Genomic DNA, 117,597 nt, shown 5'->3' with positions numbered 1-117,597 from the left:
TCCACACTCCACCCCTTTATTTTACTTTCTTTTTTCTCTCTGACCCATGGTCCATGTGCAATATGTCAGTCATATCTCTTGATTCGTATGGGGGGGGGGGGGGGGCTTTGAACTGGGAGGAATACAAGTAAACTCCATATAATCAATACACACCAATCCATTGCAATAACTTCAAAATATTGACTCTTCGGCTGTGACGTTTTATCAATGTGAATTTGGCGTCTCTAACCCCAATAATGCTAAACGACATTGTGCAATATCTGAACCTTATGGAAATCAGGAAGACTGTATTGTCATGAACGTAATATCTTTGCCCCATCATTGTACTTATGCGATGACCTATGTGATATCTTTAGAATATCTCCCCTTAAAGGGGAAGTTCACCCTGAAGAAAACTTTGTTGTAAAAATAGCAGAAAAAATATTTAAAAATATTGGTTAAGGTTTGAGGAAAATCCGTTGAAGAGTAAGAAAGTTATTAGAATTCAAAGTTTTGGATTTGTGACGTCATAAACGAGCAGCTGCCCCATGTGTTATGTAATATAAAATGCATGAATTTCAAATTTTGTATGGTTCCTGATGACTTAATTTTGTTTTCTATTCATGATCGGGTGTGAAATGATTTGTCTATTGATATACAAAAGGTACAGTGAAAACCATTTTCAATTTTCTGAGAAAATGACATTGCGTTGATTTTTTACCATTCGCTATGTAGGAATGCTGCTCGCATATGACGTCACAAATCAAATAATTGAAATTCTAATAACTTTTTAATTATTCGATTAATTTTTCTCAAACCTTCGGCAATATTTTTTATTATTTTTTCTGCTATTTTTACAATAAACTTTTTGTCAGGGTGAACTTCCCCTTTAACGATACATGACAAGTAAATTATGTCTGCTCGGCCCACGCATGAGTACTAATGTCTTTATGTTCACTGCATTCAATTGTTATCTGTTGCTGTCAACCTTGGCATAATATAGGGTTATGGCACGTTATTATGAATAAGAGCCGATTTCTTTTCCAAGTCACTGAGTAATACAGGAATTTTCCCCACACTTCAAAATAATTGTAACACTTACATCTTCTTCACAAATTCCTCTGTGATTTGTTACGGAAAGGTTCAACCATTCCAGAAAAAATATGCAAATATTTATTCTTCTTACAATTGAGACCAATCACCATAAGTTGGTGATAGTCACTTCCATGTGGGCTTTTCAAATTATATATCAAAACATAGGCATATCTTTTTCAGTCAAGAGAAGAAATCCCATCGTCAAAGAAAAAAAAAACAGTTACAGATCTTATATAGCATATATTAACTAAAAAAAAGAAAAAAAATGACAGGTTTAATTGTGAATTTTCGAGTTCTACCAAAAGTTATATAAAATTGGTGAGGAGGAATACCGACATTCTTTTTTTTTTAAATGGCCGAGGTATCTGATATTTCTCGTATGAAACATCACACCGAGAGCAAAGCACACTTCCGCGCTGCCAGTGAAGAAACAACTATATCGCTTGTGATTTAACAATTGCCATGATGATATTGAAGCGATCTGCAGTTTGAGACGTTATCAAATCTAGACCTTGGTCTAAGCTGAAACGGCATTGACAAAAGCTGCAAATTCCGCACAGAAGCGCACACATCCACTCCAAAACAAATCAAACTTACCATGACACCCTTCTGGATAAATAATCTTGAAAAGACTCATTTTTTTTTTATAGTCCTGACATCCCATCCCCGCATTTCTTCAAATCAAATGCAGATGACACAAGTGTCCCGAACGGTGTTTGACTTAGGACTCGTTCAAATAAAGCCAAGCATCAAAGTACTTCAGATGTGTGTTCATGAAAACAGAATAGAAGTTGGTAATATTGATAGAAGTTTCAATGGTATTTGGAAACCCTTAAATGGGTGGATTTGAGCTAGATATCTCCCTGGCAAATATATTCTTTCATTGGACTCCTGATGTATTGCCTCTTCATCCAAGCTGTTTCATTCCGTATGGTTTAATCTGAAGTTAATTGCCTTTTCTACCAATCAATTGAACTAATAATATTTAGCCATCTAATCCGTTTACAAACTCTATATAAACTCACTAACAATCTTTACGTCACAAATAGCTTTATAAACGAATTCACCTTGAAATTTCGCCACTGAATTCCGTAAATTTCGTGATTTTTAGTTCCTTCGGGGACGAAATAAAATTATATTCTCTGATAAAGGCAAATTTTGTGATTTTGTTTCATTTTTCGGTGATTTCGTAAACTTTGTATCATATATGAACATTTTAAGGTTTATGAATAAAAATTGTATGGCAAAATGAAAATGAAATTTTCACACAAACTTGTTGATTATTTTGCTCATTCGCTTTGCACGCTCGTATTTGCCAAATTTCATGATGCGTTTGTTATGTTCCTCCCCCCCCCTGCAGTTCCTTTTCCACAGAATTCAACTCTTTCATAAAGATAAAAAAACGGTCATCAAGGGAGATGTAAGGCAAAATCGCGATTTTAAAGAAACTTTGGTGGGTAAATTTAGTGACTTTACGTGCATTTTAGTGAATTTGTTCAGTTTGCCCCATCAAGTGCAGTAATTAAATTGGGCGAGACACAATATTCAAGAAACAAATATGAAATATACAAACACATTTGCCGAACAAAAAACATTTTAACGGTAGACCGCGCACTCCATGTTCCATTGACTTGTTTGTGAGGTCGCCCCTCAACAGTTCATTAATTGACTAAAATGAACCTGTTATCATGGTTATTACAATCAAACAGGTTATATTTTATATCTAAGATAATTCAAGCAAACAAGATGACCTTACCGTTGTTATCGTTAATGGTGATGTTTGTAATAAATCTAATAATATTTCAAATATGATGATATTTTTTTAGGAGGCTGCACACTACAAGCCCCGCTTTTTTCAACAGCCTCCTCCACTCTCAACCTGTTTATATAATAATCTTGATTATAATTTTTGTACAAAGAAATTTGCTACATGTTTTCTTGCTTATATTTATCTTGTAATGTTTCTATTGTATCTGTCATGTCTGTTAGTATCTTGCCTGGAAAAAAAATATATATTATATTTGTATATCAAAATGTACGCAACAAAGTGTGAATGTTGGAAATAAACAAAATGAAATGAAATAACAATAATGACAATGATAATGATATAAATGATGATTATTGAAAAAAAATATATGATCATGGACGTATACATATGTAGCCAGGGGTAATTCTCCAAAAGACAAAAACTACCCTCTATGGCGAATTGATCAACAAAATCCACATGAAGGATGCAACAGATATTTCCTACTTTTGCCATTGACAATTGAAAATGCTTGGTCGCGTCGTTCCACATATGCCTTGAACATTTACATATTCTTGTCCCTGTATTTTATTGCCATGATTGCAATTATGAAAATTAACATAAAAAAAACGGATATTTTACACTAATTATTAGAAAGCATGAAAATGCAACAAATATGAAGTAAAACCATTACATAACTTTAGTCTAATTTTTGAATTCGTGAAATCAGATTTTGTATTAACACCTCACAGACGAGAAAAGTTACCCATCTAGTCTAGATGAGTACAGAAAGTGTTAGACTTTCTGTCCTTTTTTCTTCTACGAAAAGGTTGCTCATGTATGTCGCCGTTGACAAATGGCCTCTGTTACAATTGAAGGCTTTTTGCTATGGAATTTTACCACGTTACATGTAGAAAGCAAGGCATATAGGCGGATTAGGGTATATAGGCTTGCAATGGTGGTCAGTTGATCTTACCGTACGAGGCGCCCACGCAATATTTTTTTTTCAATAGTGGTGGCCCTCGTTTTCTTCAGTCCATTCATTAACCAGAAATTTTAAACAGTTTTATAAGTGCCAATAATACGTTGACAAGATGTGAATATATTTACATAAAATAATTTTTTAACTTGGGTTCAGGTTTACCATTTTTATCACGGTTCATAATCTAGAAATGGTCAATGCCTACAAGAAACCGAAGAATAACCGCAGTGCAAAGAATTGGGAGATTATTTCACTTAAAAACTCAAAAGTCACTGCCCCCTTTTCCTCAAGCCTTTTAACAGAATGTGTGTTCAAGTGGAAAGGGGGTTTCTTAGACGAATAATTGAAGTTGATGTTTTATTCCTAAACACAGCTCATTGTCTGGTATTTTAAATGGGCATTTCTAAAGCAACAAATAAGGGTTGCGGTATTTCGGACATTTCGTATAATTCTCTTTTTTTTCATGAATAAGGTAAAGGGCCCAACGTTTCACTCCTCCGCGATAACAAGAATTTAGTAAAAGGGAGGAATATCTTCGTTATCACAAAGTGCAATGCAAATTCTGTATTAACCTATTCGTCAGAAGACAGTTTTAGCATCTATGTGTAGATATTTGTAAAAAAATGTGATACTTTTTAATTCCTGGATTTCTGTGGACCTAACTACTCCTCCCCTTTTCGTCATCATCATCATCATTATTGTCATCATTATCACCATCATCATCATCATCTTCATCATCATTTTCTGCTTATATTTCTTCTTAATATTTTTCTTCTTATATTTCTTCTTTTTTTCTTCTTCTTCTTTTTTCTTCTTCTTCTTCTTCTTCTCCTTGTTCTTCATTTTCTTCTTACTATTCTTCTTCTTTTTATTATTAATGTTATTATTATTATTATTATCATTATTATCATTATTATCCCTTTTCTTCTTCTTGGCCAGTCTCATTCTTTTCATGTTCTCCTTTCTCTTCTTTATCTTCTATTTTTCTCCTCCTCTTTCTTCATCTTCTTTCACCATTCCTCAGACTTACCTCTTTCTTCCTTTTCCCACCCAGCCACCCACCCCCTCTCTTCTCTCACCGACACCCTTATTTTTAACTCACACTTCTAAATGTTTTATTTTATAAGATAATTCATTCAAAATAGTAACAATACAACCATATAAATTTATATACGCAAAATAATGTATTATATAATTCAATAGCATATTTTTAAAACGAAAATACTATCAATTAATCAGCAAAAAACAAGGAGAGGAATCCCTCTTTACAATTCCACATTCGTCATCACTTTTTACACACTATCACATCACATCCCTTTCACCCTGTAAATTACTTTATTCATTTTATAAACTCGAATATTATGATCCCCTCCCAAACTATCAACTAGGTAATGTGGATTTATTTATCAGTCAGTACGCGGCTGTGTTCGGCGTATCCTGAAATACATTCTGAATTGGGAATGAAAAAAAAACATCAACTAAAAAGCAGATATACATTTTGAAATCTATTTTCTAAAAAAAAAACCAGAAAGAATAATACTTACTGACCATTGCAAAAGTCTTACATTATGTAATCACTTCTATCATTTGGGGCGCCCTACCCAATGTTTAGGTAATGGGGAGGGATTACACAGGCATTATTGTTTACGATAAGATTTCATAACAAAAAAGGTGATGACAAAAAGAGTTGACGCATACTTGTCATGCAATTACTTTCCCTTCTATGCACAAGGCGATTCACCAACTTTTTCTCTGATGTAGTAATACACATTTTTTTAGCCTGCTGATGTTACTTTTTGTGTGAAATCACTTATTTCCTTCTTTTATTCAGACATCATTTCAGTATCATTTTATTTGTATGTATAATATTGATATTCTATTTATTTGTATAATATTGTTTATTTTTGTGATCGTTCTTTTTATTTTCATTAGGCATTGGTGAAATAAAGCTATTTGCTGATTATTTTGTACCTGAATAAATATATTGTGATAAATGAATAAATAAATAAACAAATAAATAAATGAATGAATAAATAAATAAATATACAAATAAATGAATAAATAAATAAAAAAGTGATCAAATTTTTCGAATTCTAGACATATCTGCTAATCTTCGTGCCAACGCACGGAATGGGCAAATATTTACACTAAAATAGGCACTCATAGAAATATTTGGTAACCATTTTCTGATTAATCATTTTTGATTGTCTATCGAACGTTCGCCATATTCGATAAAGCTTCTGGTTGCTCAAGACAAAAAAAGGCTTGCCTTATTTCTCATTCTAGAATAAAACTTGTCCATGATTTTGGTCATACCGCGTTGAGTTAATTTTTGTGTAAAATCAAAAGCAAATGCTAATACTCGAAGCAGAAATTACTTGTTTGGAGCTATACCATTTTCTTTTCGTTTTTACAATAATAGCTGTCATATTGGTGCAAAGACAATTAACAGGTGCTCCATGGTTTACCATTTCTTAATAGCCAATTGCTTGTTTTTATGTATACATAATGTTTTAAGCAAACGTCTGAAAAAGAGGATTTCTTAAAGTATATTCTAACCACCATCGCATGGACACACGAAACTGCCGGACTTTCCAGACGCATACATCCGTAATTCCGAAGCTTCGTTATTCCGAAGGTTCGGTTATTCCGAAGGTTCGTATTTCCGAAGCTTCGTAATTCCGAAGGTTCTTTAATCCGAAAACGAAATAAGGTTCGTAATTCCGAAGGTTCGTTAGTCCGAAAACGAAATGAGGTTCGTAATTCCGATGGTTCGTTAATCCGAAAACGAAATGAGGTTCGTAATTCCGAAGGTTTGTTAGTCCGAAAACGTAATGATTAACGAACCATATTTCGTTTTCGGACTAACGAACCTTCGGAACAACGAACCTTATTTCGTTTTCGGATTAACGAACTTTCGGAACCACGAACCTTATTTCGTTTTCGGATTAACGAACCTTCGGAACATCGAACCGTATTTCGTTTTCGGATTATCGAAACTTCGGAAAAACGAACCTTCGGAATAACGCCACAAATGTTCGGATTAACGAACCCTTTTACGTTTTCGGATTAACGAACATCGAGGTATAGGCAATTTACGTGTTTCGGAATTACGAACCTTCGGAATAAAGAACCTTCGGAATTACGAACCTTCGGAACTACGAAGTGTAACCCCTTCCAGACAGCCAGAAACCAGCATCAGAAAGCCTAATGTACGAGGACCATTAAAAACCTCTTTTGAGATAAATTTCAATGAAAATCAAAATGTCTAACTCTCGCCCACTAGCCAAGCCAAAATGTCTTTGAAAACTGTTTGGACAAAAGCAGAAGAATGTCTGGATAATTCTTGTACTGATTGTTGAATTCGAGAGAGAACCCTATGCAACTATTATTCGCAATCCCCGAATACGCCAAGTTTCACAAAATGGATGTCTTTCACAATGCCGAAATGTTGACAAATAATCACAGTCGTTATTCCATTCATTGCGTTTGGTTACCCTCGGGGTCAAATGCTTATTGATCATGGCGTAAAACCCAGGCTAGCCCGTGTCCACTGCAAGACAAGTCAAAATATTCATTTATTCCACTCTTAAAACGCTTGCTCAGCTTGAAAGTAAATGTGTCTTTTTCAGAGAAACATGACAATAAACTGTTAGCGGATAACAAGTTTACACCTAGTTCTCATTCCATGTGTCCTCCCCCCATTTTTCATCTATTTATTTTCGTATCCCAAAAGATATAAACAAAATTGTTTTATCAAGATAGGGTATGTATCTCCAGTGATACTTTTGATTTGTGGCTGACTACAGAAGTACATTTGCACAATATCCCGAAATCCAAAATCAATACAGAAATAGTAATTAATTATTGGGGTATTATTTTATCCTGCTTACTCTGACTTATTGCGTAATTGTGGAGGGCGTAAACCTTCAGTGACAATAATTTTGTTTTAAAATATGAATTCATATACTTGTAACTTTAAGTTTGAACTAGAAAGTACATTGTTCTTGTGTATTTCTTATGCAATGTGCATATTATGATTTCATTGATTGATTGACATTTTTTTTTTACTCGACTTCACATAATCAAGTAACTTTCATCAGAATAATATCAAATATATATGTGCTATCACACGATTAAGTACAACGGTGTACAGAAGGGGAGGGGGGGGGGGGGGGGCTTCCTCCCAAAGTTCCACGAGCTTCCCCAGTTCATTTTAACATTTTATTCTACCCTCCCCCTTCTTTTTTTTTTTTTTGCTTTTTATGATACTATGTAGTACCGTGTCTGCGTCATTATTGGTACGAAATGAGAAGCAGTGATTACGGGCTCATGGGATAATTATTTATGATTCTCATTGACAAATTGACAAGATTTTTAGGAGCCGTCGCTAATTTAAGTCGCATTTACAAGCTTTAATCGAGGTCAGATTTATTGAAGTTTAGTTGAGATCATTTAACCCGAAAACGGCTTTATGAAATGAGGTACAATATAAATATATATAGATCCATAATTATGACTCTGAAATCGATTGGTTACATTTTTTTAGCCTCACAATGAAGAAAATCATACAAAACTGATTATTGCTATTTTGTTAACGATAAAAAAAAACATTATATTTTTTATTCAAATGATTCAATTCACGATAGAGTAAATGCTCTCGTTTGGTAAAATAAAAAGAAGAAACAATCTGGCCACTTAACTCTGCTTTTATCTTTCTGCGAAAGAAAGATAAATTGGATGCTCACTTTTGTTAGAGTACTGAAAGGAATAATGGCTCAACATTTAAATCTTTCAACAATCATGATAATGAATACTTTTAGACTGTATGTATTTCTTGGCGGAGAGCCTTGGAATTACCTTTTTCTCTTTCTCTCTTTTCGTTCTTTTCTCTCCCTTCTCTTTTATATCTTTCTTCTGCCGTACTTACCATTTGCCTTGAATAAAGTCCCTAAAAAAAAAAAGTGTTATGCCCTATGTCGTAACAATAAAGTAAAATCGAACAGAAAGAGAGAGAGAGAGAGAGAGGGAGGGAGGGGGAGAGAGAGAAGGGGTGGGGGGAAGGGCACAATGATAATTAGTCTATTATTGCTTTGTTTGTACTTTCAAATTTTATTGTAATATTTTTTTGTCGAACCGTTTTGTACATACGTTATGAGTTTTGTAAATATGTTTATCATCATTAAGGGTCCATGGAAGACTACTATTTATTGGTGAATGGACTACCTAGACGAAATACCAGAAATAATAAATGAATAAATAAAGAGATAAATATTCCATATGAAGAAGTTAACAGAAGAATAAAAAAAGAACGCATTATTTTTGTTTTGCAATACCTTGCTTACATAATGAATTTCGACAACTGCATGATTATCAAAATTTCCTCCATTTTTTTTTTTGGGGGGGTGGCAGCACCACCAAAATGTCATGTTCAGTTTCCTGCAAACGTGTCAAAGTTCATGATTCAATGATCATTCAGACGGTTACATCTGCAAAACGCTGAAATTACATCACAATAGCAACTTTTAACTAACTATAATTGAATAATGGATGAGTATTTTAAGGCATTGACGTGAGGACGATGGCTCTACATTTAACATGAAAATATTTCTGAGTGACGAAAGAACTCGATCCTTTATGCTAAGTCGAAAAGGATAAACTGTTCTCATAAGAATATACGTAGAATATTACTGTTTTTTTTCAAGTTGCTAATAAGACCCAAATTCGAACTTTTGATCCGTCAGTTGGTGACATAATTGGAACTCTGCTTCACAACCACGTGCATTAAACCCGATCTTACAGGCCATGGATTTATGAAAAATCGGTCAACGGACTTAACCGAAGGTATAGGAAAAGACACTGATTAAGCATTTTCCAGCTCGATTGGCATAAATACATCGCTGAAAAGAACCACTCCTGTCATAAAAAAGATCATTGAAATCGTCTTTCCAAACAACTCTTACAATTTTTTTGTCCCCGATTTGGTTGACAAAGTAACGTCAGACTTAACCATGCAACCATTTTTTTTTTCAAGATTATTCTATTGGTTTGGAGCAAGACAAAGGCACTCCTGTAGAACTGATCCGCACAGGTGGAATGTGAAGTATTTGTCATGATGATTTAGTAGATTTCCGTGGGCAATGGCACGATTAATCGATCAAAAGAAAGACCAAATAATCCTTGTACTTGTATAGAAACAGTCTTTTGTCGTAGGAGGAAAGCCTGTATTATAAATACGTGATTGAATTTGGATAAGACAGTTGATTTTTTCCCTCAAAATTGATAAACCCGAACGATTAAAAAAATTGTTTAAATACGCTGCTCTGCTATTAGGAATTGAATGGAAAGCGGTTGAGCATATTAAAGGTGGAGTTGCCCATTAACTTGATATCTTATAGTTTTGTTTATTCATTAATTTATCTATCTGTTCAGTTGTTCTGGAGTTTATCCTATTTTATTATTTATGTGTTTATTTGTAAATTACTTATTTATTTAGAATTATCCTGGGGGGTAGATATACTTCGATATCAACTGGTTGAATCGTTGTCAAATATGTTCTTATTTTATGAAGGGAATTGGCTATCTGAGAAAAAAAATAGAAAAATAATTTAAAACAAATATTGTGGATAATTTTTTTTTTCTAATGTAACCAATCTGGTATAGATCGATATACTTTACAGTAAAGATTCCATAATACAGGAGGTAATCGAGAAAGGGATATGGAGGGGAGGGTGCCGGGTAAAAATTTTTACCTTTGCCATTTTTACCTCTGCCATTTTTACCACTGCCATTTTTACCTCTGCCATTTTTACCTTTGCCATTTTCACCTCTGCCATTTTTACCTCTGCCATTTTTACCTCTGCCATTTTTACCTTTGCCATTTTTACCTCTGCCATTTTTACCTTTGTCATTTTTACCTCTGCCATTTTTACACCGAGCCGGAGGGGAGGGGGTGGGGGCTTATTTAGGCCCATGCCCTCTCCAAGATCCTAAATTCGCCAACTCTAATATGAAAATGCCCCCTCATTTATAAACGATATCAACTATTTATTGTGTTTGAATATTTTTTTTCTTCAAATTATTATTGAGGTTCAATTCGATGTTCCTGATGATACATTTTTTCCGGGAGAGGAGCGGCTAAATGCCCATCATATATAAAGTCCTTGATTCGCCTATGCATTTATCGCTGGTTGGCTGATAATACCGCGCATCTGAAAATTAAAATATTTCGATGACAGCTCAGTATAAGCTAGATTTTAGAGTTATATGGGTAGCAACCTTCTTTTGCCTCGAAGGAGCTCTTTACAGGTATCAGGATACAATTTTCAGACAATATGAGACTGCTACAATCATGACAATCACTATGATTTTAAAATACAGCCTTTTCTTAGCTGACATCAAAAGTTTTAATCTTTTAAATTTTGAGATACGATGTTTATCAGCCCATCAGCCTTATGGTTTCTCTTCCGAGTCGTCGATAAAACCACGTGACTTAAAATAAATAATCAGCAAAACAATACTCAACAAGATATCAATTCCTTTCAAATTTGACATATCACTTCCTACCTGTGTCGATGTGTGGAAGTAGACCATATCTATTGTGTCATTTTTTTAAATATAAATGTATGGTATTATTTTCAGCACGAAAATGGGATGTCAGGAGTTCGACACGGTTAGTTAGTCACTAAATGATAATGCATGCTTGTATGATTGCCGCTCGTCACTAAAACATTCGTTTATTTTCACATTCGTGCGAAAGAACATTCTGGAAATATGTGTGCTTATGTGCGTGTCGCAGAGAGAGAGAGAGAGAGAAAGAGGGGGGGGGGGTTGAAAAGGGAGAGGAACAATGAAATAGAGAGAATAAAGGGATAAAGAAAGGAAAAGAGATGAGGGGGGGGTATGACGGGGAGAAAGAGAGAAGAGGGAAGGGAGGTGGGGCGGGGTGGGGTGAGGATGTCAGGGGTGTTTGAAGGATGAAGAAGCATTGCTGTGATATGGTGTTTGCTTATCATGTCTTAGACTAGCTAGCGCCCCACCCATCCATTAAAGATTAGAAGTCTCTACTACAATATGGATATTTCGTTTAAATTTTGATCAAGAGAATAACCCTCTTCCATAATTTCTACTAAAAATATTGGAGGTCGTTGTATCAGTTGTACTTTAATTGGTGTGGGGTGGGGTTAAAGAGGGAGAGTATGTGAGAGAAACCCACCCGGTCTCTGTATTTTTCCAGTCGCCGCCCCCTCCAATTTGTGGTGCCCCTCCCTCAGATGTTGGGGCCCCACTCTTTCTCTGCGGGGCGTCATTGCAAAAATGTTAACTTTAGCGTGAACAGTAACAAAATAGATACAAGTCAAATTCATCAAAGTCATAACCTGTGTCCACCTACACGGTATTCCCACGGTTGAGGAATACTACCTCTTTTCTCTCTCTCCTTGGGACCATATAGTGTTAGAAATAGACGTTGAAACAACAAAATATTACAACGGGCCGAAAGAATAACAAATTGTGAAAATGGAACGTATAGAAATACAATGTCGCGTGGTTTGCATAGGCTCCATGTCCTATTATTCAATCTCGCACTTGAATGTCAGAAAGTTGGCTTATTGTGGGTGTGTTTCTTTGACAGTTTGGCGAAGTATGTGTCACTGTTTTCACTCCAAACTTGTCAAAGTGAAAGTGTAGTTGGTGTAGAGATCGATGGTATACAATAGAACCGACGAACACTTGGTCACTTTGAGTTCCCACTTCTCATGTGCCCCTATAATTAGGAAATGATTTTTAATGATAAACTTTACGAATCTTCTTTGCAATTATGAGTATGTTGTGGGCCTATATCATTTTCATGTTTATATCACATGTCATTTGTAAGTATAACAATTACATTACACAAATAAAACAGTTTCTGACCCCAACATCGAAGTTACATGTATATGATGAAAAGCATTAAACCTTGGTAATATAAAGCAAAACCCCTGAATGGTTTTGGGTGAATGGGAATATCATAAGATAGATTGTAATAAAACATATTTAGTGCGATTGGTAAAAAAGGAAGAGTAATCAAAACTAAATGCAAGGTAAAAACAAGTATAAACAATGACCCTACAAAAAAAAGATGAATAATTTTTGAGATATACCTGTCAGATGTCTGTAGTGCTAGAAGAAGATTATTTCAGCCTAAATCTTATTTCTGAATGACTGTTATCAAATAGACCAATCTAAACACTATTTGCCAACTGTCATGAAAAGTGCAGTCTCAGCTACTGATTAGTAGGCTAATTTTCAAGGGCCAGTGACCGACTCATTAGCAAGTAAAATGTATTTTATATCATACAGTCAAATGTGTCCAAAAGATTATTGTTGTTTACTTATGAAATATTAAGAAAGTAACAATATAATTTCAAGGGAGAGTCCAAAGAATTACTGTGGACATTATCTTTGTCATGAATATTGAAGAAGAACGACCATTTCATAGTAGCATGGACTAAAATCTGAATTAGTCTTGACTTAAACCCAAATTGTGGAAGTGTGATTACGTAAAGTATAAAATAATAAGAAAAAAATGTCACAGAAGAAGGAAAGCTATGGAAATATTCGTTAATCGAAAATAATATGGATAAAAGACAAAATGATGGGTACACCGCGTGTCTTTATTGTCATGTTTCTCTTTCAAAATCTTGGGTGTCTCAAAGGGGGAAAAAGAGAAAATATTCAGGGCAACTTAATTTTTTCCTCTGACTTTGCTAGTCCAACTATACTATGATGTGCGCTTCTTGTTACTATGACAAACTGTCGTTTCGATTGATACACACTTGAAATGCTGGGCAACATACTGTCCAGTGTATTGGGTAATATATGTTGGTTGATAAAATATATATATTCTGGGCAATTATTATCCACTTGAGCAAATTTATTACCCAATTATTAGATTTTATTACCCAATTTGGGCAGATTTTAACTATAGTTATGTGGACAGTATGTTGCCCAGGGTTGGTTAAAAGTTGGGCATTTTTTGCCCAACTATTTTATGAGTGTATTCATAATTAGCACGAATAGTTTCAGGCGTGATAGAATGGCCCCATGCGATAGCCTTATTTGGAAGAAAAAATACACTTCAAAGTAACAAATTGTGCATTTGTGAATAAAATCTCACTTTGGGAGCAGACAAAACACATGAAAACAGTCACCAATAGCTACGTCTTTCCAACACAAATATAACACACCTTTTGAAAAGATTGAAGTGTTAAATTATTTGACTCCTGTACCTGACAAACGATAAGTTGCACAATGGCAAGGACCAGTCTTTCTCACTTTTCCTATTTTCGTTTCAATCTCCATCATTTCCATTAAAAACATCAGAATATTTGATAAGTTAATTATTGTAATGGCCATACTCTTTGACCTCCGTGAGCGTTCACGAAATCATATTATTATTGATTCTGATAATTTTCTTTATAAATACAAAATACTTCGTAATCGTGGTAATTTTTGTCTGAAGGAAACTGGACAATTTACAAAGTCGCCAATGTTGAATGATTGGGTGTGGGCGCCACTTCTGCGATGTGCCCTTGACGTTGCAACGTTTTTATTTCATTATTCATATTTCTTTCTTTCAGTCATTATTCATCCAATCAACATTTTTCGTGACCAGAAAATGATTCAGCCGCAGGCGTGGCCAAACAAACCACAACATTAAACGCAAAAAACCGATAAAGGTGTGTGGTCTTAACATCGTTTACAGGTGGATTTTTTTTTCATTAATAGTGAACAAGAATTACTACAGATGATTTCATTTCATGTTTATGTACTATTAAATATAATTGCTTTGCGATTAGGACTTCCAATTTTATGCATGATTAATCATTTTTATGAAGAATTTTATATATGCTTTTGTATAAGCGAGGATCCTTAATTTCATAGAAGGAACCTCATTACTTTGTCTTAATATTTCATTTTAAATTTTAGGTAAGAGATAAATCAGACAATTTGCTGTTTATTTACTTACAATAAAAGTTGCAAATGGATATTTCAGTAGGTTCTATACTAATCTATGGACGTTTCCTACGGCAGCGACTACTATGTTTTAAATCGACCTTTTATTAACGAATATACTTTTACTTTACTTTCACATTGTAGGAACAATGTAAAAGTAATGTTGCTTCATAATGTCAAGAAAAACGTGGTGGAAAAGTTGTTACTGTACACTGTACAAAGTATTGGGTAAAATTTTAACCAGCATCGTGGAATTAAAATAAAGTAAGTAAGTAAGTAAGTAAGTAAGCACGGGGGTAATTATGTGTCCAACCAATTTTGGGCAGTATTTTACCCAATGCGGAAAGCATATTGTCCAGTAAGGTTATACAGTGCGTATAAAAAAAAACGGGACAGATTTGAAAAGTCTAAAAAAAAATTGTTTCAAATAATGTTGTCTATATTTTGGTGTTAATAGATGCTCTAAGGTCTTATCTTTGAAATGCAAAAAAAAAACAAAAAACTTTATTCATGCTTGAGCGAACACGGGACGTTTTTGTTGGGGGTTCAAAAAGAGGCTTGTGCCAGAATTGCAGAATATGTGTAATACAATGATCAGACTTCTTGCTAATCAGGAGACTTCCTCTTGACCATTTCATTATCTGTGCCACAATTTTCGAATTATGCTGTCAAATTTCATTTACTTAGTTATTTATTTAATTGAATTATTTTTTTTTTCATTTAAACTTCTCTTACCTTTTAATTTTCCTTCATAAGTAGCTGAGAAAAGAAGATTTTTTTTGTCAACCCAAGCAAGAAGATTTGAATTATTAATTGGGAAAACTTGTGATTATTCAAATCATTTTTTTATGTGAAACAAATTATGTTATGTACCTTTAAAAGACATGAATCTATTTTTCAATGGGTCATTAATTCCTTGACCAAGTTTAATTGCTTGACAGGAAACACAGGAAGGGATTCATGTCTTTCAATGACAATGGTGTATTGAGTCAATTTTGAAGGAGCTAGATATGGCAGATCGGGTAAAATGTATTAAAAAGTTGTGAGTGAGCGAAGTGAGCACGCAAATATTCCCACTTTTTTTAATTACAATATCAAATTTTGTGATTGATTTTGACATAATATTTAGAAAATAATATCATATTTTACTTTCTATCTTTCCTTTTATTTCCTGTCCACTTTTTTTCTTGGTCATGATTTTTTTTAATTGAGGGGGGGGGAGCAACCCGAGCGCCCGCCCATCTGTGTGGCTTTGTTCAAAAGGCACCATAACCTTTGTAGCACATAATGAAAGGATTTGAATTAAAAATCCATGCTCTCCCATAATTAGGTTGAAAAAAAAAAATTTTAGCTTGAAGAAGGAATATTCAAAGCTAACAGAGAGCATATTAAAAAGAAATAACAGAATAATTCAAGCAAATAAATAGATCTGATAATGAATTTTGACCGCATGATTTGAAAATTATGGCAAAGATAATGAAAAGGTTAAGAGGAAGTCTGCAAATTAGCAAGAAGTCTGATCATCATATTACTCATATTCTGCAATTCTGGCGCAAGCCTCTTTTTGAACCCCCAACAAAAACGTCCCGTGTTCGCTCAAGCATGAACAAAACTAAATTTTTTAAATAACATTTGAGAGACAAGACCTTAGAGCACCTATTAACACCAAAATATAGACATAATAATTTGAAACTAAAATTTTATAGACTTTTCAAATCTGTCCCGTTTTTTTTATACGCACTGTAGAATATGCAGCAATTACTTTAGAATGGGCAAAATTTTCATCACACTGGATAAATAACAAATGGCCAAAAGAAATGCCTAATGTTGGTTGGACACATAAGTACCCTCATGGAGCATTTTTACCCAATATTTTTTAGAGTGTAGGAAAACATAAAGCCCAGTTTATACAGAGAATACAGGCAACTCAGGTCAACACCAATTTGGGTCAACTAAAGGCCTATTCATTCTAGTTTGATTGAGGCTCACTCATACTCAATAGAAATAATTACAACGCCATTTTGCGGGGTCAGAAATATCAGACGCCCTTGTCAAAACTCTTCATAACAAAGGAGATCCAGGGAAAAAATGACCCTTCATAAGATTGGTATGTATATGAGGCTGGGTTGGGCGTCTGCCTGGCCCCTCTTTTTAAGTCGCAGTCACACCAGGATCCGATCAACCTCAACAGTATGGAAATCCATCAATGTCATAATTTTTTCTAGAGGAACTTTGCACAATGCCCTTTGTTAATCAAAGAGAAGCACACTAAATTTTCAAGAAAACAATGAATGTAAGAATATTCAGCATATCTAGAAAATATGTTTGAATAAAACATGCAATTCAGGTGTTGACGTTGCTGGCTTTCCATAGTTCTGGTTGATCAGATCAATCGTAACTCTTCGTAAGACGGGACCCATAAGACCGAATCCAAACCGACCAAGGGTATGCCATAGGGTGATTTCAAGTTCAGTGTTGACCTTTTGGTGTCAGTGTTAGGTCAGTTTTTACATGATAATTAATACATCAAACATGAAATCAGCGTGGTCCTGAAAAGTCACAATTGTTAGTTATCTGGATCATTTCGTGTAATTTCAGAGTAGGTTTTTTAAGCCAGGAAACGGAATCCAAATTGTGCTTCCAACACCAACACCAACAAATTTCAAATGAGCATTGTATCAAAGATAAAATCAACTTGGTCCTTGAAAGTCACTCATTATGTGTTGGGTTGTCAATATTGTGATCTGGATCATTGGTGTAATCTCAGAGTATAGGTTTTGGAGCTAGGAATCGCAATCCAATTTGTGCTTCCAACACCAACACCAACAGTTTTTAAATGAGCATCATAAAAACAATTTGGTTCTGAAAAGTCACTCACTGGGTGTTGAGCTGTCACTACTGTTATCTGGATCATTTTGTGTAATCTCAAATGCAATCCAAATTGTGCTTCTAACACTAACACCAAGGTCACAAACACCAACACCGGACTTGAAATGACCCAGTGTTTTGATCGTACTGGAGTAACTTTCGTTGGTGTGACTGGCACATATAATACATTTGGACTCGCGCCCATATCATGCAAACCTGAACATTATGTTCTAAAGAAACGGGGAGGCATTCGTGACAACAAAGGTGTGATATTTGGCTCCTAAAAGTACCTTGCACCTGCTTATTCCTTTTGTGAAAATGTTCTTGCACTCTCACTTTTTGTCTAACAATTCGTTAGGTTAAGCCTCGAAGCTATTTCACTCTCGGAGTAAAGAAAAACGAACTTAGTCGTCAACGAATAATAAAAAAGTAGAAATGTTTGAGTATGTTGAGAATCATTCTCGACAAAGAGAGAGAAGCACATTCCTAAAGAAAACCTTAGACACACCTTTTCACAATGAATACAAGTTAACAACCTTAATACCATTCTTAAAGGTTGTTATTAATCATTTTAAATGTAAAATCATTTATCATTAGGTAAGGCAAAATCAAAGTTAAAAGAGAGGCATAACGAGTCGAAAAGGGTCATCCAACTTTCAGCCACCGTCCAAGATTCGACTTAACACAAAAATATATCATGTAAGATAATAATTATAATACCAAACATAAAATAGCCCAGCTTATATATGGGATATATCCAGCTGCGCATATATATATTGTTGCTGAGTTTTATATTTCCGTTGGCAGGCTATTCCATAATATATTCTTTAAACCGCCCAGGCTTCGACTGTATATGCTTGGGTTTTAAATTTGAGTAGTGATGTAAACTGCATGTATTAGATGCAGCTAACCATCCGCGCGAAACTGTTAAACCGCACCTCTTTAAGGAATATTCAATGTGCATTGTAAACTAATTTATATTTACCGATCGGGATTTAATTTGATTATGGCATTTCTCTTTAATAGTTAACTTGTAAAGGCCTTATAAAACTATTTACAGCGACAATTCTTGGCACAACTACCGTTTAACCCCATAATATTCTGGTTTTGACCTGTTTACACATCCAGGTTTTACTTCCGAATAATATTTTCAAAATAAACTCACCAAGTAAAAGAGATTTTGAATGCCAAAATATTACAAGACATCTTTCAACAAGGCATGTTTAAAACATTTGTTCTCAAATATGTGGTGCTATTCAAGAAGGTAAATAATTGCTATCTATACATCCCTTTTACCCCTATTTTTGTGCAAACACACAAAAATACAACCAAGCGTGGTTTCATGTGTCACTGATTACCAAACAGCGTCTGTGTTGTCCAAAAACTGTTTGCTTTCAACCGTAGTCAATCCTCTTTGTCGTTGCCAATTTGGCATGACGGTGGCTCAAAAGAGTAGGCGATTTTCTCGATTTCCCTCTTACATATTTGAAAGTGGATACAGGTACCTGCTAACTATGCAGTTAACCGTCTTGTTTGAACGCATATGTACTCTAATTCTCTGAACAATAAAAAAAAAACCAAGGTCTTGTCGAAGTAGACACTAAAGGACGTATATCAAAATACTTGCTCTTAATATTATTGTTAAGTATGAAAGTCATACCATGGAGGTAACGGTGTTTAAAGTTTTAAGCACGTTGTTTAAGCCCGTCACTCTAACTACTACTGTTAAAACTTTTTAAACAAGTTTTGGAAAGTTTAAACAATTACAAAAAATGTCTAAACAACTTATTGTTAGAGTGACAGGCTTAATAAATGTGCTTTTTTTACTGTGTATAGTTAGGTGTGCACTTAATGTACATACATTGCGGGCTCATTTCCTGATATGGCATGGTTACTGGTGTCGTTCTGAAAGATTTATTTTCTTTAAAAAATCTGAAACATTGAATTATTACCTGATTGCCTTAGTATAGAAATATTTGTTATTATGTGCAGGAATAAAATATAAGGAATAACAAGAAGTGTCGGAAATGTACATGTATATTGAGATGTAGAAATGCAACAAAAGCAACATCTTAAAATCCTGTCATCCTATCCTGAAATATTAAAATTTATTAATTGTTAATGTTTTAAGTGTATGTTTATACTCTGAATCATGAATATGCATGTGTGTCTTTTATCTTGATTTTTTATTTGGAGGCTTTAAAATTACATTTCGATCTTCTTATGATAATTTTTTATGCGAATAAAGACAAAATAGTGAATTGAAATGATGAGAGTACATATTCACTGTTCACATTAAAGATGAGTTCTTATTTTGATAGAAGGTTATCCAAGCCTGAAGTATGTAAGTGTAATTATCTCGTTGTCTAATCAGAGGCGTGTATTGAATCCGGGGAACTGTCAAATCACATCCTTTCTTTGATTCTTCTCGACAAGAAGAAACGATGATATCACTAATAAATTATGTCAAGAGAAGATTGGTGAGAGAGAGAGATGAGGATACAGATATTGCTATAGTCGTCATGATGTAACAGAGATTTTTTTAATTTTGTTCTCCTTGTCCATTTATTGTTTTACAGAATCGCCTGGTACTTCTGGTCTCTGACTTACATCTGGTCTTCAAAAGCTTTTATCTTTGCCTCGATAACTTCGATCAAACAATGCCTTCCATCATGGCTCCATCAGTCCAGTTCTTCCTTGCTTCATCTATTCTTCTCGTCTTCACGCCACTAGTGTCGGCGCAAGGTGCAGGAGCATGCCCGACCAATGTGGTCAGCTATCCTGTTCTAGCAGGGTCAGTCATGGGAGCGTTCATCTTTGCGATCATTCTGGAGACCACTGCCATCTTGTGCTATAAACACTATTGTAAGAAAAAGCCTCCAAAGCTGGAACACACGTTCATCACAAGCGACGGAAAGGAGGTGAAGATCAAGGAAAAGATCACGGCTCCAAATGAAGAGAAGGAGCACGATCGGCACAGGGAGACCAGGAAGGGCCTGAAGAGTGAGCGGAAGCAGGAAGTTTTCAGTGTTTCTGATAACAATACTGACACCGAGAGCGCTATTCACGGTCCTGCTATCTACCGTTACCCTATCGCCATCGATAAGGAGACGGGAGACAGCATCATGAACGGAAGGCACAAGTACGAACCAGACCTCGGAAACAACTACCTCTACTCTACCGGATGGCAGTCGTCGGATGATGGAAGCGGAATCAACAGCCGCAGGATTAGTCAATTGGGAAAGGATGAAGTACCTATTCTCCGTGGCCTCCACAAGGGTTCTGACGTTGATGTTGATTTCTCCTCTGCCCGATTCAAGAGCTTGGTCCGCCAACCAATGCCACAGGAATGGACCATCGGAACGGCAACGACAGATGACGATATAATGACCTACCGCTACCACACAGGATTTGGAGGAAAGCGACGCGCATCTTCACCTACTTTGGGAATCGACAACCAGGGTTTCGTCAGCTCTCGACCAGGAAGTCCCACTCGGGATTCAACAGTTGTGCAGATGGAGCCTCGCCATTCTTCTAATGAAGCAAGGATCAGCATTGATGATAGCTTCTTCCAGAAATCAGGGCGTGGTGGCAGTTCCCGTGGTACCCTTGGTAGCACAAGACCAGGCTTGGGTCGTGCTTTCGACTCCAACTTTATTCTTAAGGATCCGCAACGCTCAGACAGCAGCGACGAAGATCTCTACGACTATGGAGACAGTGAACACTCTGGACAGAGTTCTGCTCATTTCGCACCAGGTCGATACAGAGCAGACATGGGCGGTATACCACTATACAGGCCGGAAGGTGGGTCCCCTACCAGTCCGAGGAGTTTCCGTTTCCACACTGGGTTTTCACATCCTCAAGATCCTGAAGGTAACGGTGAGCCTATCTATGCCATCCCACACAAGACCGTTGGTTCTTCCAAGATCATACGACCTCACTCTGTTGAAAGGGATAGGCACCTTGGACACACCACCTATTCCGTCATCAACGAAGCACATTCTACTTCCTACAAGAGACGGCCAGATCCAAACGATCCTTCAAGAGTGGTCCGTGATTCTGCGACCCAGTGTGAACTCCTCGCACCACGACCGAAAATTTCCTTTGATGAAGAATGGCCAATTACCACTTCCGGAAGACGGTCCAGAGTAGATCCAGGTGTTCCTACCATAGGTTCGTCAAAACATTACTTATCGTAAAGCATAAGATATTGTACACTGCCTTTTAAGCGATCCAGTTTGTTTAGATTAATCTACCATGCCTACAAAAAAACTTGGTACCTCACAAACCCCCAATTTAAGGAAAAAATATGTCATTAACACATAATCTTTAGGTATGACTGAAAAGAATATCCTCTCCCAAATAATTTTATACCATATTTATGTGGTATGTGTAAACGCTTAAATAATTAGTAGGTATTATTTGCAGTGATGTAACTTTAGATGTGAGCCAAAGTAGGCATGGCTGTAATAAATGAATCCAGGTGTCAATGATGTCATAATCCTACAAGGGTTGCATTAAATTCAATTGCAAAACACCCTTTCAATAATCAACATTAGAGTTGTTTAATAAACACTTTTTGGTATCAATTCATGTTGGATTATGACACCAGTAGATTCATTCATTACAGCCATGCCTTACTTTGCCGCAAATCGAACTTTACATCACAGCATTAAAGAAATACCTCCTGATTATCTGGCCATGCGTTAACACTACCACATAAATATGGTACCTAATTATTTGGGAGAAGATACTCTTTCAGGCCATATGTAATAATCATTTGTCCATGACACATTTTATCCTTAAATTAGGGATTTGTGAGGTGACAAGTTTTTTTTATTGACTACACTGTATAGTAGTTCCAATTTATCATTACTCTCGAAAGTTAAGGGCATGTTGAGTTTTTCGTCATTTGATGACTCCTTCAGTCATATGTAGTAAAATAAAAAAAGATTTTTTTTGTTGAACAACAAACTTATACATTAGGGCCCCGTCTTACAAAGAGTTACGATTGATATGATCAAATATATTGGAATCCATCAATGTCATATTTTTTCTACAGGTAATTTGCACAATGTCCATTGTAGACAAAGAGAAGCACACTGAATTTTCAAGGAAATATGAATGTACATCATATCTAGAAATTATTGCAAACAAACATGTATTTTAGATGTTGACATTGCTGGCTTTCCATAGTTATGTTTGATTGGATCAATCGTAACACTTTGTAAGACGGGGCCCAGGAATCTTTCACAGAATTTGTTAGCCGAGTCTATATAAGTTGAAAGTATTAGAACCCACTGTTTTCAAGCTGGGGCCCGGTGCATAAAAGTTACTATTATGGTAACTTTTCCTTCCAGTGGTAACTACCATGGTAACATGACCCAACAGCCAATCAAAATCAAGGATTTCATGAAAGATACAATTGGATAGCAAAGTTACTATAATATTAACTTTTCATGTAACGGGCCCACATGTACTTGGTAATAACTTATGGTTTCGGTATGTTGTGTCCAAAAGTATGGGCAACATACGTGTATATAATACATTATTAATGCGATTCGAACAAATTCATGAAGCAAATAATTTATTACTTTTAGAAAGTAGTTTTCTGCCAAAAGGCACATGATATATCTCTCCTAATTTGGGAACTATAAAGAAATGAGTGCCATTGTCGACAGTCTTTGCTTGTATGATTTTATCTGTAATTGAATATGATTTAGAAAATACATGTAAAACTGGTAATGTAATGTCAAACGGAATAACTACGGCAATTATTATCTCCATGCCCCGTATTCTGAACTCGGGTTTAAATTAGACTCTGGTCTTAAGTTGTGGCTTACATATGGATAATCAATCGTTAAACAAATATCTAACGGTAGAGAATCGATTCATCAGCACGTTTGACATCCGAATCATTAAAAACTGATGCGGATTAACTATGGATAGCCCTTTTTTAACACAAATATCTAACAGTAGAGAATCGATTCAGCTCATTTGATACCCAAATTATACAGAACTGTCAGGACAGTTGTTTGTCTTCACTATTAAAGAATGATGAAAGACTACAATAGACATAATAAACATTCAATGTAACCTAAATATTAATATATTTTGTTACTTGCCATGATTTTGGCACATAGTTAGACTATTGTCTAAATTAAATTGGGCTAGGGAATACGGGACATTGGCTTATCTTATGTCCTCTTTCCTCTGCTGGTGAACAGGCATCATCAAGCTCATTAGACCAGGGTCTTTCCGTGAGTCGAGACGTCGAAGCCCGAAGCGGTACTCTTGGAGCGCCGACGACGAAGTGCATCACGTCCGATCGTCAAGCCTTCCAAGGGAGCGGACCTCATCTTTCACGGAAAGGACGTCTTACTCGCAGACGTCGCGACGGCCGCGACGATCGCGTTCATCATCACCTGTTCGACGATCACGTTCGTCTTCACCTGTGCGACGTTCGCCACGAGGGCGCTCACCAGATCGACAATTACCTAACTTCGCCGTGAGTACATTAACATTAAACTGGGTTGAAGTAATTATCTTCAGCTCGAGAATACGATTTTTTACTAAGGCTATCAAGGAATAGGCCTGAGAAGTGTAAAAGCGAAAGTGTATTGTTATCATGGCTATTTCTCAAGTAATGTTTACCGTTATGTCAACTATTTATTTCACTTGGTTACTTTGTCAGTGTTAGATTTTTGAGTGGATGTCAGACATCACACGTTTGTATTATCATTATGCAATCAACAGGAACAACATAATTACCATCAAGATTATAGTCATCACAATCATAATTAACATCAGCAGCATCATAATACATATGCAGATTATGATTATAATCATAACGATAATAATATAGTGATAATAACAACTTTACCGTAATGCTGACAATAATTTCGATTATCATAATTTATCTTAATAATATTAATTATAATGATGATAATAATCATAATCATACTTACAAATTAATAATGAGAATAGTTATAAAAATGATGATAATGATAAAAACGTAAACAAAATAAGTGTTGCAAAGATGATGATGATGATAACAATGCCAGTACCTGATTAAAAACACAATTAGATTAATGCATTTTTTTCTATATCTATTGCAGGATGACGAGACAGACATACCAACTATCGGTGTTATTCGTCTGATATCAAGGGGTGGAACAAGGACCTCTTTTGGGGGAGATGATTCAAGCAGTGGAATCAGCGTCGGAGATTCCACGCCTCAAGTCAGCCGACAACCCTCCTCTTCTAGACGCCCTGGCTCTATTTATCAATATGCCCAAGATATTCTAGACGAGGATGAACGACTCTACAGTACAGTCACAAAACAACAACCACGGCAAAGCTATAGCGACATACCTTCCATAGGGGTTATCAAACTTGTCTCAGACCAAAGCCGCCCTCAACCATTGGAGAGACGTATGAGTTGGGCTGGTGAGGATTTCGAAAATTTTGATACCTCTCGCAGGCTAGGTAGATCTGGCATACGTAGGTCCTTTGATGAAAAGGAAACCTTTACTTCATCATCATCCACACAGAGGAGACGTCGAAGTCCATCACCTGACAAAGAGAAAGGGAACTTCCCAACAATTGGTGTTATAAAATTAGTTCGTCCGGATTCTGTTCAACAACCACTATGGAATGAGCTGAATCGATATGTTAAACCATCTGGCCGGTCATCCCTTATTAGGCACGAGTCATGGGACGAGACGGATGTCCAGGAAACGCAGAGAACTCGATCTACAAAGAGGCCACAGATGAATGATAGCTACACTGAACCAGCTATCACATGGCCACAGTTGATCCACACCGTCAGGGATCTTGTTGATGAAGAACGGAAGCTGTCGTCGAAATCATCAGGCAAAAAGGCACCTGTCCTTGGAGTTTTTAAATTAAAATCAACGAAAGAAAAGGAACCTAGAGTCTCTGCAGTTTCTCAAGGTACAAATCCAGACCAACCTTGGCACCGCCTCGTATCTCAGTTGGAAGAAGAAATAGAATCATCAGTAATACGAAAGACACACCAAATGAAAGATAGATCTGAACCAAGAACTGTCAGCATCGTGAAACTTCAAGCCCCTAATCAACCAATACCGGACACAAGATCCACGGGAACCAATCCAGACATTCCATGGAACCAAGTCATGAGGATGATACAGAGTGAAACAGAAGAAATTATTGAGAGGAAACAGTCGCTGAAGCAGAAAAGACCCAGTAATCTCGGATCAATTCAACTGAAATCCAAACCCAGGCCGCCAATGTTTGATTCTGCTACTCAGCCAGAACTTACATGGCTGCAAGTGGTCAAAATCATCAAAGAGGAAACTGAAGGAATGACCAAGAAACAAATGCCACCACCCGTTGCCAAAGATGACAAAGGAATACAACCTGAAATGAACTGGCCTGAAATTATTCAACTAGTTCAACAAGAGGTCATAAAACAGGTAAAGGAAACTGAGATAACAAAAAGGAGTGAACAAAAGCATGACAAGATTCCTCTGGCTGTCGTCAAGCTCGTTGGTGGCGAAGATAAACCCAAAACAGGACAAGATCAATCAACAGAACCAGAGCTTACATGGGGCCAAATGGTGAGGATGGTACAGACTGAAGTTGAAGATATCATTCGAAAGAAGACCAAAAAGGAACCCAAAAGAAAGGAAACTGGTGACGCAAGTACAGAACCTGAATTGACATGGCCTTTATTGGTTAGAATAGTGCAAGAGGAAGTAGAAAACATGGTCAAGAAGAAGAACACTAAGAGTACATCTGAAAAAGGCACGAAACCTGAAAAGGACTGGAGTACAGTTGTCGGTACTATTCAGGAGACAGCCATTGAGGAGTTTAAAAGAACTTCCCAAAAGAAGAAGTCAAAGGAAGAAAAGCCGCCAATGATTGGCGTCTTTAAGATCAAGGCAGAGCAACAATCTCAAGTCACGTCTATTCCTCGTCCAAGGACGATTGACCAAGGGACACAACCTGGAACATCATGGGATCGCCTACTAAGTAGAATTGAGGAAAACGCCATAATGTCCGTCAAGAGAACATCTACCAAGCAGAAGCCAAAACCAGCTGAACCTACTTCAATCGGAATTATCAAGTTGAAGGCACCTGATATCAGCCAGAAAACAGAGACATCTACTCAATCTGTGGACATTGACGTATCTGACAGCTTTACCCAGCCTGAGCGATCATGGCGAGATCTCTTGAGAGGATTGAAGATGGAACTTGAGAGTGAGTATATCAAGACCATTCGCGAATTAGAAGCCCACATTGCATCACAGGAAGATCAACCTGATTATGCACCAGCCGTTCAATCACTCGGAGTATTGACCTTGAAGGCACCAAGAGAACAAAAGGCAAGATTAAGAGATAGCTTCACCCAGTATCACACTCCTGTCATTAGGGAAAAGTACACACAGTCTGACAAATCTTGGACAGAACTCATGATGAAAATTGAAGAAGAGACAGAGCGCAAGCTAACTCGACGTGTGAAAATACCAAAGGTTTCGGAAAAAGAGTCACAAACAAAAGATGAGATCCCTGCTCTATTCCTTGAACCAATTGCACCTACTGTCGTTTCTTATGAACAAGCCGCTCCTGAAATTGACAAAACAGATTCTTATGTTCAAGTGGGGCCTAAAATGGCTGATAGTACATCTTCACCGACAGCTGTAAGAAGGAGCAACACTCAAAGTATGGTTAAACCAAGTGTGGCAGATATGTCAACAGGGATTTCAACAAGAACTAGTGACTCTAATGTACAGGTAACAGAAATAAAGAACTTAAAAGACATTGTAGCTCAGACAGACCTCCAGATTTCGGAATCACATACTCAAACAGATGCACTTCCAGAAATCGTCCCGGAACCGGTAGTCATTGTTGAAGCTCCCATTGTTCAAACGGCTTTCCAAGAACCCAAGCCCGCCACAAAAGATGCGTCGACGTTAACAAAAGATGCACCAAAAGTCAAAGACCAATCTTCAGAAGTTACACCCGACTATAAAGAAAAGGAGGTCCCTGCATGGAAGATATCTGTTCAGAATTTTACCACCCAATTCGATACACCACTACCTAAATCATCCACATCAGGTCAACAAACCTCGGTGTCAGTCCTTGAAAAAGGAACTGCCACCTTGGAAAAGACCCCTGGTTTTGCCGGAGTTCAAGTTTCACCGGTATATGAAACACACAGCACCTCTGTCGAAATGAAAGTCTTGTCATCGAGACCGGTTCAAGTCACTATGGAGAAAGAAAACAGGAATTCAGCATCAAATACAGACCGAATTCAAACTGAAGATGTGTCGGTTGAGGCAAAACTTGATAGTGTTGATACTCAAGATGAGGGTGCTTCTACTAATCGAATTGATATGAAGGACTCTACTTTACAGATAACAGCTGAAACAACAACGGCTGGATCTCAGGTCACTTCAAGGGTGGCATCAACATCTTCATCTGCACCCAGACCATCTACGGCAACAAAAGAAACTCAAATATCCTCCAAATTGGTAGAAAAAGACACATTAACGGATGGGGTAAAGAAGAAGGACGCTGGTGTAACAGTTGACTTATCATCCAAAAAAGAGGTGGTAAATTTCTATTTGGAACAGCTGAAGAAGAAACCAAAGGTCAATGCAAAATCATCTCAGTGTGACCTTCTTGTTGCTCCAAAAATGAAGGATATGGCAAGTGAAATAAAACCAAAGGTACGAAATCAACAGCAACAGATAAATCCGAAAGGAGATAATGATGGTACCCAGTACGACCAAGTGAAAGTGACCAGCAGCAGTACTCAATTGTCCCTAGTCAAGCCTGTATTGCAAGATTTCTCGACACAATCGATTCTATCCATGAAATCTACTGGCGCACTGGCAACGACTGATACTCGTGACAAAATGTGCGAAGCAGACATACCACAGGAAAGAGAAGAGATAGTCCAACCTGAGATAGTACAGCCTGTTCTGATGGCCCCGACTTTCCTTGAGCCCGAGACAACCAATGTTTCTATGAACACGGATAGTTTACCGATATCCTCTACTATCGGTTCACAAATTAAACCTGAAATATCATCACAGGCTTCAACAGCTTTCCCAGACATGGAGAGCACATCGACCGCGACAACACGTGTGGAAATTGCATCAGAGAAGGTCCAAGCTTGCGCAACGGTTAAGGAGCTTGCCACATGTACAGCTAAAATAGAACTCAAGAGTACTTCTAGTTCGGCTGACATAAAAATTGTTCCTTCAACTTCTTCAATCGGTGGACAGGTTGATATAAAAAACTCGGTTGCAGATCAAGAGAGTCAAGTTCCCAAGACCGAGATAAGGACATTGGGAAGTAACACTGAGCAACCAGCCTCTACAAAGCAATCCGCTTCACAAATCAAGCCATTTGGTGTTGATAGTTCTATGAATACTGAGCAAGCAAGAATAGATGTGACAGCTGTCAACACGGTTTCACCAGATTATAGAATCACAGCGGTGAATACATCCCCTGCACCAGAGAGGAAGAACACCTCTTCTCAGTATTCGCTCCAGAGTACTACATCTGCAGTAATGGCTATCCCTACCTTATCTGATGAGACTACGCAATATGAGAGTTCTACTGTTGCATCTGCGATGAATACCGATAAGATCAAACAGGCTGACCAGCAATCACATGTCAACTTTCAGTCTCCTGTTCAAACCGAGAAGATTGTAATGCAAGAGGTGCCAGCAGTCCAGTTCTCCGCTCCTGTGTTTTCTCCACCGCTCACGGACACCGAATCCCAAGCTACACCGGAGCTGAGGAATTCTGAAAGTAATACCAGACTGATTGAACTTGCAGATTCTACATCCCAAATCCAGCCAGCCATGAGTACCACAATGTCTGCAGCTCACCCAGAGACAGAACATGTTGCTATTGGAGTGTTCGTAGGTGGAAAAGACTTTGCACAGCAAGCTAAGATAGAGGATCAGCCAACATTAACCAGTGACTGTGGCTCAAACACAATTCCTACTGATGTAAATGATGGATCTAGCAATACTTCACCCCTACCTACAAGAGCAAATACTGGATCTCAGATATCTGCAGCAACATCGATCGCAAATATTTTGGTTAAGCCAGATGTTGATGTGGGCTCCACAATCACAATGGCTATCCCTACCTTATCTGATGAGACTACGCAATATGAGAGTTCTACTGTTGCATCTGCGATGAATACCGATAAGATCACGCAGGCTGACCAGCAATCACATGTCAACTTTCAGTCTCCTGTTCAAACCGAGAAGATTGTAATGCAAGAGGTGCCAGCAGTCCAGTTCTCCGCTCCTGTGTTTTCTCCACCGCTTACGGACACCGAATCCCAAGCTACACCGGAGCTGATGAATTCTGAAAGTAATACCAGATTGATTGAACTGGCAGATTCTACATCCCAAATCCAACCAGCCATGAGTACCACAATGTCTGCAGCTCACCCAGAGACAGAACATGTTGCTATTGGAGTGTTCGTAGGTGGAAAAGACTTTGCACAGCAAGCTAAGATAGAGGATCAGCCAACATTAACCAGTGACTGTGGCTCAAACACAATTCCTACTGATGTAAATGATGGATCTAGCAATACTTCACCCCTACCTACAAGAGCAAATACGGGATCTCAGATATCTGCCGCAACATCGATCGCAAATATTTTGGTTAAGCCAGATGTTGATGTGGGCTCCACAATCACAATGGCTATCCCTACCTTATCTGATGAGACTACGCAATATGAGAGCTCTACTGTTGCATCTGCGATGAATACCGATAAGATCAAACAGGCTGACCAGCAATCACATGTCAACTTTCAGTCTCCTGTTCAAACCGAGAAGATTGTAATGCAAGAGGTGCCAGCAGTCCAGTTCTCCGCTCCTGTGTTTTCTCCACCGCTCACGGACACCGAATCCCAAGCTACACCGGAGCTGAGGAATTCTGAAAGTAATACCAGACTGATTGAACTTGCAAATTCTACATCCCAAATCGAACCAGCCATGAGTACCACAATGTCTGCAGCTCACCCAGAGACAGAACATGTTGCTATTGGAGTGTTCGTAGGTGGAAAAGACTTTGCACAGCAAGCTAAGATAGAGGATCAGCCAGCATTAACCAGTGACTGTGGCTCAAACACAATTCCTACTAATGTAAATGATGGATCTAGCAATACTTCACCCCTACCTACAAGAGCAAATACTGGATCTCAGATATCTGCCGCAACATCGATCGCAAATATTTTGGTTAAGCCAGATGTTGATGTGGGCTCCACAATCACAACTTACAATACGAAAGATGGTTCAAGCAATACTTCTCCCCTCCCGAAGTTAGCAGATAGTGGATCACAAATTTCCATTGACACAGCAACTGCAACAATGACAGCTAAGCCACCAGTTGCAGAAGGAACATCTAATACGCAAATCAGCGTCACATCTAATGAAACGCAATATGAAAGTTATGTCACCAACAGTTCATCAAATACAAATATAGTGGTAAACGTGGACAAATCCTCTCTGGTAAATATACCCGAGGAAATAAAAACAGAAAAGATTATCATGCAACAAGCTCCTCCTGTAGAGTTTTCACCTCCGGTTTTCTCTCCACAAATTACCGAAACTGCAGCACAGATTACACCAGAGCAAAAAGATTCAGGCAGCAACACACTCTCAGTCAGCACAAAAGACACACCGGCGCAGGTCACACCAGACATGGCTTCAATCATGACAACAGTGCAACCAAGTACATCAGATATGGCGTCTCATGCGAGTGCCAGGATCTCGGACTTCACTCAGCAGGCCAGGATCACACCTGAGGCATTAGATGCTACTGTGCAATTCAAGCCCAATATGACAACCACAATGTCAACAGTACAGCCTACGACATCTGAGAAGGCGGCCCATGTGACTTCTCAGAGTTCAGACTTCACTCAGCAAGCTAAAATTCAACCCCAGATTGCAAATGCCAGTGCTAACACCATTGTCAAAGACATTAAAGATGGAGCTAGTAACACTTCACCGCTTCCGATGAGGGCACATTGCTTTGTTAACACTGAAACTGTAAAACATCAAGACCAATGTTTCATGGTGAATATTCCTACGGAGATAAAGACGGAAAAAATCATCAAGGAAGTAGTTCCACCAGTTCAATTCTCAGCTCCAGTTTTATCACCGCCCAGTACTGATTCTGAATCGCAGATTTCACCAGATCATGTGGACTCAAGCACAAACACTAAGCTCCCGGTCGCTCAGAAAGATTCAAGTAGCAATACCTTGGCTGTCAGCCTCAAAGATGCACCAGTACAGATAAAGCCAAATATGACATCAACAATGTCAACGGTTCAACCGGTTACATCCGACATGGCAGCGCATGCGATTGCACAAAATACTGACTTTACTCAACAAGCTAAAATACAAGCTCAAATCGCAGATGCTGCTGCCAATACCGATGCTAAAGATATCAAAGATGGAGCTAGCAACACGTCACCGCTTCCGATGAGGGCACATTGCTTTGTTAACACTGACGCTGTAGAACACCAAGACCAATCTTCCATGGTGAATATTCCAACGGAGGTAAAGACGGAAAAAATCATCAAGGAAGTGGTTCCTCCAGTTCAGTTCTCAGCTCCAGTTTTATCACCGCCCAGTACCGATTCTGAATCGCAGATTTCACCAGATCAGGTGGACTCAAGCACAAACACTAAGCTCCCGGTTGCTCAGAAAGATTCAAGTAGCAATACCTTGGCTGTCAGCCTCAAAGATGCACCAGTACAGATAAAGCCAAATATGACATCAACAATGTCAACGGTTCAACCGGTTACATCCGACATGGCAGCGCATGCGATTGCACAAAATACAGACTTTACTCAACAAGCTAAAATCCAAGCTCAAATCGCAGATGCTGCTGCCAATACCGATGCTAAAGATATCAAAGATGGAGCTAGCAACACGTCACCGCTTCCGGTGAGGGCACATTGCTTTGTTAACACTGACGCTGTAGAACGCCAAGACCAATCTTCCATGGTGAATATTCCAACGGAGGTAAAGACGGAAAAAATCATCAAGGAAGTGGTTCCTCCAGTTCAGTTCTCAGCTCCAGTTTTATCACCGCCCAGTACTGATTCTGAATCGCAGATTTCACCAGATCAGGTGGACTCAAGCACAAACACTAAGCTCCCGGTTGCTCAGAAAGATTCAAGTAGCAATACCCCGGCTGTCAGCCTCAAAGATGCACCAGTACAGATAAAGCCAAATATGACATCAACAATGTCAACGGTTCAACCGGTTACATCCGACATGGCAGCACATGCGATTGCACAAAATACAGACTTTACTCAACAAGCTAAAATCCAAGCTAAAATCGCAGATGCTGCTGCTAATACTGATGCTAAAGATATAAGAGATGGATCCAGCAACACCTCACCACTTCCTGCGAGAGCAAACATTGGTTCTCAAATTCAGGCCGAAACCTCGACAACGTCTATGATGGCAAGACCAGTGATTGCTGATGATTCTTCTAACACCAAAATCATTATGCATCAAGATCAAGCTTCCTTCGCAAGTATTCCAATGGTGGTAAAGACTGAACAGGTTATCAAACAAGAAGTTCTCCCAGTCCAATTTTCAGCTCCTGTGTTCTCTCCTTCCATTACTGATTCTGAAGCTCAAATATCTCCAGATCAAATGGACTCGAGCACGAATACGAAATTACCATTAGCTCAGAGAGACTCTAGTAGCAACACAGTGACGGACGTAAAGGATGGAGCAAGTAATACATCTCCTCTTCCAGTAAGGGCAAACATTGCTTCTCAAATCAAGGCTGACACGTCAATTGCGTCGATGATGGCTAGACCAATGGTGACAGAGGGTTCTGTTAATACCAGTGTCCTGAAACAACAAAACCAATCGAGTAATACCTCACCACCACCCGTGAGGGCTCATTGTTTCGTTAACACTGATGTTGTGAGGCAACAAGATCAGGGTTTCATGGTGAATATCAAACCAGAAACAGCATCAACAATGTCATCAGTTCGCCCTATAATGATGGATGCTGCAGCCCTCACCATCGCCCGCTCTGAAGATTTCACACAACAAGCTCGAATCAAAGCTGAAATTAAAGACGCAAGTGGAAACACAGATGTTACCGACGTTAAAGACTACGCTAGTAACACTTCCCCGCTTCCAGTCAGGGCGAATACTGCTTCTCAAATCAAGGCCGACACATCGATTGCTTCTATGTTTGCCAGGCCACTTGTCACAGAAGATTACACTGCAACATTTCACATTACAAATTCCACTAGTGAAACGCAATATGAGAGTACTTCAGTCAGTAGTTCTATGAACACTGTTATAGTGAAACAACATGACCAGGCTTCTCTGGTTAATATTCCCATGGAAATACAGACAGAACAAGTTATCAAGCAAGAAGTTCCTGCTGTACAGTTTTCAGCTCCAATTATGTCTCCTCCAGTTTCAGAAACTGGATCCCAGGTTGCACCCGACCAAATGGAGTCTAGTACCAACACAAAGCTCCCTACCGTCAAAAAAGATTCGGGTATGAACACATCAGTCAGAGTCAAAGATACACCATCACAGATCAAGCCAGATCTGACCTCAACTATGTCAACAGTGCAGCCTACAACATCTGACATGGCAGCTCATGCAATTGCACAGGCTGAAGATTTCACCCAGCAAGCTAAGATAGAGGAACCATCTGCTGAAATTGCTGATGCAACTGCACAGGCCTCACCAATTATGACTTCAACAATGTCAACAGTCCGACCAAGAACATCGGACACGGCCAGTCACGCAATTGCCCTTGGTTCAGATTTTAGTCAACAAGCTAAGATCCAAGCAGAAATTACAGATGCTTCTGCCAATACCAATACAATATACGTAAAAGACGGTACAAGTAATACTTCACCACGTCCAGAGAGGGCGCATATTGGTTCTCAAATCCAGGCTGACGTATCCTTTGATTTTGCTCAACAAGCCAAAATCCAAGCAGAAATTTCAGATGCATCCGTCAATACTAATGTCACCAATGTAACAGATGAAGCCAGTAATACCTCTCCTCTTCCAACGAGGGCAGCTGTTGGATCTCAGATCACTGCTAAAACTACGGCCTCGTCTGTCTCAGTCAGACAGATCGTTGTCGAAAGTTCAACAATAACATCTTTCAAAAATTCAACGAGAGAGACACAATATGAAAGTAAAGCTATCCACAGTGGGATGAACACGGCTATTACAGAACGAAAAGAGCAGTCTTCATTTGTTAATATGCCTGTTGCTGTGAAGACGGAGGAGATCATACGCCAGCAGGTACCATCGGTACAATTTGCTCCAGCAGTGTTCCCTCCTCAGCTTACGGACATTGCAGCCCAGATAAAACCCGATCAGAGTGAATCAAGTACCAATACGCAGTCTAAAAAATTCAGAGACACTACATCTCAGGTGATATCAACCACCCAAACAAAAGATTCTATGGCACAGGTTGTGGTCGATCAAAGTACGTCAAGTAGTAATACCAATATTATTGAGCAAGCCGACTCTAACGTACAAGTAAAACCGGCAGTAATATCAACAATGTCCACTATACGTCCCACCACAGGGACAGTATCGATTTCAGCAACAGTCGATGGCAGAGACTTTACTCACCAGGCTTTGATTAAAGCACTTACACCTGAATTAGCAGATGCTGGATCAAACACTGACAGGGTCGCTATGAAACATGAAGAAAGTAACACGAAATCTGTGATTCTTACTGATGGGATAAGCAATACATCTCCCCTTCCGCAGAGGGCGTCAATTGGTTCTCAAGTTGGTGTTGAAGCGTCGACTTCATCGATGATGGCCAAACCTGATCTAAAGTCCTCTAAGACTTCCCCTATTCTTGTAAGAAAGCAGGACCAAGCAACACATGTGAATATTCCTGTATCTGTTACAGAGGAGATAACGCGGCAAGAGGCTGTACCAGTAGAATTTGCTCCTGTATTCAAGCCAGACTTTACAAACTCGGAGGCTCAGATTCAACCAGTACAGACCGATTCAAGTACAAATACTAAACAAGTTGAAGTACGAGATTCAATATCTCTAACCGAAAAGACAACCGTACAACAGTCGACCACCCAGATAACTCTTCTACAGGAAAATTCTAGTAGCAATACTACAATTGTTCATGTGAAAAATGCTGCTGCTCAGATTGAAGGTCCAAAGACAAGAGACCTATCTTCACAGGTGAAGCCAGGTAGTTCCTCAGCAATTTCAATGGCAACTGTTTCACAGCAAGATGTTACCGTTCAGATGGCGGAAAAGGTTCCTGTTATCAGAGACACTGGTTCCAATACTGCACATGTTCAATTAGTCGATGATTCGAGCAATACCTCACCTCTCCCAACTAGAGCCAACAGTGCTGCACAGATATCAACAATGACCTCTAATTCTACCATGATGGCCAAGCCGTCAATGGCAGTGGGTTGTACTTCTCCAATACTCCAGAAGAAGCGTGATCAATCATCCCAAGCTAATTTACCAACTGTCACGACTGAAGAGATTATCAGAGTGGAACAGCCCAATGTTGAGTATGCCCCGATTATTCTCATGCCAGAGATTGCCGAAATTGGAGCTCAAGTTGAACCAAATCAGATGGAATCGAGTACCAATACAACGAAGGTTGATTTGAAGAATACTTCATCGCAGATGAAGGAAACAGTAGTCGAGGAATCAAACACTCAGATCTATAAATCAGTGTCACACACAAGCAGTAATACATTGAATGTTAGTGTCACAGACACCATGACTCAACTTGAAAGACTAGAAATGCGAAACGTGATGGCACAATCTTCGCCAACTACTGCATCAACCGTTGCATCCATAAAACCAGAAACTTGTGACATTGCTACCTTTTCAGAAGTAGAAGGTAAAGACTTTACCAACCAGGCAGTAATTGAAGAACCTTCGCCTGACAATATGGATACAGGTTCAAATACAGATAATGTGCCTGTAAAGGACGGGATGAGCAATACATCACCCTTGCCGAAACGTGCAAATATTGGCTCGCAAATTTCACTTAGTACGGCGTCAACCATATCATCTGTAAAGCCAGAAACTGAGGATGCTAATACTCTTTCACAAGTAGACAGCAAAGACTTCACTAATCAGGCCATAATTGAAGAACCTTTGCCAGACAATATGGATACAAGTTCAAATACAGATAATGTGCCTGTGAAGGACGGGATGAGCAATACGTCACCTTTGCCAAAACGTGCGAATATTGGCTCTCAGATCTCCGCTGCTACGCAAGATGATACCACGTCGCCAATTCTTATGAGGAAGTCCGATCAAGCTTCAAATGCAAACATACCTGACATCAAGCACGAGGAAGTGATTAAGCAGGAGGTGATTCCAGTAGAATTTGCACCCGTCTTTAAACTTGAGCTTGAAGATTCAGGATCACAGATCGAGCCTGATCAAATGGACTCGAGTTCTAATACGAAGACGCCTCTCATCAGTGATTCTTCATCACAATCTGACAAGTTGAACACAGATGATTCTGCCGCACAAGTTCGTCCTGTCACAGAAGCCTCATATTCGTCGACAGCTGTGAAAGGATTCGATTTCACACAACAAGCTCAGATTGAGCTAAAAGCGCCAGACTGTGCGGAAACGGGAATCAACACTGATACAAAGAGAACGTCGAGTTTTAAAGTTCAGGTGAAACCAATGTCCACAGCAGTGTCTGCAACTGCAAAGCCTTCGTTAGGTGACAGCTTTAGTAACACCGATCGTGTAGGTACCGTGACACAACCAACTCAGACAATGCATGAACCAAATACAAAAGAGCTGGAAGTCCAAAATTCGCCCAATACAGTGGAACACAGTGCAAGTACTGTTCAGTCTAAATTTTCGAGCTCACTAACTCATTATGACATCACTTCGACCAACATTGCTTCACAAATGAGGATTCAGACGGCCAATATTTCATTGACAGCCCAGACACCAACACAGGAATCGAAGACGGATCCTATAATCTTGAAAAGGGCAAATCAGAAAACCCAGTGTGAGCTCATTTCTTCCGAGATTTCAATGAATACCGAGTTTATCCAAAAGAAAGATCAATCGAGCCAAGCTGACATTCCTTCACCTATCAATGAAGATGTAGTCAAGGAAGATGCACCTGAGGTTGAACTACCCGCTGTTGTATTCCAAGTTGAGATGTATGATGTCGAAACACAGACAACCTCTACTTTCACAGAAAGTGGTACAAATACAGCTGTGGTAAAAATTAGTGATACAACTCTGCAGGTGTCACCTATTACTAAAAATACAAGCAGTAATACCGCTTCTAAGAAGATCTCCGTAACTGCCGTAAATACCATGTCGCCTCCAGAAACGATTGAAACAGCATCACAGATGGCGGTACGAACTGCATCAGCTGCAATGATGGCAAAACCAGTTATTCGTCATGCGAACACGACTACATCCACCAGGTACTTTAAATCACAGATTATTCAGCAAGACAGATCATTCACAGATGCTTCGGTCAATACTGAATCAGCCAAGAAAACAGAGAAAGCATGTGAAGCAAATATGCCCACACCTGAGGAAGTTCGACCAGAATACCAAGATGCCCAGGCTCAAATAGCTCCTGTCATATATGAAAAGTGTTCCAATACATTAGTGAAGAATTTGACGAATAGCCAGTCACAGTTCTTGGTGCCCCAATCTTCTACATTAACAAACACACCTAAGCGACCGAGTACCACAGAAAGTACAGCCCAAATACAGCCAGAAACTGATTCAACATCAGCTCACGCCTTCGCTGAAATCGGGGAAGCATCAATGTTTGCAGGTGTCGTCGCACAAGACTTTACACAGCAAACTATTCTGGACGAGATTGGAACAACGGCAACAAATACTCAGCCTGATCCAGAGAGTATTGAAGCAACAGCTCAAGCGAATCCTAACGTCACTTCAGTGTCATCACTGGCGCAACCAGTTGTAAAGTCTGAGACGAGCATTACGAAAAAGACAGTTTTGTATTCATACCAGTCTCAAACACAGGAAATGAAAGAAGAACCCAAAACAGTTGTTAAGATGATCAACACAGGGGCACAGACAAATCCAGTAACCATTATTGATTTTGTTCCTGTGACCGTGGACTCGACCGTGCAATACGAGACAAAATATTACTATTCTGGGATGCAAGCAAGGGTACCATCGCTCCATCAAGGCAGTCATGCTGTAGTAGAAAGCTTCCCAGAATCTTCAACGACGGTTCCACGTGAAACTCAAGATTCATCAAACGACCCAATTCTTAAAGAAGCCAAGGATGAACCTTCTCAAGTTTTCCCCACTGAGTTCAGGAATGTAAATACTCAACACCAGCCAAAGACTGATACACACTTCCTTCAAACGCAAATTGAGCAACTGGAAAAAATAACGTTCGCTTCAGTTGCTAAGGAAATGAGTGTGCAGGAATCTCAGTTTGTAACAGAGACTCAAGCTTCTTGCTTCCAATCTTCACCAGATATTTCAGATGCTACCACGTCAATAGATGTTACAGACAAGGATGAGACACAACAAGCATCCCCAGCGCTTACAGAAGGTCATACTGCTATGGCTGAAGTCGAAACTTCTATTGCATCATCGCAACACAAGTTGTCAACGGCTGAATCATCCATGCAGGCACAAGTAAAACGTCTTGAGAAAATAACATTTGCAGAATACGAGAAAGAACTGAAGGAACTTGGTCTTCAATGGTCAACTAAAGTAAACAGTGAGGGTTCACAGTTCTCTCCTGAAATGCGTGATGGCTTTACTGATTCATCTCTTGTGGATTTTAGTAGCACTGAATGTCAGGTTACGAATGACGTGAATGAGAGATCTTCAATGACTGAAATGACACTTGAGGATATCGAAAGCTTGCTTAACGCTGTTAAGAAAAACATCACTGACACAATTAGAGAAGAAATGGTTGTACCAACACTTGCTAAACCAGAGGAAATGGCATTTGATCTTGATGTTGAGACTGAAGACACTGGGATCCAGACACTCCTTGAAACTATATCTCGCAGCGCAAGCCCAATCCTGCAAGAAATGAAGAATATGGCTATACAATACGAAAAAGCCTTCGAAATTAGGGACAAAGAGTTGACAGTAATTCCGGATACACTCGAAGAGGCAATCAATACAGCTCGGACTGAATTGGAATCTGTATTGACTCAGCATGGAATTGCTTCAAAGCATGCAGCATTCCAGGCAAAATCGGATGTATCAGAAGTTTCAACATGGATTCCACATACTCAATTGAAGGAACAATCTACACAAGAAACTATGAAGCGTGTATTTGGGCAGGTACAGGTAGCACCTGCATCGGTGGAAAGAGGAATAATGCCGGAGAAACAGCGACTCGGGAAAGCTTCTACTCAAGCATTCATGGAAGTGTCGCCAAAGTGGACTCAGTATGACATCGATAGATCTTCATCGGCTATGCAGGCAGGAGTTGATAAAACAGATGGGTGGTTTCAAACAAAAGAATATAAGCAGCCTGTCTTTGAGCCCATACAACAAGAACAACAAAAAGAGGAACACTATGAGTTTTCATTACGTCCGGTATGCATCAACGCTGAGATTCAAACAGACCCAGTTATCATCAAGTCATTTGATGATAATGACGACATGGAGACTGAAACGGATGCAGATAGTGGTATTGAAATAGACATGCAAACTGACCCTGTTGTTGTATTGACGGAGCAAGAATATGAAGAACTTATCTCGAGGCCTATTTCTGAAGATACCGTCTCACAGACGCCAAATGTGCTAACTAAACCTTTCACGCACCAATTTCTAACACCCGGTCAGACTGAACCTACCCAAACGCATCTGTCAACATTGGCAGGAAGCACAATGACAAAGGATATGAAATTCACACTCCAGTCCACCCAGACTAAATCAAGCGCATCCGCCGATACCAAGACTCAGTATGAATCGTTCTATGATGAAAAGAATACTCAAATCCTTGTCCACCGTGCAGAAGGTTATACAGAAATGATTCCAAGTAAGTTTCCAACACTGCTACAACAGACAGATGAGATGGAGGCAGCTAGCAAGACAGTGTTTACCCATGTTTTGCCTCATTCAGACCGTGACCAACAAACTGTACCTGAAAAGGCGGAACATAGAGCTATTTCCCCTACTATTACACTTGGGAGAAGTGAAGTGACACAGACAGGCTCAGTACAAACATTAGAAAGTACTACCCTCTCAGCGAAGACTGAAACATCATACATCGGATCCCAAACTGATGTCCCAACAATGAAAAGCCGCGACAATCAGTATGATGTAGTTGGCACAGACATCGTATCGCAGACACGCATTTCAGAAATGAAGTCATTTAGTACCAGCACGGAGACTGATGTTAATCACTATGTATCCCAGACGAAGGAAACAGATGTACACGACTCTTCATCATGGACCGAAGTTACGTCTTACCCTGCTTCTGGTACACAAACGGACGAGTGTCCATCTGAAATACTCCAGGAAGTAATTCATCTCCAGTCTGTGGAACCGGTGACATATGCGCCGGTTGAACTGATGCCTCCTGTAGCAGTGACAGATTGTCAGACCCAAACAATAGATACAAGTGCAGTTTCACACCAAACAGATACTCAGAAAACAACTGACCGTGGTGGTGATGCATCTTCAGCAGAAGTTTCTAATGCTGGAATGATGGCTACCGCATATACGACAAGTGTGCCGGCTCAGGGTATAATCGAAATAGATATGGCGGAAAATCAGACGACCGTGCAAGTGACAGATACGGCTTCTAGCCCCATATTTGAAAGAAAATCTACAGCAGAAAAAAGTGTCCAGCAGCGAGTGGATAACTCAAATTCAAGTGCCCAAACAAAGAAAAAAGAGTATCAAACAAAACTTACATCAACTGAAAAGACCATGAATGATTCATCTATACAGACTGAAATACCGATGGTAACTATCATTGAAGAAGCTGTGAAACCGGTTCAACTTACTCTGGAACGTTCTATGCCGAATCTTGCAGCTCTTAAGCCAGAGGTAGCTGACTCTTCGTCACAGACAACAGGACTTGAGACTTCTGATAGACAAGCAGCGACCAGTCCCGTAACGACTTCAGACCGCCAATCGGCAACGAGTCCTGTAACTATGTATGAAACAGGATTACAGCAAGAAACGCCCAAAACAGAGGAAAGGTACATAAGCACATTCCAAACTGCTCTCCTAGAAAGCGTTGATCAAACAAAAATTATTGACATCGATCACAGACCTTCTCAGGCTCAGCCTCAAATGACGAATATTCATACTCAATCTGGTGTTAATCTATCCAGTGCCGTTACCCAGGCAAAACCAAACACATTCGAGGCAAAATTACAAGTCATTCCATTGAAGGTTGCAACAAAGGATTCAAGCATCCAGCATGACACTGAACTGCCATCATTGAATAACTCTACATGTCAAACTGACTTCGAGGATATTCCATTTGAAGAGATTGTAGTGATTTCACAAGCAAAGGTCGAAAATGAACCGTTCTTTATGGTGCAGGAAACAGCTGATTTCACATGCCAGACTGCTGATGAAATAGAAGAACATGCATTCAATACAGATCCCATCCAGCACACAGATTTCCATGACCAAACTATGTCGAAATTGATGCCGAGGTCTTCCTCACCGGTTGTTCAAGATGTAGTTAATCAGCCATCCCAGACACCTGCACAACAGAAGACACCTACGAGGGACTCAACTATCCAGCATGATGTGAAATTGAAGGAATCATTGACACAGACTGCATTGCAAACCATGATGAAAGCATTTTCGCCAATGTTACCTCGTTCTGCAGTAAAGGAAGCACAAACGCCAGATGGAGTAAAGGTCGTAGTTGATACGAAGTTAGTACAGTCTACTCAAATTGATCATGAGCAATCAAGTCAGTCAGCGATTCCAACTGCAGAACTGGGAACATCAACAGTACTACCTAAAATGGTGAAGATAGATACACAAACAATTAGTGAACCTGTAACACAATCATTAGAGGTATTGACCCAGTACGAGCCCTCATTTTCCCATGTGCATAATCAGACGGCATATGATGTAAAACAAAGATCATCATCAACCGTTAAAACCCCTGCTGCTGATGTTTCTTCTCAAAGTGATTTACTTGGACACGGGAAAGAATCACAGACATTCATGAACTCCATTGCGAAGGCAATTTCACCCATGCTTCCTCGAGCAATGAGCCAAGCTCTGCAGACTCGTGGCGAACGAAAGCAAGTAAAAGAAGCCTCATCACAACATGACACACAAAGAAAAGCCACTGCTAGCCAGTATATATCATCAAATCAAGACAACGAAGTCCAGTTCCTTTCTTCATCAGCCGATCAATCATCATCTCCACTGATGACTTCAAAATTAGATCACAGTTTGCAAACGCTTCGACAACACAGGGAACAAACTAGCACGCAAATTGATCAAGTGAGTCAACACAAGGCCACTCAGTTGGAATTCAAATTGAAAGATGCAGGAACAGAAAGCAGGATTAATATTGCTCAAGGTTCAACTCAACAAGATTTCCAAATGGGAGACATAACTACTCAATCCGGAGTGGAACAAGAAGATATTTCCAATCAATACAAAGTGAACTTGGATGATTCAGGGAATCAGACAGCCGGTAAAAATGCCACTGAAACTTCTACATTAACACCACAATCCATGTCCATTGGTTCCCAAACATTGACAGAAGAAATTGTTGTCACTACTCCTGTGGTACAGGAGTTTGCACCTATTGTGCCACAGATTGTGACATTGGAATCAGAACCACCTCGAATGACGACCAGCACCTCTACACAATACGAAAGAGTGCCCATTTTACCGAAGGTGTCTTCTCCAATAATTACCCGGGCAAATGACAACGAGTCTCAGACAACAACGAAAGTAATTCGTGAATCACATATTCAGACCAAGGTCAAAACTATCCAGAGAGCATCTTCACCCATTATGATGCAGCAATATGATCATATCACTCAATACCAATCACATGTTACCAACACGTCCACAACGTTCCAAGCACATACCGAGAAATTAGATCAAGCTTCACAGCATGAACTCAAATTGGATAATAGGGCTACTGGAATAGCCCTTTCCCTGGGAGATGTTTCTACGGATTACGAAACGAAAGTGGAAAAGAAGTTCACTGAATACAAAACCACATTTGCCGAATCTCCGTCGCAAACAACTGTGGAAATTTCTGATCAAGCCTCTTCTCCTCGTCTCCTCCGTGCATCTCATCAGATTCACCAGACGCCCCCTGCTGTTGCAGTGCGTATGAAGACTACTGCTTCACAACATGTCTCTCATACAGAACAAAATACAACCCAATGTAAGGTTTCAAACCTTGATGGCACAAGCCAAGTTGAACAGAGTAAAGATGAAATGTCTGCTCAGTATGAGGAGATGACGGAGGACAACGAAGCGCAGTATGTTTTCCACACGTCTCATTCTACAACTCAATACGAAGTTATTGGTAAGGATACTGAAACCCAGCACGAGATGATGCAAGAAGATGCTAACACTCAAAGCAGTGCTGAACTTAGCCCAGCTGGACATCAAACAGTCAATGAACTAAGCAACCAAGCTTCGTCTCCAATCCTGTCAAGGGTAAATAATCAGTTGCTTCAGACCCCTCTCCAAGCAGGAAAAACGAAACGAACAATGTATACTCAGTTTGATAAGAAAGGTGCTGAGATATCTACTCAGTATGAAAAGGCAAGTCAAGAGAACACCTCTCAGTATGAATTCAAACAAACAGACAGTGATACTACGTTCGAAGTGAAGATGAATGAAACTACAACACAGTATGAACTGAAACAACGAAGTACTGATACCCAAACACCTGCGTATCCTGTTCCTGTGGAAGATGCCATTCTGCGAGAAATTGTTGCTCCTGTTCAACATGCTGCTCCAAACTTGCCACCAGCTAAGTCAGACAGTTGGAGTCAGTATGAAAGAAATACGGCTAGTACCACGATACAATATGATCCTCAGACGCAGGAAAGCTCCATGCAACATCAACTTAATGAGCAGACTGGGTCATCACAATATGACACTCAACAACAGGAATCTACAACGCAAGCAGTCATAGAGAATGATCTATTTACCGGTCAGACCAAACTTGAGACACAACAGCAAGCTTCGTCTCCCATCCTACGTCGTGTTGCCAGTCAGGCGCTTCAGTCACCTAGACCAGAAGGCATTCAGAAGAACGATGGATTCACACAATATGAAACCAAACAGGATGACATGTCTACACAATACGATGTAAAGACAAAAGATTATGCGAGTCAACGTGATTTCAAGCAAGATGACAAAGTGACACACTATGATGATGTGGGCCAAGAAGGGTCGGCACAGTACGACATAACTGCAACATCAGAATGTACTACGCAGTATGAAGTTAACATGCACAGCTCATACAGTCAAACACCCAACTACCCTATTCCTGTTGAAGATGCTATTCTGCGGGAAATTGTTTCCCCTGTCCAACATGCAGCACCAGCTTTACCACCACCAAATATAGACGGCTCTAGTCAGTGTGAACGGATAATGGACAACACCACGACTGACTACGATTTAAAGATGCAAGAAAGTTCGGTGCAGCACAAGCTCGAAGGGGAAGATGGAGCTACACAATATGACATTCAACAACATGAAATTACAACCCAGTCTATTACAGAGAATCAAGCGACTGCGAGCCAATCTGTGTTGGAAACCCAACAACATGCCTCATCTCCTATTCTCCGCCGTGTCAATAATCAGGCACTTCAGACGCCTAAATCCAAGGGTGTCGAGAAGAGCGATGGATTGACACAGTACGAGCTTCAAAAGGGTGATTCTTCCTCACAGGCTGTTCATGAAGGAAAAGATGGTTCGACCCAGAGTGTACTCTCAGTTGCTCCTGGTCAAGCGCAATATGAAAGGTCAGCCATTGATGCAAATCCTCAATATGAAAGGAAAGATGAGCAGATGTCAACCCAATATGACACTATGAAAGAAGACATTGCTACGCAGTACCAAAGGCGCCAAGAGGATGGAACATGTCAATACGAAAAGGATGTCACTGATGGAACTTCTCAGTATGACACGAGAGGAGAGATTGCTCAGACCCAGCATACATTACAGGGCATTGACAGCGTGTCTCAGTATGAGAAAATGGAACAGGACGGTACAACAACCTATGTCAACAACGTAGAGGAGAGACCAACTCAGCACGATGTGGATAGCCAACTGTTTGGAAGTCAAACTGTTTTAGAAACACAGCAGAAAGCTTCTTCCCCAATCCTTCGTCGTGTAAACACTCAGGAACTTCAGACTCCTTCGACCATGAAAGTCGAGAAAAAGGATGCATTAACAGGAAATGAACTTAAACAAAATGATTCAACCTCGCAGTTTGTGACGATTGTCGATTCTGTCCCAACTCAATACCAGACTTTATCTTCTGAAGGAACCACACAGTATGAAATGAATCTGCACAGCTCAGACAGTCAAACACCCGACTATCCGATTCCTGTTGAAGAAGCTATTCTGCGGGAAATTGTTTCCCCTGTCCAACATGCAGCACCAGCTTTACCACCACCAAAGATAGACGGCTCGAGTCAGTGTGAACGGATAATGGACAACACCGCGACTGACTACGATTTAAAGGTGCAAGAAAGTTCGGTGCAGCATAAGCTCGAAGGGGAAGATGGAGCTACACAGTATGACATTCAACAACATGAAATTACAACCCAGTCTATAACAGAGAATCAAGCGACTGCGAGCCAATCTGTGTTGGAAACCCAACAACATGCCTCATCTCCTATTCTCCGTCGTGTTAACAATCAGGCACTTCAGACGCCTAAATCCAAGGGTGTCGAGAAGAGCGATGGATTGACACAGTACGAGCTTCAAATGGGTGATTCTTCCTCACAGGCTATTCATGAAGGAAAAGATGGTTCGACTCAGTCAGTACTCTCTGTTGCTCCTGCTCAAGCACAATACGAAAGTTCAGCCATTGATGCAAATCCTCAATATGAAAGGAAATATGAGCAGATGTCAACCCAATATGACACTATGAAAGAAGACATTGCTACGCAGTACCAAAGGCACCAAGAGGATGGAACATGTCAATACGAAAAGGATGTCACTGATGGAACTTCTCAGTTTGACATGAGAGGAGAGAGTGCTCAGACCCAGCATACATTACAGGGTATTGACAGTGCGTCTCAGTATGATAAAACAGAACAAGATGATACAACAGAACATGTCAAGGATGTACAAGAAAGGCCAACACAGCATGAGGTACATAATCAGTTGTTTGAAAGTCAAACCTTACTCGAATACCAACTGGCTGTCAGCCAGACGGAACTAGAGTGTCAACAGCAAGCGTCCTCTCCTATCCTTCGTCGTGTGACCAACCAGGCTCTTCAAACTCCTAAATCAAAGGAAGTCCTGCAGAATGATATTTTGACAGAATATGATCTCAAGAATGATGACGTATCTACCCAGCTTGACATCAAAAGAGGAGATTCTACTACACAATATATACATGCACCTGAAAATGCCGAGACACACTGCGGCATTATCGGACAAGAGACTTCGACACAATATGAGAAAAAAGATGAAGATATTTCGACACAGCATGGGTTAGGTGGACAGAATATCACAACTCAAACTAGAGTTTTAATTCAAGATACAGCAACTCAGCAAGAACGAATTTCAAAGGATAAACTCACGCAACATAGAGCAGATGTGAAAAGCTCACTAACTCAAAATGAAGTCAAGATATCGGAAACAGCGGCGTCTCCTCTCTTTCGACCGAAATCGGGCCAGATTGTGCAGACACCAAAGGGTCTTATAGATGGGAGCAGTCAGTATGAGGGGAGTACACATGATAGTGCTAGTCAATATGAGGGATCAAGGGAAGGTGCTATGACTCAATCTGATATCACCGGCGTAGTAGGTGAAACACAATATCAAAGAAGTGTAAATAATGCTGAAACACAGCAGACACCAAAGTCTACAGAAGTTGAAAAGATAAATGAGTTAACGCAACACGAGATTGAGCAAGGAGATTCATCCTTGCAGTTTATCCCAGAGCAAACAGATGGTTCAACCCAGTTCGTGTTCGCCGCTTCAACTGTCCCAACCCAATATGAGAGTTCAACCAACGATGCAACGTCTCAGTATGGAAGACAGGGTCAACATATATCAACACAGAACGACCAAACAAAGACAGATACCGTGACTCAGTATGAGACCCGTTTAGAAGATGGAACCAGCCAGCATGACGTTGTTGTTACTGATGGAAATTGTCAGTATATCGGAATAGGTATCGACAGTACTTCTCAATACCAGAGAGCTGTGCAGGATGTTCCTACCGAATATGTGAAGGACCAACAAGGGAGATATACTCAACATGAATCTGAGAGTAAGTTATTTGCAAGTCAAACAGTCAACGAGACACAGCATAAGGCTGCATCTCCAATCCTTCGTCGAGTAACCAGTCAGGATATACAGACCAAAAATCAAATGGCAACACAAGAAAGTGCGACTCAGGATGAACCCAAACAGATGGATAGCAACACAGGATACCAATCAAAGACTGGTGACAGACCATCCCAGTCTGAAGTGATTATGCATAGTACTGATACTCAAACGCCCGACTATCCTATTCCTGTTGAAGACGCTATTCTTCGAGAAATTGTTTCTCCCGTCCAGTATGCAGCACCTCAATTACCACCACCTAAGATGGATGGTTCAACTCAGTACGAAAATAAGATGGAAAGTGCAATGAACCAGTATGTTTCCAAAGGGCTTGAAACTACAACCCAACTCGTAATAAATGCGCAAGATGAAGGTACAGACTATCAAGTTCAACAGCAGTCTATAACAACACAGTCCTTGGTTGAAATTCAACCTTTCTCTAGTCAGATCGAACTGGCAACACAGCAGCAAGCATTATCCCCTATCCTTCGTCGTGTAGCTAGTCAGGCACTACAGACCCTTCAACCCGATGAAATTCAGACAAGCGATGAGTTTACACAACACAAGCTAGAACATGATGAAGTATCCACTCAAATTAGAGTAAAGGCAAAAGACTCATCCAGTGAATATGTTCTGAATCAAACCCATAAGCGAACGGATTATGATGGTGTGGGCCAAGAAAATTCAACACAACATGAAATAGGGTTAACAAATATAGAAACTCAACATGCATCGATAATTCAAGAATCTACTACTCAGCATGAATCATCCTTGAAAGACACAACCACCCAACAGGAAACTGATGCAAAAGACATTCCAACACAGGTAGTCATAAATACTCAACTCTTTGCCAGCCAAGCTAAAATTGAGACTAAGCAGCAAGCTTCCTCCCCCATTCTTGGTCGTGTCACAAGTCAGGCACTTCAGACTCCCGAAGCCAAGCAAGCCTTGAAAAGCGATGAGGTGACTCAGTACGAACTAAAACAAGGGGATACAACTTCTCAGTCTGAGGAGAAGAAGATGGAGAAGTCAAGTCAGTATGCCAATACATCTTCTCATGTCCCAACACAGCAAAGTGTTATAAATGAAGATGGCACGACGCAGTACGATCTCAAGTTGGGAGAAAAACCTACTCAATATGAAAATATTCTTAGGGACCTTCCAATCCAGACCTCAACTGCAGGGGCGGATCAAATATCATCCCCAATACTACCGAGAATCGCTGTGCAGACGTCCCAGACGCCTACACTAGCAACTACGCTGTCATCATCGCAGCATCATATAGAAACACGAGACAACTCAGCACAACACGTCTCCAAGATGACAGAAGGTAATACCCAAGTTCCGACCGTTCCGCAGAGAGACAGCGTTGCTCAAACCCAATCAGAGAAACCCCTCAAGATGACTGATAATGGTACCCAATATGAACCAAGACAATCTGACATATCCTGTCAGTCTGAGAGAATGATCGCCAGGGAAGGCATGTCTCAGCATATTCCCCACCAAAAGGAAGGGTCAACGCAGTATGAATCTATAAGACGAAACCTGGATTCCCAAACTGTCCCGAAAACATCAAATGCCTATACACTTGCAGCTACAGTACAACCGGTATTGTTGACCCAAATTACACAAACTCCTTCCGAGCCTGCGAAAAAAATGACTGGATTTTCCACACAGACAGATAAATCCAAGGCAGCAGCAAGGTACAATGTGGCATCATTTACGGAAAGAAAGTTACAAGATGACGTCACACAAATCTGTCATGACAGTGTGAGCGAAACTGACAGTTCAACACAATCTCATCAGACTCTTCATGAAAATGCGACACAATCTGAATTCGTGAATATGCAACAAGCATCATCTCCGATTCTCCCACGTTTAACTACCAAAACAACTCAGGTCTCCGAAGTACCCACAAGTGATGTTACATCTGGTGTCCAAAATGATGTGCAAAATGCGGGCACTGTATATGATACCAAACACCAAGATGGTGCAACACAACATGTCCTTATCAAAGAAGACAATGTTACTCAGTATGAAATGTCTATGAAAGATGCTAATTCCCAGTTGGTGGTTGTATCTGATAACAAGTCATCATCACCTACACTGAGACGAGCTGCCATGTCTAGTCAAACACAAGGTGAGAAGGTTACTGTCATAACAGAATCATCACAATATTTCCATGATCTGGAAACGTCGAATACTCAGGTTGACGTTCAAGGAAAAGAAGGCACCAGTCAATATGACCTTAAACAAGAACAGAGTATAACACAATACACAGAAGATCTACGTGATGTACATTCCCAATCGACAGTTGAAGTGGGGGATATAACAACTTCAACCTCAGATACCAGCATTGCCCATCAAAGTATGCAGACTTCGAAACGGTCCATGATCGAAAGCATGTCTCAATATGAATCAGAATTGCAAACTTCAGTTTCCCAATCTGAGGTGGAAGGTCAAGAAATGTCGTGCCAGTATGAGCAAATACATGATGACACTTCATCACAATACAGCCCTGATTCCACGGATATTACGACACAGCATGAAGAAAATCAAGAAGATGCCATATCCCAAAGTGTCATTGACACTGACGATAAGGCATCATCACCAAAACTTCAGCGACATGCAAATCAGCAGTTGCATATATTCCCTACTGGTAGTGATAGCGAAACCCAATCTCAGGTGAGATCAGAAGGAATCATTACACAGTATGAGAAGGATGAACAAGACAGAGGAAGTCAGCAAGAAGCTCGCCAAATGGAAAATGCTTCCCAGTGTGTTTCAATCATCCAATCTGACACGACAATGCAAACTGTCCAAGAGGAACTCGTGGTCAAAGGTCAAAAGGGAATACAGCACGAACCTGAGACTCTTGATAATTCTTCACAACATATTTCTATTCAGAAAGATGCCTCTTTGCAAGAGAATATTCAATCAGAAAACACAACAACTTCAACTTCACTGCAACAGGTAACTGGTGTCAGCACCCAAAAGGAGAGCTTCTTCTTAGAATCGACAACTCAGTGTTTGATAAGTCAGGAGGATCATGCTTCACTCACCACAATGAGAACGACAACGGATCAAGTACTTCAGACCGTTGAAGAAGAAAAACAACTGAAATCAAGTACTTCAGCGCAGTATGAATGCTCAAATGAAGACGATTTTACTCAATATGAGGCAAGTGTAGTCGAAAAGACAACCCATCTTGCACAAGAACTTAAAGACACTATGACTCAGTATATGATGATGTATGGTGACAGTCAATCTCAGACAGCAATCTCAAGCTATGATCAGGAAGTATCACCAGTACTTTCATTGACAGGTCAAAGTGCAGCCCAAACGATGGAAGAAAATAAGATTCCGACATCTGAAGTCATGACACAGCACGAAGTAAAGTTGTTGCATCTTATGATTCAAACTCTAGAAGATAAACTCTCAACCATTGATAGTAACACCCAGTATGAACGACGATCAAATGAGAAGATTATACAACATGAACTTAATAATTTGGATTCTTCGACACAATTAAGTGTCAAACAGCTTGATTCGGATGCACAAACAAAGTTGAGCTTAGAACACGAAGCAACGTCTCCAATTTTGTCACGGCACCAGAGTCAACTGTCCCAAACGCCTGTGTTTGAAACTTCGGCAACAGATGTTGTGTCTCAAACTGAAGTAAAACAACAAGACACAACTACACATATGGACGCTTCTCAAGGAGAAGGATGGACCCAGTATGAAATGAAACACACAGATTCTGTGAGCCAGACGTTCAACAAGAACCTCGAACAGGGCATTTCTCCAATCTTCTCACCTGCAAGGAGCAATGCATCTCAAACACCACAGGAAAAATCAATAATTAAGATGAACATAACAACTCAATTTGAAATGGAAATGGGTGAGTCGCACACCCAAACAAAACAAAAGGTAGCTCAACAGACTTCTCAAATCTTCTATGAGAAATCTGATAAAGATTCACAGACATCCAAGACTGACCCTAAGATCGACAGGATGGATCAAGCAGGAGGAAAGTTTACAGACATTCAGATGCAAGCTGCAGTAAATACTTCACCAAAGGCGTCGTCACCGGTTCTACATCGAGCCATTAGTAAGGACGCACAAACTCCAGTTAAGGATGTGATTCCTAAGTCTTCTCAGATAATTAGGTCTTCCCGTGATTCAGCTAATCATGCTACTTCAGGTCCAAAGACTGTTGAACGAGGAACGGAGGTACTTCAAGTTCAGCTAAGAACCGGTTCAACACAGGCCAATCAACGAAAACCTGAAACAACAGACAGTTCAGTTCAGCCTAAAAGAGCTGAAGTGACACACCAGATGTTGGAAGTCACACCAGTTATTATGAGTCACTCAACACCATCTCCTTTAACACAATACTCAACAAAACCAACCCAAGCTGACATCAAAGTTATTTCCAAAAGCACGACAGCACTGACGTCTCTCTCGTTGAAAACTTCAGCAACAGCTACAGCAAAAACTGCCATGAAGAGTGCAATTTCTCAAACTGAGGTTGCTAAAGTGTCAAAGGAAATAGTCACCCAAAAAATGAAATTGGTAGAGCGATCTTCCCTCACGATACCTGACACCAAATCACCTGTATTTGAAGCATCTACACAACATAAAGTCGATGTCCAAATGGTCGATGGTGCCTCAGGAACAAGCCCAGCTACTCATGAGGGAAGTACTTTTACGTTTCCAATTTCTGCGTCGGAAAAGGCCTGTCAGACAGACATTCAGATAGAGGAAGATGAGGTAATTGAAATTCTTTCTCATTCAGAAGAGCTTGCACCCATCACGATTCGAGGAGCCAATCATGTGGACATGTCAACTGAAACCGAACTTTACAATAGTGAAAGAGCATCATCTCCGTTTTCGGACGATCTTGACGACGTACCAACACAGACAAGTACAGAAATGCATTCGATTGCAGTACAGTTTGACGAGCCAGACTTTGGTCCTATGTATGTGAATACAGTTAGTTATGTGCAAGATGGCAGAGAAAGGCACACAGAAACACTGATCGAACAGACTGCAGCAACTCCTGCACTATTGGAACCTCTTCGTCTTGATTCCCAGCAGCAAACCATTCCCAACACTGATGATGGATTCACAGAAACGGTACAAACGGGCGTGGACTTTGGTGAGCAGTCTCAACCCCTGAGCATCGACCAGGCCACATTAACACATTCAGGACAAATGGTGTCAAGTGAGGTACAGGTCAGAATGGAACACCCCTCAACATTAACAAGAGACTCGGGATCACAGCATGCATCAAGAGCTGTGGATAGTTTTGTGCAGGCTGATGCAATGATGGTTGATGAGGGAATTTCTACCCTAACGGTTCTTAAATCGACATCAACCGCTCAGTGTAGCCCTCCTGGATCCTCACATACTTCACCAAAACTACAGCGAAAGGTCATGGTTAATGCAGAAACCAGTACGTTTGTTCAGTACCGTCAGACTACTGACACGCAGACATCTAAACCAGTTCGATCAACTTTATCAACTCAATTCCGCCCCAACATGAAAAGTCAGGAATCGCTAGCCAATATTCTACCAGAGAATGCCGACGTAGGCACTGTAATCAGACCACTGTCATCAGACGCAGATTCTTTGGCAAAAGTGGAACAAAGTTCAAACTCAGCACAATGTGTTACAACTAATGCAGATACAGAGAGTCAGTATGAACAACAAGACGCTGCTGATATGTCGGTCCAAGTTATGCCAACTTGTGCAGATCTAGGGAATTCACCCATCTTCAAACGGAGAGAGGTCCTTGTTTCTTCAACACAGACAGACCCGTTATTTGCAGATTTTAGCGATGAATTCGAAGATGGAGAATTCTTGGATACACAATCTGATCGTGTCTCTTTAGAGGAATTCACCTGGGACACATTTGTTGACAATTTGCAAGAGACTTTGGACGGACCAGTTGTTTCCTCATATGAAGCTCCTATCCAACAGATTAATGTCATTCAGGAATTTGCTGAAATTCCTAGAACATGGGGAGTCGATGCTTCTGCACAAATTCATCCAACCCTACTTGAGAGAGGAACTGGAACCACAGGCTCATGGAGACATGACCGAGGAAGTCAAATTCACCAGGTCCTTGCCAACCATTCAACTCAGAGCGATCTTACGACAAGGGTGTTTATTCATTCATCTACCCAGCATGTTGAAGATATAAAGATGACAACTGACATGGCAAGCTCTCCCGTGTTTAAACGGAAAACGGAGAATGTTGTTTCACAAGTTGCTCCTGATATCTCCGAAGGTAGCACATCTGTCTTTGCAGTACCGATTGCTGATAGTAAATTCCAGACTGAACAGGAATTATTTGATCAGTCATCTCAATATGTCAACATATATACTGATCGTCCATCCTCACCTCTTGACGTTTCTTCTCATAATGCCTCTCAATATCAAGGCATTCAAACTTGTGATACTGCCTCTTCACCAATAGTGGTCAGGAAAGTGAGTGCAAATGATTTCCAAACACAAGTGACAGTACCAACCTCTGAAACCATCTCCCAATCCCATTCAGCTCTCTTATCAGATAAAGTCAGCTCACCCGTATCTTTCAGAAAGTCAACCCTAGACCATAGCACCACAGTGGACAGAACCGCAGTAGACGTTGGGTCTCAGTATTCGCAAGGTATTAGAACGGAAAAGGTTAGCTCCCCTGTATTCACAAGGAAAGCTGCAGTAGATGAAAGTACAACCATGAAACTGACAGAATCGAAGGACGGTTCCGCTCAGGTATCTCCTGTAACCACATATGGAACATCACAGCCTATGCCAAAGATATTTGCGGACACTCATACTTCTCCAATATTGCAAAGGAAAATTTCCGTTGTAGAAGAAGGTACAATTCCGTTACCACCACAGCATGTAAAAGACTTTACTACACAGGCCGCACCAGTGCGTGAAAATATTCCGACTCAGTCTTCTCTCAAGGGAACAGATGTAATCGCACAGGTGACGCCTGAAACTTTGGATGGGGGAACGGCTATGACAGAAGTGTCGGTATCTGACGGATCTGTTCAGATTGAACATGACGTCCGGGACCATTCATCTCAACATTTAATAGCCTCGGAGGATGTATCGATCACGACAATACCATCTATGGGCTCAAATGTAGAATCCCAAGTTGAAAGAGATTTCGTAGATGAAAGCACGTTCATGATTCAATTAGAAGCAAAAGATTATATGTCGCAAATTGCTCCTACTGTTACTGATGAATCATCTCAACACGTAAAGTCTCCCAATACTAACAAGCTCAGTTCACCGATTCTTACAAGGAAGGAAGTGTCTGATGAATGCACATCAATGAAACAGGTAGAAGACAAAGACATTTCTATTCAGATGGCTCCAAGTTCAAGCGATAGAATAAGCTCTCCTATTCTACAACGCAAGGATGTCATCGATGAATGGACAACGATCGCTTCAGCCGAGTCAAAAGATGTCGTAATGGAAGCATTCCCAGTAACGTCAGATTCTGTTTCGCAATCTCCAAAGAGTTCTTTCACGGATCAAATGAGTTCCCCTGTGTTAATTAGGAAACAGGTAATGGATGAGAGTACATTGGTCTCATCGCAGCCACTAGATGCCAAGGACTTCACAACACAAGCAACCCCAACCATCATTGAAAAGATTAATTCACCTGTGCTTGTCCGAAGACAGCTAATTGATGGAAGCACTATGGTAGATCTTCTCGAATCAAAAGATTTTAACACCGATTCCATTCCTATAACAACTCACACATCTTCTCAATCTGACCACGTTGCGATGTTTGACATGCCCAGTTCACCGCTAATGCTAAAGAAAACTGATGAGGGTACAATGATGGTAGAACTCAAACCACACGATTTCACAACTCAAGTCACACCCACTACATCAGATCGTGTTTCTCAATCAGGCACAAGGTCTACATTCGATAAACCAAGTTCTCCGACAGTCATCAGAAAGCAAATTGCAGATGAAAGTACAGTGATTTTACCACGTCCTACAGATGCTAAGGACTTCACAACACAAGCAACCCCAACCATCATCGAAAAGATTAATTCACCTGTGCTTGTCCGAAGACAAGTTAATGATGGAAGTACTATGGTGGCCCTTCTCGAATCAAAAGACTTTAATGCTGAGTCCATTCCTATAACTACTCACACATCTTCTCAATCTGACCAGGCTGCGATGTCTGACATGCCTAGTTCACCGCTACTGCTGAGGAAAACTGACGAGAGTACAATGATGGTAGAACTTAAACCTCAGGATTTTACGACCCAAGTTACCCCTACTGTATCAGATGGTGTTTCTCAATCAGGAATAAGAACTTCATTCGATAAACCAAGTTCTCCTACAGTAATCAGAAAGCAGATTGCAGACGAGAGTACAATGGTATCACCACCTCCTACAGATGCCAAGGACTTTTCAACACAGGCTACACCAACTTCATCAGGAAAACTTAGTTCTCCAGTTACCCAACGAAAGACCGTGGTCGATGAAGTAACGATCACGATGGCGTCTAATGCTAAAGACTCTGATACACAAGTAATGCCAACCACCACGGAAAAGCTTACTTCCCCTGTGCTGATCAGGAAGAATGTGACAGAAGAGGGTACGACAATGCCATCTTCAGATTCAAAAGACTTCATCACGCAGGCAACACCTATTACAACAGATGGAGCTTCACAGTCCCTCAAGGAGAGTACGTCTGACAGACTAACGTCTCCGGTTCTGATTCGTAAGGTCATGGCCGACGAGAGCACACTCATTCTTCCTATACCTACAGACTCAAAAGATTTCAACACACAGGTTACACCTACATCCATCGAGATGGAATCCCAATCAACAGAGAAGGCTGTGTCAGAAAAATTGAATTCACCTGTCTTAGTGAGGAAAGTAGCTATCAACGAAAGCACTACGATAGAACCGCCTGCTGATGCAAAGGATTTCAGTACTCAGATTTCAGCTACAACAGCTGAATATGGATCACAATACAGTAATGTAGCATTCTCTGACAAACAAAATTCTCCAGTTATGGAAAGAAGGGTAACGGTTGATGAAGGAACTACAAATATAGTTCTTCATGCGAGAGACTTTACAACTCAAGCTGCCCCAGCAGGAGTTCATGAATCTTCGCAAGCCAAATGGAAGTCGAGTGATGAAACAACGGTTACTATGTCCTCAGAACGTAAAGATTTCACCACACAATCTAAACCTTCGACTTTGGATACTTCGACACTTCCAGAAAAACTTCCTTCTCATGATGCATCAAGTTCTCCAATAATCGTTAGAAAGGTTCAAGACTCGGAATCGCAAATTCAGTTATCAACAATTGATGAAAGTACAGAAAACCTCAAAACTGAACTCGATAGGGCAATGCAGGTTCATCCTGAAAATAGAAATCAGTCATCACAATATTTGAACATGAAATTGCCTATTGACATGAGTGTCCAACAGACAACAGAAATGCATGACTCAACGTCATCTCCGAGAAAGATTGATTTCACTGACAGAGGTGCTGAAGTACATCCAGTCACCATTGGTTTTTCAAATCAGCATGCTGGAAAGCAAGAAAGGTATGAGAAATGTAACCAAGCAGAGGGCGAAGTTCTGGAGCAGGAAGTTCATGTAGATGATATCGTGCATCCAACAATTGTACAACGCGTGGATGCAGCTCCTATGATTGTACAACCGACCATTAGCTATGCTGAACGAATGAGGCTACGAGAAGAGATTCGAAAAGAGGCTAAGGATGAATTGAGACGGGAAATCAAGGAGGAACTGATAGAAGAAATTCGTGAAGAGATAATAAATGAAGTGCGAGATGATATCAGAACCGAATTCATTATTTCCATGCACGAACCTCAACAGGGACCACTCATGATTACTAAATCAACGATTCCAGTTGAAACTAGACAATTCAATGAGACTGTCGAAGCCAAACCTTACATGTTGCATGAAAAGCAACAGGTCGATGTCAAACAGAGGAATTTTGGAAACCAGCACAAAGCTCCTGAGAACGAGGATGTATCGTCCGTCGAAAAGAGTCTTGTATCTGAGAAACAACCTCCAAGCGAGGAGCTTGTGAGGACAATTAGACATGAATTGCGGGAAGAAGTAATCGATGAATTGACAGAAGAGCTGACTACTAGTATAAGAGACCAACTCAGCCTCGAATTAAAAGAGGAGTTTAAGGAAGAGATGAGGGAGACAGTCATGGAAGAGATGAGGGAGGAGATATTTGACGACTATCGAGAGGAATTACTGGTTGAGTTTGCCCCTCGAATTAAACATGATATTGAGGAAGAAGTGCGGGAAGATTTGGAGGTGACAATCAGAAGAGAACTTGAACCTCGAATCCGTGAAGAAATAAAAGAGGAATACATCCAGGAACGGGTCAAGGAACTGTTGGTAGAAAATCTGAGTTTACAAGAACCGAAAGAGCCAGACATCAAGACCAAGCCGCCTTCTTTTGATCGAGGTACCTTACCGCCTTTCAGTAAGGCTACTGACAATTCAACGGAAATGCTCATTGATACCAAAGATGCTGCTGTGCAGATGGAGGAAATGAGGCCAGTGAAGATTGATGAGGTCTGCCAGACTCATATCCGAAACAGTAGCAGAGGTACATCAACCACCAGATCGGATACAAAAGAAACAAAGACTCAAGTTCATCCAACAACAGCGGACCGTGGAACCACACCGGCTAAACAGAACAACATACATTCGGCTTCTCAGACAGACATAACACATGTAAAGCATCAAGGCGGACAGAGCATTCTATCACCAGAACTTGTACACCAATCACTCCAGGTGATAATGCGACCTCTGCAAACCCATCAGACTGTGCAGGCAAAGTATGATGTCACTTCAAAGCAAACATCAATGACTGCAAGGCAATACAACCCCGCAAGCTCACAAACTCATTTGCCTAGAGAGTCACGCGTTACTCAATCTACAGTCCCTCAAAAGGTGTTTGCAGTGCAGCCACTGGAACAAAGACCCAACATAAACACTGGCATGCAATTTTCGCCCGCCACAAGCGATCGGGATACTATGTATACACCTAAGAAGTTCTCAAGCACTCCATCACAGTCTTTTACTAAGCCTACCAGAAACATTTCAATAGAACCCGACCGAAGTATGGGCAACATTGACAGATCTGTACAACCACAGAAACGATTGGATGGTATTGATCACATCGTACAGATAGAGCCAGTAACCAGAGAAGGAGCAGGCTCTCCACTTTCCTTGCCAGACGATAAAATTTCTTCACATGACCGGTCCCTTTCACCAGTGATTTTCTACAGTCAACAGGCAGAATATGAATCTACACCACCTGGCTTGGAATCTCTGTCACCTCGACCGGTCGAGAAAATGGTTACACCTCTCACATCGCAACTGAAACAGCCCAAGAAGTTGACGATAGAGCTGCCGTCAACAGAGAAAACACCACTACGATTGACCTCAGTCACACCACCAGATGCACAGAGACCATTACAATCTGGATTCAGGCTTCATGACCAGACCCAAGACTCATCAACTCGCCTGTTTGATACTGAAGTGAGCAGGCGGGTCCAAAATATCAACAACCTTGAGCCATCCCGTGAAGTAACATATGAGCAGCCCGTTGCTCAGTACAGGCCTCGCAGAACCTTCCACACTCATACGGATATACAAGAATCTCATTCAAATATCAGCCAGGTTATCGTGGGTAACATGCCACCGAATTGTCGAATGGTTATCGTTCAGCAAACAACTGCAGGGACAACATACACAACCGCGTTAATGACCGAATCGTTATCGCGTACATCAATGACAACAAGCAGCAGTGTTCTCACTCAAATGAGTTATCAACCAATCACCTTCCTGAAACCTGATGACACAGATTCACTTGACCTCTCAGAGACCGATTCCCTCGAAGATAAAAGTGAACCATCACCAATTGATGAATTGGAAAAAATAAGACGAGATCTCAGGTTGTCTAAAGTGATGACATCAGGAGATCAAAATACTCTTGTCAGCTACCTTGTAGAAAACAAAACCCCGAGACAACGTTCTCTTGCAATAGGCCCCCCTACATCACGACCTAAGTCATCGAGGGAGCTTCTCTACGGTAAACAAGAGTTCCCGAAATGGGAGCAAGGCCCAAGTGGTAGACAACACGATGAAAAGGGCTCACCTATTCCTCCATCATTGGGAATTTCTGGAGAAAGTCCGACGCAACTAACATCTACTTCTTCAGGAATGAAGCCAACTCATATCATGTATCGAAGGCCGCGGCCTTCATCTGAATCAACTCCAATGGTGACTCGCCTGGAAGAACTTCTTCGTAAATCAACGCCAACCAACTATGAGGATTATGGTTGGCTGATGGATAAAGAACCAGACAGACCTAAGAAAGACGAATACGACCTGCCATCGGTAGATAAAATAAGGACTCGGTTTGCCAAACCTAAAGATGGACCTCCGGGACGTCCAGCAGATGACTCACCAAGTGACGTTGAATCTGAAGTCAATACTACGGATTCGGAAACAGATTCGGAATCATGGCAGGCAGTTATGGACTTCAAGAGTCCCTATCTTCATGAAGATCCCAAATATTGGCCATACACAAGCCCCCACAAGGCACCAGGTGTACCGAGCTCTGAATCTGAAACTTATGACTCAGACGATGACACACAGACTGTGTGTGGAGAATTGGACCTGACAACAATGAGGGTCGACGAATCGTCATCTTCTGACGAAGATGCTGACCCACAGGCTGCAGAGGCACCGAGACGTAGAAAACAATCTTCTAAGCTGAAGACGAGCCTTATCAGGAAAGAACTTGCCCTGTCTGGTGTGGTTCCACGCAGGACTCCCACAACTTTAACAAGCTACCAATCTATGCCCGAAGGTGAATATCCAATGGCTGGACGACGAACCAAATCCATGTCTGATCTGAGGTAAACCATTCTTGTTACTTTTATCTTTATGTCTTGTGAGGAAAAAAAACCCCAAAATGTCATAATACAAAAGTCAAGAAAAAATATACTGAAAAAAGTGAGCTTCTCGTCTATTCATGCATATGTTTTGAAATGAGTGAAAAATAAAAATGAGCCGAATTGGACATTGAATTGCACGGGGTAAAATGGAATGGCATGCCCCAATAAACACTATGTAATAAATATTGTTTTCTTTCCTTTTTTACTCCAAATCAGCGTTACCATGTTTGTTCTTGCTATGTAATTTGAATTTCAAACATCGAATTTATCTGAAAACATATTTGTCACATCCACAATTATTTCATTTTTTACATCTCAAAAAATTGATTTCCCAGAATCATCGGAAAATCTATATTCTAAATGAAGACCTCAGCAAATATTTTTTTGTATTCTTTCAGCTTGTTCTTTACGTCGCAAATTGGCGCAAATAAGTCGTTCCATAATTGTAAAAAAAATCTATATTATGAATGAAAACCTCATATCTCACTCATCATGAAAATATTCTTTCCATTCTTTCTGATTCGTTACGTAGCAAACCGGCCGGCTCGGTCAGCGGAAGTGGAATGTCCACAGCCGAATTAGTCCCTTCGGAGTCTCGATACGCTCGAGTAGTGCAGAGGGTTCGCGATACCAGGCCATCTTGGGGGCGCTACTCAAGACTTTCCACCTCTTCCACTGACATTTCTTCAAGGAAATCTCTTCACGACTTCGGGAAATTCTAGGTGGAGGATACCAATAAGAAGCAAGGTCTTCAAGGCTCCGAGATTCTCCAAAAGAATAATTTGAGTAGAATGATGCCTCCCACGATAGTTACCTTACATGGCGATAGTATAATCATACCTTTAATTAAAATATTATTCGCAATTTCTATAGAATTTTTGTCTTTAGAATCTGAAAAATTGAGAAAAAAATAATACAGTACATATTTTATACTATGCGTAAAGTCATCAGGAATTGCCTTTTTGTATAGACAAACGAAACCATAACCTGATGTATTTTATCTAAATGCGTTCAAATTGGATTTTTGGAAATGATATGACATGTTTACATCTGAATTATTCATTAAAAATATTATTTGCTAAGTTATACTGAACATTTTTTATGAATACTTATACGGAGACAATATAGTATGTAGTACTGTTTATGTATAATTTTTAGTTCGTGATATTTCATAAATTGTCTTGATTTCGATGAGAGTGAAAATTAGTATTGTGTCAACAGTACTTGCATGTAAAATATATGTATTTCCCGGAAATTAATTAAAAATAATGTAAGTAACGAGCCATTGAAATTTGGCTACTATAGCAAGAAATTTATGAGCTTGAAATTTGTGTGAATTGAATTCCGAGACACGATTGTGTGTATATACATGTAAATGCAATTACTTGATATACTCATTAATATCTATTACATCTCAACTTAGCAGCAAAGTATTATATATATCTTTCTTTCAGAAGTTAATCATATTTTATTATGACACTAGAGGCAATGATGAATTGATTGCTATGATAATATTATGATAAAGTCTCGTCTTGAATAAAATGCATTTCTTTATACTATGTTTGTAAATAAGTGTGTAAATAGCAGTGGGAAGTACTTGTATAACGATGTTTCATGCTTAAGTTCGTGTGTATGCCTGTCATAGCCTTAATATATAGCAATATATGTTGAATTCAATTCAAAATATTGATACAAATTATACCTATTATTATTCAATTACTTTAAGACATGCGAATGTCTTAAATGCACCAAACCAACAAAAAGTACAATAAAGTGAATTGTAAATGATTGAATTTTGATTACGAGAGATTTATCTAGAATTTTCCTAATAATGTTTCATGCCATTTTAAGTCTTTCAAATTTTTATGTAATCGCGCTTTGCTTAGTAACATAAATCATGAGCATATAATGTCATTCTTGTTTTAAAAGATATGAATGTAACAATTACTATTTATGTTGTATACAAACTTTTGAGTATTTATTTCAATGTTTGAATTATGGAGTGTGCTTATGTTATACCATTGTTTAATATGTAACAAAAAGAGTGGAAATATGGAATTTAAACTGGATAATATGTCTAACATTGTCCAGTATAATGTATATGTATCTAATATGTATTCGAACTTTACTTTTTGTATTTTTTCATATCAACTTTTGCAATGACTTGATCCATAGACATTAGTACAATTCCTTAAATAAGTGACTTGATAATGATAGATGTACTTAAATTAAGCATGGAAATGAAGTTCCAAAATAGATTCTAGTTGCATATATTCGTAAAAGTTATATTCGATAAATTTTCTTCTTTACAAGATGAATGAAGATATGAAAATATATAGCAGTATGACATTGAAACTGGCCAATATGCCTTATACGGTTATCGTATTGTATAATGTATATTTATATGTGATATATATATATATATATGTATGTTTTTTTTTTTGGGGGGGGGGGATCAGTACACATTGACACATTGAAACAAATCCACAAATAACTTACTTGTGTCATGAAATCACTGGAATTTACGCCTGAAAATGATCCATTATCGGATATGAAATATTAAATGCATATATCATTACTAAATAATATGCATTGTTTTATTTTCCATTATAAGTTGACATTTGTAGATATTACATGCATATTATGGATAATCATTGAGTATATTAATACTGATGACTGGTTGTATAAAACTTTCCGTTTATTTGTTATACTTTGAAGTAAATTGTTATTGCATATTATGTAAATTGATATGTCATCTTAGCAAATACAATACGTTAAGGTATATCTTAAGAATGTTGATATATCATATTTCACAAAACTAATGTAGGCCTACGACTCAGTTTCCTCACAGAAAACGCAGTTGAGCCGTGGCTTTGTTTATATGTTTGTGAAAAATATCAGTTTTAATATTCTTTTATTTATGCAAAACCCAATGTACCTATAAGAAACTTTCACTGAGATATATTACTATGATGGAATGGGATTTTTATTATGTAAAGAAAATATGTCATGAACCATATGTGAATATTTATGTATAAAGTCTATTGCATAGTGCTTACACATAATATGAAAAGCACATGATTACCAGAATAATACTGAGAAAGGAAAATATCAATGGATTTTACAGTTTTTAAAATGCAAATCGCTTATTTCACGTTATTGTTGAAGCTTGAATTATGTTAGTTTGCAGATTACATAGCAATACTAACTTCTAGTAAATGTATAATGTTTACATGCCGCTTAATAAATGCTATGCACTAATAATAAGCAGACTTCTGAACTTGTGGATATGTTCTGGGCTTCGTAACACAAAATTTAAAGGGGAAGTTCACCCTGACAAAAAGTTTATTGTAAAAATAGCAGAAAAAATAATAAAAAATATTGGTGAAGGTTTGAGGAAAATCCGTTAAAGAATAAGAAAGTTATTAGAGTTCAAAGTTTTGGATTTGTGACGTCATAAACGAGCAGCTGCCCCATGTATTATGTAATATAAAATGCATGAATTTCAAATTTTAGGTGGCTGCTGATGACTTAATTTTGTTTTCTATTCATAATCGGGTGTGAAATGATTTGTCTATTGATATACAAAAGGTACAGTAGAAACCATTTTCAATTTTGTGAGAAAATGACATTTCATTGATTTTTTACCATTCGCTATGTAGGAATGCTGCTCGCATATGACGTCACAAATCAAATAATTGAAATTCTAATAACTTTTTAATTATTTGATGAATTTTTCTCAAACCTTCGGCATTATTTTTTATTATTTTTTCTGCTATTTTTACAATAAACTTTTTTTCAGGGTGAACTTCCCCTTTAACGATTAAGCGCTACTAAGTAAATGAAATGGCCTATCGAGATCGTCGTTGCATGCGCATTTTCCTCAGTAGACTGACTAGAAACCAATCAGAATTGTTCTTTGAAATAAGCGATGAACGCTGATCTTTGTGTAACGGAGCCCAGGTGTGTTTCGTTCCTTTGTAAACATCCTACATACATCATGTCCCTCAGCAGTTAAGTAGAAAAAAATCTAGAGGTCAGTGTACTTTCACGAAGACCATTATTTAGAAAAGATCGATTTTCTGATGGTTTTTATAAATATGATTAACGATTTTTATGAATAACTAGCTTAATGAAAAGCAAGTTTGCCTCTGAACATAGGTTTCGCCCATACTTTGTACCTTAAGAGAGAGAGAGAAAGACAGAAAAAAATGAACGATGGATGGAGAAGTGGAAAGAAGGATGAAAAATATATGGGGTGAGAGAAATAATGGACGATAGAGGGAGGGGGACAATGGATGACAGAGAGTGGGAGTGAGATAAATAACTGACTGATAGATTGAAAATAAGAAAGCGCGAGAGAGTGAAATAAATGATGGGATAGAGAAAGGGAGAGTGTGAGAGAAATAATGAAAGATAGATGGAGAGGGGAATGATATGATTGATTGATTGATTGATTGAAAGTGAAAGTAAGAAAGCGGCAGAGAGTTAAAGAAATGATGGATAGAGAAAGTGAGAGTGTGAGAGAAATAATGAAAAATAGAGGGAGAAGGGAATGATATGATTGATTGATTGAAAGTAAGAAAGCGGCAGAGAGTTAAAGAAACGATGGATAGAGAAAGTGAGAGTGTGAGAGAAATAATGAAAAATAGAGGGAGAAGGGAATGATATGATTGCCCGGGGGGGGGGGGCCACTTCCATTGACGAGTGGATACCATGCGCGACCATGGGGTCTCGAAAAGCACCCTAAACACGTATTTTCCATATTCTGAAAATGCACCCCTTAACAAGTATTGGCGTGTGAAACCCTACCCTTAACAAGTATTGGAAACAAAACGATACTCTTGACAAGTATTCCCTGAAATGAACCCCTAAACAAGTACAGCGATCCCGGTATGATTGATTGATTGAAAGAAAGAAAGCGGCAGAGAGTTAAATAAATGATTGATAGAGAAAGTGAGAGTGTGAGAGAAATAATGAAAAATAGAGGGAGAAGGGAATGATATGATTGATTGATTACAAGTAAGAAAGCGGCAGAGAGTTAAAGAAATGATGGATAGAGAAAGTGAGAGTGTGAGAGAAATAATAAAAGATAGAGGGAGAGGAGAATGATATGATTGATTGATTGATTGAAAGTAAGAAAGCGGCAGAGAGTTAAAAAAATGATGGATAGTGAAAGTGAGAGTGTGAGAGAAATAATGAAAGATAGAGGGAGAGGGGAATGATTGATTGATTGATTTATTGAAAGTAAGAAAGCGGCAGAGAGTTCAAGAAATGATGGAATAGAGAAAGGGGGAGTGTGAGATTAGTATTTGCAGATAGAGGGAGAGGGTTAATTGATTAAAGAGAGGGGAGTGAGATAAACGATGGAAGTAGAAGAGAGAGAGGGGGAGATGAAGTTTTGAAACTAACATTTTAAAGAGCGATTTGAATGGATTTCATGTTTATAGACATGTATAGAAAGAAAGAGAGAGATAGGTTGAGAGAGAGAGGGTGTAAGAGAGAGGAAGAGGGTGTGAGAGAGTGTTGGGTAAAGAGACAGACAGGAAGACAGTCGGGTGTCAGGATGACAGAGTCTTCTTTTGGTTGGCTTATTTCTTTGAAGGTACATGTAGCTCAACTGATTTCCTTCTTCTTCCTTTCTCTTCTCCTTCTTCTTATTCTTCTTCTCCTTCTCCTCCTCCTTCTTCCTCTCTTTCTCTTCATTTTTTCTTTTATTGTGGGGGAAGGGGAGGAATAAAAAATTCAAACAGGATTTATTCACAAATAATTCCATGGTTTAACAATTTTTTTTGGCTTCTGTTTTGTTAAAAATGACCCCTCACCAAAAAAATGTGTGTGTGTGTGGGGGGGGGGGGAACAACAAATGCAAACAGGATTTATTCACAAATAATTCCACGGTTTTTTAACTAATTTTTTGGCTTTCTGCTTTGTGGAAAACACCCCCCCCCCAAAAAAAAAAAAAAATGATAATAAAATAAAATAAAATAAAACTAAAGAAATAAATAAATAAAAACCTAGTGACATGACATTTCCTACTGATCATTTGCTAACAAATATTGCTTAAATCACTTTTATTGAACGACTGAAATCAAACATCACACAATTTTGCGATGAGACCCCGAGTGTACTAATCAAATTAGTGAGTGATTGATCTGTTCTTTTAATAACTCTATCGAATTTATGTCATTAAAAGAACAAACATACCAGTCTGAGAATTTCCTGTCAATATTACCCTAATTTGTAAACAATTCGAAGTATCGTCAGGCAGACATTTCATAGCTGGATATTTTGTGAAAATGTATTGGATTTTTTTTCTTCCAAGTATTGATTGAATCCCCAACCATTTTTTATTATTCAATTTGTACAAGATTTAAAAAATTCATATCTTTACATGGTAAAACAAGTATATTGTAATTAGGTTATATAATATATCATAATGATATAGATAACATGTATATATATTTAAAAAAAAAGTCTAAGATAAAATCAAGGACATCTGAAAAAGAACATAAATTAATATTTAAAAAATATTCACTTCTTCAGTTGAAGTAACAAGTAAGATTACATTTCCTTGCCTTTCCTTACGGGGCCAGAATATTTTGTTGTCCGGGGGGTTAAGATAATCGAGATCGTTTCAACTTGTTTTATTTTTTTTTCTTTTAGTAAAGTAGAGTTCTACGGGTAAAAATAATCCTTTTGTATTTTACATTAATTTGTTTCTTTCGCTTCATGTTCTTCTCTTTTTAACCCCCCATGTAGAGCGACTCCAGCTTTACAGATATTTCAGAGCAAAATCTTCCAGCATTATAACCACACTTACATTTACTTTAAACGTAATTCAGTCTCGCATATTTTTGTCTGCCGGATACCTTGTCATTTCCAATTTAACCTTTATTACGCAAATTTGTCCAGCTCATCGATCACCGTGATCACTGTGCTCAACGCCATTTTAATGAGCATACTCATCATGCGATATGGAAGGTTTACATTCCATTCGTCTAATACTGTAATACCAATTCGCGAAATTGCCAACTCGTCTACTATCATTTGGTCTACCATCAGTTCGTCCACTCGGCTCACCACACGTTCTACTTTCATTTAGTCGAATGCCATTCCGTCTAATAACCAGTTGGTTCAATAGCCATTTAGACCACATGCCATCTGGTCTAACTAAACTGAAGTGTTTCTTGTGCGAAATGAATGAAAAGAAAATGGGTATTATACCAATTGGTTATTAGACGAATGGTAATAGACGAACTGGTGATTAGACGAAGTGATGGTTGGACCAAATAGTTGTTAGACGAAATGTTGATGGATAGAATGACATTAAGCTAAATGGAGGTAGACCATGTGGTGAGGGGAATGGCTGGCAGTGGACGAATCAGCAATGGAAGGGGAGACGGTTTAAACCATCACTTCTAACGAACCCTTACTTTAGATCTTAAGAATTTGAATTATATTCATTAATCTCAAACAAATGTTAAAATATATAAAAAGATAGATAGACAGATAGATGCATGACTGAATAAGGATGTATCTTGCATCTTTTCCGTGGGTTTTCAGACCGATCGCAAATTTTTCAAAAGCTCACTTTCTTTGAACATTTAGAAGACAAAAAAGTGATATACCATCAAATAGAGTATTTAATAAAATAATATTGTACCCTTATCGGATTTAGATGATGAGCGCCCAGCCCAAATGCATGATTTCACTGGGGATTAATCCCACCACCTCCGTCCTTTAGACGCATGCTCGACCACTGAGCCAACATTGAGCATTTGCAAGAAAATATGACAAATTTTATCGCTCCCTGCTTACGTCGTAGTTACATCAGTGGACCCGGCTCCATATCGACCACTGATATGTCTTCGAACATATCGGAAATAATGGTATAGTTCCTATCGTTCTGGGTCCCGTCTTACAAAGCGTTGCGATTGATTCAATCAACCACAACTATGGAAAGCCAGCAATGTCAACATCTAAAATGAATATTTGTTCAAAATATTTCCTATATATGATGTACATTCATACATTCATCGTTTTCTTGAAAATTATGTGGACTTCTCTTAGCTTACAAAGGCCATTGTGCAAATTTCCTTTTAAAAATATGACATTATGGATTTCCATAATAGTTGCTTTTGATTGGATCAATCGTAACTCTCTGTAAGACGGGGCCCTGGTATCGTTTACTTCGGTGTGATCTCGACGTTGTGCTGTAGTCACACCTACTAAACCGATCCAGACCTATGAGAACTATTGTACGCTGTTGCATGGTGCGCTAGTGCCCTTTGGTAAGGCATTAATCCTCAGTACCAGGTCCTTCGGAGGGGACCTTAAGCCGTCGGTCCTCTGGTTGCTTGCTTACAAGCATTCATGCTTTCTTAGCAATCAGGTAAAAAAATCACCACCACCACCACCACCACCACCAATAACATATCGACGGTCGATTCGGAGTCGGTTTGAATGGTATGACTGAGGGCATTTTAGAAACGCGCAGAACTTGGCAAGAGAAGGCAAATGCTTCGCCCTCGTGGATACCTGATTTCTTTCCTCGTTAACCATGGATGCAAGATGGGCCTCTCTGATTGGATTCATAATTGTGTGTCGAATCACTGAATCGGCTTCAGCGATGGCGAAATCTTCGTCGTCATCATCGTCGTCGTCATCGTCGTCAACATCATTGTCGTCGTCATCAGTCAGTTCAGCTGAAGGTAGGGACTGAATTTCATAGCATTATTTATTGGGACGGGGCCAGAATCATAATTTTAAAAGTTAAAATCACTACTCTATATATATTCTGTACATGGACAAGGTTTCCGCTTATGTAGGTCATTGACATAGATATTTGATAAACAAAAATTAAGAGGGGGAAGGGTGGATTTTTAAACAGAACAAACATTATTCCTGGTTGCGCGATTGCGTGATCTAGCTTTTTTTAATTTCAATGAGAGAACATGCGTGACATTGATAGGATATAACAAATATAATGAACTATATTTGTTGTAAACGAGAGTTTTGTGAAACAATACTTAACTGTCATTGGCGACGGAACGTATTTTTGTTTGGGGGGGGGGGGGGACAAAGCCAAAAAGGGCACTTATAAGTAAAAAAATGGCTTTAAGTGCAAACGGATATTTTCACAATGAGGTTATCATCTGCGTGAAGTAGTGTGAGTAAAACCTTTTTGAAGTGATTTCTGATTGATAAGATATATATTCAAGCTCTAATTTATCCAAGAGAGAGCGCAAATCTGAAGTTGTAAAACTCGCATTTTTGGTCAATTATGGCGCTAATTACTGTTAACAGGGCATACTTGTGAGATGTTGCTGAAGAATTAACGCGAGTACGAAGCGCGAGCTGAAATTTTTAATACACTGACCAGAAAAGGAAAATGTTAAGGACTGCAATTAGTGACTCATGAATACGATACATATCTCACCAATCGAATAATGCGAGCACGAAGCGCGAGCTGAAAATTTGTTATATTCCAACCTAAAAACTGGATATTCTAAGCATTTTTTGTAACCAGGAACAGAATGGTATCTTAAAGGTCAAGTCCACCCCAGCAAAATGTTGATTTGAATAAATAGAGAAAAATGAAACTAGCATAACACTGAACATTTCATCAAAATCGGATGTAAAATAAGAAAGTTATGGCATTTTAAAGTTTCGCTTATTTTTCACAAAACAGTGATATGCACAACTCAGTAACATGCAAATGAGTCAGTCGATGATGTCCATCACTCACTATTTCTTTTGTTTTTTTATTGTTTGAATTATACAATATATCATTTTTTACAGATTTGACCATAGGGACCGACTTGACTGAATCATATAGTATTAAACAATGCTAATTCCACATGTTCAGGGAGGAATTAATCACTGTTTCACTTGACAATGAGGAGAAAAGTAGAATATTTCATATAATAAAATACAAAATAAATAGTGAGTGGATGACGTCATCAGTCCCCTCATTTGCCTAACAACTAGGGTGTGCATATAACTGTTTTTGTGAAATTAAGCGAAACTTTAAAATGTCATACCTTTCTTATTTTACATCCGATTTTGATGAAATTTTCAGTGTTATGCTTGTTGGATTTTTCTCTTTTTATTCAAATCATTTTTTTGTTGGGGTGGACTTGTCCTTTAATAAACAATGATTGACATGATTGATGCGAGTTCGAAACGAGAGCCAAACATTTCATTCTTACGGGGAATATTTTTGGGGTAAGTACCCCTCTCCTGCCCCCGGTTCCGCCGCTCCTGTTGACTGTAGATCATGTTGGTTGACTGCATCCTCGCCCCGAGTCTTTGATTTTGATAAAGATGTGCCATTAAATGATACAAAATTGTTTATAAATACAAATGCAATTACCATTGATGGTTTCATCACTCAGTGAAATGGAAATATAAATTTTAAAGGGGAATGAAACCTTTGGAACAAGTCGGCGTGTGTGGAAATAGAAAAATCGAAGAATAAGATCAAAGGAACTTTGAGAGAAATCAGACAAATAATGAGAAAGTTATGAGTATTTGAATATTGCGATCACTAGCAATGGCAATGCGACAAAGATGTGTGATGTCACATGTGAACAACTTTCCCTGTGATGGACTATAAAATAACCCCAAAATGTCTCTTCTTGCTCTTTCTTATGGTGATACAAACTCTTAATCCATAATGTATTCTTTGAAAATTTATATTACATGCCGTCATTTACAAAGAATACATGATCTACTGATAGAAGTGATAACAAATGACATCACACATCTTTGTCGCATTACCAATTAGAGGATGTATACATTACTAAAATGATCTATAAATTTCAAATTATTTCTTTCTCATTATTTATTAAATTTTCCCAAACTTTCGTTGATCTGTTTCTTTGATTTTTCTGTTTTCACACAAGCTATCTTGTATCAAAGGTTCGTTCTCCTTTAAATTAAAACAAACGAGTTTACTCCCTATCCCTATATGTGTATTGAGAGTGCTGAAAATTCATTGGCAATAGAGATGCTGGAAAAAAATTCTTAATGATGTAAATCGCATAGTAACAGCTAAACAATTCTGAGAAATGTTTATTACTTTGCATGGAATCTGCCCAACCTTATACAATGGAAATTAATTTCATGAATTCACATATAAATACAAAATATTACATGAATTAAAATCATAGATAATGTAGCTGCAGTCAATCAATCAAACATAGCAGACATGTTTTTACGGGAGTGGTTTCGTTTATTCTGTCTTTTCCTTGACTCCGTGAAAACTGTAACAAATAAAATACATAAATGGAAACCAATTAATATCATGAAACTTGACATAGCTCTTCAAACTAGATATCATATCATTAAATAAAGCTTCCTTAGGTCCATGCTATCATATATCTCTTATAACATCTCTATAACTAGAAATTTGGGCGTGACCCATGGGCATTTCAACACAATTGCCCTTTATCTGACCTTATAAATATAGCCTTAAAATGCCCCTTCTTTGTATTTCATTAATTATCCTAACACTTCTGTAATAGCTAAATGCTCACAACTTCACTCACTTAAATACTTGTCTCATACAGGTCGATACTATATTCAACAATAAATCTATCCTTTCATCAAAGAAACTATTTCATAATGACTTTCGACCTTCGTAATAACTTCGTAAACTATAACCAACATGAATTCTTATATGTGGGGCATGTAACGCTACTCACATGTACGAGTGTAATCAACTAATATTTTAACAAAAAATATCATATTAGCACACATTATTTCTAATAAATTATACAATACGAGTGTAAACACTGACCTTCTTGCCTCTATTTTGTCGTTAAAGTTGGCTGCAACTAAGGGATTACTTAGATTTTCTTCAATTTATGGAAACATCAGGCATTTTATGCCTATCATCAAAACTCAAGATGTGGTGCCGCAGATGGCGTTCTAACTTTTTTGTTATCTCGACCACAAAATGTTTTGTTAAAGTCACGCAGTTACATGGCTCCTTTAAATTAGTTTAACTAATTTACCACAATAGATTATTCAATGAACTAACAACCACTACTGTATGTCACATGTATAGCATAGAAATCAAGATTGTGTTTACATCTAACTTCTTTGTCTTTCAATATTGATTCCAAAATATGTAGCATTCCTTAACAGTTAAGCATATAGTATATTCAAAGTCAATTTTCACTAAATCTGAACATCAGTATTCACACTTGGTAATATCAATAATCTCCTTTACCAAAAAAAATCATGCATTTATTTTTTGCATAGTTTGAATCGAAGTACTGATTCGTAAAGTTATCAATCAGAAATTTAACAAACATTCTCTCGATTGCATGAAGCATTCTAATACGAGCAAATTTGCATATTTCCAAATTTTAAAGTGTGTAATATTACCTCATAGTTTGATATACTCTATCAACACTTCATGCTTCTATCTGAAGTTCCTATCCGCTATAAATTCATGCAGTACGCAGAGATTATGAAAATATTTGTAAAGGTGTGCTACATTCTTCTAATCACACCATTTAACTTGAACATGTTTCACATGTGCAATTTTTAAAAACTACCGATAATGTTAAACTTCATCAATCCAAGAGTGTTTCAGTGTTTCTGTGGTTTTCAATTCAAATAATGTAACGGACTTGCATGTTAAACCTCAATAGGATTAATTCAATCCAAAGTAGGCACAATGAATTTTTACCTTTTTAACACATTTCTTAATCATTTATATTCATGCCTATGTTTACACATACAATTCAATTCTATCCTTTCAATTTGTTTGTTCAAATGATAATACGACATGTTTATACATTTCAAGAAACAAATATCACTCTATAGTCTTGTATCAGACTCACTGACTCAAATGATCATTTAAAGGATGAAATTTTGTCAAGCTATCACTATAACCACAATGTAGAGTGCTAACAACCTTGAACTTGTGTAGTCTCAAATATAGACCCAATCAAACAAATACAAATTATTCAGGTTAACCTCCAAAAAAAATGAAGAAATTGTGACGGAACGCCTTTATGTTCCAAGGAATTTGTGTTTGTTTGGTTTTTTTTCTTTTGTTTTTGTTCGAAAATCAATTATAATGACAAACTGTCAATTTTCAATTTAGTCTCATACTCAGGCTGTAGTATTTTGCTAAATTCAATAGTCATGATAAACTGTTACACAACTTTGGATATTATCACTTCCAGACTTAGGAATTCTGGTTAAATTCAAATTATTTAAAAACAACACCTCATATTCCTGAATTAGTCTAATTTCAGACTCAATGAATGACATTTAAAATAACAACTACTTAGTCTTTAACTTTAGACCCAACAGTGGTATCAAATTGATTGAAATGAAATAAGTATAATATTAGACCCAAAGTGATACCAATTTCAGCAAAACAAAAATAGTCTTAATTCAGACCCTATGGCTCCTTGTTAGGGAATCTTCCTTGGTCTTCCTGTGTGACCAACAAAATAAGTTTATGTATTGGTCGTTCTAAGTAACGTTGCTGTGAGATTCGCTTTCCGCGACTGTCCAATTTAGAGTCACTCATCACTAACTTAGCCTTGCGCACATGATTGTCTAAGGATGGGTATACATCAACTACTCTGGCTAGCGTCCATTGGTTTCTTGGATTCTCATCCTTTACGATTACAATGTCACCGACGTGCGCATTTCTCTGAGGATAAGTCCATTTCTGACGTGACTGAAGGCTCTGAAGGAACTCATGCTTCCAACGCTTCCAAAATTCATTGGCTAGATGCTGAACTCTCCTCCATCTTTTCCTAGAGTACAAGTCCTCTCGTTGAAATTGGCCAAGAGGTGGTAACAGCACACTAGTTTTCATCGTTAGCAGGTGGTTCGGTGTCAAGGGTTCTGGATGTGTGGGGTCATTCAAGTTCTCGATGGTCAGAGGTCTACTATTTACAATAGCCGCTGCTTCGTTCATGAGGGTGCGCAGGGACTCATCATCAAGTTGCTGTCCAGCTTTGTGTAGCAAGGCTTCTAGTACTCGGCGTATAGTGCGTATTTGTCTCTCCCATACGCCTCCCATGTGACTTGCTGATGGGACGTTGAATTTGAAGTAGATGTAGTCACAGTCTTTATTCAGAAGGAATTTTCTGATCTGGTCATGATGAGCAGCGCTACCCTCTCCTAGCTCAGACACAGCTCCGATGAAGTTTGTGCCTCTGTCAGAACGAAGTTGACGGACAGGACCTCTAATGGATAGGAATCGTCGGAGAGCATTAATGAAAGAGTCACTTGTCATTGAGTTAAGAGTCTCTATGTGTACAGCCCTAGAAGCCATGCAGCTGAAGAGGAGGCCGTATCTCTTTAGTTCTCTCCGGCCGTCCTTTATCACCCAAGGACCGAAAACATCCATGCAGCTGTATGTAAAGGGTGGTGAAGGTTCAACTCTGTCCTTTGGCAGGTTTGACATCTTCTGCCACTGAGATTCACCGCGTAGCCTACGGCAAGTGACACACTTATTAATGAATCTTGAGATCGTCGAGCTCCCAGATACGACCCAGAAACCGCTTGACCTCAACTGGTTGGTGGTCATGCCTCGACCCTGGTGGGCTGTCTGACTGTGGCAATGTCTTATTATTAGCTCTGTGATATGGTGGTTCTTGGGTAGAATAACTGGATGCTTACTCTCATAAGAACCTTCAGCACATGTGAGACGTCCACCTACTCTTAGTATCCCATCAGAGTCGACGAAAGGGTCAAGACGGTGAAACCGACTATAGCCTTGATGCTTACGTCTGTATCTCTTGCCTGTATTCATGTCATTACCTTTGGCTGCTCGGTTCTGTATAGCCGTCAACTCATCATGGAATTCATCTCTTTGTACAGCCTTCAAGATTTCCAATTGGGCTTGGTTCAGTTCCTTCATAGTTAGTTTGTGTGGTACGATCTGGTGAGAACTCTTTCTGGTGCGGGACGAGATGGGAAGACCTCGTTCTCGACATTGCGGTTTCAAGAGAGACTTCAGTCTTAGGCAGTTTGCTACTGCCCTTTTAGCTCTGATCCAACAGGAGAATCTATCCAATCGATCAATCTCAAAGGCACAAGGCTTAGAGTGGCCCCGTACAATGTTTGTATGAGCTTTCTTTACTTCTGGATCATCTGGTTCTACATCAAACTCATCATCTTGTTTGAACTCATCTGCCTTATTCTCCCAAAGGAACTCTGGACCATTGAACCATGAAGATGACAGGAGTTGGTTGACTGTAGCTCCCCGGGATGCAAGGTCAGCAGGGTTATCATGTGTTCCCACATGTTTCCATTGTGATGGGGTAGAGAGCTGTCTAATCTGATGTATACGGTTAGCGACGAACACGTGAAATCGCTTTGTGTCATTGTTAATGTACCCCATCACTACATTACTGTCTGTCCAATAGAACTCTTCCGTGTTTGGGGGTACAAGTTCTCTCTGGAGAAATGCACTGATCTTGACTGAGATTACTGCGGCAGTCAATTCCAGACGTGGCACAGTGATAGGTTTGAGAGGAACCACTCTGGCCTTTCCCATCAACAGTGTACAGTGCACCTTGCCTTCATCATTGGTTAGCCTTAGATATGTGCACTCGCCATAACCAGTAGTGCTAGCATCAGAAAAGTGATGAAGCTGCATTTTCTTGACATCTCCAAATCCAGCAGGCTTGTAGCATCGCTGTATGGATATCGAGTCGAGATTGAGTAAATCAGCTCTCCATTTCTCCCATTTACTCATCTGGTCATCAGGCAGTTCATCGTCCCAGTCTACTGCTTTCTTGCATAGTTCTTGCAAGATCTGTTTGCCTCGTAGTATGACTGGTGCCAGCAGACCTAGTGGATCATATATTGACATGACAGTGGCTAACACTCCTCTTCTCGTCAGGGGTTTGTCGTGTAGAGTGAGTCTGAACTTCAGTGTGTCAGACTCGATACACCATAACACTCCCAGAGCCTTTTCCATTGGTGAGTCGGTTCCCAGAAGATCCGTCTTTGAGACTCCTTTCGCTCTATCTGGCTCTGGAACAGATTCCATTACTTCTTTGTTGTTTGATATGAATTTGTGTAGATGTAGTCCACCCTTCTCACATAACTGCCTCGTTCTTGAAGCTAGATCAACGGCATCCTTAGCAGAAGGGACAGATTTCAATCCATCATCCACGTAGAAATCTCGATGGATAAAGTCCTTCACGTCATCTCCAAATTTATCTGCATGGTCAGTAGCTATTTGCTTCAAGCAGAAATTGGAGCAGCCTGGCGAGGAAGATGCTCCAAACAAATGGACAGTCATACGTAGCTCCATAGGATCTTGATGGATATTTCCATTCTTCCACCACAGATATCTCAGGTAGTCACGGTGGTCCTCTCTCACTCTGAATTGGTGAAACATTTCCTTTATATCACAGCTAAATGCAATCTCGTCCTTCCTAAATCGGCAGAGTACACCTACAAGTGCATTCGTCAGGTCTGGTCCAGTAAGGAGATGATCATTTAGAGATTGTCCTTTACATTGAGCACTGCAGTCATACACAACCCGAAGTTTGTTAGGCTGTATAACGCCATGATGAGGGATATACCACACTGGACTATCCTCTGCCTTGAGTTCTGGTGCTAGCTCTGCGTATCCCTTCTCAAGGAGTGCTTCCATCTTTTCTGTGTAGCTACGGTGGTAGTTTGGATCTCTTTCAAACTTCCTTTTCAGATGCTGCAGTCTCTTATCTGCCATATATCTGTTGTTTGGCAGTTTTGGAGCATTTTCCTTGAATGGGAGTGGGGTCTCATAATGTCCATCATCTAACACTCGAACATTATCTTTCATGATTCTCATGAACCTTACATCATTCTGTGAGAAGGGTTCTTTACTGCTTCTGAGATCAGAGAAATCAGCTTCCAGCATCCTAAGCACTGACGAAGGATTTATTTCTTCCTTGATGGTGACATTGTGCGAAAATATCACACTCTTTCCCTTTGAAGTCGTGTTCTCGTTCAGCTCATTAGGTATCTCATAAGTGATGAGGCGATGACTGAACCCTATTCTGTCGTCAGGGCTGACTTCAAACTCCTTTTTTTGGATTTTTGGTTAGCTACGCCAACGATGCTCCAACCTAAGTCAGTTTTCATACCAAACGGTCCATCTCCATCAGGGGAAGGAATTATGTTGCGAGGAGTTAGAGCACTGGCGCAGTCATATCCGATGAGCAGTCCAACCTCACATTCTTGAAGTGGTAACAGTTCCTCTGCAATTTCAGTCAGGTGAGGAAACGAGGCTGCCACTTCAGGTACAGGAATATGCTCCCTGTTGGCAGGCATAATGTCTCGAGTATACACTGCAGGAAGATTGATTACCTTTGTGCTGTTGTGGGCACGAACTGTTAGACCTTGAATCTTCTCGCTAGGTATCCTTTCATTTTTCCTTGACATGGTAGAGAGAAGAAGATTTACCTTTGAACCATGTAGGTTCATCGCTTATTTGGTAGACTCCAGCAAGAATGTTGTGTCAGACTGTGTGTCTAACAACGCATAGATCAGTCTCTCATCAATGCTGTCCTTCTGAGATATCCAGACTGGAACGACCGAAGAACACCTTACAGCCTGCCTGTTCTTAGTCATGTGATTTACTGTGGTATGAGAACTTGATGTTCTGAGTTGCTCTATTGGCCAAGAGCTGTCATTGGCAGGCTGGGCCCCCATCTGCACACTGTGGCTCTCTTGGTTACTTCTGTTCCAATATTCATGAAGAGATGTGGGATGTCGTTTTTTGCAGACACTACATGTGTGCTTCCTGTTACATTCCCTTGAAGTGTGCCCTCGTTTGAGACAGCCATAACACAGTCCATTCTCTCGAACATAGTTCTTTCGTTCTTTCAAGGTCATTGAAAGGAACTTCTGACAAATTCCTAGCTGATGATGTTCCTTACAAAGCAAACAGACTTGCTCCTGCTTCCTTCCTTTTCTTGGAGGCTGTGGGCGTTGATCTGTTGAGGTGTACATGGATATCGCACCCAACACGGTCCGCTTCTTCTCTACCTTCAGCTCCTTTACACTATTCAGTGAGGTAACAGGATCACATGCGATGTTAGCTTCTTCCTCGATGAAGTTGCTAAATGCTTGAAAAGAAGGGAAGGTGTTTCTATGAGTTTCTCTCCATTTGGCAACTCTTTTACCCCAGCTTATGATGAGATGGTCTGGAAGTTTGGCCAGGATCTTTCTATTTTCCCTCTCATCGTCCAATTGCGCCAGATTTCCTATGGTTTGCATTGCTGTACAGCACTGTTTCAAGAGATCAGACAGCATTCGTAGGCCTTGGCTATCCCTTTTGTTGATTCTCGGCCAGGATTCTAACTTGTCTCTGTAGGCATTGGACAGAACAAAGGGATCGCCATACCTACTTTCCAAGGCCTGTTTAGCTGCAGCATAGGAGAAGGCATCACCTAACAATGAATAACCTTGAACTAGTTGTAAGGGTTGTCCCTTCAAGTATTTCAGAAGATAATAGAACTTATCCTCTGTCCTTATGTTCTTTCTTTCTATCAGCAGGTCATAGCTTCTTTTCCATGTGGGATATTGCAGAGAACTCCCTTCAAACACAGGCGGTTCTGGAGGGGGCAGGTGATTGAGACTCATCTGGTCCAGTATGGTTGCTGCTAATTGATCACTTGTTCCAAGAACTTGAGCACTTGGAGTCATTTTCTCTGTGGGAGAATCATCTTGGTTGTCAGCATTAACCCACCGTTTGCATTCAACCTCCTTTTGTGATGAACGTTTGGAGGAATGTCTAGATGACGTTGAATTTGAGGAGCCTACTTGTAGAGCCTTCATTCGAATGTGAGTTTCCTTCATCAGTTCGGTATGTTGCTCCTCAATCTCTTCGATTCTGTCAATGCTGTCATCATCCAGATTTAATGCCTCTTTAGTCTTACTAAGAGACTCCTGCAGCATCGATGCATTATCTATAGCTGCCTGTACTTCATCTCTCTGTTGTTTAATTACTAAGATAAGTTCTTCATCAATGAGGGCAGCTCTAAGTTTGTTGGCCGCCTGCCGCCAAGCCCTTATCAGTGAGCGAAACTGCCGTTCCTGCTGCTGGTACTGCAGGCCCTTCTTCGAATCGTCGTCCGACATCTTGTCCTCGTAGAAGAATAACCTCTGGAAGTTTTCACTGTAGCTGCAGCCAATCAATCAAACATAGCAGACATGTTTTTACGGGAGTGGTTTCGTTTATTCTGTCTTTTCCTTGACTCCGTGAAAACTGTAACAAATAAAATACATAAATGGAAACCAATTAATATCATGAAACTTGACATAGCTCTTCAAACTAGATGATATCATTAAATAAAGCTTCCTTAGGTCCATGCTATCATATATCTCTTATAACATCTCTATAACTAGAAATTTGGGCGTGACCCATGGGCATTTCAACACAATTGCCCTTTATCTGACCTTATAAATATACCCTTAAAATGCCCCTTCTTTGTATTTCATTAATTATCCTAACACTTCTGTAATAGCTAAATGCTCACAACTTCACTCACTTAAATACTTGTCTCATACAGGTCGATACTATATTCAACAATAAATCTATCCTTTCATCAAAGAAACTATTTCATAATGACTTTCGACCTTCGTAATAACTTCGTAAACTATAACCAACATGAATTCTTATATGTGGGGCATGTAACGCTACTCACATGTACGAGTGTAATCAACTAATATTTTAACACAAAAATATCATATTAGCACACATTATTTCTAATAAATTATACAATACGAGTGTAAACACTGACCTTCTTGCCTCTATTTTGTCGTTAAAGTTGGCTGCAACTAAGGGATTACTTAGATTTTCTTCAATTTATGGAAACATCAGGCATTTTATGCCTATCATCAAAACTCAAGATGTGGTGCCGCAGATGGCGTTCTAACTTTTTTGTTATCTCGACCACAACATGTTTTGTTAAAGTCACGCAGTTACAGATAACATTATGTGATCATATTTAAGAGGATGCTAGGTAACTACTGCAACATAGACCTATATTGTAACATCTGAAAATAGATAAATAGCGATTAATCGTACACTTGATTTTTACGATTTATTGTACACTGTAGCCAATGGAATCAATCGTAGTAAAATGTTCTAGGATCATTGCTAAGCTTTGTGTTACAGGCCCCTGATCATGCTGATAATGTTCTATTTTTATTACCGAGAACAAAATGAATTTGAATTGAATTGAGTAGTCATCATCGCCATCTGCGTCCTCATCAACATCAAAGCATTTGTCATAATTATCATTGATCATTGTTTCATATTAATTCTAATTGTTATTATTATTATTTGTATGGCGTCACCTGTGCCTGGGGGCGAAAAGCAAACTGAATCACTGTGACCGCAGGTCTGTCCTCCCGATACAACTGATTGGGGGAGTGCAAATGGACCACTACACCCGGGTTTCCCCCTACTCTTATACGAATAGTGCAGTGGAATCTTTGGTAAATGATTCCTATATTATTTTACTAAGCTTTCACGGGAATAGTTGTAATGCCGGCTAATGTAGGAGTTGATTGATGTCCTACAAAGAGCATGAAGAGGGTCACCGGCCGACCTACAGTTCTCTATAGTTGGTGTGAAAAGAGTAAATGAGTTATTTGCATACTCTGAAGCCTGTTCATTCACTGACTGATAATAATAGGTATTCGTATAGCGCCATCTATCTAGAAACAATCTATTCCGAGGCGCATTGTTATTATTATTACCCCGGCTGTAGCTCGAGCTGCCTTTCAGAGCTCGTGCATTCAATGAATTAATGCTGCCGGGTACCCATTCACCTCACCTGGGTCGAGTGCAGCACAATGTGGATAAACTTCTTGCTGAAGGAAAACTCGCCGTGGCTAGGATTCGAACCCATGAGTCTCTGTTTGAAAGGCGAGAGTCAGAACCACTAGACCACGACGCGCCCACACTTGTAGACAAACAAGAGTAAATTGAGTATTATTCAGTGTATTAATATAATAACAATCATCATCTGTATAATATCTGTCTTTATCATTAGTGATTGAAGCAAACGGCTGCCCTTCGAACTGGGATCTCTTGGGTGACCAATGTCTTCTCGTCCTCGCGTCACCAAATACTTGGCAAAAATCGCAGGAGAAATGTGCTGGCAAAGGGGGCGCTCTATTTTTCCCAGAAACTACTGACTCTGTGGAGTTTGTTAGAGGTAAAAAAAAAAAAAAAAAAAAAAAAGAAAGAAAGGAAACCATTGTTAGAGCTTTTCAATGAATAAAATGCAATTTTTTATGTCGATATTGTTCTTACCATCATCATTCTTGTCAAAAATATTATGGATGTCAGTATTTTACTTATCAATATCATCATTATCATAATATAGAAGCGGTAGAAATGGTATTCACTGTAAAAATGCTGTTTTAAACTTTTATACAACGATGTTTATTAGAACCTTAGAGTAGGAGTATAGACAGTTCAAACAAGAGTTTAAAATCTTCAACAACAAAGTCTAATTATAAATATTTAATTCTCAATAAATCAAGCAGGGTTGTTTAAACTGTAAGGTTCATATAGTAATCTGCTATGAATAACATTTTAAACAGCATTTTCACTGTGTTGCATCGTTATCATTGCGATTTAATACTTTTATGTTCATCATTATTATCATTATTATTATTATTACACTCTAAAAATAGTTTACCCAATTTTGGGTAAAATGGGAATATGCAGGATTGTTGGGTAAAAAAAAAAACCAATTTTTTGTAAATTTCACGCAATGTTGCGTTAAAATTTACCGTTAAAACATGCATTTTGTCCAATATGGGGAAAATTACCCAGCAAACATGCATGTTCCCTTTATACCCAATATTGGGTAAATTTGACTCAGTGTTTTTATGGTGTACTAATATTACTACTACTATCATTAACATTGTCATCATAATAAATTTTGACTTTGGTTATCATTATCAGCATCATCATTAGTATCATATAAGGGATTTAAAAAAAAAATTTAGTTCCTCTTTATTTCATTAATCGAATCGTAATAAAGGCAAAAAAGTCTTTAAAATATTTTTCTTTTACCTCGATTGGGCTACTTAACTATGTTTTAATTAAAATGGTACGTAAGAAAAAAGCATCTGTATTATTGTAAAGTATTTACCGCGTTAGCTTTGGGGACGGTATGGCGGACATGCATGCCCTCGCTTCCCGGGACCAAATATTATATCTCCCTTTGTAATAAGTGAGCAATTAGATCGATGATGTAATCATTTGATTTAATTCAGTTTATTATCCACAGTGTGAAAATTCTTTTTGCTCAAATTTTACAATAAACATCGATCAATTGTTTCTCGATTTTTGTTATACATATTCATGGTTATTCTGTATGTCATCATACAGAATGAAATAAAGACCTGACAAATATAATTTCTGCATGATGATGTTTCCAATAAAAATAGAGACTTGTAAAGTTTTTATGTAAAGATGATTGCCTAGGAGAAGAACAAAAACGAGAGTTGAGAATGAGAAGGAACTTTAGGTAGTGAGATTGCAAATTCAGGAGGTGAGATGTTGGGATTATTGTGGGTGCGGATATATATATATAGAGAGAAAGACAGGAACGAGTATAATGATGGCAAAGTCATATTTTCCCTCTCTCTCACCCCCCTCTCTCTCTCTCTCCCTCTCTTCATCAGTTATGATGACGATCACTTGCTCTGCGTACTGGTTGGGATGCATCGATCGCACCGATACCGGAAGTTTTGAGTGCCCAAACCAAGATGGCGTCTATTGGAACAGCCAGACAGACTTCTCTGGACATTGGGGTAATTACTCTTGCCCATGATGTCTTATGATTGATTGTTCACATTATGCATGAGGCGGTTCGATTCGCAGAAAGTTTTATACTTGAAAGACAATTATTCTCATCAATTTTCATCGAAAATCTAATTAGATTTTCCTGGATTGCTCCAAGTCCTTCCATTCAAGACATCATGAAATCCTAGTTTTAAAAATATCACCCTAAGGAGTGCGAAGGAACATTCTAAAAATATTGGTTAAAATGCTCCATGGGGTTAATTGTGAGTCCAACCAACATTGGGCATTTCTTTTGGGCATTTTTATTTATCCAGCGTGATGAAAATTTTGCCCATTCTAAAAGTAATTGCTGCTTTTTTTTGTTTAGCTTACTGGACAATATGCTTCCCGCATTGGGTAAAATACTGCCCCAAATTGGTTGGACACATAATTACCCTCGTGCTGGTTAAGATTTTACCCATTATTTTTTACAGTGAAGGAGTGATTCAGGAGCTACTTTATATTCAACATACAACAGTATATATTTGTTAATGGTAACAACTATAGTCTGCAATATTTTATATGTGGAGTCCCTCAGGGTAGCTTATTTGGTGCGCTTCTTTTTTATTATTGTTTTATCAATGACTTTTGCAGATCGTTCAAACAATTTCTATTATTCCGTTAGAAGAACCCACAAACTACAGTATATACAATCAATGTTATCAATTCTGAACTTATTAATGTGACCGAATGGATAAGAGTCACTAAATTATCTCTGAACCTTATAAGGTTATAAGAAAAAAGTATTTAGTAATTCAATAGGTACCTTACCGATGAATATTTGATTGATTGAAAGTTTTTGTTTTATTTTGATCTGGTTATATCATCTCGTTATGTCACCTTACATAATCTTCCACGTTATTTTTTTATTTTGACTTTTCTTCCCTTTACCTATCTGTTCATCGTGTTCTTCTTATCTTGACTTGTCTCTTGTTTTGTCTCATCTTCTTTATTTGACCTTCCTTTTCCCTTCCTCCACAGTTTCTCTCTCGCCTAATGCGCAACATATATCCTCCATGGCGGAGACCACTTTGTGTGAATGAACCTGCATCTAGTCTGTAATTCTAAATTCTGTTTACCTCAGTCCAGGGCCCTGGGAACAGGGAGTACTGATATAAATTTGGCAAGCACCCCCTCTATCCAGGGCCATGCCTCAGTCTGATCTCGACCTTTTTTCACTTGTTCCTCTTTTTTCTTTCCTATATGCACAGATATATTTTTACGTACCCATTCATCTTTTTTTTCTTTCTTTTTTTACATTAGAGGGGATCCACACTTAAAGGACAAGTCCACCCCAACAAAAAGTTGATTTGAATATAAAGGGAAAAATCCAACGAGCATAACACTGAAAATTTCATCAAAAACGGATTTAAAATAAGTTATGATATTTTAAGGTTTTGGTTATTTTCACAAAATAGCTATATGCACATCCTCGTCGGTATGCAAATGAGGAAACTAATGACGTCATCCACTCACTATTTCTATTGTTTTTCATCATATAAAATATTGAATATTCTTGTCTTCTCCTAATTGTCAAGTGAAACAAAGATTAATTCCCCCTGAACATGTGGAATGAGCATTGTTTTATTACTATATGGTTCAGTCAGGTTGATCATTTTCGTCAAATCTGTAAAAAATGAAATATTGTATAATTTAAACAATAAAAAACAAAAGAAACAGTGAGTGAGGGACATCATCGACTGCCTCATTTACATGTCATTGAGTTGTGCATATCACTGATTTGTGAAAAATGAGCGAAAGTTTAAAATGTCATAACTTTCTTACTTAACATCCGATTTTGATGAAATTTTTAGAGTTATGCTAGTTTGATTTTTCTCTACTTATTCAAATCAACATTTCTCTGGGGCGGACTTCAACTTTAACAAGCATTTCTTTAAGTGGATACCACCTATACCCATTTGCATATGCTCTATTTTATACTGCTTTTGATTTAGAATCTAACAGTCTGTCTTGCATTCATCATCGATTTAATATGGGCCATACCAATGAGATAGGGCTTTAAAGCATAATCATAATTATATCATTCATTTTATAATTTAGATTGGAGTCAATACCCAGCCCCAGCTCATCGGCTCTCTGGTGATTATTGTACCATGGTACGAGGGTCCAGGAGCTGGCTCGAACACCCGTGCACACAAGAAGATGCATGCCCTGTGTGCTCGCGAAAACGACTGCCTCCGACTACTAGAGCGCCATCAACGTCTCTGGCAGCTAATCACGGCAGCACGACTCCTCTTGATCAATCTGGTAAGTTTACCGGGATTGGTTCTCTGAGGAATGTGACGCAGTGGCGGATCCAGGGGGGGGGGGGGGGGGGAGGGCGGCAAGTTTTCCCGAAGAAAATTTGACAAGCAATAAAAATAAATAAATAAATAGAAAACAGGTCTTCACTTGTGTTTGAACGACATATTCCCATAAAAAAATATATGCTATGACTTTCAAAGAGGGGGGGGGGGGGCACAATTTTGTCTTAGTGGGCCCCTGAAGCGCGATCAATAAGCCAGTTCGTAGTTCCACTCTGCACATGATCAGAAGATTCTGCGCATGATCAGAGGAAGGTCATTCGTATTAAAAGTAGCATGGTGGTTTAAAATTCGATGAGATAAGCACCAACTTTGATGTCTTGATTATTCATATATTCTTTTGCATTGTGTTTTTCATTTACATCAACAAAAACAACAATGCGTCCGCGAACGACTGGTATTTCGTAGTTTGCCAGGTACATTGTACAACATAGTATAAATATGCATTCAAACTAGAAATGCAACAAATACCTTCATAGAGCGTTCATTCATATGCTATTCTAGTCACCTGGTCTATTCAATTTCTTCATTCTGCTATTTAAGGCATGCTTACGTAATATCTTGCTTTGAAATCTGCCTATCACAGTGAAAGAAATGAAAGGTCATTTGACCAAAATTGTCCATGAAGTAACTACGAACTGGTCTATTGGCAGGTATAAAGAAATTTGTCCACACTGTGCTGCACTCGACCCAGGTGAGGTGAATGGGTACCCGGTAGGATTTATTCCTTGAATGCTTTAGCGCCTACATGGCCGCTCAGCTACAGCCGGGGTAATGATATACCAAGCGTATTTTCAGCGCCTTGAGCACATAATCAATGTGGATTTGGCGCTTTAGAAATACTCTATATTATTATTATTATTATTATACGACCACACATAAATATTTTAAGGACTGTGCCATTAAACGGATATGTAGCTCACTATTCAAATAATGCGAGCGCGAAGCGCGAGCTTAAAATTATTGATATTGAGATTTAAAAAAGGGATATCATGAGCGTATTTTTGTAATCATGATACGTACCTGTCTCACTAAACAAACAAAGCGAGCGCTGAGCGCGTTCTGAATTTTTTTGATATGATGTGTGGGTGAGAGTGTGTATGTGTACAACTGCTTTATCAACTCTTTTGAATTAAATGTTATGAAAGAAATGAATAAAGAGAACAGTGGCCGTAGGCGTAGCGTAATTACAAATAAAAAATTCCCAGAGCTATCCTCCGTTTATTTTTTTGTGAGGTCGAACGCAGGTACCTTAACCACTAGACCACCTTGACGGGTAAGCGGGTAGGGCGAACCCGATCCGATTGACTGTTAGATAATCCTATTTTCGACCTCACCGATTAAATTTCCGTTTTACAGGTGTGGATGCGTTTTTGAACAATGACAAGCTGCCTTGCCTAGGCGCCTGTTCTTGGACAAACGACAAATTGACAATTTTTCGTCAGCTCCGAATCTTAGGCCGACTGTTGTCCTCCAATTTAAGGCAAAGACCTTCCAGCTGTTCATTGTCATTTGCTATAGGCCTTTTCAATATATTTACTGTGATCTCGCTATTTATTTCAATCTAGACCTTTCTTTGGTGAGGTTTCCAGGAACAAAAATCAAAAAATCATTATCGCAACGCAATTTAATCTCCGACTTTTTCTCGAATGCAGCCCCTCGCAGTCGACAGCGGAGTATGGCTTACAAGGCAATGTCCTGGGAAAGAGGTTGTCTTGGCAGCAGCTACGTGTTCATGATATCAACCGTGTCTTCGCGTATCCGATGTGCTGCACTATGCCTCTCGCACCCACAATGCACTTCATTCAACACTTACAGAAGCGGGAATAAAAATTGCCATCTTAGCTCGGTGGGCATTGCATCTGTTCCCGGCGATGCGTTGATATACAACACATTATGTACTTACTATGAATGGATTAAATAACCCGGGGCGCCGAGTTACATCATATGAGTCGAGTTTTAATTTAGAGCCAATCCATTCATATTGACAACGTCTTTTACTGAGGATTATTGTTTTTAATCGTTTAATTTCTAACTGCTTGCATGGTTTGAAATGCTTGAAATTAGCGTATATATTGTGATTCTTGATCATGCGTGATGTTATTATATTAATGTAAAATGCTTAATGCATGTTTAAAGTGAATCATAATTCTAGAAAATCCAGGAAGAATAAATTGGTCTAACTTACCTTTCGCTTTTACTCAAAGCTTCATGTATATAAAACCTGAATAGATTACCAACGCCCTCCTTTGAGGCCACCATAAACACATTATGGTTACACGGGCCTATTAACAATGAAAAGGAAAATATATTCATATGAGTCAACCCATTCTCAATTTTTTTATATAGCTGATTGACAAAGTGTATGAACATGATTGTCCATCTAACACTCATTCTATGGAGTGTAACGCTGTTGAGCGTTGTGGCCCAGTGGATTAGTCTTCTGACTTTGAAACAGAGGGTCGTGGGTTCGAATCCCAGCCATGGCGTAATTTCCTTCAGCAAGAAACTCATCCACATTGTGCTGCACTCAACCCAGGTGAGGTGAATGGGTACCCGGTAGGAAGAAATTCATTGAATGCTTGGGCGCCTAGGCAGCTCAGCTAAAGCCGGGGTAATAATAGCAGGGCCCGCTGGTAGAACAGTTTTCGAAACTGAAGTGGCTACCCTGGGTAAATATACCTATATTATTATTATTATTATACAAAGCTTCCTTTTCCTGAATTGGGAAGAAATATTTGGAAATATTTTGGTACTGTTTCAGGTGATGAATTTGATCCCTCAGGAGATGTCTTTTTCTGGTCAAATATGGATTTTCAGATATATATCCTACTCCTCTGGTAGTAAACATTCCACCCCGAATTTCATTCTCATTTTTTAATGATTTTTTAAAAGTGCGTTAAAGTGCCATTCTGACACACGAGTCTATGGGAAAAGTTCTAGGTTCGTGACACCATAAGGTCAAGCGTGCACGAAGTTCCACCAAGGAGATAGGTGATATCTCCTTGGTTCCACACGTTTTGGTTTTGCATGTGCGTGTGCGTGATGTTTCGCTTCAAGGTCGTGTTTGCGGCGGTATACAACAGGCTATATCCACCTTTTTATATCGATGGTTAGGATAAGACCTTTACATTTATAGAACTGCTATAAGACAAAATATAAGTTTGTCAGTTCATTGCGAAACGAACAAGAAAAAAAAATCAGGAATGTTAAAACTGCTCCACCAGTGTTTATAAAATGACCACAGCAGGCATTTACACTAGTGCTTATTGATGGTGTATTAACGCTCTCATAATACATTCCAATATCATTTTAACACTATTGGTGTTAAGTTTAACTCCTTGGTGCATTTTGTACAGCTGAAGGGGATGTTCTCTCATAACACCGACTGTTTGTCCCCTCGACACCATAGGTTTTACAGTGTAGGGTGCCACGGATGTGACAGGTGGAGAATTTACATTTTCCTGATTTTTTGTCATCTTATTGTATTATTATTATCATTATATTATTGTATCATTATTATTACATTATAATACTAATAATAATAATGTAAATAATAATAAATGAATAAAAAAAAATAATGATAATTATCATAATAATAATGATAATAATGATAGTAATGATGATAATAATAATAATAAAACAAATAGTAATAATAATCATTACTACAACTACTACTACTACTACTACTACTAGTACTACTACTACTACTACTACTACTACTACTACTACTACTACTACTACTACTACTACTACTACTACTGCTGCTACTACTACTACTACTTATAATAATATTAACATTTTAATGGATCCTTTTCTGGATACAAATAGCAAATATTACAAAGGCAAGCATTAACCATTTCATCGCATTATATACTATTTCTCCCCCATATTGACCACGTCGACTGTATTTCAAGTGTAATGTATGGCTACACAATCCAGGGGCCGCGGAACGGTTTTCAAAGTGGGGGGGCTGACCATGCTAAAAATCACAATCATATGGTCATTTTTACATTTTTGTACACGGTTTTAGAAAAAAGTGGGGGGGGGGGGGCTGAAGCCCCCCCAGCCCCCCCCCGGTTCCGCGGCCCCTGCAATCGGCCTATATATTTGATGGCCATTAAGAGAAAGGTCAATAATATGATTAAAGGTCAAGTCCAACCCAGGAAAATGCTGACTTGAATAAATTGAGAAAAATTTTGTTTTGTGAAATTAAGCGAAACTTTAAAATGTCATAACTTTCTTCTTTTGCATCCGATTTTGATGAAATTTTCAGTGTTATGCTTGTTGGATTTTTCTCTTTTTATTCAAATCAACTTTTTTGGGGGGTGGACTTGTCCTTTAAAGTACGTTTCTTTGAATCCGTTGCTATGTACTCGTGATTATTCTCTTTGAGTTTCCTATTTACCTTGTCAATAGGTTATATATAATTTTGAGTACGATCAGGGGTTGTTTCATGAAGTTGTTCGTAAGTTTCCGATGTCTTTACGGACGACTGATGAAACTTTTGTGTGCTATGCTAAATGACATGTCCCCGTATAGATGATTCAACATCTAGTTGTGCGTAACTTTACGAACACCTTTATAACATCACCTCATTTTGAAATCTGATATTTATATCATTGAATTGTTTTGTCAACAAGAATTTGAATGCCAGTTTAGTATTTGTAATCATTTGATTGAAGTAACTAGCAACCACTTTGTTGAAATACCAGGGGAAATTGAAATTTGCGGTAGGCCTATGGCACAAATACATGTTAGTTACAAGTCGTGCGTGGCGTAGGAAAAGCTTAATGAAATATGGTCGTTTCACAGAATTGTTTCTTTTAAAAGTAAATTGGTATATGATATGCAAAACAAAATATTTAAAGGACAAGTCCACCCCAACAAAAAAATCAGACAAACAAAACACTGAAAAATTTGATCAAAATCGGGTAAGGACTGAATAACATAATTATGACATTTTAAAGATTTGTATGAATTCGGTGAAACATTTCTATGCCTGCCTTCATGAATATTCAATGAACATACTGATGATGTCATATCCCCGCTAATTTTTCTTTTGTATCTTACTAATATTACATAAAATTATGTTTATTTTGTCCTCCAAGAACAGAAAAAAAAGATTAACAACTAATCTAACGCATTAGCAATTCATTGCTGTAACATATTTTATTATAGGGGATATAATATACATGCATGTATGAAAAAATATGAAATAATTATGATTTCATGTAATGACATAAAAAATAGGAAAGTTGAGATGTAACATCATCAACCCACTTAATGTATATTCATGACGATGTGCATAAAATTGTTTTCACAAAATATTGCTAAATTCTATTACTCCGATATTTATAATCAGATGTTGATGAAATTTTAATCATATTGCTCGCTGAATTTGTACTCCATTTATTCAGATATATTTGATTTTGCACCAGAGTACCCCTTTTGTAAGGCACTGTTATTTACTTTGGGCGTGACCTCGTTCAAAATAAACAAAATACTGGAACCCACCCGATGTCAAAACATGTCTTATCTTTTGATTATTGTTAACTCGTAGCGATAGGTCGTCGAAATTATTGTTTGCCCAATTTCAATTATACCTGAATTGCATGGATTCTGATCTGTTGAGTTTTGATTCCAGACGATTTTCCAATATTCTGGGGAGTTATCTTTAACCAGAGACAAATTAGTGAGATGTAAGGATGGTTTTTCATAATTAATGACAAACATTTACACAGTTACATATACCATGGACCTATTACAGATGAACATTCGACGCTATCATTTCTTTGATCGAACGAGATCCGCCCCCTAGTGATTATGTGCATCTTAATGAGAACGTACAGGTTTCTCACCGCATACATTCGTTATTCCGACGCTTCGTTATTCCGAAGGTTCGAGTATTCCGAAGGTTCGTTATTCCGAAGGTTCGTAATTCCGAAGGTTCGTTAGTCCGAAAACGAAGTAAGCTTCGTTATTCCGAAAATGAAATAAGGTTCGTTTGAAGTGCTTATTCTAATTCATGTATTCCATGAAGTCCTCTAAATATTCCTTTCCAGGTTTGATCGTAAAAACTTATCAGCTGGCGCTGCTTGCTCGCATTTTCATTAGTATATAGGCCTACTTATATATGAATTCTAACAAACTACTTAAAATCCCTTTTTATGACAGTTTATCCAAAATTTCAGCTCGAAGTAATGAGTTAGTTCCATACGCGTCTTCTTCATAATCACAAATACTGCTCAGAATGTTCAATTTTTTGGATAAAATTCCCAAAATATCTATAAAATTTAGCTCGCTTCTCGCGATCGCATTTTCAATAAGGGATCATGAAATACAATTATCTTGTTCATAAGAATAAAGCTAAGAAGTCACTGTTCGGACTACCCCTTCAGAGAAAAAAAAATTATCAGCTTTGAGCAGCCGTTATGGGAAAATTGTGAATGAATTCCCCCCCCCCCCTTATTGGCAAAATCTCGATCCAAAAAAATCCCCGTGGGAACGAAATGTGCCGTTTTTCGAAATGAAATACCCCTTTTAGATTTAAAATCCCATTTTTGTCTCACCTGCATAGCAGAGTGAGACTATAGGCGCCGCTTTTCCGACGGCGACGGCGGCGGCGGCGTCAACACCAAATCTTAACCTGAGGTTAAGTTTTTGAAATGACAGCATAACTTAGAAAGTATATGGACCTAGTTCATGAAACTTGGCCATAAGGTTAATCGAGTAATACTGAACATCCTGCCTGAGTTTCATGTCACATGACCAAGGTCAAAGGTCATTTAGGGTCAATGAACTTAGACCATGTTGGGGGAATCAACATCAAAATCTTAACCTAAGGTTAAGTTTTTGAAATGTCATCATAACTTAGAAAATATATGGACCTAGTTCATGAAACTTATACATAAGGTTAATCAAGTATCACTGAACATCCTGCATGAGTTTCACATCACATGACCAAGGTCAAAGGTCATTTAGGGTCAATGAACTTTGGCCGAATTGGGGGTATCTGTTGAATTACCATCATAACTTTGAAAGTTTATGGATCTGATTCATGAAACTTGGACATAATAGTAATCAAGTATTACTGAACATCCTGTGCAAGTTTCAGGTCACATGATCAAGGTCAAAGGTCATTTAGGGTCAATGAACTTTGGCCAAATTGGGGTATTTGTTGAATTACAGCCATAAATTTGAAAGTGTGTTGGTCTAGTTCATAAAACTTGGACATAATAGTAATCAAGTATCACTGAACATCCTGTGCGAGTTTCAGGTCACATGATCAAGGTCAAAGGTCATGTAAGGTCAAAGAACTTTGGCCACGTTGGGGGTATTTGTTGAATTGCCATCATATCTCTATAAGTGTATTGGTCTAGTTCATAAAACGTGGAAATAAGAGTAACCAAGTATCACTGAACATCTTGTGCGAGTTATAGTAGTTTTCAAAATCAGCACTGCTGCTATATTGAATCGCGTGATGCAGGTGAGACGGCCAGAGGCATTCCACTTGTTAAATATTGTTATCACTTATTTTTAAGTAAGGTAAAAGTAAGAAGGCTTTGCTCTACTTTAATCTACTTTGTTCCGCTGCACAGTGGGCCGGGGCGAAACTAAAGTGCGCCAAAAGTCATTTTGGGCAATTTCAGATTTTTAATTTTTGTCATGCCCAGCTGGAAGACGACACTTTGAAGAATACTTCAGCAAAATATTTCATTCGGGAATTTGCATAAAGGTTGTTAATTTCCTACCTTAAATTGTAAAATGTGACATTTTGCGAAATGCCGCGTATATGACAACTTAGTTGAAAAACAAGCCATTTCACAAGAGGTTTTCCATGTAGGAATCTGAAATGGCACCCACATAATCCTAATATATTCTTTTTTCGTGTGAAAGGGTTTAAAGTAGATATAAGACACATTTCAGGAGGTTTATAGGATAATTATTCCTCGAAATAGGCTGATAATCCATGTTTTTTGCATTTACATTAGAAACGTTTGGATTTCCGTTTAAATTCTGTCATCATCATTTTGCCCGATGTCTAAGCTTTAAATCGATACAAAATTTAGCTGCCCGCCTTTTGCCCGTGTTCATGTTAGAGCCGATTTTACTTGACACAACACCCCAAAAACCTGTTAAAAAACGGTCATGTTTATACCGCGCAGTCATCGCAGCGCAACGTGTGTGGGTGTACATTGCCGTTCATTTTTATACGGTGAGGACGATTTCCCTTCCATTCCATGAAAATGACATTCCGGGCATAATGTAAACAAAATGAAGGTTGATAACGCATAAGGGCTACCCGCCCCTCTTCCAGAGATAAAAGTTACTTGTATAATAATTTCAGCCAAAAACCCTCCTCATACTATGACTATGACATACCTTTTCAGATTTTAAAGTATTTCTTTTAATCAAATGATCATTTTGAAGCCATAAAATTATTTTCAGGATCTTATACACACTTTTTAGGGAAGTGAGAAGCATAAACCAACATTCACTCTGGTCAATCTTAAAGTAACACAAAGTTTATATACTGCACATTGTTTAGGGTAATTTGTCTTTTCACAGATAGGTTTTAAGTAGCCAATCAAAATTTGGTATCAAAGTGACGTCATATGGGCTTTAAATTATGTTCAGTCGGTTCTACGCAAAAATTACCCTTAATCTACATGTTAAAGTAAAAATATAAAATGAAATATAATTTTGGCGCACTTTCAACTCATTCTTGCCCACTGTGCGCCGTCCTTCCTTTTGCCTCCCCATCCTCATAGCAATTAAACAGCAACGGTGCTTCTTCCACCTCCCCCCCTTTTGATGAAAATTTCAGCATTTTGCTCTGTAAATTTTACTCTATTTTTCTTTAAAATACTTTTTAGCCTTTATTCAGTGCAAACTGAAGTATGCATCAATAAACAAAGGGCGGAAATAGTGTAGGCGCACATCGTAACATAATTGTTCGTAGAATTGTGGATAATAAATACAAACAGAAACAATCAATTTCATTTTTCCTGTTTAGCCGGTGTGAGTGTAAGAAAAAGGCGCCATCTTCGACAGTATATCTGTATTGCATGCAAGCAAATTCCGCAAAATATTTCATCGCATTGTCTACAGTTGATGAAGAAGGCCTACTCTTAATCATGTTCGTTGAATAATGTCATTGACCTTCGGAAGTACTGTATTAAGGAATTATTCTCCGCAATAGAGGTAAGTTCGATATTTTTTATATCACTTTGTTCCAGTTTGGAGTGTATACATGTAGTAAGACCGTCTAGATTAAATCATTTTTTATACATACAAGTGTGGCAATTATGCATACACCATAATTTATGCATATTTCATCTAATCCACTCTGCTTCCCTTCATCATTAACTCCATCACCTATGATCGTTATGCGCTTAATATTCATCATAAAATTGTTAAAATATTTTTTTTGTATATTATATTGTTATTGTTATTATTATTATCATCATCATTATCATTAGCATTATTAATATTATCATCATCATTAATCCACGGTTTGTAATGTCCAAGTAGTATTCGACACAGTATGATCATGATAATAATAATAATGATAATAATAACAATAACACAGTTCTTGTATAGCGCATATCACATTATGTCATGACGTGCCTATGCGTTTCCAACGGACTTGGATATTATTACCCTGGCCTTAGCCCCGCAGCCTTTTACAGCGCGGTGGCATTTAAAGGAATAAATTCCTCCTTGGTACTGATTCATCTCATGGTTGAGTGCTGAAGGATATTATGCTGTGCCGGGGACTCGAACCCACGACCCTCTGTTTCAAAGTCAGAAGACTAATCCACTTCGCCATAACCCTCCACAAACGCTCCATAAACGTTGTGTGCTCTTCACACATATTGTACGGCTAATATCGATAATTTGTTTTTATTTTTCACCATGCATAACAAACATAAATTGACAGAAAATAGTGTTGCATTGATACTGATACATAATATTAACTAAGCATAAACAAAATACGTTTGAATCGCATGCAGAGTCTCTCAAAAAACATAGGTAAGTAATTCGTTTGAACTAAAACATGGCTCAAAATAAGCATTAAAAAAACAACTAAATTAAAACAACAACTAAAATGATACCCTATAGCATGTTAAGATATAGACACCATTGCATCTCGAATGGAAATTAAAACAGAACAAAACATCATCATTAACCTCAGCTGTGAAAAGTATTTGGAAAACTATCATTTACAGTAGTCTGCGGGATATAAATCCTTCATATAATTCTTCTCGAATGATAAAACATTGTTACAAATTCGTGTATACACTGTAAAAAAATATTTTGTAAAATTTTAACCAGCATGAGGGTCAATATTTTCAAACCAAATTCGGGCAGCACATATCCAAAGCCGTACGACTCTCTTTTGTAATCTTGAAATACAATCTGTATACCAACGGCCGTAATTTATACATAACACCAATGTATGGAGACAGTTCTTGCTTTTTGGATAGTTTGTCATGTCAAAGGACTGAAAATTACTAAGTCTGCCGATAAAAAAGTTTCGGCTAGAATGATTAAGTACCATTGGAAAATAAACAATTTACTCACTGACTTTAGTTTATTCAAATTTAAGAAAGAGATAACAGCTGGATAAAAGTACAAAATCAAACTAAAATTGATAATTGATTAAAAATAATATGTTTTCACATGGATTATGAGTATGTCATTCAGTTTGCAAATAATTAAATTTCAATTAATATAATATCAAGATATCTAATATACGAGCATATGTGTAAGCATATTTTTTTTTGGTTTGTTTTACAGAATTTATAATTCATATGTTGAATATAGATCTATGAATATTAATTGTCTAGAAAAAGAGGCTCAAAAGAAAGAGCTTACATACTGTAACACCCCTTATTTTTATTCATCTATGAAGATTTACTGATATAAAAGTAAAATAATAACAAGCAAAAGAGAAGCGATTTTATTCCATTTTCGACAAATTTAGATCATCCTTTTGATCTACTGACAACATAAAAGTCTGTTAAAAGGCTTTCCATAATCATTATCAGACATACCGGCATACTATGGACTGTTTTACTGTTTACTCTGTATCACCTAATGATAATGAACTTGGCTGCCATAATGTTCTGTTCCAAAGTTTTTTTTCACAACGACGTTCCTAAAGTTAAAGGACAAGTCGAACCCAACAAAAAGTTTATTTGAATAAAAACATAAAAATTCACCAAGCATAACACTGAAAATTTCATCAAAATCTGATGTAAAATAAGAAAGTCATGACATTTTAAAGTTTCGCTTAATTTCACAAAACAGTTATGTTCACATCCTTGTCGGTATGCAAATGAGGAGACTGATGACATCACTCACTATTTCTTTTGTATTTTTTATATGAAATATTCAAATTTTCTCCCTGTTGTCGTGTGAAGCAACGATTAATTCCTCCCTTAACATGTGCAATTAGCATTGTTTAATACTATATGGTTCAATCAAGTTGGTCCTTATTGTCAAATCTGTAAAAAATGAAATATTGTATAATTCAAAAAGTAAAAAAACAAAAGAAATAGTGAGTGATGGACATCATCGACTGTCTCATTTGCATGTCACTGAGTTGTGCTTATCACTGTTTTGTGAAAAATAAGCGAAATTTTAAAATGTCATAACTTTCTTATTTTACATCCGATTTTGATGAAATTTTTAGCATAATGATTGTTTGATTTTTCTCTATTTATTCAAATCAACATTTTCTGGGGTGGACTTGACCTTTAAGTATATTTTAATGTACTAGATGAAATATTGGATCCCCTGTCGTATAGAGGGGGGGGGTGGATCACTTCAACGACCAAGAAAAGAAAAAAATGAGAAAAGAAGCAGAAAAATAATTTTTCAAAAATGGAATGGGAAAGGGATGTAAGTTGATGTTTCTTCTGAATATTGTGTAAAAATTGTCACAGAATTTTCATTTTAAAAGTTAAAAAATGCTCGCTTTGCTCGTTCGTGAATTATAAGAAGTTTTGTCACAAACGACATAATATGCCCTTTCAAGTTTTATAGCTCATTGCGTCAATTTTAAACGACAAATAGCATAAAGATGTTTAAAGTTGTACTTTATTTTCTATTTAAATCATGACTGTTTTTTTAATACTTTCAAATTATTGTGAAGAAATGATCTTCCTTTGAAATTATTTTTGAAAACTGTTTGAGAAACATACTTCAGTTGCAGTTCGTTCGTGGAATAATTCGTGACATTATGTAAATTTTGACTTATAAATACCAGCAGTATACCCCTGCACCCATCACACATCCTGTATGTGTATAAGGTGCATGTGTTTTTTTTCTTCAAAGAATACGTTTGCATAATATTTTTCGTGTTTTCGACTCGTAATAACGTGTCCCGCCCTTGTTATTTATTTACTTATGCAAACATGGCAAACGTGTGCGTGTCCTGTTATTCATCCCAATATGCCAGCAATGGCTTATACATATATGCACAGAAAAAGTGGGCAAATATCTACTGGTCTTTCTCCATATTATAAGTTTTAATAGTATGCCTAAAGTATTATCATCGACGTGATCTTAGCACTGACGTGGTGTCGAAACTACACCTCCAGTGTTATTGTAGACGGCACCAAACCATCAAGCTTTCTACACTCGTGTCAAATCCATGGTGTTTTCTATAAGTCATTGGTGTCGGGGATGTTATTTAGGGACCTCGCCAACGGTTTCGGGAGGGGGGGGGTGAGCCAATAGTGTTTTTTTTTTTTTTTTTTTTTTTTGGGGGGGGGGGGCTGACCATGCAAAAAAAGCAACAAAAAAACCCCACCACAATCATATGGTATTTTGTTCACGTTAGGGACTGTGGGGCTACAGTTTGGAGTATATCAAGAAAAACGGAAAGATTTTTGTGTATGTCCAATGGGGAATTAGTAAGTTTTTCTTTCATAATGGACAATATTGGATACCATGATACGCACACGATGGGCTCACAGGTATTAATAAAAATATGACATGTTTAACTCAAGTTGGCCAAGAAGTGGACTCAAAGTTTGATACAATCATTTTGTGTTGTGATTACGGAGTACCCAGAGATGATAAAAGTAGTACGTCGCAGTACAACCGATAATTGTCGCAGCGACGTAAAATGTCTCACCAACGCAGAGTGTAACCATGTACTGTAAGTTCAAATAAATAAAATCAAAGAAGAGAATAGAGAGAGAGAGAGAGCAGACAGTAGAGAGAAAAAGAAGATAAAGGCAAGGAGATGGCTTTATTGGTTACTCAAAATACGCCCCTTTTGACACTCTTCCGAACACTCTCATTCTTTCCTTTCTTCACTGTTCTTGTGCGCCTCGGAATAGAATATTTCTAGATAGATGGCGCTATATAAATGCCTATTATTTTTTTTTTAATGTTCTTCTATTTTAAACATCATTTTCGATATGGGGTTTGGGGAAATTAAATGAACTTGAACTTGAACTATCTGATTAGCGGTAGATTAACTTCAACACTGTTAGAATGTAGAACTTCTCTGTTTGTGTTTAGTAAAAATAACATTCCTATTTAGTGTCTACATATTTTTTAATTATTAGGTAATAGCTTAAATGAAAGCAAATCAAATCATTTTTCAGACCATTAAAACATTCTGTAGGCCGCGAAGAAAATCTGTCAAACGCACCTTCGATGTGCACATTATCCAATAAGCTACAAATGAATTATGGTGTTAGGCTAGCATGCCAACAAGATTAACATTGAAACACTTCTCTTATACCACTAAAAAAATAATAGTAAAATAACACAGATACAGAAAAGAAATTGGAACCCAAATTTCAACATATGACAGCTTAAATCTATTTTTATTTTTCAAATTGATTTATTAATTTCATTTCAGATTTTAACAACACAAAATGAAAATATCACATAGTTCTAAAATTTGAAAGTCAAAAAGGGGCCTAAGCTTTCGATCCTAGCAGAATCTTCGTCGGAGGCAAAATGACAAACATATAAAGTGGAACAACCATAATATAGACCACAAACAAGCTACAGCAACACTAGAAACAAGAAGACAAAAGGGGCATTAGTGAGTAGAGAAGACCAATCAGGTTAGTGAAGGGGATGAAAGAAAAGGAGTAGGCAGACACAAAGGGAAGTTAGTGTAAGTAAGGCCAAGAGGGATTAAGATAATGAGGCAGGCAACATCAAACAAGATCTGGAACAAAACAGTGATAGAGGGGTGAATAACTAGATAATTAGTGAGAGGTGGGTCAAACAGGTTACAAAGAAAGGCATAATAAATTGGTGCATAAGAGTGGGGGAAAAAAGGAAAAGAATGGGGAACAACTGATAATGTGCAAAAGACATATAAGTATATATGATAAAGCATTAAATAAACTAAGAGAAGAAGGTAAGTGTAAATTTGTATCTATAAGTGATATGTATATAAATATATCCAAAAAAGAAATGTATATGAAAATTTTTTAAATACACATATGGTGTAACTGATATTGTAATCCGCTAGGTGTGACGGGGAAAAAACATAGGACTATACAGTAGGAAAAAAACACACCTGTATATGTGAAAAAAAGGAAGCAAATTGCCTAAAAAGGTAAAAGCAAATATAGAAGAGAGGGGGTGTATTATGAAGAAACCATAGTATACATGTAAATAAGCAAATGTGGTAAATCTAAAAGAGGTGAGTGGAGAAAAAAAAATGTATATAATAATTATTATATCGCCTGAAAAAGGAAGGAAAAATTGGAGCTGAGCTTGTATGAGATATGGGAGGAAAGTAGAGGAAGAAACTATAATGTAACTATACAAAAGAGTTGAGGGGAAAAATGATATGTATATATAAATTGAAAGTGGATAGGAAAGAAAAATCAGTCGTTCCCCTCTTGGATGTTCAGGCCATGAGGTTGGGTGGTGCGAAGTCGTCTCATCCAGAGCTTCTCTCTACTAGTACGGACTGAGTCAGGACGGGTACCTAAAGATTCGATGCCCTGTAGCATCATGTCAGTGATGGAGTGGTTGGGGAGGTTAAAATGGCGGCCAACCGGAGTGTCCAGCTTTGTTGTGTTGACGGTGGATCTGTGCCCGTAAAATCGTCTCTTGAGTGTGGTCTTGGTTTCCCCTATGTATTGTACCCTTCAAACTCTGCAAGTGATGAGATATACAACATTAGTGGTAGTGCATGTTATGTTGCCCTTGATTTGGTGAGACAGGCTGGTAGAGTTGCTGGTGAAAGTGTCGCCCTCGTGAAAGTGTATTTCACATATGATGCACCTGTTGCTGGCGCATTTGAAGGTGCCATGCTGTATGGGAGAAGAATGGTTAGTGAGGGAGGGCACTTCAGCACGAACAATGAGGTCCCTGAGATTCGGTGGGCGTCGGTATGCTAGAAGGGGAGTATCGGGAACGGCCTGTTGGAGACGATCAGAAGTGTGTAAAATGTGGTGGTTATCACACAGGATTTTGCGGAGAGGGGGTAGATTGGGATGGAAGGTGGTCACAAGCGGTATTCTGTTGGTAGTCTCCTTGTCACTTTTTGGTTTGAGAACTTCAGATCTGGGGAGAGAACGAAATTTGTTAATTGCCAGTTGGACTGCCCTGGCCCCGTGGCCCCTGGCACAGAGATGTTTCTGCAAATTCCTGGCATGGAAGGAAAAATCAGGGTCCTCGGAGCAGATACGGCGAAGTCTGAGGGCTTGACTGTAAGCGATGCCGGTTTTGCAGTGACGGGGGTGGCAGCTGGATGAGTGGAGGTACTGGTGGGTATCTGTGGGTTTAGAGTATAGGGTAGTGGTGATACCGTTAGACTTTTTCTGGACTGTGACATCAAGGAAGTGGGTTTCCTGTTGGGAGAAATCAGAAGTGAATTTGATGGTCCTGTGGAAGGAATTGATGTGGTCAATGAATGTATGGAGGCTATCTTCATCCCTGGTCCAGATGAAGAAAATGTCGGCTATGTAACGCCACCAAACCCATGGGCGACGGGGGGCTGAATCTAACATCTGCTGTTCCAGCTTGGTCATGAAGAGACAGGCAAATGAAGGAGCCATCCGGGTGCCCATTGCTGTCCCGAATATCTGTAGGTAGTGCTTGCCCATGAATGTGAAGTTGTTTTTTGTTAGTACATGAGACATCAGAGATTTGATATCGGATATGGGGGGACTGGAATGGCCACTAGCGGCCAAGGCTTCACATGATGCTTGGATACCTTCGTCGTGGGGAATGCTGGTGTACAGTGAAGAAACATCGAAAGTGCCGATGATCGCAGTCTCGGGTATCTGGTCCTTGATGTCATTTAGTTTCCTGAGAAAGTCTGGAGTGTCGTGGATGTAAGAGGGTGCACGTGAGACAAGGGGATTAATGTGGTAATCAACAAAAAGGGAGATGTTCTCTGTTGAGGAACCATTTCCTGAGAGGATGGGTCGACCGGGGTTGCCATGTTTGTGGATCTTCGGGAGGAGATAGAAGCGGGCAGGTTTAGCATTAGTAGGGGAGATAAATTTGTGGGCCTTCTCGGAGAGATGCTGGTGTTCTTTCATGTCATTCAGTGTTAATTGGATCTGTAGGGAGAAATTACAAGTAGGGTCAGAATCGAGGAGTGCATAGTGAGATCGATTATTGAGATGTTTCATGGCTTCATCGATGTACTGCTGGCGGTCCATAACAACGACGGCTGATCCTTTGTCTGCAGGCTTGATGATGATGTCGGACCTGTTTCTGAGTGATGAGAGAGCCTGGCGTTCTTCTCGAGGAAGGCTGTCATGTGCTCTGGTGTCGAGGGTATCTGTGGAGCGAACTTCGGATGAGACAGCTTGGATGTAAGTTTCAAGGGAAGGAACTCTATTCTTGGGTGGAATCCATGTGCTTTTCTTGTAGAAGGGCTCGGGATCAGAAGGGGGTGCATCTAAAAAGAACTCTTTGAGACGTATCCTGCGATAGAATGTAGAGAGGTCTTGGCTGAGAGCTATCTGTTCAACTTCTGGTGGCGTGGGGCAAAACTTGAGAACTTTAGAGAGAAGAGAGGTTTCTGCTTGGGAGAGAGGGGAGGATGAGAGATTAACAACCAAATGGGGGGATGCATCATTGTTGTTGGTATGTCGTCTAAATCTGTTTGACCGTTGTCGCTTCTTTGTGAGGTTGCCTATTTTCTTGTTCCTGCGTTCAGTGAGGAGAGACCTGTGTTTAGAGAGATCAGATTCAATTTCATCATTATACTGAAGCCATTGGGTTTGGGTACAGCAAGAACGTAGTTCGTCTTCCAGGCTACTGATGTCAGCTGAAAAAGAATCAAGAGAAGCAATACACTGTTCAGAGAGGATGTTAATTAGTCGAACTGAAGCTCCATGTAAGATCTGGTTCCATCGTTTGCGAAGTTCAGGTGTGAGCGTACCGAGACCAGGGCCCGTATTCCATAAACGAGATAAGCATGCTTAAGTCAAAAATCTAAGCAGTTTGTCTTAGTTTTCTGTCTAAGACAAAATTCTTAGCCAAAACGCGTATTCCATAAATAATTGGCTAAGAATTTTGTCTAAGAATTTGGCTAAGAATTTTTGCGCGACTAAGACAGATTTAGGATGAATGGCTAAGTAACTTTTCTTAAATATGCAGAGTCTGTATTTCATAAATTCTACATGGCTAAGAATTTTGCCCTAACTTTAAGACAGTTGTGAGTTGTCTTAATTGCTTTAAGACAACGTTTAAATCCAACAAATCATGGCCAATTTTTTTTATAGAATTTATACCTATATTGCATTTCGAGCTACTTCCTCAGTTTTTTTTTTCAGAAATTGTGTTGCCATGGTAACAGTATATTATGGCCAAAATTTAAAATTTAAATTACTTCATCGGTTTTCTACCAATTCTCATGAAAGTTGGCTCACACATTGGATTTGAGGAAAAGATGTGCAAGACACAATTTTGCATGTGTCGGAAATTGTGTTGCCATGGTAACAGTATATTATGGCAAAAATTATGTATAAATCTTGCTATTCCAACTACTTCCTCAGTTTTTAACCAATTCTCATGAAATGTGGCACAAACATTAGTCTTGATGTGAAGATGTGCAAAACATATTTTATGCCTATATACAAAAATTGCGTTGCCATGGTAACAACATATTAAATAATGAAAATTAGGTGAAAAATTTGTGGTTTTAACAAGTTTACAATATTTCAACCACTTCTCATGATGTTTGCCACAGACATAAGTCTTGAGGTAAAGATGTGCAAGACACATTTTCGCATGTGTCGGAAATTGTGTTGCCAAGGTAACGGTATATTAGGGCAAAAATTATGTAAAAATCTTGCAGTTCCAACAACTTCTTCAGTTTTTAATCAATTCTCATGAAATGTGGCACAAACGTTAGTCTTGATGTGAAGATGTGCAAAGTATATTTCATGCCTTTATAAAAAATTGCGTTGCCATGGCAACAAATAAAATAACAAAAACTAGATGAAAATCTTGTAATTTGAATTACTTTATCAGTTTTCAACTGGTCAATTCTCCTAAAATGTTGGCGCACACAATAGTCTTGAGTTGAAGATGTCTAATTAAGATATACTTTTGCCTGTATCAGAATTCGTGTTGCTATGGTAACAACATATTATATAAAGAAATTAGGTGAAAATCTTGTGGTTTGAATCCCTTTATTAGTTTTACCAATTCTTATAAAAGTTGGCTCACACATTGATTTTGAGGTGTATAGATCTGCAAGACATATATTTGAAAATTTGTTGCCATGGTAACAGCATATCAGATCAATAAATATGTAAACAGCATGATGTGTATTGAACTACTTCTTCATTTTATGACATTGGCCTATATGTCCATGAAATGTAGGTTTTGAGCTAAAATAATCTGCAAGACACATTTTCTCATTCATCAAAATATGTGTTTGTATGATAACTACATGTATACGCCAAAAAAGATTAAGACAATGGTCAATGCTAACTTTTGTTTGGCTACATAGAGAACTACATGTTGCTGAGGGCTTAGTTCTAGTTTTTTTTTTTTTTTTTTTTTTTTTGGGGGGGGGGGCTAGACCTCAAGATTTTGAACTACAGCCCCTAGTTTAGATCTAAGCCTAGATCAAGATTCTTTAGTCCTAGAAATAACCCAATGCTAGATCCCTAGCCTACTTCCTTTCTCAGGCCTAACGTTAGATGAGTAGAACTAGACTAGATCTAGCCTACATTTACTATTTTTAGATCTAGAATCTACATTGAGATAGAGTCTACAAGTCTCTAGCTAGATCTACACCTATTACTATGACCCTATGTACACCTAGATTGGTATAGTTCTAGATCTAGATAGGGTCTAACTTTTAGTCTAAGTGAGTAAGTCATTTAGTCTAGATCTAGGCCTAGGTTAGAGATTTCTAGATCAAACAGTAGACTAGATCAGCCAGTCCTAACGTTAGGGCTACCGGATAGGCTAGAAATAAAATCTAGAATGAATAGAAGAAAGCACATGCAGGCTAGGCCGCCTAGGCCCTAGATCTAAATTCTTATATAAATCTAGGCCCTAGTCTAGACTGAGCTGTTGCCATTGTTGGTCTAGGTTTAGGCCTGTTTTCTAGTCCTGGAAACCTAGATCTAAACAAGTCCTCAAAATGTATAAAATAAAAACTCCAAACAAACAGATGGACCTAAAGCAGGAGTAGATCTAGATAGATGTCTAGACTACTACTAGGACTAGATCTAACTTTAGCCAGGCATAGTTGGCAAACAATGCATAGCGATATATCTAGCACTGTTGACAGGAATAACCGTCGTTTCTGGGGATTTATTTAAAAGTTTCTGACATTTACTGTCATATCACATTGGTGAGACTAGGCCAACGTAACGTTAGACTGTTTAGTGTCGTACTCGTAATACTATAATAGTGGAACAACCAAAATACAGTCGGAGACTGAAGCTTTGTTTTGGTCTAGGCCTAAGTCAGATCTATTCTAGACCTACATGTAAATCTAGATAGATCTATCCCTGTCTTAAGGCTAAGCCAGGCTAAGTCCTGCATGTTCTAGGCCTAGACCAATACTAATATAGGTCTATCGTTAGATCTAGGCCTAGTACGGTATGTAGCTTCAGTCCCAGTTGCTCCACTACGGCACTAGACTAACAAAGTTACGTTTTGCTTCAGCCTTCAGGAAAGTAAAAAGTAAAAACAATGTTCAATTCTCCTCCAAACAGACGGATATTAGTTGTAGATCTTGGGCCTAGGCTAGATCTAGGCCTAATGTTAGACCCAAGACTAGTCTCAAAAGTTACAAATGTTTTCCCTTAGACCCTAGGTCTACTTCAACTGAAGTAGAATAAAGATGTCGAGAGGAATCTACCCTATCCCATTTAGATTTTGACAAACAATACATGAAAAGTAATGAATGGGACTGATACATAAAAAACTGTGCAAGTCACTCGGTTTGGGATTGAAATGTTTTGGTAATTAACAAAATATAGAATAATCTGAATAAAGAATTCTTACCATATATGGGTGATGAATGCTCTTCTTTTACTACAATAGTTGTAATTAGTTTCAATAAAATCAAACTTGTTAAGAAAAAACAACTTCAATTACATTTTTGCTATTTTGTTGCAGTCACCCCTGCAGCAGTTTAGAAGGTCATAGAATTTGACTTTGAGACTTTGGCTTAGCCATATCGTCTGACCTGAGACAAATGTCTTAAAGTTTATAGAATATCGTTAGGGAAGATTTCTTAGACAAGCAAAATGCTAAGACAAATTGCTAAGACTTAAGCAAAAAGCTTATCTCGTTTATGGAATACGGGCCCAGGAGTGCAATGAGGTTGGAGGCCTGTGGGTATAATGCGATTGAGGGAATAAAATCTGTAATTGTCCTGGTGAAAAGAGGTCTTGAGGGCCTTCAGCTTGATCTTCCTGAGCTGGTGAAATAAAGATAGATGGTTAGTCATGGTAGAAAAGAGACCTAGAATAAAAAAAAGTGTAAAACAAAGAAAATGGATATTCATAACAAATCAAAATATAAAGAAGGAGAAAAGTCGAGTAGATTTGAACTGGACCTAAAAGAGAATGATAATAAGAATACACAAAGTTAATTAAATCAAGCTGAAAGAGACCTAGCATAAAAAAAAGTGTAAAACAAAGAAAATGGAAATTAAAAAAATATCAAATATAAAGAATGAGAAAAGTCGAGTAGATTTGAACTGGACCTAAAACAGAATGATAAGAATACACAAAGTTAATTAAATCAAGCTGAAAAGTAAAATCGACCAGACAAAGATACCAGAAAAAAAAAAAAAAGGTTATGCAAGTTTAACTGTGGAAGGAATGTAAATAAGAAAACACTAAAATACAAATACAGAAAATCAAACATATATGGATAAAACAAGACAAATTAGATAAGGAGGATCACATGGGAGTGATACAACAGCAGAATAGGAGATCAATGGCAAAAAGAAGCTGCTGAAAACTGCTTATCTAATAAAAGAGAGCCAATGGAGTAAATTAGAAAGTAAAAAAGGGGCCTAAGCTTTCGATCCTAGCAGAATCTTCGTCGGAGGCAAAATGACAAACATATAAAGTGGAACAACCATAATATAGACCACAAACAAGCTACAGCAACACTAGAAACAAGGAGACAAAAGGGGCATTAGTGAGTAGAGAAGACCAATCAGGTTAGTGAAGGGGATGAAAGAAAAGGAGTAGGCAGACACAAAGGGAAGTTAGTGTAAGTAAGGCCAAGAGGGATTAAGATAATGAGACAGGCAACATCAAACAGGATCTGGAACAAAACAGTGATAGAGGGGTGAATAACTAGATAATTAGTGAGAGGTGGGTCAAACAGGTTACAAAGAAAGGCATAATAAACTGGTGCGTAAGAGTGGGGGAAAAAAGGAAAAGAATGGGGAACAACTGATAATGTGCAAAAGACATATAAATATATATGATAAAGCATTAAACAAACTAAGAGAAGAAGGTAAGTGTAAATATGTATCTATTAGTGATATGTATATAAATATATCCAAAAAAGAAATGTATATGAAAAAAATTTAAATACACATATGGTGTAACTGATATTGTAATCCGCTAGGTGTGACGGGAAAAAAACATATGACTATACAGTAGCAAAAAAAAAAAACACCTGTATATGTGAAAAAGAGGAAGCAAATTGCCTAAAAAGGTAAAAGCAAATATAGAAGAGAGGGGGTGTATTATGAAGAAACCATAGTATACATGTAAATAAGCAAATGTGGTAAATCTAAAAGAGGTGAGTGGATAAAAAAAATATGTATATGATAATTATTATATCGCCTGAAAAAGGAAGGAAAAATTGGAGCTGAGCTTGTATGAGATATGGGAGGAAAGTAGAGGAAGAAACTATAATGTAACTATACAAAAGAGCTGAGGGGAAAAATGATATGTATATATAAATTGAAAGTGGATAGGAAAGAAAAATCAGTCGTTCCCCTCTTGGATGTTCAGGCCATGAGGTTGGGTGGTGCGAAGTCGTCTCATCCAGAGCTTCTCTCTACTAGTACGGACTGAGTCAGGACGGGTACCTAAAGATTCGATGCCCTGTAGTTTCAGTTTCAGTTTTATTTTTTCTCATTTCCAACAAAACAGTATACAAAATCCATCATAAATACATTTATAACAATTGAAATGTATAAAGAAACATGTAACACAATATATATATTTATCTAAATTATACATTTGAAACTTAATATGGATCATTAAATATTTGTGGCTGAAAATAACATGCTGGAAATGGAGAGGTCCACTGTGAAGCTGTGCTTGTAAATCGTGGACCCCTCAAAACGAATTATTCATTAATATTAAATTACATTATTAAATTAATATTAAATTACATTATTATTTGTGAAGGCAATGCCTAGTGAGGTCTGCATTGCAGACCAATAAAGCAGAGCACTACTAGACTTCATTTTGGTCAACATCTTTATTTTTGAGTTTAGTTCAATATAATATGAGTTTGCTTGTTTCTGACTGATTTGTGAGGTAGACATGTTAGAACACTCGGCCACACTACAAACTGTAGCATCATGTCAGTGATGGAGAGGTTGGGGAGGTTAAAATGGCGGCCAACCGGAGTGTCCAGCTTTGCTGTGTTGACGGTGGATCTGTGCCCGTAGAATCGTCTCTTGAGTGTGGTCTTGGTTTCCCCTGTGTATTGTACCCTACCAGGGGCGGAAATCTCTCCCAAAAGGTAGGGGGGACACAGGGGCGGATCCAGCCTTCGCCAATAGGGGGGGGGGGCGGAAATTTGTTTCAGCCATATTTTCCCCGATCGGCAGCTCGAAGATGATTTGTGTTTGTTTCTTTGAAGGGGTAGTCCTCATTAGTCACTTCTTAGCTTTATTCTTATAAATTCATATATAATATCATAATCCTTATTTATATGATACGAGCGCGAAGCGCGAGCTAATTTTTTGGAAATTTATTATGTATTTTTTCCTAAAATTTGAACATTCTGGGCAATTTTTGTTATCCTGAAAAAATGTGTATGCAACTTAATAATTACTACGAACACAAAGCGCGAGCAGAAATGAACTGATGGAAAATATACCTGTTAAAGACTACATGCAGTTAGCATTTAACAATCAAATAATGCGAGCGCGAAGCGCGAGCTGATTTTTTTTTTACATTTTCACCTAAAGAATGGAAATTCTAAGCACTTTTTGTAACTGACTCTCAAGCAGAATATGTATATAAGTATAAGCAGACAATTGATGCGAACGCGAAGCGCGAGCGGAAAATTTCGAGATTTAAAAGGGACAATTTAATTATTAAATCAATATCATATTTATTAATGCCTAATGAGGGCGCGAAATCTGATGATATTATGGCATAAAAACTGGACATTTCACTTTTGTAATTATGAATAGGATACATCATTTAATATATTTTTAACCATTAATGCGAGCGCAAATCGCAAGCTAAAATTTTTGATAACCTGTCATGAAAAGGGGATTTTAAGTAGTTTGTTGTATAATCAATATTGAAACATACATAACTCGCCAATCTAAATGCCAGCGTGCAGCGCTAGCTGATACGTCTTGACAATCAGACTTGAAAAGAGATATTTTGAAAACTTTATGGAATACACGAAAATAATAAGTACCTGATAAATCGAAATTTGCGAGCGCGCAGCGCAAGCAGCAATGTTGATAAAATTATTCAGACCATAAAACTGACATTTTTACAGAGCACTTTTTAAAAACCAATTTGTAAATCACACAAAATAATGAAAGTTCCATTTCCGAGGTGAAATATGTTTTGTATATTGACTTCCAAACTTGATATTTGAGCTCCATATTGAACAAGATATGTAAATCACCTAACAGGCAATGCGAGCGCGAAGCGCGAGCGAAAATTCTATATAGTGGCACGAAAGATTCTTTTTATTTTCCAAGTCTTCCCCTCATCTTATTTTATGCACTCGTCGTCCTTCTCTTCTTTTTCTCCTCTTTTCCCTCCTTTTTTCATTTTCCTTCTTTCTTTTCCTTTTTTTCTTTTTTTGCTCCGCCAATAGGGGGGGGGGGGGGCTCCCCCTGGATCCGCCTATGGGGACAAGGGGTGGGAAAATTTGACAAGCAAAAAAAAAGGTTATCATCCCAAAAGCACGGTCATCTCGTCCCAAAATACATGTTTTATTTCGATTTAGAATGATGTATTTCTTACCATCATAAAAGACAAAAAATAGTAGGGGGGACATTTGATATTGTGTCCCCCCTACTATTTTGAGTAGGGGGGACACGTCCCCCCTGTCCCCCCTGGGATTTCCGCCCATGTACCCTACAAACTCTGCAAGTGATGAGATATACAACATTAGTGGTAGTGCATGTTATGTTGCCCTTGATTTGGTAAGACAGGCTGGTAGAACAAACACTGTGCACCAGCCGTGCCTATGGACAGTCTGAAAGAATAATTCTGTCGGAAGGTTCTCCACATTGGCTGGTAATTACAAAAGTTTAAAATTTTGAACATAAATATAAACATGTAATCAAAATGATACAATCTATACAATCTCCCATTTTTCCTATAAATTCAAATATTGGAAACCCACATTGTTCAGATTTATGCTAAAATTTGATTTGGTCTTTTAATAATTCACGGCTGGTCAAAACCTTGAACCATCCAAATAATTTTTTCTCATGTAATTTTGTCACCCTTTAGATTCGCATGAACTCTATTTTTGGGACTAATCCAAGATGGCGTCTAGAAGGTGGCGATTATATATCGGAGTGATTTGTATGGGGTCACTATTTATTGTTTACGTAACAATGCACTTGACAACTATGGACGACCAATACATCCACACTTCTCCTCGCAAGAGGGCGTCACATAAATTGTTTGTGGTAAGTCAACGATATATCCAAGCGTCAGATTTCATGAGGAATTTGATTCAATTAGTATGAAAAAGGAGGTTTTCCGCCACCCATAGTAGACAATGATATTCATGATTCGTAAATATCATGTGATATCTAGTGAATTTAATGTACACTGCAAAAACTGCGGTGCTAATTTAAAGAGAAATGCCAGTAGTTGCAGTATACACTGATTTCATGAGAAAGTCTGTAAAACCAGGCTTAATTGTCAGTATATCATCGATGAACTAGATCTGGTACAGTTTCATAAACTGAACTTTGTGAAATCTTGAAATCTATGCTGAAAAATGTTCACGCTGAAGATCACCAACACAGATAGGCACACGTGGGACAGTGTATTATTATTGCTGGAATAAAGACCCGACGGAAGTGACCGAATCCGCGCTTATTTTGCTTATTTCTCAGCAATTACACAATTTCTTCCAGAATCCTTTGGCACATATTTTTTATTCATACAAACAGACACTTGGGTGGTCATTATATTAGATTATGTAAAAAGTCATTTTGAGATCGTTACCGAAACTGGAATTTATCTTTAACACCAGTCCGAAATCTATATATGACCACACCAGATAAGTATTTAAACAACACCGATTTGATTTGGGACTAGTTCCAGATAGGTGTTTATACAACACCAATTAGTGTTAAAACAGCATCGATTTAATTTCAAACCGGTGTTGTTTCAATACTTCTCTAGTGTGGTCATATGATAGATTCCGGACTGGTGTTGAATTAACACCGCAGTTTTTTGCAGTGTATATCGTCATAAACCCATCGCGTAATACGGAGAAGCAATCTGGAGGCACAGACCTTTTTATTTTTTGCATAGTATATAAATGCAGAATCTGAAGTAGTGAGACTATACATCCACTCACGTTCTGTGGCTTCTTCTTTTATTTGACACAGAGGCCCGTATTCTGAAGTCAGGTTTAACTTAGACCATGGTCTAACTCTGTGCTAAAATTATGGGAAGACAAAAGTGTCAAAATATTTATCAAGTTGTATGTTTCTTATATTTACTGTGCTCTTTCCTCATTCATCGATGGTGAAGACAATTATTTATTTATACTTCCTACACAATTATGAATGATTTGAGAGCCAAATGAGCTGAAATATTATATCTCTACTGTTAGTGATTTATGTAACAATTGGCTGTCCATACTTACACCACAACTTTAAACCTAAGTTTAAGTTAAACCCGACTTCAGAATACGGGCCAGAGTGTTAGGAGTAAGTCTCCGCTCTAGACAAATTACAATTTTGAGTGGCATGCGTACTATTTTAAAGCCGTCATCGAAACTTCGATCGCCCGAAAATAAAAAATAACACAAAACAAACAAAAAAGTTTTTTTTTTAAAGAGAAAACGGCGTATCGGGTCTGCAGGGTTTTCTGAGCCTGAAGAACGAAGTACAGGTATTTCTACTGCCTTCCATACTGGTTACATTGAATGAATAGCAATCCTCCATACATATTAACCTACCAAGAGCTCTCATGTTTTACCCAATTTACAAATTGCTTGTAGATCATTTTTCATCTATTTCTTTTTCTTTACCCGACATTGGTCTTTGATATGCAATGTAATGGAGCCGGATCACGTACCACAAAGCTTCCACTTTTCAGAAAATGTTTGGTATACTATGGGATAAATTTTTAACTTATATATATTTCTCCTGTTAAAATATTACATATTTATCTGTTAATTTCAAAATGAACCCTTTGAGTGTCGATGGTTTCAAGGCTCGGTTGAAATGTAGCATGGACTTTAAATGATTATCTTGTCAAGAAAAAAAAAACCTCGCTCTCCATTTCCGAAACTGGAGATTTGATTTGAGTACCTAATTATATTAATGTTCCATTCCCGGTTGCTTTGTGTATATAATTGTCTTTTTTTTATTTTTTCCATGGTTTGTAATTTTGTATTTGTAATTATTTTGTAACTGTTGATGTTAATTTATATATTCAATAGATATTGAAAGATAAAGTGCGGATAGCATTTCCTTTTATTTGAATGTAGTACAAAAGAGCACTGGACACAGGCATAGCTGGTATCGATTAATGGAAAGAGTAAAAATATCAATGAGTATAACCAAAATCATTTATCTCAATTAAGGTTTAGTTCGGAACGGATTTTTATTATTTTTTTAAATTTATTTAAAAACAGGGAAGCCCATTCAACAATGTGTTGGTCTCCCATGGGGCCCTGTGACAATGTACATAGCATAACATAACAGTTATAACAATTCATTTACATAGAAACATCATAAGAGAGGCATACATAAATTGGTAAGTACATGTGAAGGAAATAAGGAAATATACAATTGTCAATAAAAGTACAATTATTTAAAAAGCAGATGACGTGAAAGTAATAAGACGTGTATTGTTACAATTACAATTAGCCAAAATCTGTAAAATTAAGAAAGTAAGCTGAAGTTGTGAGTCGAACAAAAGAATCAAAATCGAGGGCCGAATGTTAATTACGTGAATTAATGAGGTACAGCTTAAAAAGAAGAATGATTATGGGTCGTGATAAGCTAATGCTAAATGCTTCTTCAAATGAAATTTAAATTTCAGATCTTATTTCAGTTGGTAGGTTATTATATAGGGAAGGGCCGTCATAACATAATGCGTTTTTACGGTATTTTGTGCGACATTTAGGGAGTACGAGATCGCCTCTTGCTGATTGTCGGGTGTTAATTTGGTGAAATTCACCCAAGTTCGAGGAAAAACATGCCAAAGTAATCAGCAGATAAGTTGTGAATGCATTTATACATGAAGACACATCTGAAATATTTGACACATTGATAAAATGGTAGCCATTTTAACTCCGTAAACATATCTTTAGAAGGAGTGTACATGTTGCAATTTAGAATAAGTCTCGCAGCCCGTTTTTTGAAGTTTAATGATTTTGTTGGTCTGCGTTTTTGAACGGTTTCCCCAAATCTCGCAGCAATAGTCCATTTGCGATTGGATTAAACAATTATATAATAATTTTATAGTGTCATTGTCTATAAATGGATAGATTCTTTTTATCATTGCCAGACCCGCAAATACTTTTTTGCAAACAGAGTTAACATGATCATTCCACATAAGGTTCTGGTCAATAACTACTCCGAGACATGTTATACTGGAGCAATGCTCTATCTCTGTCCCATCATAGGCCTTCAACTCCAAATAATTTATTTTTGGTTTACTTCCAATAAGGATGAATATAGTTTTGTCTACATTTAAAACTAATCTATTATTAACTATCCAATGATGAATGTTATTTATGTCTTCCTGTAATTTTATTTGAATTTCATTAAGGGAAGAACCTGTACAATACAAAGTAGTATCATCGGCGTACATTATAAGACTCCCATTCTTTACCACTTTTACCATGTCATTGATGTATATCAAAAATAAGAGGGGTCCCAGTATCGACCCTTGAGGTACGCCCTGATTTAAAATAAGTTGATCAGAATTAGATTGTCTAATTACAACATTTTGCTTTCTATTTGATAGGTATGAATTAAACCACGACAATGCAGTAGGGGACAATCCTATAAGCTGTAGTCTATTTGACATTATAACTGTATCTACCGTGTCGAATGCACGCCTCAGATCTATAAAAAAAGCACCAACTACCAGTCCTTCATCGATGGCTTTTAGCCATGACTCAGTAAGTGCGCCTAGTGCTGAGGTCGTCGAGTGACATGGTCTGAACCCGAACTGTACTTCTGTTAAAACATCAGTTACAATTAAAAAGTCATAAAGTTGTTTGTGTACTATTCGTTCGATAATTTTACTGACAGCGGGAAGTATCGATATCGGACGGTAATTGGTCATCGAATTTACATCTCCTTTCTTAAACAAGGGGAGCACATTTTCCTGTTTCCATACATCAGGAAAGATGCCACTATTGAATGACAAATTTATCGATTCAGTGAGGAACGTAATAATTTCATTTCCGGCACTCTTAAGTAATTTTACACTTATTTCATCTACTCCGGTTGCTTTAGAAATATCTAAATTTGAAATAATTTTTTTAACAGAATCACAATCAATTTTGTCATATTAAAAAACACCCAAGGTAGAAGCACACATATTAAGGGGACTATTGGATAATATTGAAGAACAGTTACCTGGATCAACGTTTGTAACATTTGGTAGCTGTTCTCTTGCATTAAGTTTAATAAGGTAATCATTAAAGGAATATATGCTAACGTCATCTTGATAAGTTTGACCATTAATATGTAAGGCACTTGGGAGTGCAACACGTAGTTTAGGGATCAGATGACGTATGCATTTCCACATACTTTTGTAATCATTCGAGTTAGACTTAATCTGTGACTTAAAATATTGACTCTTGCTATTTCACAAAGAAATGTTGACTTCATTCCTCAAAGATTTGTAGGAGGTTCAAAGAACATTATATTCATGTTCATTTGAGCTATTCAACTTCTGCTTCATTGGCAAACAAGTTTTATATACCTTATCTCTTTTGTACATTAATTTACGAATATTGGAGTCGATCCAAGGATCGGGATTATTTCTAACCCTAACCTTTCTCAGGGGCAAGAGAGTGAGCTATTGATATGAAAATAGTCTTCCATTTAGCCCAGTAATCATCAACATTTTTAGTATCATTTAGAACATCCCATGTGGCTTGAGATAATAAACACTGAAATTCTTCAGAATCAAAGTGCTTAAAAGATCTGTAATTCAAAACTTTTTGTTTTTATGCACATGTGCCGTGGAATGTGGTTTTCGAATAACGTACACCATTACAGTGATCACTTATCGATGTAAGTATGCAACCATGTTCAACGATATTATCAACATTGGTAGTAAAGATAGTGTCAATAAGAGTTTCGCTTCTATCAGTTACACGGGTAGGTAAATCGATGATCTGCGAAAAGCCGAAAAGTTATATGATTTCATTAAAAAATCCAATTTGCGAAAATTATTTGAGTGACAGTTCGAATTCCAGTAGTCACAGTTAATGTCATCCAAAACAAACATTTCACTTATTGATGAACGAAGACAAGTCACAGAATCTAGTATTGTCTCAAACCTATCAAAAAATGTTATATCACATGATGGAGGTCTGTGAATACAAAATACAATAATACTCTTTTGGAATGGAAGTTGAATTTGCAAACAGATCATTTCAAGGGAGGAGTCTTCTAAATCATGTCTTCTGAAATAAGTCAAGGATTCTGTCATATAAATAGCAACGCCTCCGCCTGAACGATTTCGATCTCTGCGTTCGATCCGCATACCTTCTATGAGAAGTTCATTGTCACCGATTGTCTCGTCGCAAAACGTTTCATTTAAGCATAATAGTTCAACTTGGTTATCAAACAATAAACGACGAAGATTGTCCATTTTATTTACGAGACCGCGATTGTTTAGCAGAATAAATTTCGGTCCTTTTGGTAATGGGGGAACTTTACCATCCACTATACATAATGTTTTACCGTTAAATTTTGGGTTGTTATTCACATCATCAGCTTTATTTACAAACTCAATATCTGCATTAAAGGTAAAAACATTTGGCTCATTTGTAGTTGCTGGTTGAGTTTTAATTTAATTATCTTCTAGTAAGAGTTCGGGTTCAGTAGTCTCCTCGCTGTGTTTAGGGAATCCATCCAGTCTCGGGGGAAGATTCGATCTCTTGCTTTCCGTCGATGGTTGCTTCGTCGATAATCTGGGGAATATCGATCAGCTAATTGCGCTGAATTCCATCGTAGGTGGCGTATGGTGTTTTTCGCAAGTTCGATGACACCATAGAGATGTATAC

At 38.4% G+C, this 117,597-nt stretch overlaps 4 protein-coding genes across 5 annotated transcripts; 2 read left to right on the top strand and 2 right to left on the bottom strand.

The window, feature by feature from the left end:
- The first annotated feature begins 20,246 nt into the window (after positions 1-20,246).
- Positions 20,247-64,506, top strand: LOC135156904 (uncharacterized). The gene is made up of 4 exons (XM_064110733.1): positions 20,247-21,836; positions 23,891-24,171; positions 24,782-61,200; positions 61,772-64,506. Exons 1-4 carry the CDS (start codon positions 20,324-20,326, stop codon positions 61,959-61,961), a joined length of 38,403 nt encoding a protein of 12,800 aa, XP_063966803.1. The 5' UTR covers positions 20,247-20,323; the 3' UTR covers positions 61,962-64,506.
- Positions 64,507-72,425: 7,919 nt separating this feature from the next.
- LOC135156854 (uncharacterized) lies at positions 72,426-81,176 on the bottom strand. Of its 2 annotated transcripts, XR_010295910.1 has the most exons (3): positions 81,030-81,176; positions 73,046-80,494; positions 72,426-72,509 (listed from the first exon to the last, which is right to left on the bottom strand). XR_010295910.1 is itself a non-coding variant. In XM_064110581.1 (2 exons), exon 2 carries the CDS (start codon positions 78,140-78,142, stop codon positions 74,669-74,671), a length of 3,474 nt encoding a protein of 1,157 aa, XP_063966651.1. In that variant the 5' UTR covers positions 78,143-80,494; positions 81,030-81,176; the 3' UTR covers positions 72,444-74,668. The 2 variants fall into 2 exon arrangements, 1 of the variants encoding a protein (XP_063966651.1); XM_064110581.1 differs by having other exon boundaries at positions 72,444-80,494.
- Positions 78,712-80,367, bottom strand: LOC135156873 (uncharacterized). The gene has a single exon (XM_064110642.1). The coding sequence runs from the start codon at positions 80,365-80,367 to the stop codon at positions 78,712-78,714; it is 1,656 nt and encodes a 551-aa protein (XP_063966712.1).
- A 68-nt stretch (positions 81,177-81,244) lies between the features above and the next one.
- On the top strand, positions 81,245-88,345 carry LOC129278219 (uncharacterized). The gene is made up of 5 exons (XM_064110641.1): positions 81,245-81,251; positions 82,290-82,454; positions 83,938-84,066; positions 86,159-86,365; positions 88,077-88,345. The coding sequence occupies exons 1-5, from the start codon at positions 81,245-81,247 to the stop codon at positions 88,343-88,345; spliced, it is 777 nt and encodes a 258-aa protein (XP_063966711.1).
- The last annotated feature ends 29,252 nt before the right edge of the window (positions 88,346-117,597 follow it).

This window comes from Lytechinus pictus, chromosome 15 (assembly GCF_037042905.1).
Source record: "Lytechinus pictus isolate F3 Inbred chromosome 15, Lp3.0, whole genome shotgun sequence".
NCBI lineage: Eukaryota > Metazoa > Echinodermata > Echinoidea > Temnopleuroida > Toxopneustidae > Lytechinus > Lytechinus pictus.
This window is presented reverse-complemented; position numbering and strand designations above follow the sequence as displayed.

What these genes read in the sequence shown, in the direction of transcription:
- LOC135156854 (XM_064110581.1), bottom strand. Translation starts at nt 78,142, where the DNA reads ATGCTGGAAGCTGATTTCTCTGATCTCAGAAGCAGTAAAGAACCCTTC.
- LOC135156873 (XM_064110642.1), bottom strand. Translation starts at nt 80,367, where the DNA reads ATGTCGGACGACGATTCGAAGAAGGGCCTGCAGTACCAGCAGCAGGAA.
- LOC135156904 (XM_064110733.1), top strand. Translation starts at nt 20,324, where the DNA reads ATGCCTTCCATCATGGCTCCATCAGTCCAGTTCTTCCTTGCTTCATCT. An exon ending in GACAATTACCTAACTTCGCC is followed by an intron (nt 24,172 to 24,781) that starts GTGAGTACATTA and finishes TATCTATTGCAG; the next exon opens with GATGACGAGACAGACATACC. An exon ending in AAATCCATGTCTGATCTGAG is followed by an intron (nt 61,201 to 61,771) that starts GTAAACCATTCT and finishes TTCGTTACGTAG; the next exon opens with CAAACCGGCCGGCTCGGTCA.
- LOC129278219 (XM_064110641.1), top strand. An exon ending in CTCTGTGGAGTTTGTTAGAG is followed by an intron (nt 82,455 to 83,937) that starts GTAAAAAAAAAA and finishes TCTCTTCATCAG; the next exon opens with TTATGATGACGATCACTTGC. An exon ending in AGACTTCTCTGGACATTGGG is followed by an intron (nt 84,067 to 86,158) that starts GTAATTACTCTT and finishes TTTATAATTTAG; the next exon opens with ATTGGAGTCAATACCCAGCC.